Source organism: Tachypleus tridentatus, chromosome 13 (assembly GCF_004210375.1).
Source record: "Tachypleus tridentatus isolate NWPU-2018 chromosome 13, ASM421037v1, whole genome shotgun sequence".
Lineage (NCBI taxonomy): Eukaryota > Metazoa > Arthropoda > Merostomata > Xiphosura > Limulidae > Tachypleus > Tachypleus tridentatus.
Window position 1 is genome coordinate 237,437,218 of NC_134837.1, and position 144,179 is coordinate 237,581,396.

At 33.5% G+C, this 144,179-nt stretch overlaps 4 protein-coding genes across 8 annotated transcripts; 2 read left to right on the forward strand and 2 right to left on the reverse strand.

Annotated features, from left to right (window-relative positions):
* Positions 1-6,906: 6,906 nt before the first annotated feature.
* On the reverse strand, positions 6,907-66,637 carry IFT54 (intraflagellar transport 54). Its single transcript, XM_076481600.1, has 16 exons — positions 66,130-66,637; positions 62,181-62,249; positions 50,752-50,800; positions 47,397-47,509; positions 42,306-42,455; positions 37,164-37,643; positions 33,661-33,747; positions 30,815-30,929; positions 28,840-28,861; positions 28,768-28,809; positions 27,248-27,352; positions 22,715-22,832; positions 21,599-21,641; positions 18,752-18,834; positions 11,450-11,676; positions 6,907-9,417 (listed from the first exon to the last, which is right to left on the reverse strand). Exons 1-16 carry the CDS (start codon positions 66,262-66,264, stop codon positions 9,252-9,254), a joined length of 2,004 nt encoding a protein of 667 aa, XP_076337715.1. The 5' UTR covers positions 66,265-66,637; the 3' UTR covers positions 6,907-9,251.
* Positions 66,638-71,897: 5,260 nt separating this feature from the next.
* Positions 71,898-83,784, reverse strand: LOC143240488 (astacin-like metalloprotease toxin 1). 2 transcript variants are annotated; one of them, XM_076482983.1, is made up of 10 exons: positions 83,652-83,784; positions 81,931-81,972; positions 81,243-81,283; positions 80,332-80,407; positions 80,004-80,121; positions 77,600-77,775; positions 77,145-77,372; positions 74,691-74,825; positions 74,245-74,498; positions 71,898-72,038 (listed from the first exon to the last, which is right to left on the reverse strand). In XM_076482983.1, the coding sequence occupies exons 1-10, from the start codon at positions 83,716-83,718 to the stop codon at positions 71,943-71,945; spliced, it is 1,233 nt and encodes a 410-aa protein (XP_076339098.1). In that variant the 5' UTR covers positions 83,719-83,784; the 3' UTR covers positions 71,898-71,942. The 2 variants fall into 2 exon arrangements, with proteins under 2 accessions (XP_076339098.1, XP_076339099.1); XM_076482984.1 differs by lacking the exon at positions 83,652-83,784 and adding an exon at positions 82,391-82,466.
* A 204-nt stretch (positions 83,785-83,988) lies between these two features.
* Positions 83,989-119,671, forward strand: LOC143240490 (uncharacterized). Of its 3 annotated transcripts, XM_076482987.1 has the most exons (6): positions 83,989-84,128; positions 94,012-94,430; positions 94,830-95,051; positions 115,371-115,512; positions 117,223-117,361; positions 119,489-119,671. In XM_076482987.1, exons 4-6 carry the CDS (start codon positions 115,387-115,389, stop codon positions 119,614-119,616), a joined length of 393 nt encoding a protein of 130 aa, XP_076339102.1. In that variant the 5' UTR covers positions 83,989-84,128; positions 94,012-94,430; positions 94,830-95,051; positions 115,371-115,386; the 3' UTR covers positions 119,617-119,671. The 3 variants fall into 3 exon arrangements, with proteins under 3 accessions (XP_076339102.1, XP_076339104.1, XP_076339103.1); XM_076482989.1 differs by lacking the exons at positions 83,989-84,128; positions 94,012-94,430; positions 94,830-95,051 and adding an exon at positions 114,259-114,571 and having other exon boundaries at positions 119,489-119,667; XM_076482988.1 differs by lacking the exons at positions 83,989-84,128; positions 94,012-94,430; positions 94,830-95,051 and adding an exon at positions 114,268-114,560 and having other exon boundaries at positions 119,489-119,631.
* LOC143240489 (methyltransferase-like protein 27) lies at positions 96,876-103,776 on the forward strand. 2 transcript variants are annotated; one of them, XM_076482985.1, is made up of 6 exons: positions 96,876-97,029; positions 97,836-97,977; positions 99,362-99,484; positions 100,713-100,851; positions 102,656-102,748; positions 103,435-103,776. In XM_076482985.1, exons 2-6 carry the CDS (start codon positions 97,852-97,854, stop codon positions 103,611-103,613), a joined length of 660 nt encoding a protein of 219 aa, XP_076339100.1. In that variant the 5' UTR covers positions 96,876-97,029; positions 97,836-97,851; the 3' UTR covers positions 103,614-103,776. The 2 variants fall into 2 exon arrangements, with proteins under 2 accessions (XP_076339100.1, XP_076339101.1); XM_076482986.1 differs by having other exon boundaries at positions 96,902-97,040.
* Positions 119,672-144,179: the final 24,508 nt, after the last annotated feature.

A 144,179-nucleotide genomic window follows, 5' to 3' on the forward strand; every position in this document is an offset into this window, starting at 1 on the left:
AAACAGTAACCACTTTACAAAAACCTAACAAAATTACAGATAGAACAAGCAACCAAGGAAACAACAATCTTACAGTAAAAGAAAACACAAACGAAGAAACAAACATAATATAGTAAACTTAATTAAAAACATTCTCACAGAGTTTATTACAGAATTTACTAAACCGAACCAATCGAATAATAGCATCGACCTTTTTATAAACATAGCTAAAAAACACATAACACCATACATACCACAACTAATAACAACAATTACAAGATACATACTAAAATCATAAAATTCACAGTTCTAAGTATCAACATCCAAGGTGCACTTGCTTCCAAGAAACACGAGCTCGAAGACATAATAACAGATATTAACCCTGATATTTTTATCATAAGTGAAACATTAATTTATCCTAAGAATAGATTTAAAATATGTAATTATACATCAATTAGAAAAGATAGAAGAAACAAGAGATCAACAGAGAAATTATGCTACTATATAAAAACCATCTTTCCGTTACTGAAATCCCAATGAACAGCAACAATGAAAATATAGTGGTTGATATTTTCTTAGAAAACCACTCGAAAATAACAATAGCAGGATTATACTGTTATCCAACTAAGTGTGTAGACATAAATTTAATATACAACATCTTTTCCCACAACCAAAATACAATAGTAATAGGTGATCTGAATTCCAAACATAAGAACTTTGGATGTAATTCTACAAACTCCAATGGCAGACACCTATTACAATTCAAAGATAATAATAGTATATCTCTAATTAATGATAATACACCTACCCATACTACCTATGCAACAAATTCTAATGATATCCTAGACATCTGTCTCACCTCTTACAATATGAGGCAAAAATTAATAAATTTTAATGTGGGAAAAGATGTTGACAGCGACCATCTCCCAATATGGTGTGTCTTCGATCTCACCCTTCCCTCATAAAGATAAAATCAGTAGGCAGGACAAATTTGATTACAAAAAAGCAAATTAGCAAGAATTTCATGAAGTGTTAGACAACATACTACCAGATAAAGTTAAACATACAGCATACAACGAATCAGAAATTGATTCTTACAGTCAAATAATCAAGGAGTGCCTTCTAAAAGCAGCTACGGACACGATACCTAAACAAAAATATATAACCTCAAACAATGCATGGAAACCAACCAAACAACTGCTAACAATGATTAAACAACGAAGACAATTAAGAAGACTATTCATGACAACAAGATAACAAGAATTAAAAACACAAATTAACAACATTAGAAATAAAATTAGAGCAGAAATTAAACAACTAAAAGAAGAAAAATGGGACAACTTCTGCTCCCAACAAACCGACCCTAGTAAGTTCTGGCTACACTTGAAAAGTAGCCACAAATGAACCCACCACAAGAAAATACCCAACACTGGAATATAACACCACCTTAGCACAAACCAACAAAGAAAAAGCAGAAGCCTTCAAACATCAATTACAAAGCACATTTAAAACACACAATGACACGGACATGAACAACCATTACTACAATAAAATTAACAGCCACGTAACAAATAACATAGAATTACATAAACCACAGTTTCCAGTCAACATTAAAAACAGCAATACTAACGATACATATGACTACAATACCCTACGACTCACCAAAAAAATCAAACTAAATGAACTTGAACAAGCAATCAAAAATACAAAAAAAAACAAAAACAAAGCGCCGGGAAATGATGGAATACAAACAATACTTCTCAAAAAAGGCACTCCAAGATTATTTGACCACCTATTAACAATATTTAATTTATCTCTATACTCTAGATACATCCCAGTTTCTTGGAAGCAAGCTAATATTTTAATGTTCCACAAAGAATGAAAACCAGCCAATAAACCAAACAGTTATCGACCGATCAGCCTGACCAGCTGTGTAGGTAAAATACTCCACATTTTTGGAGATTAATTTAAAATTACTAGAAGAACAAAACGGATTTAGAAAATATAGACAAACAACAGATCGCTTAATTGGGTTAACTGAAACAATAATAAACAGCTTTAATAAAAAAGAATGCACTGTCGCCTTCTTCCTCGATATCGAGAAAGCATTCGACACTGTATGGCGCAATGGTCTTCAGTTCCGTATGTATGAAATGGGACAACGCGTGGAATTATTCGCTGGTTATCAAACTTTTTGGAAAATAGAAAATGTAGAGTAAACGTAGAGGGAACTTTCTCGGAGTTCTTCACTCCAGAAGCTGGAGTCCCTCAGGGAGGTGTGATTAGCCCTATTCTCTTCATTATTTATGTAAATAATATGCCACTTAAAGACCCAAACCATGGATACGCGTCTTAGTTTGCTGATGATGTAGCAAACTTTTTGGAAAAGTGCCACTACACCAGAAATAGCAGCTACTAACTTACAATCACAACTAAATAGATTATGTGAATATTGCGAAAAATATCGAATTAAAATAAATACAGCGAAGACACAACTAGTAATATTTTCAAAATCTACGAAATATCAAAAAGTTCAACCACAAATCTATAGGAATGGAGATCTCCTCCAGGCTGCTACATCTACAAAATTTTTAGGATTAACATATGATTCGAAACCTACATGGATAAAACATGTAAATAACATAAAAACTAAAATTTGGCGAAGAATAAACTATGCTAGGAGTCTAACTGGTAAAACCTACAGAACAACACCAAAAAACATCATTAAAATATACAAGTCATACATTAGACCTGTAATAGACTATGCAGCTCCTGCATGGATCAATGTAAGTGTAAATCAAATTCAAACCAAACTTCAAACATCACAGAATACACTAATTACATCAGCATACAGAGTACCTAAAACCACTTCATCAAAGTTCATACATAAATACTCAAAGACACAAACAATACCAGATAAACTTCTACATAATACAATAAAATATTTTAATAAAAATTGGCGAAAAATGAGTTGTTATGCGAACTAGACAGATATTGCATATATGATGAAGATAGACCTAAACACCCCCCCGTTAAATTTATACATTAGATCATTAAGATAAAATAATTTAAAATAATAATAATAGTAATAATAGAATAGAGCTAAAATAAAACAGGCTACCTACGTTCTAGACCTATTAAAAAATAATAATAATAAAATCAAAGAACAATATAAATGTACATTGCCCTGAAAAGGACCAGACTAAATTTATAATATCACTCCAGCCATTTAGTATTTAATCGAAATACATTAATCTGGCCACTTCAACAAAGTCATGGAAGGAGGAAAAGGTCTAGTGTACCTGACACTCCTGGGTATACAAATAAATGTACCCAAATACCAGAAAGAGCTGTCTACACTAATCGTTCCTAGTTTAGCAGTGTAGGACTAGATCACCACCCACCGCTAACTCTTGTGCTACTCTTTTACCAGTGAATAGTGGGATTGACTTAACTATATAACGCCCCCAAGGCTGAAAGGGCGAGCATGTTTAGTGTGGCGGGGATTCGAATCCGCGCCCCTCGGATTACGAGTCGAAGGCCTTAACCATCTGGCTATAAGAGGTGCATTCAATAGTACAAGTTAACGTTAACACGCTTGGTTCAGTTTTAAACTCGTTTAATTGAAAAGAGCATCGGTAATATACATATGTGAAAGATACGTTACTTTTAGTGTTGCATTTACTTCAGGTAAGTAATTTTAATTTTTTATTTTTGTTAATATAGGTTATTGTTGTCGTTTTAACGCTAAAATATAATACAATGGTCTGTCTAAGCTCTGTCCATTATGAAGGATCGAACGCCGGATTTTAACATTATAAATCCGTAAAAATGCACTGAACCACATCATAGCTCTTTTCTTTTTCTTTTTTAAGGTTGTTATTCCTCGCGGGAAATGAAATTCGAGATTTATATTTGTAAGTCCGAAACCAGGGGGACATTATTATAGAAGAGTGTACAAAGACATCTAAGAGATATCTTATTTCCAATCAGTAACACATCACGGATATGTTCGGAAGCTTCGTTTCTATCATAAATATATATAATAGGGGTTACATTCTTTCGCCATTTACGTAGAAATAGTCGCAGTTTTTATATATACATATATATATACAAATGTGTGAACAACAACACAGTTTATTAATTTAACACATTTTAATTACTTATGTTCCTTGTATTTAGCAATCTGTACAAAATTTACCGACAGATATGACGATTTCATTTGCCGATCGGTTTTTCTTGTTCTTTCATATTTTTAAAAACAAAAAACAACGTAAGGATAAAAATCTTAAATTATTGATTTTAAAATATGCAGTGACAAATTCGAAATAAAGAAGTTTCGTGCTTAAAACCTGTCCACATTTTGTTGAATAACATGATACGTAGTTCATAAAACACGAGTATATAATTTCCTTTAGAAAGTTAGGCACAACTAAAGAATCAATACGGTACTAACTTCTGACTAGAACTAACCAGTTCTAATCTGTTTCAGGAAGCTGCATCAAATACGGTCATTCATGTCTCGGAGGTAAGTGAAGAATGTTAAGTAACTTGTCATTAGATTTAACGAAAAATTAAATTTAATCCAAACTTTATCAAAAATCAAGCTTATAATTAGAGAAAGAAAAAAAACACACCTTAATATTCATGAATTTCCCAAACGTGATGTTGATCGCGGTTTCCAGTTGATAATTATTCGACCAACCAAAATATTTCTGTCATAGTCATAATATATATTATCCAAAATATAATATTGTAAGAAATTTTAAGTATTGTATACAATAGAAGCAGTAAGTCCTAGTCTGATGAAACTTTGTAGAATGGATGGCAATTGCCTGTTGTGGAGACATAAGTGTAGAGGACGACGTTTCAAAAGTCTTTCACCTTTCTCGTCTTCATGTCCTCTACACTTGTGTCGCCAAAATAGGCAGTTGCCGTCCGTTCTACAAAAATTCATCGTGAATACTCTGCCTAAACAATCTATCAAAGAAGTCCTAGCTTTTTGATCAATAATAATTTAGAGACGACGAAACTTTTTCAAATCTGTATATTCTATTATTTCTTTAAAATGTCTAGTATTAGAATAATTTTCAAAGGTTTTAGAACGCGTATTGTATGATTATAAACCCTACGTTTAATTTTAAATGTATGGATGGCCTTTTAAGGTCACGGAAAAAGGGGAAGCAACGGCATATATCACGAGATAGGTGGCTTGAAGAAGATAATTTCACACCCGCGAAACGATCGAACCAGTTTCAAGTATCCCGGATTCAATTCGATTAGCCGTGCAGAGAGTCAACCATTACTGGATGATCCCTTTTCAAGTGGTATAAATAAACACGACAGTCCGTCAGAATACAATTTTGCCTCTTCATCTTCTGAATATCACGTCTATCCCAAAGATCATCTGTTAAATCTCAGATACACAGAAGATAGTGGACCCGACGACCGTTTTGAAGCTGCAGCTAGTCGTCTTCATGACTTAATTAGTGCTGCAAGATATAACAACTAGCTTTCATACTAAGCAGCTTTACTTGTTCACCACTATATGTTATCCTGGATCTTGAATTAACCGTAAAAAGTAAACCTGAATAATACAGTTAAATTATCTATGTATGTTTGTTGTTTAAGCACAAGACTACAGAACGGGCTATCCATGCTGTGCCCACCACCAGTGTTTAGTGTTATAAGTCTATAGTTTTCCATCTCTTATTGTCATATTTTAATACCAAGTTTCACAATAATACAACCTAGGGAAGCTATGTTTAGTTTTTTGTTGTATATTTTCCACTATTTTATCAACAATTACTGTCGCATTATAAAGCCCCCACAATTGAAAAGACGAAAATGTTTGGTGGGAGAGAAAGTTGAATTAAATACATTTACCTAGAAACTAAGTGATAAATCTAAAATCATTTAGTTCGTATTCTCCAACAATTAATCAAAAGGTTGACCTGAACGTGACCTAGTCTATAGACTAAGGACCTTAGGTTTGAGGTTTTTGTATAGTCAGCTGTGTGATACTGGATCACTTTATCAACAGTAGCAGCATTTCGCGACTGCTGCCACCTAATTGTCTTACTTCTGACCAGTAGTTTTAAACCCAGGAAATAACTATCCTTGAATCGTTAAGAGATTCTCATTTAACCGCTAACCAAGTATGTGACTAAGGAGCTACTCAGGTAAAAAGAAACATTTTCTGGAAGCTCTAAGTCAGATGAAAGAAAATGAGCATATTGTATTTATCATAATTATCAGCTTCCTAATAACGATTTCCATTTCAAAGAGGAGCAAATTCAACTAAAAATATGAAGGTATAAAATACCCAAAGCCTTGAAAAATATTGTTAAAGGATTGCATATCATGTAATTCCAAGTAGAGGATACTGGGTGAGCAAATAATGCACAGATCCATAAATAGTTACCCTTTCATGCCACATGTTAAGTTTGACCCATAAACAATTTTCACTGCCAGGTTTCTGAAAGAACAATGTCTGAAAAGTTGTTATTGAGTATACATTTAAGTTGATAAATGCCAACAATTAAATCATGAGGAATGTAGTTATCAGAAAGTATGTGAAAGTCAGAAAATGCAGTTGGGCAGCAAAAGTTTGGACTTAAATGCTACTTGAAACAGCACTAATGTCGGTCATTAACACTACTAAGTTCATAAAGGGTGAAGTAAAGCACTACCCCTATTAGGAATGCTAATATTTGCAGAAAAGCATTAAAACATGGCTTCCCTTAAAATTAAAATAAAGAACCTACCATATTTACTTTTACGGTTTCCTTTGCACTTGTGTTAGAATTATTTAAAAAAACAACTGTGACTACTGAAAGTAACAACTTTATGAGAAATGCTGCAGGAATATCATTTTCACTTTTACAACATAAACATCAAGACACAAAGTCATGACCACAAGATCACTTTCAGTTTCAGATAAGTGATTTTTATTGTGCAAAATAATTAAATTGTTTATCTGGACGGAACAGCGAAATAATATATAATCAAAGAAAATACATCTGTTAGCTGTCTAGCAAGTGCTCGAAGATGCCAGTAATGAATAATAAATACTATTTACAGAGTTTACAGATATAATTTGCAGATACTCATTAACTACACTTTCAGTATCTGGCAAAATAAGTAACTCAAAATTATTACAGCAAGATGGTTTTAGGAATATTCCACTTCTACACATTCCAAGACAATTTAAAATTCAATTTTACAGTATAAGAAAGTATGAATGATGCACTCTATGAGGCATGTATCAGCTGTACTTTTATCTCATTTTACTTAAATGCAAAATTTTTTCATTAAGTTTATCAATCAAAAAGCAGCAGCAAATTTCAGGTAGAAACAAAAAGTAATGAGTTAAACTGTCACACAGAGAAAAGTTTAACAAACTATTCAAGATACTTATAATGTAATTTGAGACATTTAATACAATTAGATATAGTCCATAATGGAAATTTTAGGTGCTTTACAATACAGTGGTTCCACTACACGTTTTTTTCCTTTTTTCTTGTATGTTTTTTTTTCAATCTTATTCAAATAAATCTTCAAGAAAGCGAGAAACAATTTTAAGGGAAAAGTATCTAAATCATTACCAAAAGACAGCATTAGAGCTAAAACTGTAGCATTTAAGGAACAACTGGAGTATTAAACATTCATGGAGATAACATGTTTTGGTGTTATATGTTCAAGTCCAACATTGCAACATTTTCTTAGAAGCTTGTACCATGTTTAAGCTGTTAGTACACCAAGTAATTCAAGTCATTGTAATGCATAGCTTACACTCTTAACGTACAAAAATATAACATTTCATAACAATAAGATTTCACAATTACATGTTCAATCAACAACAATAAAAATAAAATAGTCATTAATTTAATTTTCATTAAAGTATTCCAGATAAGTGCAAACTGTTGTTTATGTTTTATTTGTGTACATTATTAGGGGAAACAATTTTTATAGATCTAGAATGTTTTAAGCAGTACAGTCGATTGCTAATGTAAAAAAAAAAAAAAAAAAATATATATATGTATTGCCATTAAAATCTAACTTAAAAATAAGTTAAGGCAACTCTAGTTCAAGTTAGAATGAAAAGTCAATGAAAATAATTGAAATATTAGAAGCCTAAATAAACACATTCAAGCTGTTAAATAAGGTGCTTTGTGATTTCTCTTTCTTCAAGCTTACAACACAAAATGTTTAGACAATATCAGCCTATTATCAACATGTAAATTCTGTGACTAGATATGTAGTTAATTACATCATCATCACTTATAAAAATATATATATACATAAAAACTTCCAGAACGTATTACAAACTGAAATGGATTCTACATGCCACATTATTAATTAAAATTTTTTTTTCACTTGAACTACAAAGTAAAAACAAACTGGATACTGTAGGGGAGGAAGAGAAAACCAGTATAATAAATACAAAACTATTTGAGGAAAACATAGGAAACATTTCCAACCTAAAAAATAAAACAATAAATTTATTATGATTAAAAAAAACAAAATTACAAAAATTGATTCAGAATGAATAAAATCATCAGATATTTAACACTAAATATTACCATCCTTATTCTCCCATGCAGAAAGCAAACAATAACTCCAATGTAACTTGATCAGTGATTTTTTCTACAACACTAATTTTTACGACCATGCTTGTTGTGACTGGACACACAACATAAAATCTTGATATTATAAAACCAAATGCATACAATTATTTCACCCAATTTTGGAATATGTTATGAGCTACAAACTTCAAATGAATATGGCAAAGGCTTAGAATTTCACTCTGTTAGCTTTAACTCTGTGGTGTTAGGAACAAAAATTATTACCACAAAATTGCTAATTTGACAAAAGAACTAAAAGTTCATTATTTATGTGATATAATTGCAGGTATTAAACTATTTGTAACAAAAGTGTTAAGGAGTGAGGACAAAAATATTTATTCACCTCAGTTAAATAAAAAATCTGAATTACTTGTATGTACTTCCACATACTTTTAGCTGTCATGTGACAAGAGTAGAACATATAAAACATGTCGGAAAGCAGTTGTGCATCTCACTACAGTAGATAAATATGCACACTAATCTGACTAGAAAGTGTTAATTTGTTGTGTGAATGAGCTGAAAAAGTATTCTGTCAGCTCAACCAAAGATCTTTTCACATAGTGTTGAAGGAATTAAACATAAGTAGGCCAATATATTAACATAAAACTCTTGAATGTTAAAAACAGTTTGTCAACTGTCCTCATGTTACACTTTTTGGGGTAAATTAACAGATGCCATCATACGACCAATGCGTTCATCATTTCTCAAGATTGTAGCTTTTAGAGTACTAATACTGGCTAGCTGATCTTGAAGACCTTGTTCTACTTCCTCCAGTTGTGCTTGCAGAGGTTCAAGAGCAGTTTCTGTGATACTATCAAGAGAAACAAAAATATGATATCTTGATTTTACCTATTGCACTATAACACAATAATGATTTTTCACAGTATATTTTGAAGTTATCTTACTCATAGAAAACATTACTGCATTTTTAAAGAGATGAACAATAATGTTTTCACAATGGAAAACTATACGAAAAAGTGATAAGTTTATATATCCTTAACAAAACAAACAAAAAAGGCCAAATTAATTCTATTATAATGGGGTTTTTTGGGTAATATAAAAAGTGAGTTTATGAGCCAAATATACATGATAGGTTGTGTAATGTTGAACACACACAATGTAGACTGTTAAGGACAATATTTGGCTGTATTTATGTATAAGTACACATTTTTGTTGTAAAGCAGGATAACCATTGAAAAAAGCTTTTGTTGCTATCAAGAATAAGAAAAATGAAAGAAAATTAAATATTTTTACACTGTAAATAGTAATCCAACTACAAGATATCATCGTGTTACAATGAACAACCATATATTTTTTTTTTTACAAATATGCCAAATTTTAATACATCTATATACATGTAGGGAATGAAAACAAAACTAATACCAAAAAACATCAAGGAACATTCACATACAGCAGATTAAACATTGTGTGAATAATAGTACATATAATATTCTGCATTACTTTTAATGTAATGTAACAAGATGTGATTCGGATTACATATTTGTTTGACACAAGAACATTACATTTGAATTTCATTCTCTTCTTTACTAACTCCATTTTCATCAAGTTAAGATTGTTTCAGCGTATCTTTTTGGATCTTTCAACCAGAGGTTCTGGTAAACAGTGACCGATTTCCACATCAATAGATATCTTCAGTCAGCTTGTTTTAGAGGGAATAGTTTTACAAACACATGAAGAAGGATTGGCACGATCAGTTACTAAATGTCCACATAAATAGGAAACTGGACCTTTTTTAAAAAATAGATTTCAGGCCACTATGATCAACAGAAACATAATGGCTAACATTTACATTTGCTCTGGGGAGGGTTCTGTGCAAGAAAAAAAACCAAAAAAACTTTTGCATACTCTTGTTTGTTTGTTTGAAGTTAAGCACTTCTGTGTTGTGTTCTGACCACAATGAGTTTCAAAAACAAGTTTTTAGCATTGTAACTGTGCAGAACTGCTGGTATCACTGAAAAATATTTGCACATGCAAACAAGATATTTAATCACTCAAAGAGAATCTCATGTAGTCTGTTTTGATTGTCTCAATACTATTTTTTTTTTTACAAAAAACAACAACAAAAGGAATTACTAGTAAAATAAGAAAAAAACTACAACTTCCTAACCATTTACCATAATGCAAAATCTACAGTTTTGAGATTTAAAATTAGTTTTTTAACAGAAATACTTGTACATATAGTTCTTCATGACATTAAAATATCTAAGCAGTACAAGTTGAGAAATTGAAATATGGTGAGGTCTGAGGGCAAAAAAAGGCAATGAAAGCATAATATAGCAAAATTACTTTTATAGTACTCTGAATATGGCCATGTTTTATTCTTATTATATGTGCTGTAATACATGAAATTAATTTCATTTAATTTGGAGGAATAGTAGTTAGGTCATGAAGGTCACATATTAAAATTTCTTTTTTAATCATCTGATTAGATATAAATTTTTTTTTGTTATTGTACATGGCAGCACACTGTTCAGAGACACAAAAAAGTAAATATTCATCATTTTATTTTTGATGGTTTGAAACCATGTCAAATATTTCATGTTTAATTCCATGTATTTCCTCAATAAGTTAGTACTCGAATATGATGTATTATATTGAATTTGGGTCACTAATTTTGACAGTGATCCTTTCACTCAGCAGAGAATTGTGCACCATACAGTTTTGTAATCAAATCAATTATTTCTTACCTTTAAATTAGAAACTATAAGAACAAATACTGATCATTGTGACTTCTATAAATATTTAGTAGTACAAGTATTTTTGAAGTCTCTTTATAATCTATATTGCTATAATAATACAACTATACTGTAAACATTTCAAACCTTTGTTCTCTTCGAAGAGCCACAAGGTTTTTTTGATTTTCATCTTGCCACATTTTTAGTTCCTGCTGCATGGCATCCACGTCTTCCTGAAGGTAGTCTAACATCTTCCCAAGAGGGTTGGCACTCCGGCTTACAGTTTGTATGAACTCGCGTAATTTTTCTACTTCTCTGGCCATCACTTCTTTTTCCTTCTTGCCATGTGCTGTGTCAATCATCTGGGATTTATCCTTTAAATTGAATAAACACAAAGGCATATAATAAGAATATATTTATATTGTTTGATAGTGTAACAAAAGATAAGGGTGGAAAAAGGTCTATAATATAGAAATTTGGCTTATTATTAAAAATTATTTTACTTATTTACATAACATGTACATTGTTTACCAAATATATTAAAAACCAGAAATACACTTTTAATACTCCCCATAACTCATTCATTAAAATTTCCCATACTATATAAATTTTTGCATTTCATCTTTCATGACGGTCTCATTCAATAGAAGGGCCATGCTTATTATTAAAGCATTCTAAATATGTTTAGAAGTGGAAGGCAGTCTTTTGTACCTGTGTTCTTTTTTTATCATTCAATTACCAGGAACCACATTACAAATGCTATATATGCACAACAATGCATTTCTCATGTGTATGTGACACAGGATATATCAGGTTAGTAAAGATGGGTTATTTGTCTTTCATTATTAATCCAAAGAAAGTAAACCTTATTTCAAACATGTGATAGTTATCTTCTGGTAGATGATGTTTTGTATTTAATGCTACATGCTACAGATGGTAAGTTCAAATAATGGTAAAAAATCCAAAGTCACATCACCTGCTTCAAACCTTTTCCACATTGACCATTTTTTGCAATAACTTGTCAGATTCTAACTGTCAAATAATCCACTGTAAAATAACGTGCTGTTTTGGTAAATATTTTGTTCCATAGCTTCCACTGTTTTATGTACCTACTTATAACTTCTACCACCCAATGCAATTTCATTATACAACATGAACAATCAGATTATTTTCCAGGCTGTCAGTTAAATTAATCGGCAAAATGAACTGTACTTAAGCTTCAACACAAAATTTCTCATGACTCTATGCCTCAGATCCTCTATCCTGACAGTCATACCATGTGGTGGCATCAAGGTATGAATGTTTTCAATATCATTTAAGAGAATATTAATAATAAAAAATCTCAAACTTCATTTTGCTATGTCATGTGGTGTATCTCAGCTATGAATATTCCATTTGAAATGCTTTTAACTTCTACAATATTGTTGCAGTTTCTAACCAATCAGAAACTCAAAGTAAATATAATTAAAAGCAAACATCAAAAATTTGAATTTTCTCTCTTTCCTGAAATATCATTAAAAGTCAAAATCAAGATATAACCTCCTCCCCTTGTGACTTTTAAGACCGTTTGCTGATAAATTTTAATGACTGATGAAAATGTTTAAAAATAGTAGAACACGTACATTATTCTCTCTATCATGATAACATTTGATCTTTTAAATTTTGCAGGAAAAGTATTCACTTAAGAGAAATATCCTGTCATATTATTGTGGTTTTGCTGCTCTCAATAGTTAACAGAATGTTTTCAACCTATTCATGTTCAGAAAGCCAGATGAGTTAGCTCAAATGCCTATGTGTGTCAGCTCTACAAAAAATAGCTAATGGATTCCTGTTTGATTTATTACTTTTTCAATAAAGATTCCTCTTCCAGTGGTACAAGAAATGGCAACAAAACCATAAAATAAATGAGAAACTGTAAAACAGGTTAAGAGTTTAAAACATAAAGAATAGAGTTACAATTAGTGAAATGAAAAAAATTGTATTATTCATTTTAAAATTCCTTTTACTGTACTTTGAGTTTTCTAAAGTTAATATATATCATGATTAAGAAAAAAGATATTTTCACATAAAAATATTTTGATAATCCTTTAAGAGGTTCTATAGGTTAAACAAAATACAAAAACTAAGATATAAAAAGATATACCTTTACTTTTAGCATGATAATCAGCTTTCATTTAGACTTAACCTGTAAAGATTTTAGAAATTTAAAGATATATCTTTAGTAGATATTTTATTGAAAAAACTTTTCTGTACACGACACATGTAACATTTACTACAACTTGCTGAATTCTGTGAACACACGTAGTAAATTAAAACTGTGGTATGTACAGTTTCACAATTCAAAGATTAGTTAACTCGACCAACTCTTTTTATAGGATTAATGGAAAATTAAATATGTATTACCTGCTACTCTAAACAACAAGAAGAGTATGAATAAACAAACATATCTATACGTCTATAACCACCAGAATCACAATGGGGTTGGTTCGTTTGGTGTTTTAAGGAACAAAGCAGCTAGGCTCTCTGCATCAAACATCCAGTAATAAGTTAAAATTTAAAAAATTTAGTAAAATTCATAATAGGAAATTAAGGTAAAACATAACAAAGTTTTAAAAAAAACAAATAGCATTAAAACCAATGTTTACATCTAGTCTACAGCAGTAAGAAAAACTACAGTAATACAAGTTGTAAAGGACTTTCTGTAGCATAATTGTAATTATCATAATTCACCAGGAAGACTAACAGGTAAGTACAAAAACCACCATCAGTCACCTGAAGTTGGCCTTTGCAGTCCAGGTTTCGAGTTATTCAATATTATGGGGATTTTCAAAAAGCAAAGTAATAACAGTTTTACAAGACTTGTAGCAAAATTTTAATAATAACTTGCCAGGATGACTAATGGGTAGTTCAAACAGCAGCATTAGTCACCTGAAGTTGGCCTTTCCAGTCCTGGTTTCAAGTTATTTGATGTTATGGCCATTTTCTAGTTTCAAATCAAACTACATGGACTTTGATTCTTAAAACAGAATCACATTAAAAAAGTCTACTGTATAAATTAAAAAAATTAAATAACATTAAAAAGATTAATAGCCTTTAAAAAACTAAAAACATTTCCGAGGTGGACAGTGTCACCATCACCAATAACACTGTCTAATGTTACAGATAAACCTTGAAACTAAACATGTTTAAAATGGTGCCGTCGTTGAGTCATAACAGCAGTAAGACAGTAAAATGTGGTTTATTGACTTGAGTGTTACACAGATAACGCATTGATGCATCAATCCCAGATGAAAAAAAATGATGAGTTATAAAACTGTGAGCAATGCATAGTCTAGTCAGAACAACTTCCTCTTTCTGATCCTTATGGAAGCAAGATGGCCAAAGTCCAATAGAGGGTTTTATTTGGAAAAGCTTGTTTTCACATTGCTCACTTCAAGTTGACTGCCATCTGGCATGGAGCTGAGCCTTGAATACAGGACCATAATAGTCCATGTATGCAGAAGGCACAGTGGTGATAGTGCCAGAGCAGATAGATTTAGCTGAGGTGTCAGCAAACTTGTTTCTGTGAATACCAACGTGGCCCAGTATCCAGAAAAACTGGATAGAAGTAGATGTTAAAGAGAAATGGGCCAGTCAATTTTGAATATCATTGAGAACAGGGTGTGAACTAGTGTGAAGCAATTCCAGGGCCAGTAGAGAACTAAATGAGTCAGTATAAATAGTGCAGTTTGAGTACTGCTTAGCTTCTATGTGATACAGGGCAAGAGAAATGGTTTACAGTCAGCAGTGAACACAGAAGCTGTACACAACCCCTGAACAACAACAAACTATGGCAGAGCCCATACAGTTATCTAATTTTGAACCATCTTTATAAATAGGAATGGGAGGATGGTTTGAAAGATGTTCAGCAAATAACAGACAGTATTTCCAATCGGAAGTATCTGCTTTTCTCAGATGACTTAAAGATAGCTCATATTTGGGGACTGTAAAAAGCCATGGTGGAATGGGCTGACCAGTGGATACAGCAATGTTATCCAAGAACAGACCCAATTCATCCAACTGCATCTGGATCGAAGGCCAAAAGGAGCAATGGCAGATCGTCTGTTCTGAAAAAGAATGGCCCACCGAGGAACAAAAATACAACCCCCAGGTGTGATGCTTTAGTAAGGAACAAAGTTTTGAAGCATACTGTAAAGAGAATTTGCAAACAGCGGAGGTGCAAAGAAGGTTCATGAGCCAATGTATAAGTTCTAAATTGGGGAAGTGCTGAAAGCCCCATAGACCAGTGATCCATAGTTGAGTTTCAATCAAATAAGAGCATGATATATCTTTAGCATAAAACATCAATCCACTCCCCAAGCAATGGAAGAGAGAACAAGGAGAATGGTTCAGTGTTCTTGTACATTTGACCTGTAATTGCCATTAATCTTTATACTGAAAAGTGTAATACTCAAAACACAGACTTGAGGGACTCCAAGTTCCTGCAGAAAAGAGTGGGAAAGTGTTGAAACCACACAAACTTGGAATCACTCATACATTACAAAATTTGTATTAAAAAATGGGCAAATGGCCACGTAACCCATATATAAATGTCTTGCAACATGCCATACCTCCATGTTGTATCATAAGCCTTCTCAATGTCAAGGAATATTGATACAAAAATGTTTGTATTTGACAAAGGCTTCTCTGATCAACATTTCAAGTCAAATCAGGTGGTCCATGGTGGAGTGCTGTTGTTGGAACCCACACTGAGTGGGCAAGAGGAGGTTGTTTGATTTGAAGAACCAAACAAGACAAGCACTAACCATCCTCTCTAACGTCTTACAGAGACAGCTCATCAAAGCAACTGAATGGTAGTTTGAAGGAATCTTGGGATCCTTCCCAGGCTTAGAGAAAGGTAGGACAATATAGCCTGGTTTCAGTCATCAGGAAAAACATTCTCCTGCCAGATCCAGTTAAAAACAATCAAAAGAACAGCAAGAGAAGCAGGAGATAGATGGTGCAGCATTTCAGTTTGTTTGATCCAGCTTCCATCAGGGTACATGGTTCAGGAGAGAGCAACTGTTCAATGAGAGCACCAAGGTCTGATTGATCATAGGTCTCTCCAGGTGACAGGTAGAGAGAACAAACAGTGATTGTACATTCCAAGAAAACACAGATGGCTACAGCCTCCAAGGGTGTGTTGAGTGGCAAAGACAGGGTGGGCACATGCTGCTCAACCAACAGTGCCACCCCTCCATGCACTCGTCCATCACACAGTCTGTCATTTTTATACAAAGAAAACTGTCGAAAGGTGACTGTATCAGCAGGTTTCAGAAGTGTTTCCTGTAAGGAAAGGCATACAGGATGGTAGGAAGCAATTAGTGTTTTGATGTCATCTAGATTAGAACATAAACCTCGACAGTTTCATTATATCAATGTGGCCATTTTTATTTATGTTTAAGCGAATTGGGTGGAGAACCCTTCTCTTTATGAACACCTCTTTTTTCTTTACTGTCTTTATTCGAGGGAGGTTTATCGACCTCCACAGATCCTTCTCTGGGTCAATTGGGCAGGTCTTTGCTGTTGGAAGAGGATTTCAAAGACTAAGGACGTGAACAAATGATTGCTTTGCATCTTGGGATGGGAGAAGAAGATGTATCCGAGGTATTGCCTGTGCCCAGAACCAAAGGAAGTGGATCTTGGGATTTGCTGGAATGTATGTTAGGGACAGAGATGTGTGTTGAAGTTGATTCATTAACTTTATATATGGAGGTCAGAAGACTTTTCATTTAGTTTGAGAATGATTCTTCTGGAGTCACAGAGATCTGTCTGCACTCTCACTGTAGTAGTGAAACAAGGTGCAGCAGCATACGTCTGAGATGAAGTGGTGGACAGCAACTTTCGAGCCTTAGGATAAGTAATGCTATGAATCATTTTAAAACATTGCACCTCTTTTTCCTCCAACCATTTAGGGCATGAACAAAAGTAGGATGGGTGAGAGCCATAGTAATTGTTGCAATAAGGGTCCGTTTCACACTCATAGGCATCGTGGTCCTTGTCAGAGCAATGAGCACACGTCAAGGAACCACGACATGACGTCTTTGAGTGACCGAACTCCTGATACTGGAAACATCCAAGAGGGTTTGGAATGTGTGGCTGTACCCTGAAATTATGATAACTTGCCTTGATGGTAGCAGGTGGACATGGTGATGTAAATGTCAGAATGAGGACACTGGTTGACATTGTAATTCCATCTTTGCGAGTGGAGATATGCCTTACTGCAGAAATTCCTTGGGTGGAGAAACCAGCAAGAACCTCTGACTTAGGGATGTTCTTCAATGTCCACAACACCTGTTGAGAACATCCAACACTGGTATTTGGTTGATACTAGCCTAGATGACCAGCAGATTGACCCAAGGGGGGCATCCCATGACTGACCGTCTACAGGAATTCAAGGCCAAAGTGGTGTGTTAGGGTCAGACCCCTCAACCACCAGGATTCTCTCCTCCCCTTCATGGGTCACCATGCATGGCAAACAAATGGGTGGATGTTTAGATCCCAGAGGAGGTAAACTGAAAGAACAGAACCTTCCCTGGGAGGTCCCCTCACCACATATAGGAATTCACACCAAGGGGCACAAAGTAGGATTCTGTAAAAATAAGGTAAGGAACCCTGAAAAGGTAAAGATACAAGTATAGGAATAAAAATACTCATCCCCTCTGTGTAATTTAGTAGAAGTGGGTAAAATGGTTACAGAACATAATTGAACACAATCTAATGAAGATACAGACAAATCATGCAAAATAAAAGTATTGGGGAGGTCCAGGTACCAACCTGCACAATGTTCTCCAGCAGAAAATTCAACCAGGCTGCTAAGGACATTTAAAAGTGGCGAATCTGACTCCCAGTATTTTCATTGCTCCATAGAGAGCTCAAAATAAGCAATATGGAACAATTTCATACCAACCTTGTCAATGAAAATGGGGATGAATTCTAGGAAAGTGAATGATCCCAATGAATGAAAAATTGTTGTCTGACATCTGTAAAGGCATTAGTGCATTGGAACAACATTTCTTCAGGTAATTTGTTGTGTTAGAACAAAAAAAATGAGGAGCCACCTACTATGTTAGCTGTAAAGAATCAAACCTTGGACTTCAGCATAGTAAGTCCATAAACTCACCACAATCCCGTAAATGGACTGCAAAGTCAACAGAATAAAAGAGGGCATGGGAAAGAGAGAATTAAAATTATCTTTACAATGTTCAGAACCACTCTCAATTGCAGCTTTAGAGCCTGGTAGAGGAAAACTATCAAACTAAATATGTCTTTATTGTGAATAAGATCACTGACACTCTTAACTGAAAGAAATATTTTTAAAAACATGTCTTATGATTGAAGATCCACAATTAAAACCAAAATAGCAATAACTTTACAGGTTTTTATGTACAACTAATGTCTCTGACTTACTATTTCTACTCTGCGTGTTGTGAGTTGTTGACTACCCCCTTCAAGATCTTTCTTAGTTTCGAGAAGTTGCTTCACCAAGCTACCTACAAAAATAAACATAAAAATGACAATAAAATTTATAAATATGTAAATAGAATTGGTCTCAGGAAAAATCAAGCAAAACAGTTTTCTTGGACTCCACACTTGAAATATGAATAATAATAAAACACTCTGAGATAAAGGCCATTATCAATTTAAGAAATATAATTTGACTGCACATGCTCAAGTGGATAAGAAAGATGCAAGTTGGTTGGTGTATTTTTGTTTGTTGCTAAGTGCAAAACTACACAATCATCTATCTGTGTTCTGCCCACTTGTCTTCCTCCTTTTAAGTCACCTCAATCATCTCTTGTTTCTACTCCCAATAGTTCTTCTATCCTTTCCTTCTCAGAAGCTACCAACATCTCACACAATCCACCCAACTAAAAACACATTCAATCTCTTACTGTAATTCTCCAAGTTCTTATTTAAATTCTGCTAGGGTTACAAACACAAATTACATTTCCCATAAAACCTCACATTCCACATATAGCAACATTTGTTTTTCTTATGCTTCTGCCGTCATTATTGCTTACTCACACACCCTTCCACTCCTTTATTGTTAAAAATTTATTCAGTATTAAACACTGCATATGCCACATTACAATCAATCTTCACCAATCAATCTCTTGTAGAATTAATTACCTTTATTAGGACACACTAGCCTAGTCTGTCATCTGTTATCATCAACTCTTACAATGACGAGGAATGCACTGTTTATATTTCATCAATTTGCAATATACACTCTGAAGAAGAAGCTACTCCCTCTTTTTTCCCTTACCCTTTTCCACTCCACGTGACCCAAGCAGTAAGTCACTCCACCACAGCAGAAAACAACTATTTCAAAAACTCAGAACACTTACTGAGAAACGAACAAGACATTATCAATGTGCCAAGATGTTAATGCACAACATAAATCGTAATATATCTCAATCTCTCGCATTAACAGCACCAATAACAATAGGAGCATGTTATCAATTTCTGCAATAAGTGGCAAAATGATTCTTGAAAACACCCCTTTACAACTCATGGATATCACTAAAACATTCTGTCAATATTCTAGATAAGAAATTTCACACTACAGTCACAAGGTCAATACTTCACTGGAAGAAACAACCAACAACAAAAATTTGCAAAGAGAACTGATACATTCCTTCTTAAAAAGAATAACAAAATTAATCTTCCTACCAATAACACCAATTCCAAAAGTGCTTCTAATAGCATTCTTTCAAATCCTTTATCATAAAGAAACTACCAGAGCATCAAGCACTCTACCAGATATTATCAAAATCACTTTATCTCACAATGAACAGCTTAAAAAATGTGTAAAAACACTTCATACTCTAATACGAATAAACTTTCCCAAACTAATAAATCTGTTGAAAATAACAGTGATGTGACCAAAATCATACAGGTAATGATACACACTCCTCATATATGTCTAACAATGGTAAACTTTCAAATATAACCTTTCTAGCTCATCAAAATTTCAAATAGTAATTGATCTTGCCAGGATAGTTTTAACTCTCTCAACATGGGCTTGGTCTATATTTGACCAATCACATCACCTATTTGTACTTATTTAGTCTTTTTAGATGTAATACTTCTAACTTTCAATAGTGGATATGTTCACAAAATTTGTCAGTCTTTCAGTTAATATTATAAGTCTTCAACATATAAAAAATTCATATTTAGTGAAGTATTTTTAACAAAACAAAATAAAGATTTGTTCATGAATATACTGCATATTTGTTTTGAACAGTCTTTGTGAAAAGTAATTTTCATGTTAAAAGTAAAAATAATATTTCTTATCTCAGACCTCTTTTGTGTAATCCTAATACTTCCTAAACACACGTCAAACTTTTTTTTTTATCAGTAAAACTTGATATTTTATCTGTTATTTTCTCTACCTTAAGTCAAAATTGGATCAGTCAACTTAACCGACCTTGCAACAACCAAAAATAATTTTAAAAAATTAAATCTAAATTGCCCCTTTTTTTCCTTGTATAATGACTTCATAATATAATATGGTACCACATTCATTTATCCTAATTAGCTTTAAGTTTGTAACAGTATACATCTATTTAATAAATTAAATTTTCTTATATTGCCCTTTGTACCTTGACTAACCACTGTCCATGCAATTATAAGTTACAAATAACTTAGGACATGTAGATCATGTTAGGCCCTCAAATTACATTACCCATGAGCTACCAGTACAAGTAGTTGGCATGTGCCTTGTGTAACAATATTAAGAATAGTTTTATATAAAAGAATAAAATTCATCTTAATACCAATAACACCCATTCAAAAAGTGATAAATGAATAACAAAATTAATCTCTTCCTACCAGTTAATAAACATATATTTAGCCAATCCCAAAGAAATAGGTTTTACAAAAATTATAAGCCTATCAGACTTACTGCTCTGACAGTATGATCTCATGACAACCAGTAAACACATGCTGACATTGTAATGAAACATGTTTTCAAAGAATTATTATTTTACTCATAAAGATGTCCCAATGAGTTAAACTAAGAGGTCAGCTCTATGTGTAAATAAAAGTTACAAATAATTTCTATGTCTCTACTTAAGCCTACAGTAGAATGAAATGGCTTGTAACAAAAGTGTTCAACAGTTAAGCCACACAAAACACAAAAAAAAGGAATAAAATAAAACAAAAGATCTTTCTTAAGATTATGTGTGTGTTTATAAACACTCTTTAAAGTTTTGTATCAGCTACATAGTGTTAGTATGGTTATAGACATACCTTGTTGTTCATCTTCTATTGGGTCTTTTGGTGCTAGAAGTTCCTATAAATAAGGAACAAAATATATTCAAGTTTAGAAAAATATCTAATTTTTAACATTTAGAAAAGTAACAATGAAATCAAACTTTAAGAACTTGAGACTGGGTACTTGAGCAAATATTTTCTCACATGCAGTAATCCTCTGTTAAAAGAAGAGTTTTAATGGATATTTGGTTAGCATTTAGTCACTTTGCTTGATAACAGGAATAGTGCTAATCAGTAGCTACATGTATTTACTGAAAATCTCACACAATTTACTAAGAACAAGATAAGTTAAGACCTTCCTCAGGCACTAGGAAGTTAAAAATAACAAATAAAAAAACTCAAAACTGGTAGATTAATTTTTTTTGTAACGGCTACAATAATTATGAAACTCAGTTTTTGGTAACATCTTATGAGCATTATTAATTCAACAAAAAACTGAACAAGATGCATTCTATATAAAAATACATGAAAGTTAATTAATATATTTAGAAGAACTTTGTAAATAGAACAAATATATTCAAAATGATTATAGGCTTACACATTCAAACAGCTGTTCAGAAAAATGTTTAGAAAACAAACTCTTACTCAACTCTTACATTCAAATAAAATAAATGCAAGCAAAAACTGAGTCCTGAATAAATAAACACAAGAAGTGAAATAAGACAACAAATCATAAAAGCAATATAGCTTACAGCACACTAGTTTCATAAATAGCCAATAGTAATTTAATGATTGTTCACATTAATTCCAAAATTAAACAGCTGGCAGCAAATCAAAAACAAAAAGTGCATATTGTAGGTCTTTTGATAGCACATACACATTGGTTCTATGAATCAGACGAGTTATACATAATACAACAATTCAGGTATTTTTCATAACTACTAAAACTTTTGCTGAGTAAACAGTTTGCATGAACCAGAATATCTGAGGAAATCTAATCAAATGAAAGATATTTTGACAGAAGAATTTTTGGGGAAGAAAAAGGTTTCACAGTATGTTCTCAGTTATCTTCACCTCATTAAAATGTTTGAGAGAGCTTATTTAATGTGGTATTGAACTGCACTACGAAACTAATAAAATTAATCAACTTACAGGTTTTAGTTCAGGCTCAAGGGGCCCTGATTCTTCAATCACAAATGCTTCATCTTCATCATCAGACTTGGATTCTGAGTCAACTATCACATTAGTAACAGGTTTTGCACTAGCCAACCTTTAACAAAAAATTGTTGCTCATTTTTAACATTATATAATAACCACAAACAAATTCCTGCAAACAGAGTACTATTAACCATTTTGATCTTTTTTTTTAAATTAGAGTAATGGTTTGGCTTCAAAACATTTACAAAAAAAAAAGATTCATACATCATTGCAAACACCATAAAAAACAACAAATGTAAACCATACTTGCACCTATTACTTTGAAAATACAAGTCACTGGCACCAAAATTACTTAAAATATACACAAATCACAGCTCATCTAGTAAGCTTGCTTGTTTGTCTGAATAGCTACTCTAATGGTTGGATAGTTATGTCAAAGTTTGCAATTCGTAATTGAATAGAGGTATTCTTCACCTGAAATGAATCCTTATACATGAAGCAACTAGTCAAGAGTACCTACTGCTTAAAGTGACTAGTTTTAACTAAATATTTTAGTTATCTGCCATTCATATGACATATACATAGCTAAAGGTGTAACATGTGTCTGCCAAAGACTTGTCTCAAACCTGATACCCATGAACTGCTGTTCATTACATTAACCATCAAGGATATACCCAAGCCATATGAAACTGCAAATTGACTTTTTTTTTCACCAAGCATTTTTGTATGAAAAAGTTTAAAAATGGCAACAAATAATAGACTAAACATAAATGTTTATGTTCATAAATCTCTATCATGGAAAACATCTTAAAACTTAGCTGCATTTAGACTTATACATCTAGATATTTTTATCATCAAAAGGACACTGTGGTAGTGTTGTCTATTTCTCTTGATCTTTATTATTAAATATTTTAAATGATTGATAAAAAAAGAAAGATATACTATTATTACACTTCACCCAAATAATGGTGTTAGTTACTGAAAAATAAAATATGGGAAAATCTGCATTTATCTCAGTTTAATTTATCTGATAATCAAAATTCATTGCTCTACTCTGTAATATCAAATATATAATAAATTCTCTATTTAATAATCGAAAGTGTATTTGATTTGTTGAACCTTGCATAAAAGTACTTGAAACCTATCTGTAATAGTCAAGAGCAATAAAGATGGCACTGACTCCTAGTGACCAAATGAGCTAACTCTTTCCAAGATGACATATCAATAATTGCATCCTGAAGCCACTTGAGACATTTTGTTTATTTACTGAGAATTAAGTACAAAGCTACACAACGAGCTATCTGTGTTCTGCTCACTACAGATACTAAAACCCAGTTTCTTGTGGTGCAAGTCCACAAATATACTGCTGTGCCACTGAAGGGGGAGGGGAGGAAAGGTGCTACTAGAGACACACACCATTTATTCACCTTTTGTAAGCTATTACTCTATTTTTGCTTCCTTTGACTTTACCACATCACTGTATTTTCATTTTTGTTTGCTAACAGCTCATGTCCAATATATATCAGTTTCTTCTTGAAAAGCAGCAGCTTCAAAAGACCCAGTATCTCTTACTTGGTCCAGGACACATTAACTATTCCTTCTTGCTGTTTATTGGATCATGAGCAATCTTCTCTTGCACCACACTTCAATAAGGTGATCTTCTTTCTCCTGATTTTTTTGTAAGGTGTATCACTACTGAGAAAAAACAATTTATCTTAAAGTTTCTCAGAAACGCCTTGTACTATGTTAGTCAAAACAGACCTTGCTGTTCTTATCACTTCATCACAACTTCCACTTCTGTATTCTAGACTATTGAAAAATTAAGCTTTCCACTACCTCCACTTGGTTATTGCTTACACAGTATTGTCTCTTACCTCTTTTCAGACTGCATCTAGTAGTTCACAATCTGTTCCACACTCATAGCCTGGTAATGTCTTTGCCAATTGAAGTATGCTTTCCCACCTTCTACTGTGAATAATATAGTCCATTCGGTCTCAATACTGTCTATTAAGCATGTAGTCTATGCTTAGGTTAACTGAAGTTGGTGTTTGCTGCTTACGGTGTTTTTGTCACAAAATTCCAATAACCTTTCTCCTGCTCCATTTCATACCTATAATCCATATTTTCCTGCTATGTCTGGTTCATTCATCTTTCCAATTTTTGCACTATAGTCACCAATAATTAACAAAGTATCCTTTTTCATGTGCCATCCATCAACTATTTTAGTTTTCAACAGAATTCGTTAATACTCATCTCTTAAATGCCTGTGGTATTTGCATGATATCCTTTAGTTCTTAGGGATATAATTCTATTGTTCACCAGGTTGCAACCTTTATAAATATTGTTTTACTTATATTTTAATTTTGGATGTTTTTCTTTTAACATATACTTAATTTTTAATGTGTTTTTTTTTCTGTTCTTGTCCTTTACACACTGACAGTGCCCTAGAGGCTTATTAGCATCTCTGGCAGCACGCACAACCCTCTGGCACAATATTAATGCACCATGTAATATCCTAAAGTCATGAGTACAGATGCAAAATATGATGTATATTTAAAAATGTTTAATCCCTCCAATTATCCCTTTTAAAAGAAGTTTAATGAATAATTAACTAAAACATAAAAACCTACATAAAATTTAACTATAACATATTCAGGTAAGAAATAGCTGTAAGTGCAATAGTTGATCAAGCAGCCAAAAATATTAGTCAGTTGCATATACTCCATGAGATAACTTTGAGCCCATTTCAAAATAACCATTGCAAGATTATATTGTGTGTTATGTAGCATCTGCTGAAGATGGATATGGCACCTGTAAGGGAGGTTGAAAAATATATTGCTTGTTTCAACTATATTTATTCACAAAATTCAGAAATGTGCAATCAAAGTTTATGTAAGTACCATATTGTCTAAATGTACCTCTACTCAACTTTCATTGTATTACTGAATGTATAGAGAGCCAAGAGTAGAGAATGTTAATAGCTTGTTGGCCACATGATGATACATCTAAAGTTAAAGTAATTTTTTTAAAGGTTTCTTTTAAAATAAAATATATAAAACTTCAGCTCATAACATACATTGTAATGTTTATTTTATTTGTATGCATTGATATTAAATATTCACAATTAAATTTTAAATGTAACGCAATGACTTGTACAGAAAAAAAGGTTTTAAAGGGGGTATACCTGGTGCATAAGGGTTAAACCACCTTACTACTAATGTATTTTCATGAAGTTAGTATTATCAATTTTGTATTTTTAATTTCATGCAAAGTTACTCAACGGCTTTCTGAGCTAGCTGTCCCTAATTCAGCAGTGTAAGACTGGAGGGAAGGTAGCTAGTTAACACCACCCACCATCAAATTTTGGGCTACTCTTTTACCAACGAATAGTTGGTATTGACTGTAACATTATAATGCCCCCTTGGCTGAAAGGGCGAGCATATTTGGTGAAATGGGGATTTGAACATGCAACCCTCGGGTTACAAGTCAAATGCCTTAACCACCTGACCATGCCAGGGTTATTATCAAGTACATTGTAACTTCAAGTTTCATATAATCTAAGTTTTTATTCCTTTATTTCAAAAGAAACATCTAAAACAATAAGTAAAACTCCAATTTTGTTGTCACATGATGTGCATGCAGTTACAAATATCTCAGTTTGGGTATTTTTCTATTTCTATTTAGTTTTTCTCTGAAGTACCACAATGATGTATAGACAAGCTTCTAAGCATACAATCTCACATTCCAAACATGTTTTACCATAACACTTGAGACTTTGAAAGAAAAAGTTGAAAATTTCCTCCCTCTAATAGTAGCCACACAGACTTTTGAAAGTAGAAAGGTTGTTGCAAAGCAAATGAGTTCATTTGAATTATACATTTATAACCAATAGAAAAAGCATTTATTTAAAACAATAATTTCTAAAGGTTATCTTTTAACTAGTGTGGAGTACACACTTACAAGTCTGACCACTGCTTTATACTGTTGGACCATTCACTCCTGGCACTTAAAATTTTTTCTTGCCTTATATAAATTAGTTTGACAAACAGTTGAATTGCATTTAAATCTTATATTTTACTTAATTATGTACTATTTGTATTTTAAAATTCATATTTGAAGGGTTTAAGAAATCTTTAATTTAAGGATAAAATAAAAATTTTACTTGGAAATATTAATAATACAAGAACTTATTGCTGTGAAGTTGAAAGTACATTAATAAAAGATGAGCATATATTTCCCACGAAAATAATATAAAGTTATATCTCTGGTACAATGTTTAATTAATGCAGTACACCCTTGAAATCATGCAAATTAAAATCTTTACTTTATTAATTTAAAATCCTTACACACAGAGGCTTAACTGATTATGTACATTTGCCAAAATCAACAACAATTCTCAATGCATTCTTCAACAAACAATGTACAATATCCCTTATTACCATTAATTCTACCTTTAATATAACTAATATTTTTTTAAAAACAATTTAGTAGCTCTCTGTAATAATTGTATCTTAGTCAAGTAGCTACCTCATTTGTTCTTCTGCCTGTATAATGTCACGATTTCGAACCTTTGGTGGTGCTGGCCTGGCACTAGGTGGGCGAGCTGATTTAAGAGCAGACCTCAATGAAGACCTGAGAGAAATGACATTACTACAGTTATGAAGACAAAAGTAATACTTTATTCATACAGTAACTACTAGAAACCACAAATAAATTGCTAGAAATAACTATTTTAATGTCTATATAAAAAGTAAAATAAACTTTAGAGCATCTCATAGAGAAATAAATTACATTTTACAAGCCAGCTATTAAATTCTAAGTAAAGAAATATGCAAATATGGGACATTTTCTTTGCTTTATTTTAGATTTTACTTACAAAACCATCAATATGTGCTTTACGATAAACATGTATACAATTACCAGACCAGAGTAATTAGATCAGGGAAACAAATGTGATGATTCTTCACAACTATTAACTTACAATTGCCCACTTTTTAAGTTTTATAATTGGACAACAAAGATCATCATTTATATGTATGTAAAACACATGTTCATGAAAACAAAATACTAAACTGATATGAAATTAAAGATACTAAATGTTTCACATTCAAGTCTGAACCATTATAATATATACAGTACAAGTATTACAATGACTGAATTATAGAATTACTAATGCTTTATATTTTCTCTTAAATTATTCATTAACTCACAAAATTAAAAATCAACATGATTTTAATTTAAGCTCAATTCTTGGAAACTAAAGTACACTTAAATTGAATCTGGTAAAAATAAATAAAAAAATAAAAAATCCACAACTGAAATGAAAAATGTCCTAGACACACATGTAAAGTAACCTTTACAGATGGTTTTATAAAATTTGGTTCAGCATTTAAACAGTATATATAATAATAATGTACACACTAAGTAATTTTGGAAATTACCTTTAAAAGGTGGAAATGGAAGGATTAAAACTAATTACAGTACAAGATTACTGACAAGTAAAAACAATAGCATAGCAAAATTGTCTAATACATGCATTATAAAACAGCTGGCAATTAGAAAGTAAATTTAATAAAATACAACACAAATTTGGATATTTAGAACCATAAAAACTAATCAAACTTTGATATGAATAAAAAAAAATATTTTTGTTGACAAAATTCAACTTATTGATGGTAAAATGTATGTTACAACAAGTACAATAAGTTTTAGGTTACCTGTATGCATGGTGAAAATGCATGTTGTAAAATATTATTGCATGATAGAAGAACTAAAACATTTAAATATAACACTACACTTATGTTACAATTTTACTAGAAAATTCAAGAATGTAAATAATAAATAATAAAATACTGTTGGAATTGTTTGCATTATCACAGTAGATACAACTTTTATTACAAGTTATAATTTTAATGCCTATAAAATTTAGCATTTTCAGGATCATGGTATTTGTTGTAATTCCTGGCACTAAAGATATACATATGAAATTTTACAAAAACTGGTATATGAATTAATGATTGAAATATGTTCAAATATTGATAATCAACCTTGCTGATGGTGGAGGACCATCAGTTGCATCAGAAGATGAACTAAATGATGAGGGAGGTCTCAGATTTTACCGAACTTCTTCCATGCTTGTTCCTGCAAGAACAAAACATATTGTACAAAATATTAACCTTTATTACAATTATAATATAAGGCTAATAGAAATAAAAAAAACAACTATCTAAGAGGATAAACTACATGATAAATTTAAAAGAAGCCTTATTTATAGACTGTAATCATCTGACTGATTTTATTAGAGTTTAATGTTCTCAATCTATTCACCTACTTTTTGTATATTTAATTTCAATTACTTCCATGTGTGATGATAGTAATCAAGACTTTAAGTGCAACATTTCTGTTGATTGCTTTTCAACTTTACTTTGTCCTCAAGTTAGTGGAATTTGTTTTTGGCTGGTATGTTTTGATAAAAACTTTGTTTTTATTTATTCTTCTTTTTGAATGAGGTACTACATTCAGTGAATGAAAGATTATTTCAAAGAGCAATAAATTCTTTTCGTTTATATATTATAATAATTTATTTTGGGTTAAAAGCCAGAGGTTTCATTATAGTTACAAAAAATGTCAGGAAGGAACAGGCAGCAAGATTATGTGCCAAATGTTCGTGGATACAAAGTGGTTAAACATTTGCAAAGAAAACAGTGTTATATACATTATTTATTTACAATATATTCAGTGTGGCACTTGGAAGCTTAATAAAAGTTCAGGCAGTCCTTCTTAATAGCACAGATTTAGAAGACCCACCCATACTTAAAATCTAGTTGAGTAAGCTCTTCTAAGAAGATTGTCAATCAGGTTTTCCTTTCTATTCTTGTACGAGATAAGAATAAGACTGCTTTACAGTTACGAAGAAATTTCTTTCATAATAAACTACATTTACAAGGAGCACTTGTGATTGGCATAAATGCAGCAAGCATTAAAAATTGAGTAAACATCAGCACAGTAGTTATAAATTCCTCAAAATTTGATTAGTCTGAAGCATGACCATTATACGTTTTTTCTACATACTTGGTTAGCATTGTTGTAGACTCATTGTCTACATTTAAAGCTTCCGTTCTGTATTTGTTGAAAGATTTTAGCTCCAGAAATTTGCTAGCACTCAAACTTGTCAAAAAGTGATAAAATGAGACAAAGAAAATGTACATGGTATGCATAGTGTTAATTTTTGCACAATACATACACAATCTTGTATTAAGATGACACCTGAATGACTGATCCAACGCTCTGTATGTATTTGTTACAAGATCACTGGACATAATTACTCTACTTCAGTAGTTTGTTTATGTTGGTGAGAGTTTGGTTGTAGAACATATGCTGTTGCTGAAGTGATACTTTGTTTTTCAAATTTCTTTCTAAATTAATGTTTAAGATTAGGATGAACAGAAGATAGTAATGGTACTAAGAATTCTGAATGTAAAAATATGCTATTAACTCTGAAGCATGGCTGAGTATATGAAAAATATCTTAAATTTGGTGAAAACTAGGAATTTTGGAAAAGTTTCCTTCTGTGTATTACTCTTATTAAGTGAGCCTTTTTCAAAACAATAATTTTTGCTCCAAGTTGTAGATAAGATCTTTTATTATTGCTAATTGTGTATAAGAACAATAAAGAACTTGATTCTTGATGTAAAAATGTCCAGCACTGGTTTATTTGTTGATCAAAAGGAAACAAAAAGAAACATATTAATAATTTACACATGGTGAGCCAAGTTGTTCGTAATCAATAATCATGTACAGATACGATCATTATTTAAGGTTTAAATCATTCATATATTTTACGTGTAGTTTGAATGTGAGAGATAAAAAAAAAAAAAAATTCAACAAACCTAGCTCCTTTGTAAATAAAATATTTTCCAACAGTGCTAGTTATTAGACTTTTTTAACTATGAATTATCTACTATTGTCATTTCACATATTTTCTTTTTGTGGTGCTTTTATTTGAACTTAACTACCATATTCTACAAGTTTTAAATGTTCATGCATTAACTGAATGAACCTAATACTTAAATTATTATGTAACATAACATTTACCAGATTCACTGGGTGGAACATTCATTTTTGGTTTAGCTGAGCCAGTGTGAGACCTTGATCTACCTGTTGTTGGTCTTGTTGATGGAGGTCGAGAAATGATGGCACTTGAAACAGCCTTGGGGGAATAATTTAAACAGTGTGACCTGTTGATGTTTAAGTAATTCCTTAACTATTCTACAATTAAAGTTATAGCCGTATGTGATAATTTTTATCTAGAATTTCACAGCTAAGACATTTATCATTAAACTGGTTCAGATAATTATCTTCTGATAGTAAAATTCATGTATATACTTTAAAAAAAAAGTAATGGACTCACTGAAAGCACCATACTGTAAAAAATATTTGTTCACTTATAATGAGTGAAATCTCAAATGATTTCAGCAAAACTGCTTAGCTTCAACAAACAGAAGTTTCATTACATAATGTATTTATGTCTCATAAGGAATGTCGTACATAGTTTATTACATACAAAAATTGTTTTAGGCAATGTTGACATTGTAGAAGAGTTTCTATACAATACGTCTTACTGAACAAGCTATTATTATATATAAGAACTACTAATTGTAAATCATTTAATTCAGCAAGCTACTACACAACTCTGCTTAAAGTAAATGAATACAAAATACTTACATTATAAAATATATTTACTTTTATATAATGGTGACCTTGCAGATAATTATGTATACTTTAAAGGCTATGATAAAATTCTGTGAAACAGTTTACATATATTTCTGGTCATTAAGCAATGGTCAAGAATTCAGGCTATGTTTTATCGGCTAGGAAAAGACAATGGAAAATAATCCTAATCAGAATATTTATAACCTCACGCAGATTACATATCTATACATAATCAAAGTTAAAGATTGAAATTAATCAAAAAATATGGTAAAGTGTATTAGATTTCAAAATGATTATATCTGCAAAGAAACTGCTATAATTTTAAGAAAAAATACTTACTATAAACAATTTAAAAACCATCTTTGTAGAAAAAAATAAATCACGATAACAAGAATAATGATAATGGATTAAGTTTCAATAATGTTGCACTTAACAGCAAAGTGAATACGTAACATTTTTATAGCAATGTTGTATTATGGTAGTAATGATAGTCAATAATTGTGTCAATTCTCCTATAATGTGATTAATTTTTGTCACGATGACGTAACGTTTTATCTTCCAAGAATACTTTTTGCTATGATTTACAATGATATTTTATGTACTTAGTGTTATAGTAAACACACATCAATTGTTGTAAAAATTAAAAGCCTAAACAAATCACCTAAATCTTATCTTATGTTTAAGCTGCTACTTATCCGTAGTTTTCAGAAACCTCTTGAAAATGACTTTCTACACTGGCAATAGCCAGGATTCAATCATTGGTCTTTTTTTTTTATAATATGGTGTTACCTACTTGAATAATACCCTCTATTAGAAACTGAATTGTCGAACAATCTGAATGCCTTCAAGGGGGCTACCAAGTTTTTTTTACTTCTGTGCTAGATTAACTAAGCATGTTATCAGCTAGGTGGATGCAAAAGGCTTTTTCTTGTCCTTTTTCACCTGGTTCATATTCTGTTATTTTAGTATTATTTCAGTTTATCCTAAAATCTTATTTGGCTTGAAAAGCTATTGCAGATATATATGTATATGCATTACTGGATTTTGTTTATCTGTTATACTCATGAATTGTAACTTTTACTGCTCTTTGTTTTGTTTCTCCAGCGTTTTGGAATATACATTTGGATGTAATATGTAATAATAAATGCAATTTTCCTTGGAAATTCCCTCCAAAAAAGCTAGTTTATACTCATAAGTTGGCTGACATATGTATTTATTATATGGCCACACATTACACACAAGATTCAAGAATTCATGAATCACCTAAACAGACATCCTGCCATGACACTAACTCCATTCACTACTAAAAAAACTTGAAGACAGAAGATTGTCTGCTAAAATGTAAGATAATAAATGTTCAGTAATTTGCATATAGTTACAAAAAATACATTCAATAATAATAAATGTTTCAACACTTGGATGATTGTTAAAGTTATTGTTCATGACAACAATGAATTCTTTATCAAATTGATGTATGAAATGACAAATGAAGCTTGCTGAAGAACATAATGTAGTCACACAGTGTAATCTATGCATATGTTACTTTAATCACAGTACATGTAAATTACTATTATGAGGTTTGCTATGATAATTTTTAACTGTACATTGTAACTAACATGTATAATAACAGAACGTTTCTACAACAAAAAATGCATCTCCACTAAATTAGTTTTATTATTATTATTATTGTAAGTCATATTTTTAATGGATACTTCAATAACAATTAACTCATGTTGCTTCAGTTCATTTAGCTGCTCAAAAAACAATGGAAAAAAACAAAAATAATATTTTGAATGGAGATATGCAAGGCTTCACCAGACAAAAAAACTGGTAATAAAGATGTCAACAAAACATTTGTTTAACATTTTCTCTTTCATAAGAAGATCCCTTGTTCTAACCTTTCTTCAACCAACCAACTCCAAATTGTGTATTTTAAGGTGGAAAAGCTTTTTTTGAAGATCATTTCCCTAAAAAATATTTTATAATAAAATTAACAAGACAATTAAAAAAAAAAGACTGAAGATAACCAGGAAATTATTCTAAAAGAGGAATAAAGCCTGTTCAATAATTTCTGAATATACTTTCACTGCTGCATATATTTCACTTACATGTCTCTATTAGTTCATAACGATGCAGACCTTAAAATATGTATGGTTTAGTAGTTATTACATATAGTATTTACACCCTAAAAGTACATTTTTCAGTAATTATTAAACTAAAAATCCTACTTCCACAGCTCCAGTATCAAGCTGATTTAGTTCTTCAAAACCTTGTCCTGTAAGGTGATCATCTAACAACCGATCTTGATCTTCAAACTACAAAATCATGAAATTATCCACTTATAACAACAATTAGTAAATGTATAAAAGTTTTATAACAACAGTTCATGTTAAATTGCATTTAAATAGGTATATAGAAGATCACTTTACCTCAAATTCCTGCAAAGATGTAATCATTTAGAAGAATATTCAGAAGTGAAAGTCATGCTTGAAAAGTTTTACAAGTAATGTTAAAAAATAATTTTTTTCTTCTTCCTTTTCTACATACACTGTTCAGTTAAACTTTAAACTCAAAATTCATTTTATTTCCAAAGATTCCTCCCTATTGTCTTATATACTGACCTGGATAAAACATCCATGATTGAGCTTTATAATTCAATATAAAAATATCTTTATAAATCAAGTAATACATTTATACAATGTCTGTTTTCAAGAAATTAGAAAAAAATATGGTTATACAATATGTTTGTAAAAATTCAATGAAAATGTAAAACTGGATTTTTTTAAAAATAAGTTCCAAGTGTAAACACACAGTAATAAGTATAAACACGCACATCTCCAATCTCTTAAACAACATTCTTGAAGGAACATTGCTGAGAATATAATTTTTTATGAACAGTAGCAAAGTTTTATTATTACTTTTTTTTTTAATCACAGGATAAATTATATTATGGATATCACACTTGAAAATCACCCTCATAATTATTTGATATATTATCTTAATTGGTACTTTTAGAGATAAAAAGGAATTTAAGTTAATTCTCATCTCCAGCTAAAATATAACACTTTTCAGTAGTTACTGAAAACATTTTTTGTGTTTCATAACCTATTTCAGTATTATCTCCATTTCCAAAAGTTATCTCTCACTGATCATCAGCACTTAAATAACAAGTATAATATACAACACTGACTGACATGTAACATCTACTGGTATACTACTGTTCTAGATTACACAAGTAATCTTAAACTCCACAACCAAGTATGCTTATTAAGATGTAGCTCTTGAATATATAAATAAATTATAACATTACTAACATCTGGAATACAACAATACAACTTCAAATTAGGAAATAGGAAGGGATAAGACAAATAAAAATATGGTAATTTATTTTATGCAACAAGCACGCTTAACGAAGTTGGAAAACCTTATTCGTACGAGGAGAAAATTATAATCAAGTAACCAAAACATTCACGCAAGGAGAACTGCATATATAGAGATTTATCAGAAGGTATAACTTCCTCATTTGTGCAACATCTAATTATTTTGATACTACAGGTTTTTCCATTTTCTCTCAAAGCATATTGATTAATATAACAACCCACTGCCTACATTCATACTAAGTGAGGGAAAAATCCAATTTAGACTGTATAGTAAAAGGGCCCAATCAGATAACAACATTAAGCTGCCAAAATCTAAACATGCAAAAAAATGAAAAATACAAAATAAGGATAAGCATCACAGAGTTTTAATTAGCCAATGAAACTTTTAAATTAAAGTTTATTTTAGAGCAGAAAATAGACAAAAACCAAAATAAATATGTATGATTATCTGTGTAAATGATGTAAATCATTCATTACCACTGATAGTAATGTGTGTGTGTGTGTGTACACACACACATTTATGTAGGTTCCATATCTAGGTCAATTTTTGCTTAACCAATAAGTAGTTTCCTCATATTCCTGCAGAGAAACGTAAAGTTTGTTTATCCCATTGGACATTTTATTATAATTAAATAAATCAGTACTGTTCCTTGTCTTATACTGCTTATTACACAATATTTATATTCATTATATACCTGATTTTACTTCTACATCACAATTGTAAGCACTATCTATTATTTGATTGATTAAAATACCCTTGAAATCTTATGTAATAAGCAGTATAAGACACTAAAGGAACAGTACTGATTTATTTAATTATAATAAAATGTTAGTTCTTCATTCTCAAATAGTTAAACTTCATATTTGTTTCGCATAACACAAAAATGCTAAAAAGGTTTCATTTTTCACAGCATTCTGTAGTAATATAATTCAGTACATATGAAAGCAATATTTAATATCTAATACAATTACAATTTACATTTCTTGTGGTCTTAGTACATATAAGAATTTTGTTTCAAATAGACAACCCTAATACAGCACTGTGTCAAAACAAGATAGAGTGAGAACATTTAGGCACATATCAAATGCCATACACGAAGTGTAATTTTAAAGAAAAAATATAACGTGTTAAAGATGAAATTTCTTGAGTATGTTTGAGAGTAATCATTAATTTTTGTACTTTGATAATTTTAATAATCATTAAGTATTAACATTATATATTTTCAGTTGTTTTATTTCTGTCATTCCTATTCAAGTTACCTTCATTTGATATGCCTGGCAATAGCTACACAGATTTGGGAAAGGGAAAAATAATAAAAATCACATTGTGTAATCTCCATAAATTAAAGAAGTCTACATTTCTGAGTGAATGTGATGTGTAACTAACACAATCCCAACAGAGCTAATTTTGACACTGGAGCAAATGTGAAAAACTTGAAAAAATAAAAAACTATTTCATTGTCAGGAACTTACAAGAAGGTATCTTTGTACCAAATCCCATGCAAGTTGGTTGACACACACATAATAGTTTACAAAAACCAAGTTGTGCTTTCCTTGCTGAAACACTGAGTAAAAGACAAAAAATCTAGAAATGTTTACATCTCTCATTAGAACCTGCAAATATCTTTATACTACATTCAATTTAAACTGGTTGAAATATGTCCAAGAAATGGACCAAAATCTCTAAAATTATGCTTTGTGACATTTTGACTTCTATTAGATAATCAAAAATGAACACATCCCATATTTTTTTGTAAGTATATGCATAGTACCCATAGAAAAGTATTCTGTATCAAAATCCCCTGTAAACTGTTCAAATATGGTCAAGTAACTGACCAAAATCTCCAAAATTATGCTTTCTTGTGAGTTCTGATGTCCTAAAAAGACTCAATATGAATAAATCCAACTTTAAGTCAATGTGATTAGTGCATGAACATTTATACAAATATTCCTTTAATTGCTTTAAATATGACCAAAAAGGAACCAAAAATATATATTTTTAGTTTGTGTCACCTTTCATTCCACAAATTCCTTTAAAAGGCTTAAATCCCAAATAAACACTAGTGTCTGGGCACATTTGACCAAAGTATAACCCAATCAATTTTCAAGTCAATCTGCAGAGAAACGAAGAGATGCTGGTTGAATGAAAAGTGTTTGGAAGAAGAAAAGAAAAAACAGTACATTTTTCTACAGGGACATTAATAAAAAATATACAAGCCTGACAAAAAATAATGATGCATTCGGTCAAAGGTAAATAATTTTAAGATTTATGATTCTTATCCACCATGTGTTTGAAAATGTAATATTTTACATTTAATACTTTTTTTAAACTCACTGATCAATTCACTTACTACAGCTGGTGTAGCATCAGCAAGCGGGCCTGATTCTTTATCTATGTCAGGAATATTAGATTCCATATTTAAGTCCATTATTTCTGCAGCTTCTTCTTCCACTTCATGCTCTAAGCTAGGTCCATTTTCTTTGTCTTCCTCCTCTGTTATAGAAAGTGTTTTACCACGAGAACGACCCGATACAGCTGCACTTCTACGATCATGGCTACCTCTAGAGCTTTCCCTTCCGCTTCGTGCACTAGCTCTTGAATTACTTTTATGATCTTCAGATTTGGAGCTTTTAACTCTTTCTTTTGATTTTTCCTTATCTCTGACTCTGTCCTTGTGTTTATCTGTATCTTTATTTCTTGAAGAATCTTTACCAGACTCCCGCACGTGAGATTCTCTCCTGGTCGAATCCAAGCTTTTCTTAGGTGATGACTTTGATATTCTTTCTGAAGATTTAGTTGCTTTAGTTTCTTTTTCTCGTTTCCCTGATGACTGGAAATTAAAACCAAAAATTTCAAAATTAAATTACTACATCCAGATTAAAAAACTTTTCCTTTTCATAAATATATTATCTGAAAAGTTAAAACAGTATTAGATATATCTTCACTTATCATTAGATCTTTACATGCAAGTCATGAATCATTAGAATTTCAAGCAGTTTCATGAAGAAACTTCACGTTTTATACTGTTAGCAGTTATATACAAACTCAACTTCCATAAAACAGTACAATTCAAACATACTTGCAGCAATATACTACTTCACCTTTATTTGTCGATTTATTTGAAAATATTGAATTTTGTAGATTCTGAAAGTGAATGACTTCAATTAGAATTGCAGTTTATCACTATTGTGTACCAACTCTAGATTTTCAAGTGCTACTAAATTACAAATTCTAACCAAAGTATGTTATGTAATAAAAACTATTCCAGAACTTAAAAAAATGTATCAATACTTTAAAAAGTAATCAGCATTGCTAACCCATATAAACTACCTACATAAATTAAAACTAAAATATGCATTTGAAATTATCTATACTGATGTGTATTAGGTTTAAGTTTAAAATAGCTATTAAATTATAAATTATTCAGAAATTCTAACCAAAATATGTAATAAAAAGAATTTCACAAGAAACTGTATCTCTAGTCTAATAAGCAATCAACACTGCAAATTCAAACTACACACACACACACATCAATTGCTGAACAGTATCAATGAAAGTGAAGTTGTGATGCATTTTTAAATGACACACTGTATTTAAAATTGCAAACCTTGTTCAGAACTTATTTAAACAAACAATTGTGAACACTTGTGTGATAAAATATTTACAACTGTTAGTAAAACATTTGGTACTGAAATCTTAGCATTAGGGGAAGAAAAAAATATCCAGTTGTTGTGTCCACTACACCATATACAGTGATTAGAAAAAATTAGTTCCACAAGCAATTGATATACAAAACCAACTCTTCAAAGCAACCTGAGTTGAATACAACCAGCAAGAAAGAGCAGTATAGTTTTTTTTCTGTGAACAATGAAGTCTTGCAATCCTAGAAAAAGTTAAAGTACAGTTTATGCACTGCACTACTCTTAGAATTATGTTTTTCCTAAGAACTATTTTATCCACAATTTCAGAAAGGCATCCTGTTTAATTTTCAATGTTGATACCCATCTAATAAGATATTATAATGAAAAAAAGACACATGAGCCCTACAGCTATGAATGTATCATTTGAAACTGGCAAGTTTCTCAATAAACACAAAGCAAGACAGGCTGTTATTCCACTGCTAATGTATATATCAGAGTGGTCCTACTAATCACTTACTCATGACTGGAAAATTTATAAAACGTGCTTGAAAATACATCTTAAATGAAAAATCCCATTCTAGTAAGTTATTAGTAAGAGGTTATGCTCCCTTCCAATTTTCCATTCTCCATACACCTTATACATAAAAGGTAGATCAGTCTTGCTGTATAATGTATTTCTACATTCTACAATTGCATAGAGAGTTACAAAAGACTTTCAGAATTGAGGGTATTGGCCTCAAGGCAAAACTTGATAACTCCTTAAGAAATTTTTCAGCATATAAATTTAAAGTTATATAAAAATAATAAGATCAAAAGATTTCAATTCCACTATAGCTCATCCCAAGTCCAACTGAGAAAGGAGGAAGGATGCCATAAGGGCTTGCAACCTGGGCATAAAAACCTTGCAGAACAAATATGACAAAAAATAACAAGATAGTCACAGAGCTAAAGCACTCCACAGGTGATGTGCACTGCTATCCTCCAGGCAGTATGAAGAGTAGGAAAGAGGTACTGCTATGTAAGGTACCTAAATAAGAAGATTAAGAATCTAAGGATAGTAACAAGAAATATTGGCACAATATCTGGGATAGGCAGAGAACTAGCAGATGCACTAGAAATAAGAAGAGTAAAGACTTCATGTGGTCAAGACACCAAATAAAAAGGACAGTTTGAAAGAGCAGGTGTGGGTTACAAGCTGTTTTAATGTGTGTGGATCAAAAAAAGGAATAGAGTTGGAACTGTTTCAGATACAAAATTCAAAATGAGATTGATTGAAGTTGAGAGAACATTGGACCATTAAGGTGATAAATGAGAAAGGGCTTCTGAGCCTAGTGTCAGATTATTGTTCACTGCAGAGAGGATGTCCTAATGAGGAGAAAGAGGGCTTTGAAGAGCCACTACAAGGTTTGGCTACAAGAAAACCAGATAGCAAGAATTTGATTTTGGGATCAAAAATGAATGCACTATTAGAAGAAAAAAAAGTGGATGAGTTTGAAGAGAGAAATATCATGGAATAAAAATCAAGGAGTGAGATCACTGGAAAAATATTAGGTTCCAAAAGAGAGAGGAGTACCTCATGACATACAAGAGTAGCAAGAATAAGATGCAGATTGACTCCAAGGGAGAGGCAGAAAAAAGGTATTGAATGTGAAAATTATAATACTAAGAGAAGCAGTGGCACAAAACATGGATGTTGATAATGGAGAATAAGAGGACCAAGGAGGAGGAAAAGAGAAAAGGAACTGAGAGGATTAAGATGTGAAAAAGAAGAAGAAAACCAAGAGAAATACAGAAAGGCAGTGAAAAGAAAGATGCAAGAGGTCTAAAAAACGTGTTGCAAATGTAAATAGTTACTGGAAAGAACTGATGTGCCTGATTCAAGAGGCTGAAAACATTTCTAGCAAGACAAAAGGATGAGCTAACAGAAGGAAGCATGGTGTCAGAGTAAAAAGTACAGCAAACCATCAAGGAAAAGAAAGAATAGTAGATAAAAGGAGTTGAAGAAAGCCATGACAGTGGGGAAGAATGAGGCAAGTAAAAACTGATATGACCATATGGAATATGAAGAAGCTAAAAGGTCTACCAAATAGCCATGCAAAGGGAAAGAAGAGCAAAAGAGATATCATAGCGATCAAAGTAATTAAGGACAGAGAAACGAAGCTTCTGATGAAAAAGGCAGTAAAACAGAGATGGAAATAGTAATACAATGAACTACTTAACAACCAAAAATGAGGCACAAGAATTGAAAGAGACACCACCAATAGCAGAACCAGTAGTGGATGTCAGTAGAGCAAAGGTAAGACAAGCAAACAGAAAAATAAAGCTAGAAAAGATAATTGGACAGTGAAAGATTGTCACCAAGATGGTTAAGGCATTAAAAGATAATGGAGTTGAGTATGTATGGACCCTTTTGAAGAACATCTAGAGGGAATAGCAGATACATGTAGAATGAAAAAAGAATTTGTTGATATTGAACTACAAATAGAAAGATGCTCTTATGTGTGAAATATAAATGCAAGTCAAAGTGTGGAAGAAGAGGCTTAAAACTCAATTCAAGAAAAACAGAAGTAATGATGAGCAGAAGGGGTAGAGAGAAGGTCAGAAATCATGGATATAGAGAGGAAGCTTGAGGAACAAGTAGAAGACTTCAGGTACTTAGGAGGTACAATCCAAAGTGAAGGAGGAAGTGAAAAAGCTTTGACAGATAGAATTCAGACAAGTTGGAAGAAATGGAAGGAAGTGATCACAGTTGTTTGTGACAAAAGGTTATCAGGGGCACTGAAAGTCAGCATATAAGACCATGATTGGATTAGTGCTCCCCTATGGAGCCAAGACCTGGACTCTGAAGAAGAAAGCAAAAGGATTGTTGATAAGAACAGAAATGAGAATACTGATATAGCTGTTGAGAGCATTACTAAAAGAGAAAAAATAAGAAAATGGCATGAGTTTGTGGAATTGAGGGAAAGAACAAGCAATAAGAAAAGCATTAAAGCTGCCAGTAGCAAGGAAGAGAAAAACAGGAAAGGCCAGTAAAGCATTTGAAAGATGGAATTAAAGAAGACATGAATAACAAAGAAATTGCAGAAGAAATGGCAATGAAAAAAGGATGGTTTAAGGAGGGCTAAATATATGAAGAACAGTGATCTTACTAAAGGGAAAAGTCAAATAAGAAAAAGTTCAACAGATTTAAATTAAAATATAACATTTGCTGTAATGTGCGGAGAACATTTAAAAGAGCAAGGGTTTATTGACAAAAATGGTAACTCTTCAAGCATTATAAAGCAAGCCTATTTTTGTAGAAAGAATATTAAGAGAACTTTGGGTTACCTGTCATACACATAGGATAAAAAGCCAAAAAAAATGAACTTTTTTTTTAATTCCTTTTCAACTGCTCTTAAGAATGCTTTCAAAACTAGGCAGTAAATTCTCATGTATTAACAAATAGTAGCATATCACAATTATTTTTTTTACTGTAGGAGGCCTATAGATCCTGTGATATATATATATATATATTGAGAGAGAACTTTTAATATTATTACTTTCCTAATAACTTGCAGCAAACAAAGTGTGAAATCAGGCACATCTTTTATTGGTTCATTAGTTTCTTTATGACTAAGAAAACAGATGTTTTGGGAGCATTAGGATAGGAAGACAAGGGTTCATCTAATATTTAAGATAAAAAACATTGCACATACAGATCATCTTAAAAATTTTAAAAAACAGCAACTGCAATGATGATTTATAAAATGAATAAGTTGCACACATATGGGCTCTAATCTGAAAAATATTTAGTGTCATATTGTTATCAAGTGATAAAGAGCAAATCATAAAAAATAATGTGCCTTACAAACCACATAACCATTCCTATAAACTGGGCTGTGAACTACCTCTTTTTCTTTCCTTTTTTCTGATGAAGACTCAGCAGATTTCTTTTTTGAGCTTGAAGACTTTGCTGGCTTCTCTCCTTTAAGTACTCTATCAACAGCTTCTGAACTATCCATCTACAGATAAGTCACAATTTGTTTATGTATACTTGTATATACATAGAATCCATGTAATAAGATGCAATTATAAAGTAGCTTGAGGTGTGAATAGCACTAAGATATCAAAGGTTTTCCTAAATGGATAAAATGAAGCACACAGAATATAGGTGAAATTTCCAGATTTCACTGAAATCTTCTTTCATAATGGTTACTACCATCACCTGATTTGTTCATAATTTTCAATATAAAACTTACCACAGAACCTAACACTTCAGTTATTTAGTAAAAAAACAACATAATACAACATGGCAAAGAATAAAACTTGAGCTTATTACACTGGGATGAAACACTGCAGTCATTATAAGAATAGCCAGATGTAGGAGTTACAAGAACTTTTTACAAGTTCTGCCTAAACCAGCTGCAATCACTATTACTGAACAGTACTAAAAACAGAATCTTATCAACAACTGAAATGACCAACAGATTTTTAACAGCTCATTGTCATACTAATTTGAAATTTCACATTTTCACTCACCAAGGTACGGAATTCATCACAGACATATGATATCAATTATATTTATGTTATAACCAAATTAAAGCCATAATTACTAGCTCTGACCTTATATCAATTTTTACCAGAGTTTCCAACAAGGAAATGTGCAAAATTGCACATGACCCCATAATGATTCTAATCCCATAATTAACATCCTCAGTATACTTTATTTGTTTGTTGGCATTCATAACAACAAAAACCAATTTTATTTTCAACAACAAAAACTTTCTTCAAGTAAATGGTTTAAGCAAGGGCAGTCCTGTTCTCACCATCATACTTATGACTCAGGTCAAAACATAAGCCACAGGATCTTCCCCTACACTGATATAGCTATGTTGATGATACTTAGCCAGATTTACTTCGACTTAACACACACACTTTTTTTTTAACACAAGCTTCACTGACCCAAACAATAAGTTCACAAAAGAATAATAAAATAACAGTTATCTTTTCGTAACCTCAACAATATTAGAACTTATACACTGTTCAAAACCCAAATTCACTAAAAAAAAAATCACTAACATAGGCTGCTACATTTTCTAGAATACTGCTCAAGGATTCTAACAAAAATCAATATACTAAAAAATCTTATAAACACAACTCCAAGACCTTGTTCAACTGACAACATAGATAAAGAAATTAGTTTTATAAATCAATTCTTCCTTCACACCAACTACTGTTGAAAAATTTTCATACAAATACCAGAACAAACCTCAAAACAAAATTTACACTATTACACCAAACAATAACACAACATTACTCTGCAGTTACCATCTGTCCCTGAAATCAATTAAAAAATAATTCACACTTTGATGAAAATGTAAATTTCCTGTCCACTCAAAAACTAAGCCCAAACTATAGTAATTACTAACTACAAATTATATGTAGAATTATGCAATACTAACAATTTATAAAATAACGTGCAATAACTGTCGAGAATTTTACACTGGAGAAACCAGAAGAAAACTGAAAACCAGATTTATCAAACATAATAAACAAAATCCTCCTATGTTTACCATCATTGCAACTCAAAAAAAACAGTATATTTATACAAAACACTGTAATTTTACACAAAGAACCAAACATAATAAACAAAATCCTCCTATGTTTACCATCATTGCAACTCAAAAAAACAGTACATTTATACAAAACACTGTAATTTTACACAAAGAACCAAACATCAATAAACACAGAATAAAGAAAAACAGTCCTGCTATAACCAACACATCATGGTAGTAAGATACATTTATTAATCTATTAAGCAATCTTTGGTCACGTGACCTCATTCCATCTTGTGTACACATTTTTGTATCTGTGTAAACTGCTTATACTTGTCAAGAATGCTTTCACCTCCATTTTCGATAATGCTCAACAATAAGTCATTCCTTAGCAATAAAATCATCACCAAATTGTTCTTAGGACAATTAGGATGTTTATGTTGAATATTCAATATTCATGTTGATTTGTAAGGAAGGTTTGTCCTTTTAATTCTTTATTTCTTAATAACTTCAGCAATATAACAGTAAAACAGTTCAATTCAGAAGTTTCACAACACTAAGCTGTAGACAAAAAATAAAATAAAATTTACCAAGTAGTGTTTATGTTAAGTCATTTGTTACATTTATTTATTAGGCCTAATGGTTAAAGTAGAGTACAAGTAGACCCACTATTACTAAAGTTATACAGTAAATGTTGAAAAGGTTTTGGGGGGGAATAAAAATTAAAAAATATTATTTTAGTATTTTAACACATTTATTATTTACTTGGCCTTAAAATATAAAGAAAACCATTTTTATAACTACCAAGTATCTTTTTTCCTTTGTACAGTCAAGAGTTAAGAATTTGTGTGGGAATACCAGCAATGTTTTATACTTCTTGACCTAGAACACAGTGAAGACTCAAGAGCACTATTTAAGTCTCTTTCAGAGTGCTCACAAACTTCTGTTCATAATATTTAATTTTTTCTGCATAGGTTTTACTAAAAATGTAGTGATTCAAGAATTATTTCAAGACTGATGAAATAAATGAAGAGTAGGTGCATTTTGAAGGTCCAGACAAATTTGTTTCAGTTTAATCCATAATTTTTGTTAATCATTCAAAAATATTTTCTGTCATTTTGAAGAGGTTTTATACCAGTTTTATATATTAATTTTCATTATACTATAAGCCATTATGAATAATTGGAGAGTGCAACTTTTAATAAGCATGAACTGACTAACATGATTTTCAGTCTCCATTTGCTGCTCAGAAAAACTAGCACTTTTAATTTAAATTGTGTTATAGTCAAATATTTTTTTGAAACCTTAGTCTCTTGTTTCATGTCTGTCTTTAATTTTGTGCAAAGCAACGTGATGACTATCTGCACCAGCCATCCCTGATTTAGCAGTGTAAGACTAGCTCTTGGGCTACTCTTTCACCAACAAATAGTGGGATTGATTATTTTATTATTTTAACATTTATTATTTACTTGGCCTTAAAACATAAAGAAAATAATTTTTATAACTACCAAGTATATTTTTTCCTTTTTGCCTTCCATCTAGTCTTACACTGTTAAATTAGGGATAGCTAGTGTTGATAGCCCTCGTGTAGCTTTGCACAAAATTCAAAAAACAAACAATTTAGATTAAAAGTACTTTCCTTTACATGAAAATTATCTAATTTTATTTGCTTAATTATAAAACCTTGCAAATATTTACAAGTATCAAATGTTTTTCTCACTAAAACTTGATATTGTATATGTTAATTTTTCTACCCTAACTCTATACAGATTCAGTCAGTTTGACCACACTTGTAACTACTATAATAAAAAATAAAAAAGGAAGGAAATGAGTGGTACTATTATATCCTCATTAGCATTTATACAAAGTTTTAAAAACTTCTCTTAAAAGTTTCTGCTAACTTTACCATTTATTTCACTATTTATATCTAAGTAGAAACCTGTCAAACATAAATCAATGGATTCCCACTCCTACCATTATGATTTTTACATGACACATTAATACACAATTGACAGCAAACAAGCATATTTCATGAAATAAACTGAGATTCCCACAGAGTTTCTTGTAATCCTGATTCTGAGAAAACAGTAGGAGAGGATTTATCAGTTTTCTTTCACAGTACAGTTGTTGTCAGGAGGATTGTTTAAGTAATAAAAATGTAAGAAAATGTTAATTATTTAGCTCTGTACAAAGTCCAGGTTGATCCAGTAAACTTGGTAGGTGTTTGGATGTTTGTCACCCTCCTGGAGTGGTCATTTACAGTGGTAGTATAAGTGTAGAAAGTGTATAAATGCTTATGAACATGAAATCACATTATTTTCTCATCAAGACTTAAGTTTTAGTCATATTCCTTAAAATATATAAAACATGGTCTTCAGTACTTTCAATGTTGCAAAATTGATTTCACACTTTTGAATTATACTTGCTATTCCTTGTTTATTCTCTCAAGTATAGAGGATAAATTAATTTTTGTAATTTCATAGATGCATTTTAAAAGACCAAAATATTATCAAATTACTATGTTGGTACACATAAACCAAAGTAAGTTATATGGCTTTTTAATTAAGCTATATGTTGCTTTAAAAAAAAAATCTGAATTCTGTTTACAGCAATGACCGAGTCAACAGACTTCAACATTTCCAGCAAACTCCAATTTCCTCTTCAAGCCAATTGCCTGTCAAATTTATGTAGCTTAGAATGTGTCTTTTCTATTGGCTATAAACATTTAAGTAGAAGTATGCAAAAGTAGATAAGAAGTGACAAAAGAACAGAGCTGTGGAAAAAGTTACTTTGGTAGATTAACTAAATATATTGATATCTCTGTAAACCAAAACGTGGAATGTTCTTATTTTATATTCTATGTTGTCAATATCTGAAATCTGAGTTTCAAACTTGTAAGATACTATAGATGTTATATGGTAGGTGTAATTGAATACAAATGAATAAGAAAAGACAGCATGCAATGACATAAAAAAACTATATTTAACATTTTGTTTTGAATATTTTCCTTTGAATTAAGAAATACATATTAAAACTTGAATAATTTACTATGTTTTATGCCAATTTTATTGGCATAAATTGACAGTAAAGTTGTTTAATTAAATTTTAAAAATAATTAATACATCATGAAATAAGCTCTTTGAGCTGTTAAGTGTGATAAGTATAAGACCTTTATATTACGAAAAATGTGACAAAAACAAATATAAAAAACAAAAAGCATAAGCTTGTTGGGAGATAAGTATTTATTTACAATAAATGTGACAAAAATTATATGGTCAAAATAATGTTTCATTTAGTGTTCAAGTCATAAAATTTCAAAATGTATATATTTACTGCTTTTAATGAAAATATGTACACTATCAACTACATATACAATGAAAAGTTAAGTATGTTTGTTAATATACCCACCTTATCAATTACTGCTTTGCCTAGTGCTTGCAGAAGCTCATTCGTTTTGTCTGCTTCATGACCTGCAACAATTTTAGATGGACGGACAGACAACGGTTCTCCAGTTACCATTACTATGAAAGAAAAGCATATATCAAGTACTAAACTTTAAAATAATTAAGATTTAGCTTTTACAGACATATATCAAGCATATACAAATGTAATCATTACAAATCTTGAGGTTATATGCTTCCTCAGTATTTAAATTACAAGATGTTTTAAAGGTTACTTTTGAATTGAACAACATGTCTGGTGAACTGGTGTTTATATGTTGTATTGATTGCATTCTATGTATTTCCACTGACATGTATGGGAGATTATGTCAAGCTAGGAATCATGCCTTCAATCCAATTTTATCCGGACTCACCACAGACCTGAGTAAAATATATGAAAATGAATCTAAATGTCTTGTAATTACCAGTTCTCTCAGCACATTGTCCATTTCAACAACTTTCACATACTGTCTTTTAAACAATGTGTCATTTCTTTTAGTTATAACAATAATGCACAATAATTGTTGACTGTTATAGTTTTAATAAAGAGTAAAGTTTTAGCTTCCTCTTTCTCAGGATTTAATCTCACATAAGCCATTTATAAACAAAAATAAGCATAAAGTTAGACTACTACTCAGAATTTGCTTCCAAAATTAAAAAACGTGAAACTAGTAAAAAAGAAACATCTGATTTTATGCCCACTAATACATATATATAACAAAAATATATACAAGTCATTTAACAGACACATTATTCACATACTTTCAAGAGTAATAACTGTTTTTCTTTCCTGTGGATAAACTCAAAGTTGAGCTTTTATTTCGCTCGTAACTATTCAGCCTCAAACCTATTCTGATCTCCCAACATAGTTCAATGTACACATTGTACATTGATTCTGACACTATTCTCCTAGTTGTCATCCAACATCATTGATTGTTACAGAAAATACTGAACTCAAATTTGATTATAATAGCATACGTATCACCAGCTTTGGTAATTCCACTGTTCAATGCTCATTTCAACCTTTTGATTTGGATGCTTCTTCTCAGTAACAGTTTTCAAGGAGTTGCATGTCCATTGAAACTACTTTACTCTATTGTGTATATCACTGTTCTTGAGGCAACATCACATCTTTATTTACAAGTGGATGTGGAAAATCTCTATATAAATGCCACCTGTTCTATAAAAAGTAAACCCTAAGATACTTAATATCATTCCTTAACAGTTTTAGTTTTTCCACCTCAATTGCTTCTATCAACAATGCCAGTTTAAAGTACTTTCTTGCATACAGCACCTAATGAAACATGGAGTCTTGTTACTATTTTCTGAATGAAGTAACCTTAAACAGCCAAAACTCTGAGTGTCTGCAAAGCTCTGTAATTAACTGACTACTCATTAACTATATCAGTTAGTGTCAGGTAAAAACAACTAATTAATCAAAATTGCTTCCAGTTGTTATTGTTGACTATTCAAACAACACAAGTAATTTAAATATTGTCATTATAATTTTTTCTTCATTATTTGTAATGAATTCAAGATTGTTCAAATTAACTGATTAATGTAATGACTCATAAAAATAACTGAAATTAATATTTCTAATCATTACAGTATGAACTATCAACACAGCTGTACTCTGTAGAAGATGATTTTCCCATGATTAATGGGTAGTATTCTAGTAGTGTTTGCCTTTTATACTATTTTCATAACCATTTCTTGGTAACCACTTTCATTATTTTAAGGTATATACAAGTGATGTATGAAAAACATTTAAGTGTTAGCTTAATTAAAATGTGATTTCTTTAAAAACTATAATTACATAATTAACTCATTTTGACAACAAAAGGATTATTTTATATGACTTGTGTGTACAAATATTTGTTGTTTTTTTTGGGAGGGGGCAGACTGCTGAATTTAAACTATTACAAACTCATCTAAGCATACTTCTGAAATTTCCCTAATAAAAAAAAAAAGATCAATAAGGAAAGAGCTCACCATCAGTCTATCACTTACCAAGACACTATAGAAAGAAAAATATGTGGAACTTGACCACTCGCCACTTAAACTATGTATAGTTAAACAAATGCACACTGTCAATGTTTTCCTTACAAAATCAAGAATTAATGGATCAGAACCAAAATTATTTGCAAGATTGTAACACTTAGTTCCAACATATTCAGGTGCATGTCCTACTTGTATTAATATAAATTACATGAAAAAAAACAGAAATTTTAACTTCCTGTAAATACATAAAAAAATTTAACAAAGAGGTTCACAATATCCTTCTTCCAGGGAAACTAAGAAAACTGGTAAATTCAGTTTCATTTAATTAACAGTTGTTCTCTAACAACTTCTAAACTAAAATTTAACAGCAGAGCAGGTAATTGGTTTCACTAACTACAGAAGAAACTAGATAGGCTAAAATGCCAAAAATCAATGTCTGACATTTGAATCACCAATTACTGGAGGCCTTACACTTAACATCACCTTCTAATTTGTCAACTAACTGAGAAAGAATGTGTTAAAAAAGACTAGGTAGATAAAGAAAATTATTATATTGGTACAAGTATACAAAAATATTAGCAAAAGTTTAATAAATATGGTCATTTATTTTTGGTGGCATTATTTTGTTTGTTCCAGATTATATCTCATAGATCCACAACTGAATTTTATAATTTACTTTTTATGTTTAAATTCATATCTTTTTCTTCTGTTAACATACCTAGGTCAACAAACATCACATGTCCATGTATTTATTTCAATATGGTAAAATGTAATTTTTTTAAACCAATTACTAACAACTGTTATACAGAATTTTTAATTCATTAAAATACATGAAAAGATGAACTTTGACCCAAATGAATAAAAATCCGATAAAAAGTGAACCTTTCTTCTTCAGTGTGTTCCTGCAGAAGAGATGTCCACTTTTGTAAGCACTCAGGTTATAGGGTTTTTATTTATTTATTTCTATCAAGAATTCTCGAGATTACATGTTTTTCTAACACTATGAATTTAAAACAAAATTTATTTCAAAAAATGCAGTGTCTTACTCAGTTTCAAACCAGATGGTAAAAAATAACAACAAAATATTAATCACATTTCATAAACATAACACTTTAATCACACTTAGCACACAAAAAGAATTTCATAATATCATAGCTACCTTCTTTTGAATTTACAGCAATCCCCTATAAATTTAGTGTTAGAATTACAGTCTACCTACAAAATAACAGTCCATACACATCTAGTTTAAAATTGTTTAAAAACATCAGAATATGCAATACTTGTTATTCGCAATTATATTCAATATTAAAATATAAACTTACCAACTACATCAATTGTTTTCTGCAGAAAATTAATTTTGCTCTCCTTGTCCTATAAATAATTAAATTTCAATATCATTATGATTCAAACAGATATTATGTACAAAGTCTAAACTTCTCATACTTCTACATAATCCATATTGTTTTTTATTGCACCAAATATTCACATTTTATATGAAGAATTACAGTAAATCAATAAAATTGTATGCTTAATATTTACACAGCTCACAGAATTTGAGCACATAAAGAAATTAAGTTTAATTAACCCTGTTATCCTGAAAATATACTTTTGTTATTAATACTATTTTTTTAAGTTAGTTAATCTTTACTTTCTAGATTTCAAAGTATTTCAAACTTTTGGCTTTTTAGTGCATGAACAAAAGGATTATGGAGATTTCCTACCCAGAACTAAATATCATTTCTATTTACACATTTTATCAGTACAAATTACTTCCAGAAAACCTATATTTAATCATCATTTTACACTTAGGCCTTTTCCTGAATAAAGCATTTTACAGCAATTAGCACACTAAAGCTATTTATTTATTTTTTTCAATCACACAACAAACTGTATCCAATTTATCTATTCAGAACTTTCATATAATGAATTATGTTGCACCACATTACATGAATACACATTTCTTTGTCACACACGTGGAGTCAAGATCACATGTTAGCAGCAGAAAATGTTTATTCTTAGAACTAATCATTCAAAGGTCATGATAAAGAGGGGCAATTAGTGGAACTTTAATAGTACGACTCATTGTTCAATTACATTCAACTAAATGAGTGTTCTTACAAATTGACTACTAAACAAAATTTTTAAAATATTATTATTCTCACATGATAAGGTAGCAAAAACAGTTGCTAAAATGTTTGGTAAAATCATTTTTAAGCATTTTCAACATTTACTAGTTGGTAATTTTCTAATGCAACCACACAATTATCACTGTGCTTTTCAACTGTGAAGGATTCATCCAACAACCTGTGTAAATCAAATAAACTGAAGATCATAAAGAAAACATTTTTACTTTCACAAGTAAAAATGTCAGTTAATAATTTATCTATGTATGTTGTTTCACTACCACAAATGTAAAAATAGTATTCAGTAATTAATAAATTTGAGTCATTAAAATATTTTGCCACAGCCTACCATATTCACTAAACCTAATGAAATCTTACTTTATCTCTTCTGGGATACAAACATTTCTTTAGGTTTCAAACAACTATAATTTGACACACTAAAACTTTCACTCAGAATAGAAATATTCCAATGAAACCACAAGCTACTGCTCAAACCACTACATTTACTGTATTACAACATGGAAAGTCTAATTCTTGCTCTATTTTCAAATATGGGTTAACTTTCTAGTTGTTTTTAAAGCTGTTTCATTAGTTAATGATTAAACCACTTTGTATGATATCATAAAAAGATGGTATTTAGAGTCTATATAAACACTAGGCATAAAAAGACAAGGAAAGGACTTGACAACAAGAAATAGATAATGTATTCTTATGAAATAACAGGTTTTTAAAAAACATTTCTATGAGACAGGTAGGCCAATTCTAGAAAAAAACTACAAATACATTGTAGTTCAGGCAAAACTCATTGGAGCTGTGTAAAAATGTAAATTTGAACATTTATTTTCACTTTCTTCAAGAATAAACTAAATTGTTAGAATAATGAAAATGTTTATGAGTGCAAACAAAGAAATAATTAAAATTAACATACAAAAAATAATTTTAAAATGTGTGGAAAAACAAAATGTAAAACCAAGGAAAACCATATTTTCAGATACGATTTAAAATTAAGTTATTGTGTTAATCTTATACTGATGTGCATGAAAATGTATTGCACTTGCAAAGTTGTAAACTCTATAACAAGAAGAAAGCACAATTGATATTCCTTGGGTTTGTCACAACAAATTTCTACAAGACTACCTTATTAAAACTACTGCATTTTTATGGATGAAAATAAATGTAATATTTTGTGAAAATATCAAAGAACATATTTTTTTATAAAATGTTAAACTTAATTACCTTAAACAAATTAAAAAATAAAAAAACTTATATTTTCACCATAAGCCTACATCAAGGGTCAATTAGTTAAACATTGTTGGAAATTAAATTAATATTTCAGAACATGCATAAGAACACACAAGATATAAACAAGAAAACTTATGTTTATAAAAAAAAATATCAGAGCTGGCTGCATGAAGCACTTATTTTAAACATTTGTGAAGCATATAAAACAAAGTATGAAATGTAAAACATTTCTCGTGATTAACTTTATATTGGTGTTTTCTAATGTTTTGTGTGCCCCTTATGAAGTGCTTATTGATAACCTAAATACACAAAGTTCACCTCTTTTCCTTGTAACAATTAACATTCTTGATAATAAATAAATTAAGAACAATGGTTTCCTTTAGTTGATACATGTTTCACCATTTATGACACAACATCTAACTAAATCATTGTATGCTTTATCATTCTCTAAAATTTTAAAACTACAGGAATAAAACTAATTAGATCATAAAATGTACAAGACAAATCATCAGATTGTGATATGCATCATATAACAAAATATCAATAAACTCTATTTGAGATTAGTTTACATACGTTATAAATAAAACATGAGTTCCTTAGAATAATTTCCAAAGCTCTTTAAAGACCCCCAACAAAAACTAATTAACTTGTTATACATTTGTGCCATACAACCAGTTACAGTAAAGAAACTATAGACCACAGGCTAGAACCAGCCACCAAAATCTAAGCAGAATAACAAGGAACTGCAGAGTATCCCACTAATTATTTTTAAGAAAATGAAAAGAATTTGCATGTGTATGTATACACACATGTAACAGATAAATAAGTAGAAAAATATAAAGGTAATAAAATAAAGAAATAAGACTTTTAAAGAAAAATCACCCTTAGAAAGTAAGTTCAAGGGCTGAAGAAAATGAAATGTGCAAAACAGGTGATAAACTTCACATAATAAAATGTGAAAAAGCCTGAAAGCATTAATATCCAGGGAAGAACAAACAACTAAAAGAAGTTCATGGACCCATCCAGTAAAGGTAGAATGTGAGAAGTACAGGGTAAAAGAGGAATCCCAAGACAGAAACAAAAAATGAAATGAACAACAGAAAGAAGACAACACCAAACAGTCTATGTTAGATACAGTAAGAGAAACTGGGTAAGGAAGAGTATAGGCATGAGAAATAGAAAGGAGGAAGACAGGAGAGAAAGAACAGGCACCTCCCTGAGAAGTTGAAGTCTTAAGCTCCATTATAGTAAAGAAGAAAATAATTATGGTGAGAGTACATGGGAGGCACTGACAGTATAAACATCCAAATCACAGTGACCACAGGTAAGAGGTAAAAGGAAGTGTATCTTCAGGGGAAGATCATACAAAGAAGAAAAAGCCAACAACTCATTGTAGCATGAAAACCACATTAAGGTTCCAATCAGGTATGAAGGTAGAACATGAGAATTGATGAAGAAAAAAATGGTTGGAACAAAGTGGAGATTACAGAAGAAGATAAACAGTGAGCAATGAGAAGGCACAATGCAAATGATAAAGCTACCCCACAACCAGCACTAGTGAAACCAACAACCCATGGTTGAACAAACATGTGAACTAAAAAAAAATCACTTCTATTGATAAACAGGCAGAGTTGAAGAATGACAGTAATGGGATAAGAAAAAGGTTAGATAAACAGAGAATTTAGCCCCACAGATAATAAACTGTACAAATCCCACATGTGAAAATGAAGAAACAATACTTTTAGGAGAAATGACACACCTGGAAACCAAGAAGGAATGAGAAAGAAAAAGAGGGAACCTGAATGCCAATGGATTAAGCAGAGGAAATCAGGATTGTGCCACCAAAGAGGTTCCATCAAGCAGCAACACACATATAAAAATTAGAACCCAATGGAGAAAACAGAGGAGGATAAGAATACTGAAAAAAGTGAAACCAGTCCTGGCTTAGAGCATCAATTGCATGGGCCATAGGATAAGGCACTTGAGACAAAGTTGAAAAGTTTGGTGTTTAGAGCAGTGAAGGCATAGATAAGAAAGGTGCCCAACTGAGAGCAAATTTAATAAAAGAACAAAATCAAGAAATCACTGAAGTATTAGAACATTGTCTGACTGGCAGACAATTTGCCACCAAGTACAGAGCCCCAGGCATATTACAAACAGTGAGACAAACATAATGAGAATAAGCCCAAAACAGCAGATCGAATATATAAATTAAAAAGCCTCTGAACAAGTACCCATTGAAGATATGACATAAGAAAGACTATGGATCACATCCAATCAGCCTAAAAAAAAAAATGGCATTCAGACTCCTCCACAATCGGATGAAGAAACTTTTTTTTGGAGAGAGAAAGATCCAATTAAGGGAAAACAAAAATATGCCTACCATGGTGTTGGAACAATCATGTTGCCAAGACAAATCTTCATGAAAAGAAGCACACAGCTGAGAACAACTGACCATAAATGTTTTACTGGTTCTGAAAATTCCACAAGAAGAGGCACATGTATGTACGACTCAAATGAACAGGTAATACAAATGAAGTCAGAATTTTTACAAGTATGCAAGGAGTAAAAGAGAAGACAAAACTTTGATTAAAAGACATTCTATTCCTCAGGTGAAAGCTCAACCCAAATGAGAAGGGAATTGATACAATATCTGATTTTTTGGGTAGATGTAAGAAAAGACCTAGAAGGTTTAAAAACTCAGCTTAAAGGATCAGTTACCTTAAGGCCAGCCATTTTCATTCACATACTTACCAAGCTTTTTCTTAAACTCACTGAAAGTTATTGCCTCTACAACATCTGAAGGCAACTTATTCCAAAAGCCATTCACTCTGTTACAAAAATGAAACTGTCTTAGCTGAAGAGGACTCCTACCCTGCCATAATTTATATCAGCCCCCCTAGTCTTACTATTCTCCCTTTTAAATAAAAAAAAAGATGCATCAACACTATCAATTCCTTTTATAAATCTTAAAAATTTCTATCATATTCTCCCCAACTCTTCTCTTTTCAAGAGAAAATTTGATAATTTCAGCCTCTCTTCACATGATAACCCCCTCTGTCCCAAGCACAATTTTAGTAACCTCCTGAACTTTTTTCAAAAACTTGATGTCTTTCTAAATGTAAAGAACCCAAGACAAAACACAACATTTGAAAAGTGGCCTAACCAGTTGGTTGGTTGATTTAGTGTTTTATGCCACAAAGCAGCTAGGCTATCTGTGCCAAAAGTCCAGTAAAAAGGTAGAAATAAAGTAAATGTAGTAAAATTCATAAAAGAAGATGAAGGTAAAACAAAACAGCATTTAAAAAGATAAATAGCATAAAACCAATGTTGGCATCTAGTCTACAATGTTAAGAGAGAAACCACAACAAGAGAAGTTGTAAAGGACTTTCTGTAGCATAATGGTAATTATCATAACCCACCAGGAAGACTAACAGGTAAGTACAAGAACCACTGTCAGTCACCTGAAGTTGGCCTTTCCAGTCCTGGTTCTGGGTTATGTATCATTACGGGCATTATCAAAAAGTAAAGTAATAAAAGTTTTAAAAGACATGCAGTAAAATTATAATAGTAACTCACCAGGATGACTAACAGGTAATTCAAACGAATAGTTCACACAGCAGCATTAGTCACCTGAAGTTGGCCTTTCCAGTCCTGGTGTCGAGTTATTTAATGTTATGGCAATTTTCTAATAGTGTGGTTGGAGTACTGCTAGGCTTCAATATGATCCAGGGCAAGAAAAATGGTGTACAGTTCAGCAGTGAACAAAGAAGCTGTAGAGAGGATTCTGCACTCAACCACCGAACTCCCACAAACCATGGCAGAGCCCACAAAGTCACCTGATTTGGAACCATCCGTATAAATTGGAATGGAAAGATTGTTCAAAAGATGTTCAGTAAATAAAAGACGGTACTTCCAATTGGGAGAGTCTGCTCTTCTCAGATGACTTAAAGAAAGGTCACATTTGGGGACTGTAATAAGCCATGGTGGGATGGGCTGACCAGTGGATACTGCAATGTTATCCAAGGACAAACCCAATTCATCCAACTGTGTCTGGATACAAAAACCAAAAGGAGCAATGGCAGATCGTCTGTTCTGAAAAAGTATGGCCCACCAAAGAAGGACAACACATCCCCAGGGGGGATGCTTTGGTAAGGTACAAAGTTTCGAAGAATAGAGTAAAGATAGTTGCAAACGGCAAAGGTTAGCGAGACTCTACGTAAAAGTTCTGAACTGGGGAGGTGCAGAAAGCCCAAGTGCAGAGCCAAAGTGCTTGATGATGAATGAGGTCCAGCATCTTTAAGACCAAGGTCCTGGCAGAGCCACAAACCAGTCACCCATAGTCGAATTTCGATTGATTAAGAGCACGATATATCTTTAACATAGAACATCGATCCGCTCCCCAACTGGTGGTAGAAAGGACACGGAGGATGTTCAGTGCTCTTGTGCATTTGGCCCGTAGCTGCTTTAAGTGTGGTATAAAGGTCAGCTTACGGTCAAAGATAATCCCCAAGAACTTGGTCTCAGGGACCACAGGCAGCAAAACTTCACCAATATGGAGTTCAGGATCAGGGTGAATACCCCGTTGGCAACAAAAGTGCATGCAAACAGTTTTAGAGAGAGAGAAATTAAAGCCATTTGTGGTGGTCCACTTTAGTACACGATCGAGGGCATTCTGTAGCTGCCTCTCAATATATCTCATGTTCGACGACTGACATGAGATGTTAAAGTCGTCAACATAGAGCCCATTTGCAACAGTGAGAGAGAGTTGTTCAGTGATGGCATTTATGAACAGTGATGACACTCAAAACACAGCCCTGAGGGACTCCAAGTTCCTGAAGAAAAGAACGGAAAGTGGCAAACCCACACAAACTTGGAATCTCCTGTCCATTAAAATATTTTTAATAAAAATGGGTAAATGGCCACATAACCCATATATATGGAGGTCTTGCAAAATGCCATACCTTCATGTTGTCGTTTGAAAAAAGGCTTCTCTGATTGAGGTTTCAAGTCGAATCAAGTTGTCCGTGGTGGAGTACTGCCTTTGCGAGAGGAGGATGTATGATTCGAGGAACCAAACAAGATGAGCATTAACCACCCTCTCTAAGGTCTTACAGAGACAGATTGTCAAAGCAATTGGACAGTAGTTTGAAGGTAGTTTGGGATTTTTCCCAGTCTTAGAGAAAGATAAGATATTAGCCTGGCACCAGGCATAAGGAAAAACATTCTCCTGCCAGATCCAGTTAAAAACAATTAGAAGAATATCAAGAGAAGTAGGAGATAGATGGTGCAGCATGTCAGTGTACATCATCTGGTCCAACAGATGTACTGCCAGACCGATGAAGGGCCAGTTTCAGTTCCACCAGTGTAAAGGGACAAATACAGTCATAGAGAAAATCAGTTCGAAAGGAAAGAGGTGATCGCTCTGTCCGAGTCTTGATGGCCAAGAAGGTGGAGGAACAAGTCAAAGTGGTAGATACCTAGCAAAAGCTTTCACCTAGAGTATCAGCAATGCTCCAGATATCAGCTACTTCTTGGCCATGATGTCCATTAAAGTCCCCCAGGATTAGAAAGGGAGACAGCAACTATTCAATGAGAGCATCAAGGTCTGATCGATCAAATGTCTCTCCAGGTGACAGGTAGAGAGAACAAACAGTGATGGTATGACCCAAGGAAACACGGATGGCTACGGCCTCCAAGAGTGTGTTGAGTGACAAAGACAGGGTGGGCACATGCTGATCGACCAATAGTGCCACCCTTCCATGTACTCGTCCATCACACAGCCTGTCATTTCTGTACAGAGAAAAGTGCCAAAAGGTGACTGTATCGGCAGGTTTCAGAAATGTTTCCTGTAAGGAAAGACATATAGGATAGTACGAAGCAATCACTGTTTTGATGTCATCCAGATTAGATCGTAAACCTTGACAGTTCCATTGTATGAAGGTGGCTGTTTTTAATGATGTGTTGGCGAATTGGCTGGAGAACCCTTCTGTTTACAACCATGCCATTTTTCCTTACTGTCCTTATGCAAGGGAGGTCTATCAACCTCCATGGATCCTGCCCTGGGTCGATTGGGCAGGATTTGTCGATGCGTACAAATGACTGTGTTGCATCTTGGGGTGAGAGAAAAAGATGTATCCAAAGAAAGGCCTGTACCTGGAACCAAAGGATGTGGACCTTGGGGTTTGTTGGAATGTATGGGAGGAACAGAGATGGGTGTAGAAGTTGATTCATCAACTCTTTTAACCATGGAGGTCAAAAGGATTTTTATTTGTTTTCAAAACACTTCTCTTGGAGGCACAGAGAGATCTGTCTGCACTCCCACTGTAGTTGTGGAATGAAGAGTAGCAGCATATGTCCAAGACAGCAATTTTCGAGCCTCAGGATAAGTAATGTTATGAGTTATTTTAAAACGCTGCACCTCTTTTGCCTCCAATCATTCTGGGCAAGAACGAAAGTAGGAAGGGTGAAAACCATTGCAACTGACACAATGTGGGTCCATTTGACACTCATAAGCATCGTGGTCCTTGCCACCACAATGAGCACATGTCAGGGAACCACAACATGACGCCTTTGAGTGACCAAACCTCTGACACTGGAAACATTTGAGTAAGTTTGGAATCTACAGCTGTACTCTGCAATTAAGATAACCTGCCTTGATGGTGGCAAGTGCATGTGATGATGTAAATGTCAAAACAAGGATCTTTGTCAGCAGTGTAATTCCATCTTTGTAAGTGGAGATGCTCCTCGCTGCAGAAACTCCTTGAGTGGAGAAACCAGCGAGAATCTCTGAATCGGGGAAGTTCTTCAAATCCCTCTCAACAATAACTCCTTGTGATGAATTCTAAGTAGCATGAGGTGTAACCTCAATAGGTATATCCCTAATTGCCTTTGAATTCAAGTGGAATTCACTATGTTGAGATGTGGATTTTTCAACCAATATTTCTCCAGATTGAAGCTTCTTTACTGACTTTGGAAAGCCAGCAAGTCCCTCCAGTCCCTTCTGAATAAAAAAGGGGGAGATTTGTCCTAAAGGTTTTTCTGAAAGAGAATGTAATATAAGAAAATGAGGTACGTGTGTTACAGATGTTGAAGATTGCTGCTCAGAGTCTTCAAAACATGATCATTTACCTATTGACTGTTTTTCACTATTTTATTTAAACTTTTTGAAGGAGGACCCATAGGAAAAAAGGAAAATTTCGGTACCCACTAACCCCCACCCACCATGGAGCCCTACCAGGGAACACACTACCATGTCAAGCAAGGAAACTGCAGCAAACTCCAGGGTTTTGTGAGCATTATACCCAAACACCAGCATCAGATACAATATCCAAAACACCTGTTGAGAACTTCCAACATTGGTACTTGGTTGACTCTAGCCCAAGTGGACCAGCCGACTGACCCAAGGGGGGGCCATCCAAAGGCAGCCCGTCTACAGGAATTCAAGGTCAAAGTGGTGTGTTAGGGTTGGACCCCTTAACCACCAGGATCCTCTCCTCCCCTTCATGGGTCACCACTCATAGCAAACACATCAGTGGATGATTAGATCCCAGAAGAGGTAACCTGAAAGAACAAAACCTTCCCTGGGAGGTCCCCTCACCACATAGAGGAATCCACACCGAGGGAAAACTAACCAGCGATCTGTGCAATGAAATTATAACCTCTTTAGACTTCTATTCAATACTTTTGTAGATACAACCTAAAATCATATTTGCCTTACCACTAGCAACAGCACACTGCTTAGATGGCTTAAGAATCTGATCAACCATTGCACCAAGATCCATTTCCTTCATGACACTGTCAAGTTTATTCCAACTGACACTATACTTATTATTCAAATTATGATAATCCATATGCATTATTTTGCATTTATTATAATTAAAACCCAACTGCCATTTATTTCTCCAATTCACTAAATGATCTAATTCCTTTTGTAAATCAGCATCATCATCTTCACAACTAGCAACACTAGAGACCTTAATATCATATTGAAATTTTAACAATGTTTTGGGATATTATGGGATTTATTGGTCCATCTCAGCTGTTCCACACACTTAGCTAAATTAACTTAAAAGTAACCTTTAATAGTCATATACGTAAAGCTTTTTGTTAAATTCAATTAAATTTACTGCCTCTACAACATCTAAAGGCAACCCATTCCTTTTCACAGGTAGCAACACCCAAGACCTTAATATCAGCAAATTTTAGTTATTTTTTTCATTTATATAAGTGACAGAAATCAAAAAGAGCAAAGGTACTAAGATAAAGCTCTGAGGTACCCCACCTGTGACATTATTCCAGTTTGACTGAGCTTTATTTGTTACAACCCTCCATTTTCTTCCATCCAGCCACTCTTCTATCCAATTTGGTAACTTATCTCCCACACATTTTTTTTATTTTTACAAACCTTTTATATGGCACCTTATCAAATACTGAATCTTCACCACTACCCTTACCTACATAAGCAGTAAGCTTTAAAAATGTCAAACATTTATAAGGCAAGATCTTCCTTTAGTGAAACCACATTGACTATCTGATAAAATTCTAAAATTTGTCAACTAACTTTACAACGCATCTTTTAACAGACTTACCAAAACTTTTCCCACCAGTAACATAAGATTAATGGGTCTATAATCAATGGGACAATTCTTATCATCTCCCTTAAAAAAACAGACATTATATTAGCTCACTTCCAAACCTCTAGTACCTGTCCACTATTTGAGAACTGACAAAAAAAAACATTAGTAAGTGGCTCACATATCTGATCTTTAACCTCCTTCACTACCCAAGGTCCCCTGCTAGTACAGCGGTAAGTCTACGGATTTACAACACTAAAATCAGGGGGTTCGATTTGGTGGGCTCAGCAGATGGCCCAATGTGGCTTTGCTATAAAAAAAACCAAAACAAAACCCAAGTAAGCAAAGAAAAAATATTCAATTATATCTCTGTTCCCACAGTAATAAATGAAACCATTTAAATCTGAATGAAATTTATGTTTTATAAACTATTACAAATCTCAGGTAATTTACCAATAACTTTAAAAACATACCTATTCTAGACAATGCAGCAAATAGAATAAATAGGGAGTCACTGTACAAGGAGGTTATTGTCAACCCTCTAATGGTGGAGGGCTACTATTATATCATGTCATTATGCAATTATGTAGATTACATTATTACAGATGATACTTTAGGTGGGAGTTAACTCAAGGCTACTGGGATGCAAATTTCCTGGTCAGATCAGGGAGAGATCAAGTTATTGTGTGTGAAAAGGCAAGGTGTTACCTCAAAACTGTCCTTTACTTCCCATGTATAAATTTCTTGTACTTCAATGTCTAAGTAGCCTCTCTGCCATTAGAATTAATTCTAAAATCAATAGCATAGTACCTTGACATTATCTGATACCATTTCTTCATCCGTGTACAGACCTTTCAGAAACCCAGAAGTCTTAATCACCTGCAATATAATTAGATAATAATTATCATATTAAGAACCATAAACATTTTCTTTTTCAAGTTCAGTTAAAACCAGTTTTAAATATCACACTGGAATTGAATGATCTCAAAATGATAATTACAAAGGAAATGAAACTAGTCAGAATGAAAAGACAAGCAAAATTCATTGACCTAATAGAACCTAACTTTGAAACAAGGTGATTCAATAATGAAAAACAGAACATGAGTACATATAAATTGAGAAGGATTGTAAAGACACTACATAATGAAAATCTTTAAGTATACTTGTAATCACAGAATAACTAAATTAATAGAAATGAAGAAACACTACAGAATATGGAGAAAATCAGATTCTTGTTAAACTGCTTATTTAGTTTATAAACATAAAACAGACAACTATAAAATTGTTGACCATGTAATATCAAAAAACCCAAGTCAAAAAATTAAAGAGGAAAATGTAATCTAATCTGCACACATGCATATTTATAAGCAGTTGATGTCTTTTCACAAAGGTTTTGTTCCTGCTTTGTGCACACATAAATTTTAATTTCAGCTCCTAGGAAAAAGGAATCCTCTGGGTAATTTATAGATTTATACACACACACACACAGGCCTGAAAAAATCATGGTAAACCAGCAAACTGCAACTTGGTATAACAGTTTTCCTAGTAAAACTTAGAAAGCATTGGAATAAAAAATGCTAGTATACCTTTCAGAAGAAAGTTCTGAATTCTTATTGACAGGTATAGTATAAATACACCCTTGATACATGTATACGAGTCTTTACATTGTAACATTCTGAACACAGATGGTTACCACAACTCTGATTAAGAAGACTGTTTCATAAGAAAGTTTTGCAAAACCCAGTTCAGCCACACTGTGCACTAAGGTTATTACTTGGAAATGGGAACAAAAAGATCACTGTTTTCACTTGCTGATTGGTTCCCAAGGCAATTAGCATGTGGGTCAGCCAGTTACAATCCACTATCTTGCACCTCAGTACAGTTTTGTCAACAGTTTGGAAAGAAATAAAATAGATATCAGATAAACTGCAGATGTTTGTTTTCCATATTCTTATTTTTCATGATTAACTCAAATGTTAGGCCTACTGGCTCCTAATGTGTCATCAGCTTTCAACAATTAACCCTTAATGTTTCATGAAGAAGTAAATTTTCTGATGTACAGTAACTGTCAACAGTAGTTTGCTGTATAATTTACCAATCCAGGAGCTCATGGTCTATACAGAACAAAATACAGACAACGCATCACCAGGTTTAAGATGAAAAGGACAATTTCTCACTCAAATGTTTTTTTATATAGTCTACCTTTTTAGTTATTTTTTATTACTTTTTTAAGACAACATGAAAGTTTGTTTGTTTGCAATCATAGATTTCTCTGAGAACTTGATTACACCAGGAAAATTATTTCAAAATAATGTTTCCAAGTGAGAATATAATTAGGTAGATAATTTGGTAATTATAGCCTGTATTTTTCAAGATGAGAAATTCCACACTGTTGCAAAGAACTTGGCACTTTCTTGTATAATATTGATGTCTCATTAAAAAGAAATGGTTATATTTCAATAACATCTATCAAACACATTTTTCAGTTGAATACAAGACTGAACATTTTCAAAACAATGAATGGAAAATACAAAAAAACAAATAATAACATTTTTTATGAACACAAGACACAAAATATGACAATTCATGTAAAGAAAACCTTAGAGCAATTTCCCACAACTGAAACATCATTCAAAAACAGTTTTTGAATACTTATAAAAATTATAGAAATTTTGGTGGTTGACTTTGTTTGAATACCAAATTCAAGTCTTATAATTTTTCACAAAGTATGCATCTCATGCTTTATCAAATTAATGCCAATTTTTTGTAAAACTCTGTATATATGAATAGGAATGCAACATCAAAAGTTTGTTTGTTTTAAAGCAAATGTCAGTGATCATAGAGTTAAAACATTATCCTGGATCCATACAGAGCAGTTACCATTTAATGATATTTTTATTAAATAGTTAGTAGTTCAAATATTTATATAGCATTTTAAAGAGAAAACTTACACAGACACAAAATGAATATTCTTTGATAGATTGTTTAGGCAGAGTATTCATGATGAAACTTTGTAAAATGGACGGCAACTGTCTGTTGTGGAGACATAAGTATAGAGGAAGACTTTCAAAACATCATCCTCTACACTTGTCTCCACAACAGACAGTTGTCACCCATTCTAGAGTTTCAAAATGAATGTTATTTTTAACACACAAAATAATTAGTTGAAACACAGTTAAAAGTTAATTTTAGATAAAAACATTTTTGTAGCAGTAGTCCAAAATCTGCTATTGGAAAAAAAAATCAATTAGCAATTATTTGATAGTGTCTTCCAAATTAATGTTCCTTGCCTGATATACACAGTATACTCGGATAGTTTCTTAATATACAGCATAACTGTAAATATAATAGGTTACACACAAGAATGAGAAAGTGATCCAAAAAGAGCAAGACAAATTATATTTCATTTTGTTGAAACATGCCAAATGTGTATGCCTATGTTATAAATAATCAAAATAATGCACATTCTCAGCATACACAGCACACAAAACCTAAAAATGTGTAATTCTACATAACAACAAGTCTAGGTACAAGTTTTTAAGATTATGCCAATTAATATACCTGAAAACAGTTAACTATAATTTTGTTTTTATTTAATAAAATGCATTGAGCTTTCCAGAAAAAAAATTAAAAAATTGTTAGTGGATTTGATATAAGTGACCTAAAGATAAAAAAAAGATTCACAGTAGTAGAAGAAAAATGGAAATTACTAACAAAAAATATGTATATAAGCAGCAAGAAAAAAGTGTTTTGAAATATCTAGGCTATAACAAAGTATCAATGTAGTCATATTTTAATCAGTTGGTTAATGGTCAAGCAATGAAGATGTGTTTCCTTTCATTTGTAAAACTATTGTTCCCTGAGAAAAATCCTTTTTATATTTATTATTGCAGTTAAAGAGTTAATATGTAAAACATAAATATGTGTTTGCAATATCTAAAATCTTGTTTTGAAGGGGTGTATTAAGTAGCCAGTAGAAACCAGGTGCAATAAAAAAAAAGCTCACAAGAAAATTAAAAAGAAAAACAGCACCACTGAACTTTAACTTAGTAATAAAAATCCTTGAAATTATTTTCAGATATAATTTAAATTTTTATTTTAAAAGTATATAATGTAACACTGTAAGTGATAGAAAGCTAATGAGTATACAGCTCGAAATCACCCTTCACTAGTCAAAATGAAAACAAAACTAACAAGTTAAATATGGCCATTCATATTTACAAGTTATATACCTATCCAACAGAAATTTAAAATAGGGTAACAGTATCAACCACATTCTCAAGCAACTCTCTCTACAAGTTTAAGACTGTAACCAAAATACAATTTCTTTTAACAAGAATATAGGCAATTTGTATGAGAGAATGAATTGTTGAAAATACAAGCTTCAGTAATCAATAAGAAATTAATATTTGTTTCTGAAACATGTTATTTCATACTTATATTTGTATGTATAAACTTAGATATGTCATTTCCAAATAACATACTGTTGTATGTGTCTATATATATAGTATTAACTTTGCTTAGTTGTTTTGGCTAGATGGATGGCTGATGTGATGGTCTTTCTTTGTTTCGATATTGTATTCTTCTATTAATCTTAAGTTATTATGCAGCAATAAACAAACATGATCTTAAGTTTGACTGAAATTTAAAAACTCATTGTATGGTGCAGAAACAATTATTACTGGATAGACTAGTAAAGTTGTACTATTATTAAGTTAAATAAGTAAAAATTTCAATAACTCTTAAAGCATATACTTACATTTGTAATAATATCATGAAGAAATCTAAATGGAGGCTTCTTTAGTAGTTTGTCATGCAAAGGAGGTTTTTTAATAACTTTTCCAAGAGTATCTTGAGTTTTTTTTATAACTACTGGGGTAACTTCTTCAGTCATTTTACAACACTTGTTTCTCACTGCAATGAACGTTATACATATATGCCTATCCAACAGCAATGAAGTTCAGGTAAGTTAATTTAGCAGATTCGTTTCGCTTTTATGGAATAACTTAGTTATTTTATATTTACTTTATTTGGGCTACCAGGCTTAATTAAGTTAATTAAATCTGTAATTATTCTTTAAAAATTTAAATTCCTCTACATCCCTACGTAACTAATATCAAATATACTAGTATTCAACGAACTGTTGTGAAACAATAACAACACATCAGTTTAAATCTTAATTTACTATTAGAATATTTATTACAAATTTCAATTTCACAAGCCTACACGTACAGCGACACAAAACCCTATTCGGGAATGTGATAAAATATATACATCAGGCAACTAGGCGGCGATGTGAAATATGTTTAGTTTTCTTGGAAACAAAATATATATTAAGATATATTTGAGTATTAATTACATAACAATAATTTAGGTATTTGTGTCACAGTCCAGACGTTTAAAATCCCTTCCGTTTTCACTTCGCCTAAACTTATAAAAATATATAAAAAATAAGTATATAGATCTCCAATATGGTACCTAAATTTTCTCTTAGCGCTCTATCACGTATTTTTTGTATTTGTTTGTTTTGTTTTGTTTTTGAACTTCGCACAGAGCTACTCGAGGGCTATCTGTGCTAGCCGTCCCTAATTTAGCAGTGTAACTCTAGAGGGAAGGCAGCTAGTCATCACCACCCACCGCCAACTCTTGGGCTACTCTTTTACAAACGAATAGTGGGATTGACCGTCACATTATAACGCCCCCACGGCTGGGAGGGCGAGCATGTTTGGCGCGACGGGGATGCAAACCCGTGACCCTCAGATTACGAGTCGCACGCCTTAACACGCTTGTCCATGCCGGGCCTTTTGTATTTGAAGATTGTCCAACAATTTGCCACATATCCAGTGTAAGTGATTTAAATCAACTCCGAAAGACTCTGGAGTTTTAATACTACATCTATATTTACTTTAGCACATCACAATTTTTATAACCGTGTGAACATATTCAATTTAATTGTGACATTATTTTAAGTTTCAATGTTTCAAATACTTTATTTTAGAGCAAAGCCAAATTGAGCTTAAACCCTGGATTTTAGCATTTTAAGACCGCACATTTACTGTTGCCCAATTGGGGACATTTCAAATAGAAATGTAAAAAATAAAACAACCATTAAATGTGATTTGTAAACTCATTTGTCAGAACAATCTTTTACACTTTCGAAAAAGATCCTCTTTATCTTTTAAGTTCATAATATATACATCTAATAAGCGAATCATTCCATTGTAAATTTCAAACGAGAAAGTTTCGCGTGTGATATCTTAATAAAGTAATTTCACAACGAGAAGGATATATCTGCATGGAGTTCATATTTATAGGTGTGTACTGATCGTATGAATAGCTTTGATCAAATAATAAGCATAACTTCCTCACAAGATAAATACATTGTTGTAAGCTATATTTCAATAATTTAATTCAAATGTTAACGTGCGCATGGCATTAAGATAAAGTAAGCTCATAACAGCAGTCATAGATTACCTATTCTCTGTAACTTTAAGAATTTAGTAACTTTGACTAATATCTAGACAAGAGTACATTTTTTTAAGTACGAGTAATCAGTGAATGACAATTTAGTGACGTATTTATTGTTAAGTTATTGAGTAGTGTTTAAGAATTCAATGCATGAAGGTCGAGCAGTCGTTGACGAAGTAAAATTAATCAATAAACCAGTCAGGTTTGTTTTCAATTGAGTAAATTTCTGTTAAACGTAATTAGTGTATAAGGCCTACAGTAGTTTCAGTGTGAAGTGTTGAAAGTTTGTTTGTGAAAATAGGCCAACAACTTGTGTCAAGGTGAGCGTAGTCTGAAGCAAACGTTATTGATAAATCAAGTTAATTCGGTATACTTACTCCGACTGAACATGGATTCTTATAGTTAGTTCTAACGTATTCCATCGTTTAGTAACTTCTATCGGAATATCTGGTAAAAATAATTCCAATCACCAGTACTTTTACAAGGAATATTCTGTGAGCTCCAGAATGCCACGAAAATCGTAAATATTTGAAAAATATCTAAAGGTGAGAATTAGATACAAATACTTATGAGCTTATCAATTTGTAAGCTAGTAGTTCAAAATCAAGAAGTTTGTTTCCAGCGTTAAGTACCACTAGTACTGTACCAGTGAAGTATTTGAACAAATGTTTATTAATTACCATGTGTATTCAGCTACTCGATGAATAAGTTTATTTTATGTTAGTCAAGCACAATTAGAGAGATACTTTCATTTGAACGTCATTTTCAAACTTAGACCTAAAAGCTACAACAATTTAGAAACAAAGGCAGCTTGTAGAAACATTAAGGAAGAAATAAACTCATTTACTTTGCGTTAACTGAACCTCGAATTATTTTCGCATGTAATTTTAAAAAACTCGTCCAACGAGAGAATAAATTTCAATGTAAATATGAATGTGTAATGCAGCATTACAGTAGTTATGGTGGCTGTAGACTCTTTGCACTTACGAAGAGAAAAAAACAACCTAAAAGCAAGAAAAAATTACGGGTATAATGGATGTATCGTTATTCGTTTATTATAACACCTACGCTTGTTGCTGTTTAATTTTCGGCCCGGCATGGCCAAGTGCGTTAAGGCGTGTGACTCCTAATCTGAGGGTCGCGGGTTCGTATCCCCGTCGCGCCAAACATGCTTCCCCTTACAGCCGTGGGGGCGTTATAATGTGACGGTCAGTCCCACTATTTGTTGATAAAAGAGTAGCTCAAGAGTTGGCGGTGGGTGGTGATGAGTAGCTGCCTTTCCTGTAATCTTACACTGCAAAATTAAGGACGGCTAGCACAGATAGTCCTCGAGTAGCTTTGTGCGAAATTAAAAAAACAAACAAACTGTGTAATTTTCTTTTTTGCATGTGACGTTTATTCTTGATTTATATTGTGCAAGTCCCGCCTCTTCTCGAATTTTGTAGTGAACTCTTGAAAGTGAGAAATAACAATTTCGTTTACAAAAACGCAATAGATCATTTTTACAAAGTGAAAAATTTAAAAAAAATCGCGTAATTTGTATAAAAAGAAGACAGTCTGATGCTGCTGAACAGCTACAGTCAGTGTACCATAGGCTTAGGAAGCTATAATTATGATAAGCATTTATTCATCAGAAAACTATAGAATTTGACCAGGAACGTCATAGATTTCGAATATTACAAACCGTTCAAATTCAATTGAACGTCAGCCGCTCGTTATTTCTACGAGGACATTAAATATATTTGCTGGAAGGCGTTAAGTTCTAACCGGTGTGAGCTAGTCAAGAAAGATGTTGTTAGCCCAAGCGAGGTGCAACATGATCAACTCTGAATTAACTTTTTCGGCGTGGGCTTGGATAGTTAATAAAATATATACATCTAAACCGGATGAAATACCGTATTGTCTGTAAGTTTGTAAAACTGTTGTATATAAACTATCAATTGTAGTAACTAGTGTTTAACTAGTTAGGATTATACTATGTATTGGGGCCGGATTAAGGGCAACTAATGCCCTAAGCACAGCCCAACAATGGTGGCCCCTTCGGCCCCTCCATTGTTTAACTGACAAGACATTAAGACTCAATAAATGCTGAAAGTGAAATAAAAGTTTGAAAATTTATAACCCTTCAGTTTTGTTCCAAGTCAGACCCCACAACTATATTAAATAAAAAATATTTTATTTTATTTATTTATCAGATTGGGCATGGATTAAAATCAAGCAATGACTGAAGCCTTTTATTTAGAATTGATGAGGGAAATCACTTCTTTGATTAATGATAATTAAAAAGAATTATTTTTATTGTATATTTGTTTTCACTCTGAGTTAAAAATTCTCACTTTGATTTTCACAAAAATGAAAAATTTTCTCAAAACCCTTTCATTCAAAAAATTCTCATTCTGATGTTAACAATTTCACACTTTGAACTTAAAACCCTGGAAGCAAATTATTTACTTATACCTTAAGCTCAGAAAAGCTTCAGTTAAAAACACTCATATTACAAAACACACATGAATAATGCAATGCTAACATAAATAAAACTAAAACAAACGTGGCAATAACTCAAATATAACGTACGAAAACAGAAGCCGAAGAAAACAAAAATTAGCCTCGTCTCTGTACACATCTGTCACCACTTCGTATGACTTATGTTTATGTAGTATTATACTCTTATTTTTCTGTAGATGTGACTGAATAAATCAGTAAAAGTTAAATAAAACAGTTCCACTGCTTATAATTTATAAATAACCACAACAGACGGAATGATTGAGAAAAATATTTCATCTTCTTGTTCAGATATCATAACATATGATGATCTTTAACCTGAAGTTTTGTCAACATTTTATTCTGCTCTTTACAGTAATCTTTTGCAAATCCATGACTTCTTACTTCAGATACATAGTTTAGTAGTTTCTAGGAATTTTAGTCACTCACCGAGCAAAAGAAAACGTTTTTTAACAATGCAGAGTAAAGTTGTACACGGTAGTTAAGGACAATTACAAAAAAGTTGAATGTGGCAGTGAAAGAGTTAAGCGCATGACAGCTATGGGGAAAAACTCTGTGGTGTCCCCCTTCCCCTGGTGCCCTAAGCACATGCTTATTTTGCTTAATGACTAATCCAGAGCTGCTATGTATTATTAGTGATATCTGTTCCATTCTTGGAGTCATTATAAGCGTATTCAATGTATTTAATTTAGAATAACCCTCTGTCTGTTCTGTTAGATATTTAATGCAATGAACATTTGCTCAGACTTTCAAAACTATATTAGTGTTATTGACTCCGTTTTTGTGTTTTTTATATCTTGTAAAAATGACTTCAATCTATTGACAGAAATCATTACCACACTGTATATAACCACTAGGGATCTTACCGTTGTCTTTAACACATACTGCAAAGTGTAAGGTTCATCATTTGTTGGCGATTTCTTTAGAGTAAGATGCCATTTTGTGCTACAAGACGTACTAATTTCAGTGTGTTTTAATTGTAAATGATATATGATCAGAATAAGTATGGTCAACTTTACAAAGCGTTCTTTTTTTAAAATCTTTTTCCTATGCTTGTTAATAAATATGTCGTCAAACATTTCATCTGTTTTGTTGCCAACTTCTCTAAATAGTTATCTGTAAGATTGTAGAATAGAATTCAAAATTAATTCCATATAGTTGCTGCATTTTACTAGTTTCTTCGGAAATGAGACTGTGGCTTTTAATTATACTTCCTCTGTATCTTGTCTGTAAATATGTCGTCAAACATTTCATCTGTTTTGTTGCCAACTTCTCTAAATAGTTATCTGTAAGATTGTAGAATAGAATTCAAAATTAATTCCATATAGTTGCTGCATTTTACTAGTTTCTTCGGAAATGAGACTGTGGCTTTTAATTATACTTCCTCTGTATCTTGTATTAAGCTAATTAACTAAATAAATATTTTATCGGTTTCAGTTGATGAAATTTTATTAATCCCGTTTCTCAGAAACACAAACAAACAAACTGTCATGTTTTTGTTTCTTATTTGTCTGAAGATGACAGACATATTTTTTTAAAGTTGTTGTTTAACTACAATTATTTTAAAATATTTACAGTATTTATTGTTCATTTGCTCATTTATTACAGAGAAAAACAGGGTTTGAGACTAAATCCAATGTTGTCAACAGCGATGTCTCCTTCTCCGTAGTATGAGTCCAAGCTTCCGGTGAAAAAAAACTGAAAGGAAAGAAAACGAACAAACGTCTTAATGATTTTGTTTAATCTCATTTAGTCACAAATAACACCATAACAATTAAATGTTTATTTCATTTCGCCCTGAATATTGCGGTTCCGTATGATAAGCAAAATGTTCGATGTTCTCTGTGCTGTTTTATATATTGTGGAAAAAATAATTAGAGTTCTAACGCTGTTATTTAGCTTACGTTTTTTATTAAAAGAAAGGATGTACGAGGGCTGTTCAAAAAATACGCGGACTGACATCATAAAACAAAATGTACTTTATTTAGAAGTTACAGGTCTGGGACCCCTTCAAAGTACTCTCCTCCCCAACGGTGTTTCCACTTGTTGAAACAGTCCTGGTACGCTTCTTTTGTAATGTCCTCCAGCTCCTTCGTCGCATTTGCCTTAATCTCGGGAATCGTCTCAAATCTTCTTCCTTTCAAGGGTCTTTTGAGTTTGGGGAACAAGAAAAAATCGCAAGGAGCAAGGTCAGGTCAGTAGGAGGGGTGGGGAAGAACAGTGATCGAGTGTTTGGCCAAAAACTCACGAGTTCTGAGGCACAAATTTCGCAGCAACGCGGTGCATCTTCAATTTTTCGGTCAAAATCTCGTAACAAGATCCAACTGATATCCCACACTCTTCAGCAAGTTCCCTTACAGTCAGACGTCGATTTGCCCGCACCAGGGTGTTGATTTTGTCGACGTGTGGGTCGTCAGTTGACGTGGAAGGACGTCCAGGACGCTCATCATCTTCAATGGACTGTCGACCATCCTTAAAACGTTTATGCCACTTGAAACATACCATACGCTTCATAGCAACATCACCGTAAGCCGTGTTAAGCATAGCAAAAGTTTCAGTCGCAGATTTTCCAAGTTTAACACAAAATTTTACAGCCAGTCGTTGCTCCTTCAGGTCATTCATTCTGAAATCCGCCAAACGAAAAAATCGCATTTCACTTAAGACCGCGTAGCTAATACACAAATGAAGATATCTGCAATCGGGAAATGGCGTCGTAATCAGCTGATCTGTGCGAACCTAGCGACACCAAGCGGATTCCCTTGGAACCAACTGGAGCCGCGCAATTCAAACAGTCCGCGTATTTTTTTAACAGACCTCGTATACAGAATGTTAGCTTATTTTCAAACAGAGAAACTATTAAATCAAGTATGACGAAACTTGTTTTTCGTCGACTGGAAGGGAAAGTTGAATAATATACACCTCAGACAGTGTTTCCCAACCCAAAACTAATGCGCTTTGATGGACATTTTGAATATTCCATTATGTCCTGGTGACAATTGTTGTATGTATTTTAATTATTCTCTTCAACAAATTACGGCTACAGAATAACAACATAAACATTAAAAACTGCAAATATACTTACCTTCATGTTTGTTTGTTTTGAATTTCGCGCAAAGCTACTCGAGGGCTATCTGCGCTAGCCGTCCCTAATTTAGCAAAGACTAGAGGGAAGGCTGCTAGTCATCACCACCCATCGCCAACTCTTGGGCTACTCTTTTATCAACGAATAGCAGGATTGACTGCACATTATAACGCCTCCATGGCTGAAAGGGCATTTTTGGTGTGACTGGGATTCGAACCCGCGACCCTCGGGCTACTCTTTTATCAACGAATAGCAGGATTGACTGCACATTATAACGCCTCCATGGCTGAAAGGGCATTTTTGGTGTGACTGGGATTCGAACCCGCGACCCTCAGATTACGAGTCAACCGCCTTAACTACCTGGCAGTACCGGACCTACCTTAATGTAGTAATAAATATTATTTTCCGTTTTTCATTAGAGTGACTACTGTTGCTCGTTTTTACTAATTAATTTTTCTATCAGTGGACAAAGAGAATCTATTGCTAAACTCAGCGCACTGCTAATAATTAGCCTGGCAGGTGGTTAAGGTACTCGAATCGTAATCCGAGGGTCGGGGTTCGAATCCTCGTCACACCAAACATGTTCGCCCTTTCAGCAGTGGGGCGTTATAATGTGCGGTCGATCCCACTATTCGTTGGTAAAATAGTAGCCCAAGAGTTGGCGGTGGTTGGTGATGACTAGCTGCTTTCCCTCTAGCCTCACATTGTAAAATTAGGGACGGCTAACGCAGATAGCCCTCGTGTAGCTTTGCGCTAAATTCAAAACAAACCAACCCAATCATTTAGACATGTGATATAGCTTTCTACATTTAAGTAACTTACCCTAATTTTCTTATAAGATGTGACCAGATCAAAATGAAGTGTTTGCCATTTGTTTGTAACGTTTGTTGTTTCAAAGAGCTTCTTAGTTTCTTGATCTTGACGGTAAATATTAAAGTTTCTTGCTCCATCTCCACCCATATACACGTCTACAGTAATGCACATTTTCCTTCGTCCGTACATTTCAAACATCGGAGTAATCAATCGACCGGCATAAGAATCTTTGTTATTATTTTTTCGTACTCGCATGAAATAACCTGGAATATCGAAATATATTTTTCTTTAAAAATGAAATTATATTTTCGACTATGACAAACATTTAGCTTATTGTTTTCACATTTAAAATCCTACTTCGTTTCAAAATTATTTTTACGTGATACAGAAATATGTTTCATATTAACTACATTCCGTGCGATATGATGCCATGTAACATAGCATTAGGATTTCACCTGTTCTTCCTCCAAGCGTTCCGTAAGATCTAACAAATTCGCTACCCATGTTTTCTTGGTTTGTCATACCGCAATCATTTTGTTCAAAGTTACAGAGAAAGTCTGGAACTTCTGGCGGTGGTGGTCGAACTTCGCCTGTAATTTAAATACGTTGTTAGAAAAGCATATTACTAATTCATTTAAGAAGTATACATATAACAACGTCTGATGCAATTGTATATGTAATGTTATAACTGGCATTATTATTACAAAATGAAAACAGCACCAAAATATCTATATAGACTTTGAGTTAGTTTTTCAAGCAAAAATAGATTGCAATGCTGGTTAATAACAGAAAAAAAAATCTTAGTACGTCTCAAGATTGGTGTAAAAACATTTTAAAAATCCCAAGTCTTATGTGTTGTTTTTACGGTCAACTGAATCCCAATATCACACTTCAGTTATGGAATTGTTGTGCAGTAAACACATATAAATATATTTGAATTTGTATAACAGTAATAAATTCGCGTTTTGACAAGACATACTCATCCGAATTATACCTATTTATCAAAATAAAAGGTGTAATTTCTTGTTCCAAATAACTGCATGATAACACCCAAACAGCATCGAGGATATCCTTTCATTTCAGTTATTCAACAAGATTGTATGTGCAAAACCATGATACTTACAACTGATAACCAATTAAAAGGGAGGATCCATGTATTTAATCCACGACATATATATTCAACTATATATATGCATTCAAATTTATATACAGAAAATTCTAATTTTACGAAACTCATTTTATTTCAAAAAGTGCCAAACACGCTCGCCCTCCCAGCCGTGGGGGAGTTATAATGTGACGGTGAATCCCACTATTCGTTGGTAAAAGAGTAGCCCAAGAGTTGGCGGAGGGTGGTGATGACTAGCTGCCTTCCCTCTTACACTGCTAAATTAGGGACAGCTAGCGCAGATAGCCCTCGAGTAGCTTTGCGCGAAATTCAAAAACCAAAAACAAAAAATTTCAAAAAGTAAAATGTAAATAACATTTGAATTCACTTACGAGTAATAAATGTATGTGAACAAAAAATTCTTAGTTACTACGGATGAGAGTCAAGTAAGAGTTAATTTCAGGCTATTGTTTCAGTTGGAAGTTTGTGAAAGTACTTATAAATAACAAATATTTTATTAAACACAAAGCTACAAAATGGACTATCTGTGTTCTACCCACCACTAGTATCGAAATTCGGTTTCTAGCAGTGTGAGTCCGCAGACATGGTGCTGTGCCAGTGGGGGACCATTTCACTAAAATGTTAACCAGAAGCATACTGGTCTTTAAACAGCTCGGTAAACATAAAATATTTCATATAATAATACTGACTTTGTGGCAGAAAACCAATGTTGAATCAGTAGCTATCAAGACTTGCATCGTTTTTGTCCACGAAATACTGAACTTGTTAGTACCAAAAATCTTGGCTCGATCTCTGCAGTGAGAGCAGCGCAGGAAATTCATTGTGCTTAAAGAAACAACACAGACATCTTGGGTATTTCTGTGAAAACAGTTTCAGGAAGTGTAACGTTTACAGTTGGAAAGTTACATTTTAATCTGGAGGTTATAGATGTTGACTACCCTCTTCAAATTTTCTTCAACATAAAATCAGTTAATAACTTTAAAATGATGTAGCAGTTTATATTTAACCTAGTGGAGCAATGGAAATGTGTCTTAAATCTTTATTTTAAAATCGCACAAATGGTTAGTTTGTTACTTTTCACAAACTACCCGATGGTCTGTGTGTACTCTGCCCTCTACGGGTATCGAAAACTGATGTATAGTGTTAAATAACCTTTTCCAAAGCGAACTTTTTTTTTTTGTAGAGTTACACTACTTATGCGTCAAAGTGATACGTGTCACACCACCGCAATATTATTTTGACTGTTTTTGTCACGTGACTTGCTGATTTGCATATTCAAAATATTTTTAGTATAACATGCTCGACCCTTAATTGTTTTAACGTAAGATAAAACAGCAACTTTATGATAGGTGAGCAACAATCGTGCTCTATAGTAAATTATATAGAAATTTTATCAAAGTGAAGTTCTCTATTATAAATGATCTCTACATTATAGAGTAAAATAGTTAGATTCATCAAACTCAATCTGCCACTTGATTCACTTTGTGACTCACCAATAATTGTAATATTTTACGAGAATTTATAAACGATTTTTAACCAAATTTGTAATGACTGTTTTTTATTCTAACACTCAATTCCTTTGACAACACGAAAGATCGATAAAAGTTGTGCCCAAACGCATCAGATTCTTTTTATAAAATAGTTCATCAGTATTCTCAAATTTAAAAAAATGTTTTTTCAATATTATTTTACAAATTAAGAAGATATTTTCTTAAAATTACACATTTTTAGCATTTAGTTAATTAAACATCTTGATCTAAAGAGTTAATTTTTCTTAACTTACCAAAACATTCATATAACCTTGTGACTCTATAAATATCATTCCTACTCAAGCCAGGCTTCTTCCAAACAGGTCCGATGATAACTCCAGGCTGTTTGGCTCTAATAGTAGGAGATTTTCCATCTTTTGAGAAAGCCGTTTCTCCATACAACATAACAGATTTGTAGTCAAACTTGTCACTAAGATAATTGTTTTCCCATGGTTTTAATTTATCAAAGTTGTATTCTAAACCTAGAAAAACAAGAGTCGTTAATGTTACTTCTTTTCACTTTATAGTTAACATTGTACCCTGTATTAATTAATTAATTTACTATGTATAGAAGAAGTAGCATTTTTTTTAAAAAATCGGACTTCTCAATTAAGCGTCAAGTTAACAAAGAAGTTTTATTTGATTATATTTTTAACCTTAACGTTATCAAAGTAAGTTATACTATTTTATGAAATAACGTTTTTCTTGCCTGGCAAAATATTGTCCCAGAGAATTTCAACGTAGTCGTCTCTATCTGCTCTGCTTTGCTCGTGCCAAAAACCTATAGCGTGTCCCAACTCATGAACCACTAGAGCCTTCCAATGACAGCCACTTCCTAGCGATAGGTTTTGCATCCCGCCTTGTCGACCGACCATAGACCAACATCTGTGTTTGAATAAAAATTTCTATTTTGTCTGTCCAGAATATAATCTACTGATTTAATAAACTACAGAGGTATGAGAATGGTGACGTAACGCTATATCAAATGTTTCTGATACACGACTCAGCAAGTCAGGTGACAACCACAACTGTCATGAAGTTGCAGTAAAATGGTATGTATCAGAATTACATTTCGACCTCGTTTGGTGTTACATTTTTAGTGTGATACCGCCGAAAATTGATCGGTTTTGGGAAGTATCTGGACAGCCCTTTCCAACGCAAGATATCCATACACTCAGATTACAAAGATATGTCTAGATCGAGTATTTATAATTTTTAAGACAAGGATATTCCTTATACTCAATAGCACTAAAAAGTAAAGGAATATGGATCAGATGACTCACCAGGATTATCAAGAAATAACTTGCAACAAGTTTTATCCCAGCAGTTCTAAGTAAAGTGTAGTGTCTTTTAAAAGGTAAGAATACACTAACAGAAGGGACATTGGCAGAAGTCACTCACTGCCCCAAGCAAAGGTTCATTACGTTAAAAAGAAAAACCTCCGTCTTGAAAAGCTACATAAGTCACGTGCACATAAGTAGTTTCCACTACACATCCGTTCAACTGTACCATACATCAAGTAATTGGAGTATAAAACGTATTAGTGGTATTCCATTGGAATACTGGTCGAATTGCTGGTTTCAGCTACACTTGTCGCCAAGGGACTTGTAAGCGATAAACTTGTTTAAAAAGCCTGTGACTACTTCAATTTTGTACACTATAATGATTCTGGAAAGCAGTATGGAATAAGGGTATGTCCCAGATCTGGAAACCTTACGACGGATCACTTCGCATATCTTTTTTTAAGAATATGAACAGTCATCAGATAGAACATAAACTGTAAGGACATAGAGAGGATCCAAAAATCGTTAGAATATAACGTGCTCGACCTCCGTAAAAATTAATGAATTGGATCAAACAATTCATATTGTATAAAATAAGTCTTAAATTTATTGTAGGATTAAGACAGATATAATAATTATACAATTCCCAAAAACATAAATAAGTGTATTTTAAAACTAAACTATTTCACTAACTTTCATCTGATAGACTAAAGAGATCATATAATCAACAGAAGCCATCGCCAATCCTTGGGGCTATCTTTGTCTCACTAAATAATAGGATTGTGCGTCACATTTATAGCGAACTCATGACCAAAACTGTGGAATGAGCTTTTGTGGTATGAGAGCTCACAATTTGAGAACATTGACCATTAAGCCACTACTGCCTTCAATTGTTTGTTTGCTTTTTTACAGGAGCGGTATCAATGCTACATGTTCCTAACTTATAGTCTGTAAGACTAGAGGGAGGGCAGCTAGTCATCACCACCACTCTTGGACAACTCTTCTACCAACGAATAGTGGGATTAATCATAACTTTATAACGTCCTCACGGCCGAAAGACTGTGACGGGGATTCGAACCCGCGACCCTGAGATTATGAGCCCAATGCTCTAACCATTTGGCCATGCTTGGCCTCGAAACAGCTTAAAAAGCTCATTAATTCACACAACCTATTACCTCTCTGCTTAGATTTTTCTGCACACAATCGTAGTAGATATTAATTAGCTTTTAAGAATATTCCAAACAAGCAAAAGTATCCGTCCCCAGTGAAAAGAAGGATTTAAGTTAATCTATAAATTGAAATTATTCATGTATTTTAAAAACAGGGAAATTGTATTCCACTTTTCGTTTCACTCAAAGCCAAAGCTCTGAGTTGCTTATACCGCCCCTTGCGAAAAATAATTGTTGAACATTAAGTCATGCTAAGAGTCGCTGAACAACAACATACCATAAATCTACATTTTCATTTTTAAATTATGTCACATTTTGAAATATAAATGATAATGTGATTCATTCTTAATTTATTATTGTAGAATATCATGCTTTCGAAACAAAGTTTGACATAAACGTTAATCATGCCTTTTTTTCAAAAGTGACTTTTGAACTTTGCTTGCGTGCGCAACGTTTCAAACGATTCGCAGTACGTATAAGATTAGAACATTACAGCAATTTGGAGAAGTTTGCAACAAAATATTTCCGAAAACAATAAATGAACTTGCAAACAATGTATAAAGGCAGAACGCTATAATTAATACATTAGGGGTAAATATTTACCAAGAAATAAAATAAAGTAATAAATCATTAAAAGGATAAGAAGAAGAAAGCAACCTACCCGTCGTACCACTCGATACTTAAGTAATCACGTGTTAGTGGAGTTTTCTCTTTGAAGCGAATACAGGTTTTTTCATGGTATTCATTCATTCCATCAAGAATATACTGCTGGATACTTTCTGCCAAAGTTGATGAAAATTCATTCCGAATTATCTTATGGAAGGTACTGTTGAAACTTAGAATTATATTGGTTAAATTAAATTGTATGCGTCTATGAATACACGTAATTTAGTTACATTTTTATATATAGATATACACACGAAAGAATGTTTTACACTAACTAACTGATAATCTAAGACACGAAATAACTGTAGATCCCAGTCACTTACCAACCGAAGATCCTAGCTCATAATACACAATTCCTTCAGGCCACAATAAAGTATAGTCTACAATGGCATTTTTATCCTGCAAAAGTTTTATAATTGTATTTAAAAGCTGGAGTTACATATTCACATTGGCTGGATTACAGTAATTAGAATTACAAAATATCCCACTATACGGATGATGTAACATTCTGAACAGACAATCAAGCCTTTAAAAGCTTGTGGGAATTTTTTCCCTTGCGACGTTAGTTTAGTATGAAATTGTGATCATATTATAAAATATAAATATAAATGATGACTCTATTTTATTATCATTTATTTTTACAAAAAACGTTTTGATATTTTATATTATATACACATTCATACTATTATACAGTATTAATATAAATAATTGTACTTCCGCAAGGTCAACGAAAGTGTTCTGTTTCAAGAGTAAATAATATGAAAATTTTATTTTTTTATTTTTAAGGTCATATGTCATGCTGTGTTTTAGCCTACAGAATATCTAATTCTTCTCGTGATACATAACACGTGCAAGTTTCATACAGTACGAAATGAGCATCTCTTGTGTGACGTCATTTTAATTTTTTTCTAACTGACTAACAGACAGCACACTACTGCATTGTGGCGCGAGGAGTTAAAACAAGTGACCCCTCTAAGCGGCTTTAGGCATCCCTTTCGGAAAAAAATAATACATAATCAGACCTAGCTCCCAATAAAATGAAAATCCTGCTGATCAGATATTTTTTCAGTACTTTGTATTTTGATTGGCGATATAATGGAAATATTTATTCCACAAAACAGCTAGCTAACTGCCATGTTGAGGTTTAGGGTTAAAACACCTTTCTTCTATTTTTAATATTTTATATGGCTTCTAAGTAAAAAAGAAAAGAAAAAACGTGTTAAGTTTTACGTACGCTGAAAGGATCCACTCCTGCTATGTCACCTTCGAAAAGGTCTAAACATAAATAAATACAAAATATTTCTATGAGAAATATATAAATGTGATATATTAGTAAAGTCTTGAAAATTTTCACACTTTATATTTAGTAAAATATCATAATGTTCTTATGCTTTTTTGTTAAAGTTGCTAAAAATAGTTAAATTATTTAATATTTTTAGTGCACGTATATATAAATTTACGAACATTGTAGAGATTATCTTCAGAAATACATGTCTCTTTTGCTGTTCGGTATTTTTTAAAATATAAAATATATGTAGACATTGATAATGGAACCGTTTTTGTCTTTATTTTTACACTTGTGTATTTCATACGATCATAATCAATTTTAGAAAAACAACAGTAAACACAGCACGCGAGTTGCAATATACAGTCACGTGTGACACACACACATACAAAGTTTTAAATGAATTGCTGAAAATTGATTTTTAGCATCATATCATAGAAGATTCATTATAAAGCGACATAAAAACATCTCTCTTAGGGATGAAACATGCGCGATGTGATGCTAAAAAGTAATTGTCAGTTACCCATTTGAAATGTTATGCGTACGTGTGTTACTATGCAAAGTTTGAGGCTTCCATATATTATCTAAGTTAATGTCTTGATAAAACTGTTTTCCTGGTAAAACTTTTGCAACTCACCTTTGTGATACAGAGGAAGATCTCCAAGGTGCTCCAGTGACCCTAACATGAAATAAATATACATTAAATAAAATTATATACGTTTCTTCAATTTTTAATTAAATTCTTCAAAGTTGGTAGTAAAACACAAGACTAGAGTAGATTCATGTATTTATGAATGTAATATAGATTTGCGAGTTCAGTTTATGTAGTCTTTGATATTTATCGTGTTCGTATCTAATAAGGCTACGAAAATATTTTGTTTAAAATCATTCTAGATTTTGACGTCTCTAGCACTAAAACTCAAAGAAAATAGTCACAGAGAGAAAGTAAAACTAAACATGGATGAATGACACGTTATAGATTTTCTTAAAATGTAATGCTTAATTTGTTTGTTTAATTAAGAATATTTTCATCCGTATTGCCTTTAAATGTTTTATAAAAATACTATAGTTAACCAGAAATCCAAAACAAATTATACCGAATTGAATACTTTGGAGTTTTGCCAAGTCGCTGCCGTCCATGTGGCCACGTTCAATCATGTTCTGGTCTATCTCACAACCGAGTATTTTAACAGTAGCCTCGCAGCGAAGTTCTGTTGCAAAAGGTTATGGCGGTAGGCTCTTATGTCTGATGCATACTTCCCTCTGATTCTTTTCCATAAACTATCTAGTATATGGACAAGATGGGTTACAAGCGGCTTTAACAGTATGTTTTCGTATGGAATAGCAAGAATATTCATTTCATTCTCCACCTTTTGGTGTATACAACACGTTGTGGAAGTGACTTGTGTTGCTTTTCTAATCCTTCTTTATTATGTTACGTATTGTTGACTCCAACATGTGGACGGCTTTTTTTGAACTGACCTTTGTGTTCGTGGATTCTCAACTGTTATACGACACCATTATTTGTTTGTTACAGATGGTGTACGATTTGTTACAGGTCTCTTTCTGGAGGAGTCTCCTGATGGGACAGTGGTAAGTCTTTGGATTTCCAACGTTAAAAGTAGGGGTTCGATTTCCCTAGGTGGTCATAGCAGATAGCCCTATGTGGTTGTGCTATAAGCAAAAACATACGTTTTAGATAGTATTTGTGTTCCAATTTCAACACGATTAGGTTTTTCCTGTATCGTTTAGCCACCGAGTACAAGGGATATCCCCGTCTTGGAAAGTCTAAATTCTGTGTCTGGACACATCTGAGTGAGTGAATATTTTGCATAGAAAAGGGCTGTTACAAACTCTTCCCGAAAAGTTCTGATATATATCTGTACTGTTGCACTATGAATTCAAATCTTCTGTGACTTGTCGAGTGATTTGTTGATTTGTATTTGGAAAATCGTTTGAATATAATCCACTCAGCTCTCAATGTAACTTTAACATATGCCTCACTCACAGATTAAATGCTTGTTGTGTTTATTGTCATATTTTGTGAAGGTGTTTAGTAAAATTAGTTTAGCAAAATAATTAATATTTTGTTAGAATTTCTACAACGTAACAACATATAAATCTGAACAACGTTAATATCAAACTAAATTTAATCATATATTAAGCTTAAGACGAAGAAACATATTAATAACCTATATTATACTGTTTCAATATTTTACTACAAATATGTGTGTCAAATCGATAAAGCTAGACCCTTATGAAGTTTAATCTAGATATTATTACCTCATGAAATTGTATAGTTATAACATTCTTTGAAAACGTACGTATTAATTGTGATCTATAATTATAATCACTCACTCTTCACAGGTGTTGCCGACACCGCCGCTTGGGCAAATACCATACACAGATAGATATTCCGCATCATGGTGAATCGAATGTATTGTTTAACTGCGTTGATTTTGTCCTTTATATTGTGATAGTTGACTAATGTGAAAAAGATCAGCTGTTCGAGATCCTGTTCGACATAGAACAAGTATTATCAAAACAAATGGTATTTTCTGTGAGGAAATCGTGAATTTTTTCCTCAGGCTCTGTCCAGTAAGTGGAAATTGAATACGACTTCTCAGTTTAATATTTAAGATGCAGGAGTTTATCAACGTTTTCACAGAAAAACAATGCAGGTGGCCAAAACACTGAAATCGATGTGACCTTATTTATGTTTCTCGCATTACGAAACAAAAACTCATATCAGGTGACAACCCAATAAACTGTTCTACAACACAGGCAAATGAGATGACAACCGGTCGTTGTTTTTAACATGTTCATGAAAAGAAGGTAGGTAATTTTGGGATAGAAAAACCTAAATGAAAACTAAGTAATATATGAACCGTATATATAATCAATTTAATCAGTTTTATTAATATTTATTTGTCTTTCAAGTTGTATTTGTGGTATGTTTGTATTTCGACTTGGACTTTATGTAATAACGCAGAACGAATAGTAAATAAAATTATTTCCTTGTCAGTGGTGAATTTAAGGTTATGTGGCCCAGGGGCTTCTAAATTTTGAGTGTCCTACATCCCATGTAATTTTACAGATAATAAAATTATCAATGGGTTCCCATTAAGACCATGGGTCCTGGGGCTGAGCCGTCTCTAGTTCTTACCTAAGTACGCCACTGATCCTTCTCGTTCATCTTTGGTCATTACCCATTTTAAATTTCGAGTCAGAGATAAGACAACTTATCCACAGCACAAACTATTTCAAGCGGCTGCTCTTAACCAAGTAACAAGATATAATAATTCTTATTACACACTTGCTGAAAGTTTTAACCGTGTTTGGTAACAGCTGGTTTCACAAGATTCATACTTTAAGCCTCGTTTTGCAAGTATTTGATAAATCAATTATTCTAGCTTATAAAAAACAGCCATTAATGCTACCTTGAACCAGCTGTGAGTTACTTCAAGATTAGAATTGATTAAAATTTTATTTCCTTCAAACTTTCGGTTTCTGACACAACAACAACATACGGTGCGGAGTTCGTACCACTAAACATGCTCACCATTTCAACCGTGGGACGTCATAGTGTGACGATCAAACCTACTGTTCGTTGGTAAGAGTGTAGCCCAAAAGTCTGCGGTGAGTGGGTATGACTACCTGCCTTCTTTCACTGTTAAATTAGGAACAGCTATTCCAGTTAGCCTTCGTGTAGCTTTCCGTGAAAATGAAAACAAACAAAACCTTAAGGCTTATCATATATCATTTACTGCTTTTAAAGATACTTCAAATATCTAAGAACTTTAGAGCATACTTTAGCCATGATGGCATTAACTTGGAACATACAACATTTCTTTTGACATGAACTATCAGAATGAAAATAAGTCTTCGCTACACACACGATAACTTTCACAATTTATCAAACAACAGACTTTTAAAATGAGTCATCTTCTGTCTAGCTAATGTTCCAGCAAGTGTTTGAGATAAAATATCAATCAGTACATGCACATTAATCCACTTATTGAAATAATATCTTGCAACTATCATATAATGATTAATTTATTCGGTTTTGGAGAGGAGTCTGCCAATATCCAGAGCTGTTCTTCCGAATGAAAATCTACAACTTACTGACAAAGTTATCTTCCTGTTATTGACAGTGCAGAGTTTATACCAACGTTTATGCACGAATGTGGTCAGAGAAAGTAGCTCTGCATTGTTGGCTGCTGTGTAAGGCATTCTTTCAATCCATGTATCATAATGTTGAAAAAACCTCGAGTCTCAGAAACTGTGGAATCATCAGCTGAATTGCAGGTTAAGTACCACAGTTATACTGATTTGTAACAAAGGTATGCAAATTATCTTCTATTTCTAATTGTTCAATTATTTCCAGAGGTTACACGCTTTTGTACTATATTCATCAACTTGTGTTGGTTATTTCACTTTGGTGCAAAGATTTCGGTCCTTTAACTTTTGTATTATATATTTTCTTTCATTGGAATTCATTCAACAACCTAAACCTCTTTATTAGCGTGGCTCATTTTTTAATTGCTATAACCGTGGGTTTCTCAAGAAACCTGTTGTATTCAGGAAGTAGATTCTCTATAGTTACAAGTTCTGTCTACTTCCATGCAGGCATATCAGTTAATTTTCTGAAATAAACTTGCATTCCTTAACTTATTGAATAAGTTATAATAGATTTCAGGTCTGCAAAGCTTATGACTCGTTTGAGCAATGCTTGGTTCTTTTTAGCAGTAAATTATCTTAAAAAAATAGTAAAATTGTTTGACAAATATAAATCCAAGTAGATTTTTTTTTGATGCACAGTAAATTAAGGTTATTGTGAATAAGCATTCAGTAAATTGAAGAAAGAATTAATGACGCTCCTGGATTAGCATTCCTTATTCTTGAATATTCACTCATTTTGAAGACCGATGCCAGGATTTTGTGGTAAGAGCACGGTTGTCATAAATATGAAGCAGAAACAAATTGTGAGTATTTACTATAACAAGGCAATGGATGATGCAAAAGGGAGTGTTGCATAACGTGAAAATAGCTATTGAGTTTTGTTTGAACCTTAAGTTATATCCACCATTTCATTTATGGGTAAAAGTTTGCTCTTCATACAGATCAAACAACATTGAGGTGGTTCGGGAATATCTGCTAGAAGGTCAGCCTTTTACAGTCTCTTCATCCAGGAGCTCTCCATCATTTCCAATGCATTTCAACAGATGGTTACTTAGGTGGTAAGAAGACATTAGATTGAGTAAGAGATCACTTGTTTTGGGTTGGGTGATAGAGATCTGTAGAGAATTGATAAAATATTGTGAACGATGCTGTAAGGAAAATAATCCATAAAAGAAACAGTACGGATATTTTGTCAATTTGCTTGGTCTTCTGTCATAGAGTAACACTTGGAATAAATAAATTATTGTTGTGATGTACTATTTCACCAAGTGGACATAAAAATATGCTAAGTCGCATGTCAATGTTGATAAGTATTTATTTCATCGAAATGATATGGTATGGCTGTGAAATATCAACAAACTCCAAAGTTAAGTCGGTGTTGAGAAGGACAATATTATGCAGTGAAAAATTCAGTAAGATGGTTTTGTAAAATTTAGGTGTACAGGCAGTCTCAGCAGTTCAAAGTTATTGTCTTTTTAAATGTGTTGTTGAGAGAATGGCTTTTTGGTTAACTTCAGAGTAATTCGGTAATCCAATAAAGTGGTAATTCAATGATAAATACTCTAGATTTTTGTGCAAGTACTTCAACAAAGTATTTTCCAGTGTAAAGCCAACTTATTAAAGAGTTAAGACCACTTCCAGGTGATCACCAGTGGATGTACTTGATTTACATAAAACCACTCTGTTGACAAGAGAACAGGTGACTTCATACCATAAGGCTCAGAAAAGAAACCCACTAACAATTCTTTGCGAATAGACAATCTAGACACAATAAGATATCAGAAATTTCGTTTTGTTCATTGAATTTTTATTATGCTTTATTTAAAATCTTTAATTAAATATAGAGCTCGTAATGTCGATTTATGAATGTTAATTTTTAGTAGATGTAAATCACAACCTTGTTACTAAACTTAAAACTCAATAATTAGAAATAAGGTTGTGATTACAATCAAGGGACTTTATAATAAAAGAAAGAGACAGTGTTGTATTTTTATTTTTTTATATTTTATTCACTGAAACCACTATTTTACGTGGTGTAAAATAAAAGTTTCGATCTCTTTAAAATCTAAGACATATCGTATAAAAATACCAGTGAGCTGGAAGTAGGTCATCCGTTAGGTGTCAGCATGGCAGGTGGATTGGGATTTTGACGTGCAAACTGAGGATCGCAGTTTGGAATCCCCGTCTCACCAAATATCCTCGTCCTTTGAGAAGTGAGAGCGTTATAACTTGATAGTCAATTCCATTATTTGTTGGCAAAACAGGAGCCTAAAAGCTGGCAGTGGGTTGTGACAACCAGCTGTTTTACGCTACTAAATTAAGAACAGCTAATGCAGATAGCCCTCGTAACTTTGCGCGAAATTAAAACTTAAACAACTTTAAGAGTTGATAAGTTAAACACCGATAATTAGTGAGTTCTTTTGTAAACAGTCAAATTAATAAGTTTTTCGAATACCATGTTTGTTACTGTTCGATTATCGAGAAAAATTTTTAAAGAAGTGATTGACTAAGTTTCATTTGTGTGTTTACATTTCTATATATGTAAAAACAGCTCGTTTAGATCGAGAAATTTTTTTATGTAGAGGAGCGAACAACGGTTCGACCTTCTTTGGTCATCGTCAGGCTCACAAAGAAAGAAAGAGGTAACTGACCGGAAGCTGGCCACATGTTTGAAAGGATTTGTGTAACTGAGTGTCGGAATGTAGAGGGCGTGTTTAGATGTTTGAATATATAATTTTATATTATTTATTTTATTATTATTCTTTATTATATTATTTTTAATATAGGTATAAAGGTGTTCCTTTGTATTGGTTTATTTTGGGCTTGAGTTGTTGTATAAGTAAGGCTTCTTTAATTTTGCGTTTTTTATGTTTGTTTTTTTATTTAGTATTTGAGTGTTTTCTATGGTTATGCTGCATTTATTTGACTTGCAGTGTTCGAAAACGAATTTTTATGCTCTTTGAATCTGGTTTCCATTTTTCTACTTGTTTCTTCAATATAGAAGTCGTGGCAATTATCACATTGTATTTTATAAATAATGTTGGTGTGGTGTTTGTCAGCGTAACTTTTTACATAGTATAGACCTCAGTTTTGAGCCTGGTTTTTGAATAAATTTGGTATTAACTGGAATGTCGTATTTTGTTACTAGTTCTTGCCAAATGTTGGTTATTTTTCTGCTGATGTCGGAAATATATGGTTGGAGCAGTATATGGTTTCGTGATTTTTTGATTCGTGAGATATATTTACTTTAGTTGGTTGATTTTGCTTTCTGTCTAGGTGTGTGCGTATAATGTTTTCTATGGTTTGTGGAGGAAACTTATTGATGTTGGTGAAGTATTGTTTTATTTTGTCTAATTCGTCGTTAATTTTATCTGATGAGCATAGTTTTATTGCTGTGTTTATTTGGTTTCTTAGTATACTCTTCAAAAAAAAGAAACGCAAAAGGCAAAATATGAGACAAATTGTTAACAAGTTTATTCCGGGTAGTTCTTTATGACATGTGTGAAACTTTGCACATTCACTGCTGAACATCCAAAGTCTGCAAAGGCGAAGTCCACGCTCACTAGGTGAAGTGTAACGTCCCTCAACGTCAATAACAAATGTGGCCCCCGTGAGCATCAATAACTGCTTGGCATCTCCTGCCCATGGAAGCGATGAGACGACGAATCACATCTTATGGAATGGCTGTCCACTCAGCCTGCAAAGCTGCTGCAAGCTGAGGTAGAGTCTGCGGTTGAGGTTGTCGCCGTTGCAGACGTCGGTCCAACTCGTCTCAAATGTGTTCGATGGAGTTTACATCTGGTGATCTGGAGGGCCAGGGAAGAACGTTGATGTTGTGGTGTCTCAAGAAGACAGTGGTGATTCGGGCTGTGTGAGGACGGGCGTTGTCATGTTGAAAAACGTCGTTGACGTTCACCATGATGGGTTGCACATGGGGCCTAAGAATCTCGTCGACGTATCGTTGAGCCGTAAGATTCCCTTGAATGTGCAAAAGGTGTGGGCTGCCATCGCCTACGATGCCAGAACAGACCTTTTGTCACCACCAAATCTGTCAACATCCTGCACACAGTTTGCTGCAAAACGTTCACCTCGACGACGGTAAACACTGGTCCTTCCATCCTGCCTACGAAGCATAAAACGTGATTCATCGCTGAACCAAACATGCCTCCATCGTCGATGAGGCTATACCCGATGTGCCCGAGTCCACTGCAGCCGCGCTTGACGATGTTGCTAGGTGAGGATGGCTCCTCTGACTAGACGTCGAGGTCGGATTTCTGCATCTCGTAGACGGTTGCGTACGGTCTGATCGGAAATCCTACGCAGCCCTGGTATGGTTGAGGCAGTAGACGTCGCAGTGGTGGTCCTATCCCGAAGGTGACGTAACCGGATGTTGCGATCTTGTGCAGGCGTGGTCACACGAGGTCTGCCAGATCGTGGACGGTCATGAGTTGATCCAAGTTGTTGGTGACGATTCAATAGCCTTGTGATGGTGCTTGGGTGGACATTCACAGCACTGGCAAAATCTGATCGAGATTCGCCTGCTTTCAAGCGACCATTGGCGTTATTGCGTTGCGCTTCAGTCAGTCTTGGCGTAACTGTATTGCGTGCCGGTGGCTTAACGCTGAGCTATGGAAACCGAGAACCCGTCACTTTTATATGGAATTTACACATGTTGCACTTGCAGAACATGCAGATCTCTCAAACAAATTTATTGGACACGCATGAGTTTTGGCGAAAAATCCGATGTTTTCCTCCGTTTTCAAAGTGCACAACTTTTATTGTCATTTTGGTCTGACAATCAGTGCCTTAACACGTGTAACATCACATACTCTGAGCTTGTAACGTTATTACACATATTTCTCTTTAAAATAACAAAAATATCATCTTTTTGCGTTTCTTGTTTTGAAGAGTATATGTTGAGTTTTTGTTTATCTTCTTTGTAGGTGTATGCGAACATTCCGAACAAACAGACATTATTTCTGAGAGGATGAATGAGGAAGGCCGTTCATTATCAACGTTTTCTGTTTACCTTCTTATGGTTAAAGTGCCCTTATTGTACGAGTGATAGAAAGTCACGTGCTGTGGCAACTTTTTGTAAGATGGAAGGCGTTGAGAAGAGGAAGCTGACACGTTAGAGTTGGATAAACATGTTTGTTTAGATAATCTTGATTGAATATTGGTCTCATTTTACTTATGATTTTCGACACTCAATTACCATCTCTTTTAATTCATCCTTGCTAGTATCACACTTACTTGTTCAATCATTAACTTTCACCAGGAACGTAACTAGCACTACACAGTGGGATGAGGTAGGGATTGTGGTCCATTTCTTCTATATGAATAAAAAAAGTTAAGTAAGTTACATGAAAGTAAAATGTTTATTTTTTTAATCAGAAGATGATGCATCTTTCAGAATTTTTAAAATATGTGGGTTATTTGACCTATCATTTACTCTGGCTACACCCCTGACCCACATGGCTGGTTACTTGAAGAAAAAAAATCCTTTCATAATTAACATCTGAGAAAAGCTGACAAATAAAGTGAAGGTCACTTAAATGTTTCGTCCTTCGTAATTCTTTCAACAAGTCCTGGCTTAGCGAGGATAAATAAATACTGGAGTGCCTAGAAGTGATAAACTTTCGGTAGACGTAAATGAAATGTTTAAAGCTCAATCACAGTGATTATTTTACTTTTTAAAACAATAAATAGCTAAGTGATATTTTCATGAATAGAATCTTGACTACGTATTCAAAACGAAGATCTCAACAAAAGCATTTAAAGACAAAATGCATTGAAAAAGATCGAATATTTTCAGTAGTACATGGTTTACAAGTGGCACAAGTTTTGTAGACATGTGATCTTAAGAGATCGACCAATTTTAGCAGTACATGGTTTACTTGTTTTGTTTGTTTATTTTTTTAGTTTCGCGCAAAGCTACACGAAGGCTATCTGTGCCACCCGTCCCTAATTTAGCAGTGTAAGACCAGAGGGAAGGCCGCTAGTCATCACCACCCACCGCCAACTCTTAGTCTACTCTTTTACTAATGAATAGTTGGATTGACCATCACATTATAACGCTCCCATGGCTGAAAGGGCGAACATGTTTGGTGCAACGAGGATTCGAACCCGCGATCCTTATATTACAAGTCGAATGCCTTAACCCACCTGGCCATGCCGGGCCAACGTGGGTTAAAAATGACAAGTTTTGTAGGCATGTGATCTTAAACGATCGACCAATTTTAGAAGCATATAGTTTATAAGTGACAGTCATATGTTTTGTCAGTTTTGCAGTCATATGCTATTTATTACTGGGGGAAAAGTGAAGGCCACGCCAAAGGCAGTTATCATGTGGAGTTGGTAAATTTGAATTTGTTGCTTTTATTACTCTTGCCATTGGCAGTAGTAAAAAATAAGGATCTGTTAATCTGGGATTTAACTCAAATACAGTAGTCAAAAGCAATATTCAGTATTAGATTTTTAACTCGAAGTTGTAAGAAACAGATATAAGTCACCATCACTTCAAAATTATGGACAGTTAGCGCAGACAACTCTCGTGTAACTTTATACAAACTTAAAAAAGCAAAGCTAAACGAGGACTCTTTGCGCTAACTGTCCCTAATTTTGATGTGATAGACTAGAGGAAGAGCAGTTGGTCAGTATCAACCAACACAAATTCCTGAAGTACTCTTTTTGTAAGGAAATGTCACGTTGGTTTTCACATTATGATCCCCACGACTGAAAGAGCGAGTATATTCGATAACTGGAATCGAACCGACATGCATATTGCGTTGTAAATAATAGTAATTGTTTCAAGTACGGTTTTTTAAATCAGATATCGTGCAATTTAAAACGCGGAAGTTCAGTTTGCTGCCTGTAGTTGCAAGTTTTTGCTCAGATCACACATTTCATTGTTTAGTTTGCTGCGTGAATGTTTACGTGATATGTGAGTATTTGAAGGGTTGCAAGGTACATTTCTTGGCTAATTCCTGTATTAATCAGTGTTAAGTTGCTTTTAACAAGCAAATTATAATTTTATTGTAAAGTTATATCTTAATCAACCGCATGGAGGCGTTATAGGAATGGTCAATCCCACTATTCAATCAGAGTTACCCAAGAGTTAACGATAAGTTGTGTTTACTAGTTGTCATTCCCATAGTCTGTAACTTCTAACACAGATAACCCGAGAATGGCCTTGCTCAAAATTTAACAAAAAATAAACAAAAAACATTATTATGTTGCTCATACTTATCTATGTGAGTGGAGCATTTGCGGATACACCTGAAATGGCACATTTAGTTTCAGTTTTTATGTATGCTCTGTTATTTCTTATGTATTAGGTCGTGCGTGGTTGAAAACTTAGTATACAAGACTATGGAGCTGCGGTTCCAACGTCTTGTTATTTCAAAAATAAATAAATATGTAAAGTGCTGTGGATGTTGTATAAGGATGATATCAAATCCCATCGAATACCACTCGCACCACAATTCAGTATTATGTTGTCTGTCAGTCAGTCGATGAGTAAAGACTAAAATGACGTCATATGAGGGATCATTAAGGTTGCAATTTGTAAAGCCGTGACGTCTGTAAAATATGTGCGTGAAATTATTCGCAAGAAGAAACATGCACTGTGTAGGTTACGACACAGCTTGATATATGAGCAGAAGAAACAGGAAATAAGATACATGTCACTCTTGATTTTGATTTTATTCGTTCTTGAAACACTTTCGGGAAGGTTGCAGAAGTACATCTACCATCACTACTAGTATGCTAATTATATTTTGTCACTGATGAGGATACTTTATTTCCTTTAATGAGCTATTCATTGATTATTATACTTAAACATATATAAGTTAGTTTTTGTTGTTTTTTTCAATTTCGCGCAAAGCTGCACGTGGGTCATCTACCCTAGCCGTCCCGAATTTAGCAGTGTAAGATTAGAGGGAAGGCCGCTGGTCATCACTACCCACCGTCAACTTTTGGGCTACTCTTTTACCAACGAATAGTGTGATTGACCGTAACATTATAACGCCCCCACGGCTGAAAGGGCGAGCATGTTTGGTGCGACGAGGATTTAAACCCGCGACTCTCGAATTACGAGTCGAACGTCTTAACCCACTTGGCCATGCCGGGCCGTAAAGTTAGTATATATACTCGTGAAAGAGAACAATTATATCAATTTGTTTGTATTTTATCACTTATGTCTTTGTGGCCTCGAAGACCAGGCCTCAGTAACATGTGATTAGCCATGTCCTTCAGCGATAACGAAAGCAAACGAGTCGTCTTGAATAAAAAAAAAAGATGTACTAAATAATGTGAACTGTTTATATTTCCAAGGCCATAGCGGAGTAAGTAATTTTTTTTTGCCATTTCGACTGGCAAAGATATATCTGATATATTACACTATGTAACAAAATTTTTACCAATTGTTATTTCCCAATTGCTTATCCCAAAAGTAAATGGAAAATACCTGTTTTTCTCTTCAAACTTTGTTTTTGTGACTTGGGTAATGACATTTTCAAATTTACCCATTTTCCAGAGCATTCCAGGTAGATTCAGTGCTGAGTAGCTGATAGAGAATTTTCAAGAACTTTCCAGAATGTTGTAGAACTTACGAGAATTTCCAAGAACCTTTTAGAATTCCCTACAACTTTCCATAATAATATATATACAGGAGCTCACCACTCACAAGTTCAGTTTCGTTCCAGCTGCCTTAAGTGAACACATAGACCTATTTGATTTTATCAGAGATGGCATCAAGAAGCTGCAAGCATTCTCCAGACTCATTCTGCTATGTATGTGGCCAATTTATCAAGACAAGAGCGAAAAAATACTCTGTGACAACATCTGCAAAAATGAATGAAGCCAACAAGACATATTTCAGCATGCCTATCGGGGATCAAGACAAACCCTGAGCTCCTTATTTTACCTGTGAGCATTGAAAACAAACTCTAGAAGGTAAGACATACAACTTTCTCTTGCTTGAATAGCAAGATTTTATATTATACACATCTTAGACCTTTTAAAATTTAAATATCTTTTTTTTTTAATTTCCAATAGTATAGAAGAAATATCACATATAAAATATTCTTTGATAGATTGTTTAAGCTGAGTATTTATGATGAAACTTCGTAGAATGGACAGCAACAGCCTGTTAAGTGTAGAGGACGACGTTTCGAAAGTCTTCCACCTTTCAACTTCAAACCCTCAACGTTTGTATCTCCACAACAGGCAGTGGCTGTCCATTCTACAAAGTTTCATCACATATAAAATATTTTACATGAACCTCTTACACATTACTTCTAAGTAAAATAAATTTATTTTTCATAATAACATTTTTATTTTGCTCTTTTGCAGGATGGTACAGAGAGGAAAAGAGAGCCCTAAAGTTCGCTATTCCAAGAATTTGGCATGAATCCACTGACCACTCACGCAATTGCTACTTCTGCATGGTGGACCCTTCCAAACGTCGAGCTGGCAAGAATGCAACTGATATCATATATCAGGACCTTCCATCATAAGAGGTCTGCAGCCTTCAAATGCCTTCGAGACTTCTTCCCTACGCTGTCTGAGGCGAAGGTAAAGTTGGTGTCTTCATTGGACAGCAAATAAAAAAGATTCTGGAGTGCACAGAATTTCACCAAAAAGGTCAGGATAAAAGAAAACAAAGCTTGGAGCAGCTTTGTTACAGTGGTTCTGGGCTTCTTCGGCAATCACAAGGCCGAAAATTATGTGGAACTGGTTGGGACTCTGGTGAAGAACTACGACAAAATGACTCAAATGTTAACATTTTAAGTTTATGCATCCCTCAGGTTTATTTATATTATATGTAGATGCTCTTTTTGTGTATTTTGGTTGGTTTTGAATTTGGCACAAAGCTACACGAGAGCTATCTGCATCAGTCGTCCTTAATTTAGCCGTGTAAGACTAGGGGGAAGGCAGCCAGTCATCACCCCCCGTCAAATCTTGGGTTATTCAACGAAAAGTGTGCCTGACCGTCACATTTTGATGCCCCCATGGCTAAAAGGGCGAGCAAGTTTGGTGTGAGGGGAATTTAAACCTGCGCCTCTCAGATGACTAGTGGAGTGCCTTAACCACCTGGCCGGGCCGTCTATTTATTATGATAGTTTTAGTTGCGGACTTTTTTGTTAGTCTCTCAGGAAACACATGAATAAGTCATTTTGTTTATCTCTACAATAAACGTAAAAGGTAATAAATATTACACAGGTAACTCCCGAAATAAAAGGATAAACTTATTGGCATGAGCGAGGTTTAAATATACAACAAAAAACTTTCACAAGAAATGACAATGCTAATTTTTTAATAAACTACTTATCTTTGTAAAGTTAATGCTTCGTTCTTACAGTATGTTTATATGTCACATTTTGTGCAAGTATGTCATAACTGTTTAGAGATGGGCGAAAGCTAGTGGTTAATACCTACAAGGCCCGGTATGGCCAAGTGATTAAGGCACTCGACTCGTTATCCAAGGGTCGCTGGTTCGAAACCCCGTCACACTAAACACCCATGGGGGCGTTATAATGTAACGGTCAATCCCCCTATTCGTTGGTAAAAGAGAAGCCCAAGAGTTGGCGGTAAATGGTGATGACTAGCTGCCCTCTCTCTAGTCTTATAGTACTAAATCAGCGACGGATAGCGCAGATAGCCCTCGAGTAGCTTTGCGCGAAATTCAAAACAAACAAACCAAATAAGCATCTACAAAGATTCTGAATTTATGGTTTGCTGCACTTTGGAGCGTAGGTGTGTTGTAAGAATAATAATTAAATACCATTATTCGATCAGACATGAGAAAGTGCCTTTCTTTAGTCTATCATTTTTTTAAATGTATTTTTACATCATCTCCTTTCTAGGGTATTTTGTACAATAGGTTATTGTTTTTTATGAATTTCGCGCAAAGCTACATGAGGACTATTTGTGCTAGCTGTCTCTAATTTGGCACTGTAGGACTAGAGGGAAAACAGCTTGTCATCATCACACACCGCCAACTATTGGGCTACTGTTTTACCAACGAATAAGGGTATTGCCCATCGCATTATAACATCCCCACGGCTGAAAGGACGAGCATGTTTAGTGGGACAGCGATTCGAACCCGCGACCTTCGGATTACGAGTCGAGTGCCTAAACCACCTGGCCATGCTTGCATAATAGGTTTATCTTATTAATGTATCACGAGAATAGTATCTCGTATCTCTAGGAGAACGTATATCGGGAGCAAACTGCGAAATTATGATAACTAACAGAAAAAAAAAAAACACCACCTAATCTAGAAGTACTTTTGAAACGCGATACTCGTCCTACAATCGTACTTGGATAAACATTTGTCAGGAATGTAAAATATCTTTAATTCATCACTTGCCGTATCTCTCTGTGTTTGTACCACTCGCGTCAAGCTCAATGATTGGACGATTGTAACGAAGGTCACTACTTAAATTTCGCTCGTAAAACATCACAATACTGCATAAGTTACTGCCCCCTCTATCTTGTTGTGTTCACTTGCTCAAGACACTTCTTACCATTCAGAACAAGAAAGGATTAAGTTTGTATTAAGTACATTATATTTCTTACATCAGTAACACTGAAAGTCATACTTATATCAACGTTCTGAAGTACTCAACAGTGTGGGCGTAGTTAAAGAATACTTAGTTGTAACAAACGTATTGCAACCAAAAACATTCTACTGAGAATAATTGACTGAAACAATGTTAAACTACGAGCAGTGTTTTGCGCACTCCATGTCCACGATTAATGCTATATACACCGTCCCTATTATGGACCGGCATGGCCAGGTTGGTTAAGGCGTTCGACTCGTAATCTGAGGGCCGCGGATTCGAATCCCCGTCGCACCAAACATGCTCGCCCTTTCAGCCAAGGGGGCGTAATAATGTAACGGTCAATCCTACTATTCGTTGGTAAAAGTTGGCGGTTGGTGGTGGTGACTCGCTGCCTTCCCTCTAGTCCTGCACTGCTAAATTAGGGACGGCTAGCACAGATAGCCCTCGTGTAGCTTTGCGCGAAATTCACAAAACAAAACAAATCGTCCGTATTAAGCGTGCACTATAATAATTGACACTAACCGTTTACATTCGCTAATTACGTAAATATTTTAACAACAAAACACTATAAAAAGGATAGGTTATTAATATTGGACTTGAATCAGAAGAACAAACTAAAAATGACACTAGCGTTAACAGGACTTACGTTACACATACTGCTAGTTTAAAAGTGCTAAAAATCGCTTTGAGAAAATCCTATATAGTCTATTTTTTCGAACTTACATTACTTGACGATTCTTTTTCTCCAGTCTGTTGATACTAACGTTTCTATTTAATATTCTTGTAATAGGAACTAAGTGAAACCAATGTCCGATACAACCAAAAGTACACGAATTGGAGACTTGGATTCTTTTTTGGAAGAGTGCTTCCGGGAGAAACCAAATGAAGAGATTGAAAATTTTTACGGATCGTGGGCAGAGAACTATGATGAGGTATAAGTTTATATCCCGTTACCACAATCTATCCTATTTACTTACCCTTCATTCAACCTTTGAGATCCTTGCATATTTTAACTGTGAATTTAGTATATTTGCATAATGAATCTGTTAGAGTGTAGACCATGAAATTACCGTGGGATAGTTTAGGATTTTGTTATCTTATCTGAAAAAATAACCCAGTACTAATTAGTCCCATCTTCTCTTTTAACCACACCCAGACTACACATGTAATATGTCTCAGTTCATTATCTACTTTATGTTTTATTGAGACAATAATTTCTGGGAATCAATAAAATATCTGTATTCAGACTTTTTCAACGTTACGTTTTTCATGTTACAGTTGTGTTTATTAACTGGATACACATGTTATCATTTATTTGTTGGCATTATCTACCGAATTTTGAACTGAAGAAATAAAATAATATCCTTCACTAAGGGTGAACAATGCCCTCTATACGATGCAAATTTCTAACAAATCGTATCTCTTAATTTATCATGTATTATACCGCATACAGTAAATTCATGCTAATTTGCCTTCGTTTTTCCAAAATACCGAATTCAATACTTGTTAGTGTAGGTACTATAGCGGCCATACGTGGCCAGTAGGTTAGGGCGCTCGACTCGTAATGCGAGGGTAGCGCGTTCGAATCCCGGTCACACCAACCATGATCGTACTTTCAGTCGTGGGAGCGTTATTATGTGACGGTCAATCCCACTATTTTTGGTAAAAGAGTAGTCCAAGAGCTGGAGGTGGGTTGTGATGACTAGCTGCCTTCCCTCTACTCTTACACTGCTAATTTGTGGATGGCTAGCGCAGATAGCCCAAGTATGGCTTTGCGTCAAAATTTAAAAGAAACAAACTGTACTGTATCAGTTTCTCACCTTTCTCTTTGTTTGTTTGTGTTGAGTTCAAAGCTATTTGTACTCTGTCAACCACAGTTATTTAATACAGATTTTTAGTGTTATAAGCCTTTAGATTTACCGCTCAACCACCGCCAGGGATGTGTGTGACCTTTATATACTTTATGTTGTGGCTTGTTCTCAAAAATAATATTTTAATTTATTCTTGTAGTTTATGTATTATGCTTAATGGAAAGAATTTGACTTTTTTTTTCTATCATTGGTTTTATTTTCTTAAAGTTACAACATTTTGATAAATTATACAGTTCTTAAAATAAGTAGGCATATGAATAATTATTAAACTTTCACAATTCGATCATTTTGAATAATTTTTAACTTGTAGTAAAATCTTTCAAAATATTACATAGATTTTAAAATTCAGATACATGCTTTTGAATTGTTTGTTAGCAGTTATATATATGCATATCAAACAAATTGAAAGTGTGTGATGTCTTTATATTTTTATGTGAATTTTTAGGAAGTTTTTCTCTTCAATTACAATGGACCTAAACAGATAACCGAAGCTTTTGCAAAGTTAAACGTGCCAAAAGATGTCGAACTTATAGATATAGCTGCGGGAACTGGCACTGTTGGAATGAAAGTAGGTACTGTATATGTGTGTGTGCGTGTAACATTATTTACAGAGTTGTCATCATTTACACATTTTTAAAACTTTGTTGAAGTTAAATTTCCTCATATCGTTTCCCTTTGAGGGTTGCATAGACCTTTGAGGATTAACTAAACATTTTACTATATATACACAATATCTTGTAGATAACCATGTAAGCTTTCTTCCCCCAAAACAATCGTTAATTTTCAAAATTATAATGTAACGGTCAATTCCACTATTCTTTGGTAAAAGAGTAGCCCAAGAGTTGGCAATAGGTGGTGATGACTAGCTGCCTTCCCTCTACACTGCTAAATTAGGGACGGCTAGCACAGATAGCCCTCGAGTATAGCTTTGTGCGAAATTCAAAAACAAACAAACAATTATTGTTCCTCAAAATGCTAGAGGCCCGAGAGTGGCCTAGCGGTTGTGTACCGGACTGAGAATTCCAAAATCAATGATAGAGTCACGTTACTACGTAATCGTTCTCCACCTTTTTATATCATAGATGCGTTATTAAACTGAAGGTCAAATCCACACTTCGATTGAAATATTTCAAGAGTTAGTGATGGGTGTTGCCGTCTATTTGTTTGCCCTCTAGTGACTTGCTGATCAGTTCGAATATAGGAGCGACAAGCTCTATTTTGTTTGGGACGATTAACCAAAACAAACGTTTCTTACATTTATTTACTCATTTCAATGAAACGGTGATTAAGACAGAGCTTAACATTACTAATCCTTTAAACAACATGAAAAACACATCCGGTGGCCTTATTATATTGTTTCTGAGAAGAATTAATCAAATATAATGCAACTAAAATATCTTACTTTTTTCCGATCAGTTATATAAGACTTTTGCAACATCTGAATCTTTAATAATTCTTTATAGCATACTTATCTGACATATATTTTTATCAAAGTTCATAAAATTTCAGTCCTTCGCTGGATCAGCGATAGCTCTACGGATTTACACCGCTAAATGAGCGGTTCGATTTCCGGCGGTGGAAATAGCAGATAGCCCGATATGGCTTAACTACAAGAAAAACACACACATACAAAAAATTCCTAATTTAGATGAACTTCTCTGTGAGCATTGGCTTTTGGTAGCGAATTGTTTTTAGAATAGCTTAGAATGATATTGGTAATACTCATGTGAATTCATTTTGCTATATAAAAGATTAAAGAGTTTCCGAATTTTGTGAATTTAATTACTATATTCCAGTTGAATGAGATGGGTTACAAAAACATCGATGCTTTGGATGCGTCAAAAAAAATGTTAGAAGTTGCAAGAAAGAAGAATGTCTACAGGAATTTGTATCACTTCTATCTTGGTTGTGGTGGTGAGTCACCGATCAAAGACGGTAAGTTTTAGTTAAGTTTAATTGGAAGGAAAACATGAAAGTTTTCGGCTGGTTTGATTGGGTTGAAGCAGAGACAATAAAAATTTCACAACAGCTTCACTAGTACAAATATAATACAATTTAAAACAGGAAAATCAAAGTGGTTAAGGAGAACCCTATTTTATATAGTAAGCGAACTTAACTAAGTAATATTCCACAGGATAATTATACAGAGATGGAACATGTCAAATGAAAGTCTTAAAACAGAATACTTAAGACAGTAAAATGGCTAAAACAAGGAAATGAAGAATTATAAAATAAAAGTGCGTTTTGATAAGTAATTACCCACACGAATCAGACCGATAAAATCTAAAATCTCAACACGAGAAAAAATGATCAATCAATCTTAAAAACAGGACGTTTTGTTTAAGTTTTCGTGCTCTAGGAGGCTAAGGATAAAGAAGCTCCACAAGAGCCCCCACCGCTAACTCTTACGCTTCCTCGGCTGATCAAAAACTGAAGTTTGACTGGGACTGTTATAGTGCACTTAAGGCCTCAACGTGCGGTTCGCAGTTTGAGGACGAATAAAATAAAATAAAACTAAGATTACACCTTAATGAACATAGTCAGTGCTCTTCAATGTCTTTAGCATTTTAATGAACATAGTTATTGTCCTTCAATGTTTTTAGCATTTTAATGAACATAGACAATGTCCTTCAATGTCTTTAGCATTTTAATGAAAACTAACCCAATTTTGAAAGAAAATCTTAACCAAAGTGGAAAGCTAATTCAAACGTAAATGAAAAAGTTATGTTAATTACTGAAGAAAACTTAAACAAAAACAAAACAAAAACATAGGGACTTTTAATTGCACTTCCTTGGTTATGAATAGCATTTTATTAATGTTTTAGTTATAATTAATTAAAATTTTTAACTCCGTCTCTTGAGTCTTTAAATGGTCCTACTTACGTTTATAGAGCATATGTATAAAGGAAAGGTAAACGTGGATCTTCATTGTTTAATAATAATTTCCCAGATGTTAATCGTTCTACAACTGAAATACTATACATTCAACATTAGTAAATCTTTAGAGTAAAAATAGATAGAAATCGAAGTTAAAAAAAGCAAAAAAAAAAACTCGCAGTATGTTACTTTACTTTTATTATATTTTATAATATAATAAGTGATAAAGTTAAACATGTTATCCAAACACACACAAGCAGTAGAAATCCTTCATTGATTTCCTTTGATTTTAATATACGTGATGAAAGTCAACTTAATGTTACCAGAAAAGTACAAACTTTTCAAATCTGACAAAAGTTGTTCGTTTTTAAAATAGACCAATAGAAATATTTTATCTTTACAAGATTACAAGTATTATCGACACTAATTATGAAAAATTACTGATGTGAATTTCTTCTCTTAACACGTACTTAATATTTTTCGTTCCATAACTAGCGCAAGTGGGAACAGCATTCCCAAACCTGTGCGTATTCAGTTATTACTTTTAAATCACATAAAAGTAAAAACAAAAACGTCTTATTAGAATTCTTAGAGAACTTAGTCAGCCGATTGTGAAATGATAAGTGTGATCTTTGATTAAGGAAGAATCTTAAAAATAACAATTTCTCCCATCGTATCGTATTATCATTATAATAACGTATCTACAAGTGGAAGGAAATTCTTATGTACGAAACTCTCTCGTGTAAATTCAAAGCTACGTTTCTGATTGTGATCTTTGGTGTTTAGATTTGTTTTGATATAGTTATTGCAACGAATATCTTACTTATTCAATCAACACTGCATATATTAATACAACTTTCAGGTACTTACGACGTCGCAATTTCATGTGGAGGAATTGGTCCAGGACATATTCCATATTGTGCTTTCCATGAGATTTTAGCAATGGTGAAGCAAGGTACGTTACATTTGTACGTTTGGGGCCATTGCTAATAATGTGTATATGATAGGGAAAACTTACGAAACATATTTTTGGTAACATTGAAGTAGTTTTAAATCATCAAATAATATTAAGATTCATATTTTTAGAACATATTTAATATTCAGTTGTTTGAAATGGATTACAGGTAATTAAATTATATCTTAATTCTTTTAAAAATGATTTAATTTCTTGTTAATCAAGTTATACAATGGGATATTTGTGCCATGACCACCATGATTATCGAAACTCTGTATTTTACTGTATGAGTCTATAAACTTACAGCTGAGCTACTGGGAAGAAGGGAGTGCTGGAAAGGTTTTTTTACATGCCGATATATATATGTACAGTTATACAAGCATTTATTTACGATGAAGGTATTAACTCTATGTGCATTTGATTATAAATATTTCCATCTGAATTGGCTACAGTTACATTGCTATATTTTAAGTTAAAAATATCCATGGATATTGAGACACAATTTATTTCAAAGTTGTGGAAAACCTCAGTTACTGTGTTTTTCATTCACTTTATATTCCTTCAATATTATTTTCGTATTTACTTATTCGCAAATTTCAATGTATCATATGAAATTGTTTTTAATTTATTTAATAAAATGTTCAGAAGTTTTCGTCATATTCATTAGTTAAATATTTTCTTCATAGGGGGCTTAATCTGTTGGCTGACTGTGAATCCCAAAGAAGGGAAAGAAGAAGAAAGTTTCACAAATGTGATGGCTGAGTTAACAGACAACGGAAAATGGAAACCCCTTCAAGACCCTATTCGTACCGAAGAATTTTTCAATAAAGAATTTGCACTGTTTTACATAATGAAAAAACTGTAACTCCTGTAACTGTCTGACTTAAAATACGTTAGATATTTTTTAAAAGTCTTAAATATTTCAGCTCTAAAACTTGCTGTGTTATTTTCCGACGCAGACTTTTATTTTTATCTTCTTTTTCTTTAAAGATAACATCAGAGAATAAAAAATTAATAACTGTTATAAATTACAGAAAAATTGTCCGTTATTTTGTTCATGCTATAAATATTTTTGAGAATCAGTTCTAGCTAAATATTAGTGATGAATAAAGTTACAATAGCAACAAACACTTGTCACACATGAAATGGAAACGAACACTATATATATTAACAATTCGGAATTTAGGTCCAACTCTCTGAAATATATTTCTCTCTCATTATGAGAGTTCAATGCTATACACCAGTCCCACTGAATACAAGTTAGCTTTATACAGAAGCTGTGTTGATGACATTTGTTTTTCACTTTTTCGAAACTCTGATCCTTCGATTATTGAAATTATAAGTATCCTAATGCGAGATAACGTCCTCACTTTGACAGTTTTATTGCAAACACATTTAAACGTAACCATATATTTGGTCTTTCTTTAGATCGTGTAACATTTGATCTCTCGCTTCATAGCGCAGTATCCAACATACAGATTATTAAAAACCATGTTAAACTACAAAGGAAATGCAAATCATTCTTCGGGATTTAACATCTATTCAGATACAAAAACATCTGCTACCTACTCCTTCACATGCGTGGCTGTAATGATTCTTACACTGGCAAGACAATAAGCCAATTACACCAACGAACACATAAGAGTATGAAATAAAACCGGAAAACAGTTCTAAGATATCCCAGTCTCCACAAAGCCTCAACCGGGGTGATCTTTATGAAATAATTCCAAAGAACCTCATATGGACTCTAAGAAATTTTTAATTAAAAAGACTCTACCATTTCTATAATCCTAATGTATTTTTAGTCATTACTAAACTGTTTTTTTCCATCTAACTAATCCGTTGCTAAACTTTTATGATTTGGTTTGGTTGTTTTGTTTTCGCATTTCGCGCAAAGCTCCACGAGAGCTATTTGCGCTAGCCGTCCCTACTTTAGTAGTGTAAAACTACAAGGAAGGCAACTAGTCATTACATGTTTGGTGCGACGGCGATTCGAGCCCGTGATCCTCGGATTACGAGTCGAGTGCTTTATCTACCTGGCCGTGCCAGACCCAAACCCACTTGAAATAAAAATGTATCTAAAGTATATTTGGTCCGACATGGCCAGGTGGGTTAAGGCATTTGAATTCCCGTCGCACCAAACATGCTCGCCCTTTCAGCCGTGTGGGTGTTATAATGTTACGGTCAATTGCACTATTCTTTGGTAAAAGAGTAGCTCAAGAGTTGGCGATGGGTGGTGGTGACTAGCTACCTTCCCTCTAGTCATACACTGCAAAATTAGGGACGGCTACCGCAGATAGCCCTCGAGTAGCTTTGCGCAAAATTCAAAACAAACAAACATATAACATAAGCCTGTTAACTATTGACAAACATTTTATATCACAAATGGGAAAACAATAAGTTCTGTTCACGAAATATATGTATATCCAACCTCAGGAAAACAATAGATTAAATAAAAACTTGATCATAAAACTCTCCTTTGCTTGACAACTAGTGCTAACCTGAACTGAAAAAAGACATAAAATTATATATAAAAAAATATATATAATATGTGAGTCCAGAATATTTTCTTTCTCTCAGATGTTTCGTAATTCCGTAAAGCTTAAACAAAAAGGCAAAAATAAAAGTATATTTAACGAAACATCTGAAATATTTGAAAAAATAAGAAGCAGACATTGGGTAAGTGGTTAATACAACTTTCTTAACTGTAACGTGATTACTTTTTAATGCAAATTTAATGATTTTTTGTAATACGATCGAACGCGTCTTGGTAGTGGGGGTGCTCAGATGGGAAACCCAAAGAGACGTCGAGCTATCTGCTCTGTCCACCGAGGGGTATCGATCCGCTGATTTTAGCATTGTAAATTCGAAGACCTACCACTGTCCTAGCGAGGGATTTAACATCAATGCTAAAGTGTCAATAACTGTCTTTTGTCAGAATCCGCAAGACATGGATCGTTTAGTGATAAAAATTGCACAAGACACAAAAGATAATTAGTAAACAAAGTAACACTACCCTGTTTTTTGTTTGTTTTCAATTTCACACAAAGTTAGCTCCAGGGCTATCTGCAACAGCTGTACTTAATTTAGCAGTTCTAACGTTCGGGCTATTTTTTACCAATGAATAGTGGGATTAACCGTTACATTATAACGTTCCCAAGGCTTAAAGGGCGAAAATGTTTGGTGTGACTGGGATTCGAATGCGCATCATTTTACAATTAATTACGAAACAATCGTAAAATGATAACATCCCTAATGGCTGAAAGGACGAACATTGTTAGTGACAAGAATTTGAACCCGCAAATTGTGAATCGAGGGTCCTAACCACGAAGTCTAGCCAGGTCCTACACTACATTTATGTACACCTTAAACTTCTGCAAAAGAAACTCAATTTAGACAGTAGAGAAAACATAACCGTAAAAACCAGGAAAAAAGTAATATTGTAATTACTTATATTGAATATTTCACGTGAAAATTTGATACATAATGAGTAGCACTACTTTTAGCTGTATATAATAATATTCCATCGTTATTTGCCATAGTTTAGATACTCTAGACACAATGATAGACGATACTTTTAATAGTAACAGGTAGAGATTTATAAAACTGTTTTAAAAGTAATATATTCACTTTTCATACAACAGAGTAGTAAATCTTCTTAGAATATGTCATTCCCTAGTTTCTAGTCATTTAACAATATAACTGTTTTGATTAATTCAGTTTGAATTGATATAATTTGCTCTTTCATTTCATTTTACTATATTACATTTGAATGCAATGGGCTACAAGTATATCAACGCTTTAGATGGAACACCATAGATGTTAGAAGTCGCACGAAGAAAAAATATGTACAGAAATTTCTATAAGTTTTTTTTGGGGTGTGGAAATAGGTCACTAGTTAACAATGGTATGTTTTGGTAAGTGATAACTAGTTAGAACAAAATGCATGTGGGTTATCTCAAATATTTGATTTTAAGAGGAGGCTTGTGAGCTTAATTATGATTTATTATGTTAACATAGTGTAAATCAGTAAGAAACAAGAATGTCCCAAAGTAAAAGGCCAAGTGAATCCGGAGAATGTTAACTTTACAAATCATGATTTAAGGATGATAATAATATATTGGCAAAACTACAAAGTCAATAATAATAGTGAATATTGTAAGAATTATGATAAAAGGAAAAACCTAGACATCCTTGGAAGATAAACCAAAGTCAAACTTGTCGATTCATATAACTTCACAATATATGAACAAGTAACGAAGATGGTATTGATTTTCTTATGTTTGAAAGTGGTGATTTCATTTCATTTTTATAATTTAAACATTTAAGTGTCATCAAAGTGTTCATCCACTCAAGTCAAAGTTAATATCCAACAGCATATTAATCCAGCATGCAAGTACTAGAAACAGCAGAAAATCAAATATTTGTAAAAAATAAGAAGTATCATTAAAATCCAAAACATAATGATACTAAAGTGACATTGTTTATGATCATTTCGACTTTTTAGACCAAATCTTTAATTGTAGATTTCAATTCATCCGAGCGTATGGTAAAGCTTTATGTCTTTATATGCTTACTATGGTCGATAGCTTTAATTATTAATTTACATTTATCTCAGATTCTAGCTCGAAAGAAGAGGTGAGGTTATATAAGTTACAAAGAACTTACGAAAATAGAATCTGGTTTCTGAGAATTATAAAAGTAAGGACAATTTAAGAAATTTTAACATTACTAAGTAATGAAAGTGAACCTGAAAGTGACTATGAAAAACAATAATAGTACAGAAATATGGCATATATGTTTATAAATACCTACAAACGTATTGTGGTTACCAAGATTATAACACATATCACAGACCCTTTTGTGTGTGTGTGGAAAACAGTGTATTAACACACCAATCACAATTAATGTGCTAGTATTATATAATAATAGATCACAATAAATGTAAACAAATTTATATAAAAGCGCGTCAGGCTAACAGAAAATAAGAACATTCTGTGAGGTTCCAAGAGAAGTTAATTTACCGGAGTTTATTAAACAAAAATAAGAAAGGTTTAAACATAAAAACTTAAAACTACAAGTAATTCACCAGTTTCTTAAATGAAAGAAGATTTATTTATTATTTTGTTGAATACTTTAGATGTGACGACGATTCTTTAAGAATATTTAATAAATAGATGATGGATAATTTTGCACATTGGATTGTTTAGACAAGTTTAATAAAAGAACACTTACAACTGTTACAGGTACTTATGGCGTAGCAATGTGGAGTGGAGCACTTGGAAAAGGACAATATTCCATACACCGGTTTCTACAAAATTATTCCAATGGTAAAACAAGGTACATGCTAATATAATTTTGTACGTAGCTAACGTTATGCATGTGATATACCATTTTATCCTTTATAACATTTATCAACTTTCACCTGTGTATATCTGTAATACTCGATAGACTCTTATGTAATTACAGACCCGGCATTACCATTGACTCAAAACCTGACAGTTATGGATTCGTATCCCCGTTCTACCAAACATGTTCCCCCTTTCAGTCATATGTGCATTATCATTAAAACCAAATACAATTACAAAATCAACATCAATAACACACAGATGAAAAGGTTTGAGATTCGAATATTACACAAAGCTACACGAGGGCAATCTGCACTAGCCGTCCGTAATTTAGTAGCGCAAGACTATAGGGAAGGCAACTAGTCATCACCACCCACCGCCAACATTTATGCTACTCTTTTACCAATGAACAGTGGTATGTGACCGTTACCTATAACGCCCCCACCACCGAAAGGGCGACAATAATCAGTGATGTCGAGAAACCCACTTGTTGAGAAATTTATATGCAAAAACGGCTCGTTTTGGTTGAGAAAATATTTTACATAGAAGAGCGAACAACGTTTCGACCTTCTTCGATCATCGTCAGGTTCACAAAGAAAGAGGTAACTGACCGGAAGCTGGCCACATGTTTGAAAGGGGTTGTGTAACTGTGTGTCGAAATGTAGAGGGCGGTATTAGATGTTTGAATATATAATTTTATTTATTTTATTATATTAATATAGGTATAAAGGCGTTCCTTTATATTGGTTTATTTTGGGTTTAAGTTGTTGTATAAGTAAGGCTTCTTTAATTTTGCGTTTGTTTATGTTTGTTTCTTTATTTAGTGTTTTCTATGGTTATGTTGTGTTCATTTGACTTGCAGTGTTCGAAAACGTGTGAAGGTGACTTTTTATGTTCTTTGAATCTGGTTTCCATTTTTCTACTTGTTTCTCCAATATAGAAGTCGTGGCAGTTATCACATTGTATTTTATAAATAATGTTGGTGTGGTGTTTGTCAGTGTAGTTTTTACATAGTATAGACCTCAGTTTTGTGTCGGGTTTTTGAATAAATTTGGTATTAACTGGAATGTCATATTTTGTTACTAATTTTTGCCAAATGTTGGTTATTTGTTTGCTGATGTCAGGAATATATGGTATACAGCAGTATATGGTTTCGTGGTTTTTTGATTCGTGAGCTGTATTTACTTTAGTTGGTTGATTTTGCTTTCTGTGTAGGTGTGTGCTTATAATGTTTTCTACGGTTTGTGGAGGAAACTTATTGATGTTGATGAAGTATTGTTTTATTTTGTCTAATTCATCGTTAATTTTATCTGGTGAGCATAGTTTTATGGCTGTGTTTATTTGGTTTAAGAACATAAAAAGTCACCTTCACACGTTTTCGAACACTGCAAGTCAAATGAACACAACATAACCATAGAAAACACTCAAATACTAAATAAAGAAACAAACATAAACAAACGCAAAATTAAAGAAGCCTTACGTATACAACAACTATAACCCAAAATAAACCAATATAAAGGAACACCTTTATACCTATATTAATATAATAAAATAAATAAAATTATATATTCAAACATCTAATACCGCCCTCTACATTTCGACACACAGTTACACAACCCCTTTCAAACATGTGGCCAGCTTCCGGTCAGTTACCTCTTTCTTTGTGAACCTGACGATGACCGAAGAAGGTCGAAACGTTGTTCGCTCTTCTATGTAAAATATCTTCTCAACCCAAACGAGCCGTTTTTGCATATAAAAAAGGGCGACAATGTTTACTGGGACGGCGATTGGAACTCGCGTCCCTCAGATTGCGAGAAAGGGCTCTAATCACCTGGTGATGCCGGGACTACGCAAATGGAAAGTATGAACACAAAATTTGAATACTTATACGATACAAGAAAAATATTCTATGATATGAGAAACATGCCAAGTAAATAAATATCGTTTAGTATGCCTCATAATCCCGTTACTTTTCTTATATATGTGAGTGCATATATAAAAAGGGAGAAAAGTGTCACGCCTATTTTTTCATTGTTGATGGGGATTGCTGCTGCCATTATTTCATGTACCGTCCGAAACAAGATGGAATATTAAATAGCCTCGGTACTTAAAATTCTTTTTTGGAATGGATCACAGTAAATTTATCAGTGAGGCCTTTGGTTCCATTTTTATTACCTATACTTTTGTGCACCAGCTAAACCAAGCGTGAGGTGCGCGCGCATGCCCGATTCAATTTTATTACTCATCAGGATCTCTACACGCCTACCCTCAAATTGAAATTCGTGTAGGCAAGATTAGAATAAACTTATTGGACGTGGTCAAATACATCAACCGAGAAGATTTGACCTCCCGAGTCCAAACTTGGAATTATGTCTTAAATCAATCAAGAGATAACGGAGCTAAAAGATGATTTGTTTCAAATTTTGCGCAAAGTTACTCGAGGGCTATTTGCGCTAGTCGTCCCTGAGTCAACAGTGTAAGACTAGAGGGAAGGCAGCTAGTCATCACCACCCACCGCCAACTCTTGGGCTACTCTTTTACCAACGAATAGTGGGATTGACCGTCACATTATAACGCCCCCACGGCTGAAAGGGCTAGCATGTTTGGTGTGACGGGGATTCGAATCCGCGACCCTCGGATTACGAGTCGAGCGCCGTAACCACCTGGCCATGCTGGGCTGAAGCTAAAAGAAATTTGTACATGAAAAACAAAAACTCTGAGCCATCTATAAGCTACTTAGCCACGCCTAAAAAGACATTACATTTATGATGTATCGGAGTCTTGTCGAAACAAAAATAAATTAAATAAAAAAAACCTGCTCTAATTGTGGCACAAACTTATAGAAATTAACAAGGATATCAATGCAAATATTTTTGATTTATGCAATTTATGGTTTACCCTATTTTAATAGTAATGTACCATACCATTCTGTTATAAGCATTATAACTTCGAAGTTATTCAGATATTGTAAAATTTGTAACAAATTATAATATTTTATTAGTAATGTTGAAATACTGATAACGAAAATTAATAATTAATGGATTTAATAAAGAAACTTTAAATAAAATTAGTAAGCTATTCTGTAACAAATATAAGAATCTTTAAATAAATATAAAGAAATAAAAATTACAGATATTTTACTAAAAATTTTTAATAACTATTTTCAGTTATAAGTAACGTAATTTAACAGTTTTGTATTACTTTATGTGAATGTACACCCTGCCGCATATAAAGGTTTTTTTAGAGCATGATAGTCACAGAAGACTTAATAAACGGGTGGTAGTTGGGAGCTATACTAGTTTGTTTAGATAACTTCACACCAGTATAATTCGTCTACTGTGCTATCCATCATTTAGTGCCATTCAACTTGTTTACCCTCCAAATGGTAGTACTTTATTTTTTTATTCATTTTCATTTCAATTAATCATTTACTTTCGAGAGCAGTCACCTTCCAACAACTATTTGCAGGCAGTGAAGGGTGATATATATGTGGGACGTTGCGGGTCCGCTTGAGCACCCACATCTCGCTCCCCTAATTTCGTTTTCTATATCTATCAATACTTTTTTATTTCTTGAGAGGCTGAAAAATGAAGATTAAGACTGATAGACGGTGTATCCCAACTGCAATGTGGGTCCTACTTCCTCGGTCACCTCGAAACCCTAGGGTCATTTTAAAATCCCACATTACAGTTTGTACCCTGGGATGTTTTCAACTTGTGCCTCGTTTTTTGTTTAATTTATTTTAGTTTCGGCTTGTTCTTTAAATTATAACAAATTAGTATATATACACATAAACAAAGTCTATTGAAAAGGGAAAAACTGTTACACTTACTTCTTTCTCAGAACGGCTAGTATGGGTACTAACACTTTTAATGATAAAGAGAGAACAACGTTTCGGTTTTCCTAGGTCATCTTAGGTTCTTAACCTGAAAGTGTTAATATCCATACAAGCCGTTCTGAGATACATTTTTATTTCAAATGGGTTTCTCATCATCTAGTGTTTCACCTACTTGTGTACTATTTGTACTTTCGTGCAGGTACAACTGTATTTCATCTTTAGGAAGACGTTTCACTAGTTTCGAATATTCTTGTAAAGATACCTAAGGATTATCTACATTAACCATCCCTTAATTTTAACTCATAGGCTAAAGGAAAGGCAGCTAGTTAACACTGTGATGTGCATACGGTCTAATGTTTCAACATGCAATGTTTCATCACAGAAACGTTAACTAATAGGTCAAGCCACTCTGTCGGCTGAGGAAGAGACAACACTTTTAATATTTTTATTTGAAAACTTGACCATAAAACATGAGTATAGCAAGGACCAGTTGCTTCGATCGTTGGGCTTGTAAGCTAATTGTGAATATTAGCTTAGCTTTGTTCGTGTTGTCGTGTCTTTGGGTATACTTCATTATTCCAGTCTACTCAGTCGCCTGATTGGTACGAAATGTTAGCTGGGTATTAAACTGCGACATAATTTCATTTGTTATGAATATCTTGCAAAGCTACAAAGAACTATCTGAGCTAGCCGTCTCTAATTCAGCAGTGAGAGAATAGTCATCTCCACCAACCGCCAAATTTTGGGCTCTTCTTTTACCATCATATAATAGTACTGAAAGAACCGAACATGTTTGGAGGGCCGAGAATTCGAATCCGTGACCTTGTGAGTCAAGCGCACTAACTACCTGGCTATAATGGGCCTCAAAGAAAAGTTTCTTGATCTTGAAATGTGTTTGTGATTTCTTTATAGCAAAGCCACATCGGGCTATCTGTTCTGTTCACGGAAGGAAATGAAACCCCCGGTTTTAACGTTGTTAATCCGTAGACGTACCGTTGTTCCGGCAAGGGACTTACAATAGAAAGTGTCACCATTCTTATAAACTTGTGTCAGCCGATTTAACATTAGTTCAGCACTGGATACCATGTTCCATTTATCAAGAAAACTGGAAATTATCAAACAAAAGATACTTTTAATAATTCGTAAAGTTTCATCAGTTATATCTAATAAAAGCGTAGGTTTTTGTTATGTTTGAACGTGTGAAGTGTAGAAAATGGTTTATTATTTCTAAGCGAAAATAAAAATGAAATTATAAAATCAGCCGTACATAAAGTTATTAATAAACGTTATGTAGCATTTTGATGTTTATTCAAATCTGATCTCTTCATGTATGTAAGACGTGTAATTACACTGTCTTTATAACGATGTCATAAACAAACTAATTAAGTGTCTGTAAAGTCTAGTATATGTTGCTTTACGATTTCCTTCAACGTCAAACGTTTTAAGCTTGTCGTTCCAAACGGAATTCATAAATGATCAAATGGACTTTTGATGACATTTGCAGGTAAAGCTGATTTTATCATGTTGAAACAAACTTCATTAGCTTTTCTCAATTTTCAAACATTAAAAATACATCATGTACATAACGGTTATAAGCAAGTTGTACTAAGACGAATAATCCGTCGGACACTTGTTCGTATAACGCAACAAAACTCAAATTTCGTCTATACCGTGCTTACATTAATAATAACACTTTGTAAAACATGTAAAAAATAAAATGAACGCCATTAAAAACATTGTTTCGTTATATCTAGTGGAAGTAAGTCTAAAGATATCTGAATAAAATATGTGGGCTGGAAACCTGAGTGTTGAAGGTTTATGTCCCGTTGCTCCAAACTAAACTAACGTAGCAGGGGTTCAGTTCAGATAGAGAGAAATCAGAAGAGTTCTCTCCCCAACCGGGGTGTTCAGAAACGTTGTGGTTCCTCTTCGTCCCCTTTCGTGGATTGGTATTAAGATTGAGTGGTAGTTTTTTGTTTGTTTTTTTAATTTAATAAATTAATTATTGTTATTATTCTTGACTTTTTGGGTGGAGGATGTCTCTCTAAATGTAACACACCGCTAACTATTGGGCTACTGTTTTACCAACGAATAAGGGGATTGACCATCGCATTATAACATCCCCATGGCTGAAAGGACGAGCATGTTTGGTGGGACAGCGATTCGAACCCGCGACCCTCGGATTACGAGTCGAGTGCCTAAACCACTTGGCCATGCTTGCATAATAGGTTTATCTTATTAATGTATCACGAGAATAGTATCTCGTATCTCTAGGAGAACGTATATCTAAAGGGAGCAAACTGCGAAATTATGATAACTAAACAGAAAAAAAAAACAAAAAACACCACCTAATCTAGAAGTACTTTTGAAACGCGATACTCGTCCTACAATCGTACTTGGATAAACATTTGTCAGGAATATAAAATATCTTTAATTCATCACTTGCCGTATCTCTGTGTGTTTGTACCACTCACGTCAAGCTCAATGATTGGACGATTGTAACGAAGGTCACTACTTAAATTTCGCTCGTAAAACATCACAATACTGCATAAGTTACTGCCCCCTCTATCTTGTTGTGTTCACTTGCTCAGGACATTTCTTACCATTCAGAACAAGAAAGGATTAAGTTTGTATTAAGTACATTATATTTCTTACATTAGTAACACTGAAAGTCATACTTATATCAACGTTCTGAAGTACTCAACAGTGTGGGCGTAGTTAAAGAATACTTAGTTGTAACAAACGTATTGCAACCAAAAACATTCTACTGAGAATAATTGACTGAAACAATGTTAAACTACGAGCAGCATTTTGCGCACTCCATGTCCACGATTAATATATACACCGTCCCTATTATGGACCGGCATGGCCAGGTTGGTTAAGGCGTTCGACTCGTAATCTGAGGGCCGCGGATTCGAATCCCCGTCGCACCAAACATGCTCGCCCTTTCAGCCAAGGGGGCGTAATAATGTAACGGTCAATCCTACTATTCGTCGGTAAAAGTTGGCGGTTGGTGGTGGTGACTCGCTGCCTTCCCTCTAGTCCTGCACTGCTAAATTAGGGACGGCTAGCACAGATAGCCCTCGTGTAGCTTTGCGCGAAATTCACAAAACAAAACAAATCGTCCGTATTAAGCGTGCACTATAATAATTGAAACTAACCGTTTACATTCGCTAATTACGTAAAAGGTAAATATTTTAACAACAAAACACTATAAAAAGGATAGGTTATTAATATTGGACTTGAATCAGAAGAACAAACTAAAAATGACACTAGCGTTAACAGGTCTTACGTTACACATACTGTTAGTTTGAAAGTGCTAAAAATCGCTCTGAGAAAATCCGATATAGTCTATTTTTTCGAACTTACGTTACTTGACAATTCTTTTTCTCCAGTCTGTTGATACTAACGTTTCTATTTAATTTTCTTGTAATAGGAACTAAGAGAAACCAATGTCCGATACAACCAAAAGTACACGAATTGGAGACTTGGATTCTTTTTTGGAAGAGTGCTTCCGGGAGAAACCAAATGAAGAGATTGAAAATTTTTACGGATCGTGGGCAGAGAACTATGATGAGGTATAAGTTTATATCCCGTTACCACAATCTATCTTATTTACTTACCCTTCATTCAACCTTTGAGATTATTGCATATTTTAACTGTGAATTTGATATATTTGCATAATGAATCTGTTAGAGTGTAGACCATGAAATTACCGTGGGATAGTTTAGGATTTTGTCATCTTATCTGAAAAAATAACCCAGTACTAATTAGTCCCATCTTCTCTTTTAACCACACCCAGACTACACATATAATATGTCTCAGTTCATTATCTACTTTATGTTTTATTGGGACAATAATTTCTGGGAATCAATAAAATCTCTGTATTCAGACTTCTTCAACGTTACGTTTTTCATGCTACAGTTGTGTTTATTAACTGGATACACATGTTATCATTTATTTGTTGGCATTATCTACCGAATTTTGAACTGAAGAAATAAAATAATATCCTTCACTAAGGGTGAACAATGCCCTCTATACGATGCAAATTTCTAACAAATCGCATCTCTTAATTTATCATGTATTATACCGCATACAGTAAATTCATGCTAATTTGCCTTCGTTTTTCCAAAATACCGAATTCAATACTTGTTAGTGTAGGTACAAAAGCGGCCATACGTGGCCAGTAGGTCAGGGCGCTCGACTCGTAATATGAGGGTAGCGCGTTCGAATCCCGGTCACACCAACCATGATCGTACTTTCAGTCGTGGGGGCGTTATTATGTGACGGCCAATCCCACTATTTTTGGTAAAAGAGTAGTCCAAGAGCTGGAGGTGGGTTGTGATGACTAGCTGCCTTCCCTCTACTCTTACACTGCTAATTTGTGGATGGCTAGCGCAGATAGCCCTCGTGTATAGCTTTGTGCGAAATTCAACAACAAACAAACAATTATTGTTCCTCAAAATGCTAGAGGCCCGAGAGTGGCCTAGCGGTTGTGTACCGGACTGAGAATTCCAAAATCAATGTTAGAGTCACGTTACTACGTAATCGTTCTCCACCTTTTTATATCATAGATGCGTTATTAAACTGAAGGTCAAATCCACACTTCGATTGAAATATTTCAAGAGTTAGTGATGGGTGCTGCCGTCTATTTGTTTGCCCTTTAGTGACTCGCTTATCAGTTCGAATATAGGAGCGACGAGCTCTATTTTGTTTTGGACGATTAACCAAAACAAACGTTTCTTACATTTATTTACTCATTTCAATGAAACGGTGATCAAGACAGAGCTTAACATTACTAATCCTTTAAACAACATGAAAAACACATCCGGTGGCCTTATTATATTGTTTCTGAGAAGAATTAATCAAATATAATGCAACTAAAATATCTTAATTTTTTCCGATCAGTTATATAAGACTTTTGCAACATCTGAATATTTAAGAATTCTTTATAGCATACTTATCTGACATATATTTTTATCAAAGGTCATAAAATTTCAGTCCTTTGCTGGAACAGCGATAGCTCTACGGATTTACACCGCTAAATGAGCGGTTCGATTTCCGGCGGTGGAAATAGCAGATAGCCCGATATGGCTTAACTACAAGAAAAACACACACATACAAAAAATTCCTAATTCAGATAAACTTCTCTGTGAGCATTGGCTTTTGGTAGCGAATTGTTTTTAGAATAGCTTAGAATGATATTGGTAATACTCATGTGAATTCATTTTGCTATATAAAAGATTAAAGAGTTTCCGAATTTTGTGAATTTAATTACTATATTCCAGTTGAATGAGATGGGTTACAAAAACATCGATGCTTTGGATGCGTCAAAAAAAATGTTAGAAGTTGCAAGAAAGAAGAATGTCTACAAGAATTTGTATCACTTCTATCTTGGTTGTGGTGGTGAGTCACCGATCAAAGACGGTAAGTTTTAGTTAAGTTTAATTGGAAGGAAAACATGAAAGTTTTCGGCTGGTTTGATTGGGTTGAAGCAGAGACAATAAAAATTTCACAACAGCTTCACTAGTACAAATATAATACAATTTAAAACAGGAAAATCAAAGTGGTTAAGGAGAACCCTATTTTATATAGTAAGCGAACTTAACTAAGTAATATTCCACAGGATAATTATACAGAGATGGAACATGTCAAATGAAAGTCTTAAAACAGAATACTTAAGACAGTAAAATGGCTAAAAATGGTTGTGGTGGTGAGTCACCGATCAAAGACGGTAAGTTTTAGTTAAGTTTAATTGGAAGGAAAACATGAAAGTTTTCGGCTGGTTTGATTGGGTTGAAGCAGAGACAATAAAAATTTCACAACAGCTTCACTAGTACAAATATAATACAATTTAAAACAGGAAAATCAAAGTGGTTAAGGAGAACCCTATTTTATATAGTAAGCGAACTTAACTAAGTAATATTCCACAGGATAATTATACAGAGATGGAACATGTCAAATGAAAGTCTTAAAACAGAATACTTAAGACAGTAAAATGGCTAAAACAAGGAAATGAAGAATTATAAAATAAAAGTGCATAAAATGTTGATAAGTAATTACCCACACGAATCAGACCGATAAAATCTAAAATCTCAACACGAGAAAAAATGATCAATCAATCTTAAAAACAGGACGTTTTGTTTAAGTTTTCGTGCTCTAGGAGGCTAAGGATAAAGAAGCTCCACAAGAGCCCCCACCGCTAACTCTTACGCTTCCTCGGCTGATCAAAAACTGAAGTTTGACTGGGACTGTTACAGTGCACTTAAGGCCTCAACGTGCGGTACGCAGTTTGAGGACTAATAAAATAAAATAAAACTAAGATTACACCTTAACGAACATAGTCAGTGCTCTTCAATGTCTTTAGCATTTTAATAAACATAGTTATTGTCCTTCAATGTTTTTAGCATTTTAATGAACATAGACAATGTCCTTCAATGTCTTTAGCATTTTAATGAAAACTAACCCAATTTTGGAAGAAAATCTTAACCAAAGTGGAAAGCTAATTCAAACGTAAATGAAAAAGTTATGTTAATTACTGAAGAAAACTTAAACAAAAACAAAACAAAAACATAGGGTCTTTTAATTGCACTTCCTTGGTTATGAATAGCATTTTATTAATGTTTTAGTTATAATTAATTAAAATTTTTAACTCCGTCTCTTGAGTCTTTAAATGGTCCTACTTACGTTTATAGAGCATATGTATAAAGGAAAGGTAAACGTGGATCTTCATTGTTTAATAATAATTTCCCAGATGTTAATCGTTCTACAACTGAAATACTGTACATTCAAGATTAGTAAATCTTTAGAGTAAAAATAGATAGAAATTGAAGTTAAAAAAAGCAAAAAAAAAAAACTCGCAGTATGTTACTTTACTTTTATTATATTTTATAACTACTTCTTTATTCAAAGTGATAAAGTTAAACATGTTATCCAAACACACACAAGTAGTAGAAATCCTTCATTGATTTCCTTTGATTTTAATATACGTGATGAAAGTCAACTTAATGTTACCAGAAAAGTACAAACTTTTCAAATCTGACAAAAGTTGTTCGTTTTTAAAATAGACCAATAGAAATATTTTATCTTTACAAGATTACAAGTATTATCGACACTAATTATGAAAAATTACTGATGTGAATTTCTTCTCTTAACACGTACACACATATTTTTCGTTCCATAACTAGCGCAAATGGGAACAGCATTCCCAAACCTGTGCGTATTCAGTTATTACTTTTAAATCACATAAAAGTAAAAACAAAAATGTCTTATTAGAATTCTTAGTGAACTTAGTCAGCCGATTGTGAAATGATAAGTGTGATCTTTGATTAAGAAAGAATCTTAAAAATAACAATTTCTCCCATCGTATCGTATTATCATTACAATAACGTATCTACAAGTGGAAGGAAATTCTTATGTACGAAACTCTCTCGTGTAAATTCAAAGCTACGTTTCTGATTGAGATCTTTGGTGTTTAGATTTGTTTTGATATAGTTATTGCAACGAATATCTTACTTATTCAATCAACACTGCATATATTAACACAACTTTCAGGTACTTACGACGTCGCAATTTCATGCGGAGGAATTGGTCCAGGACATATTCCATATTGTGCTTTCCATGAGATTTTAGCAATGGTGAAGCAAGGTACGTTACATTTGTACGTTTGGGACCATTGCTAATAATGTATATATGATAGGGAAAACTTACGAAACATATTTTTGGTAACATTGAAGTAGTTTTAAATCATCAAAAAACATTAAGATTCATATTTTTAGAACATATTTAATATTCAGTTGTTTGAAATGGATTACAGGTAATTAAATTATATCTTAATTCTTTTAAAAATGATTAAATTTCTTGTTAATCAAGTTATACAATGGGATATTTGTGCCATGACCACCATGATTATCGAAACTCTGTATTTTACTGTATGAGTCTATAAACTTACAGCTGAGCTACTGGGAAGAAGGGAGTGCTGGAAAGGTTTTTTTACATGCCGATATATATATGTACAGTTATACAAACATTTATTTACGATGAAGGTATTAACTCTATGTGCATTTGATTATAAATATTTCCTGTTGTTGTTGTTGTTGTTTGGAATTAAGCACAAAGCTACACAATGGGCTATCTGTGCTCTGCCCACCACGGGTATCGAAACCCGGATTTTAGCGTGCAAGTCCGCAGACATACCGCTGAGCCACTGGGGGGCTATAAATATTTCCATCTGAATTGGCAACAGTAACATTGCTATATTTTAAGTTAAAAATATCCATGGATATTGAGACACAATTTATTTCAAAGTTGTGGAAAACCTCAGTTACTGTGTTTTTCATTCACTTTATATTCCTTCAATATTATTTTTGTATTTACTTATTTGCAAATTTCAATGTATCATATGAAATTGTTTTTAATTTATTTAATAAAATGTTCAGAAGTTTTCGTCATATTCATTAGTTAAATATTTTCTTCATAGGGGGGCTTAATCTGTTGGCTGACTGTGAATCCCAAAGAAGGGTTTGTTTGTTTTTTTGGAATTTCGCACAAAGCTACTCTAGGGCTATCTGTGCTAGCCGTCCCTAATTTAGCAGTGTAAGACTAGAGGGAAGGCAGCTAGTCATCACCACCCACCGCCAACTCTTGGGCTACTCTTTTACCAACGAATAGTGGGATTGACCGTCACATTATCCCAAAGAAGGGAAAGAAGAAGAAAGTTTCACAAATGTGATGGCTGAGTTAACAGACAACGGAAAATGGAAACCCCTTCAAGACCCTATTCGTACCGAAGAATTTTTCAATAAAGAATTTGCGCTGTTTTACATAATGAAAAAACTGTAACTCCTGTAACTGTCTGACTTAAAATACGTTAGATATTTTTTAAAAAGTCTTAAATATTTCAGCTCTAGAACTTGCTGTGTTATTTTCCGACGCAGACTTTTATTTTTATCTTCTTTTTCTTTAATGTTAACATCAGAGAATAAAAAATTAATAACTGTTATAAATTACAGAAAAATTGTCCGTTATTTTGTTCATGCTATAAATATTTTTGAGAATCAGTTCTAGCTAAATATTAGTGATGAATAAAGTTACAATAGCAACAAACATTTGTCACACATGAAATGGAAACGAACGCTATATATATTAACAATTCGGAATTTAGGTCCAACTCTCTGAAATATATTTCTCTCTCATTATGAGAGTTCAATGCTATACACCAGTCCCACTGAATACAAGTTAGCTTTCTACAGAAGCTGTGTTGATGACATTTTTTTTTTTCACTTTTTCGAAACTCTGATCCCAGTAATGAAAGAAAAGTCCTTCGATTATTGAAATTATAAGTATCCTAATGCGAGATAACGTCCTCACTTTGACAGTTTTATTGCAAACACATTTAAACGTAACCATATATTTGGTCTTTCTTTAGATCGTGTAACATTTGATCTCTCGCTTCATAGCGCAGTATCCAACATACAGATTATTAAAAACCATGTTAAACTACAAAGGAAATGCAAATCATTCTTCGGGATTTAACATCTATTCAGATACAAGAACATCTGCTACCTACTCCTTCACATGCGTGGCTGTAATGATTCTTACACTGGCAAGACAATAAGCCAATTACACCAACGAACACATAAGAGTATGAAATAAAACTGGAAAACAGTTCTAAGATATCCCAGTCTCCACAAAGCCTCAACCGGGGTAATCTTTATGAAATAATTCCAAAGAACCTCATATGGACTCTAAGAAATTTTTAATTAAAAACACTCTACCATTTCTATAATTTTATTGCCGTATTTTTATTCATTACTAAACTGTTTTTTTCCATCTAACTAATCCGTTGCTGAACTTTTATGATTTGGTTTGGTTGTTTTGTTTTTGCATTTCGCGCAAAGCTCCACGAGAGCTATTTGCGCTAGCCGTCCCTACTTTAGTAGTGTAAAACTACAAGGAAGGCAACTAGTCATTACATGTTTGGTGCGACGGCGATTCGAGCCCGTGATCCTCGGATTACGAGTCGAGTGCTTTATCTACCTGGCCATGCCAGACCCAAACCCACTTGAAATAAAAATGTATCTAAAGTATATTTGGTCCGACATGGCCAGGTGGGTTAAGGCGTTTGAATTCCCGTCGCACAAAACATGCTCGCCCTTTCAGCCGTGTGGGCGTTATAATGTGACGGTCAATTGCACTATTCTTTGGTAAAAGAGTAGCTCAAGAGTTGGCGGGGGGTGGTGGTGACTAGCTACCTTCCCTCTAGTCATACACTGCAAAATTAGGGACGGCTACCGCAGATAGCCCTCGATTAGCTTTGCGCAAAATTCAAAACAAACAAACATATAACATAAGCCTGTTAACTATTGACAAACATTTTATATCACAAATGGGAAAACAATAAGTTCTGTTCACAAAATATATGTATATCCAACCTCAGGAAAACAATAGATTAAATAAAAACTTGATCATAAAACTCTCCTTTGCTTGACAACTAGTGCTAACCTGAACTGAAAAAGACATAAAATTATATATAAAAAAAATATATATAATATGTGAGTCCAGAATATTTTCTTTCTCTCAGATGATTCGTAATTCCGTAAAGCTTAAACAAAAAGGCAAAAATAAAAGTATATTTAACGAAACATCTGAAATATTTGAAAAATAAGAAGCAGACATTGGGTAAGTGGTCAGAAGCTTGCTAGATGAAAGTTGTAAGTAAATGTTTATTAGAAATAAAAGGATACTCTATATTGAAAAATGTGTGATAAAAGAACAGTAAAACTTTTGACAGGTACTTGTGATTATGAAATTGAAAAATAATTATAGCTGTGTATGTTTAAGTTTTGTTTTAGGTTAATAACATTTGTGACGAATTTACAATCTCTACAGATTGAGAACTGAAACCAGTTGTTGAAGCTGACGAGATAGTTCTAATGCAGACTTCAGTGCTTAAAACAAAATGCAAAACCCGATTGAAGAGAGTGGTAAAAAGTGTACGAAACATGGATTTTTTCCAGTTTATTACAGTCAGCATTTATCATTTAACTCCCAGTTTTCTCCGAAAAGCTTACTGCTAAAATAACACAAAACGGCTTTAATCTGAAGTACTGGAAGCAAAGTGATAACATTTAGTTTGTTTTACGAGCGTGACCTTCATACGTTAATATCTGGAAGAAATAAATGATAGCATGTTTAAGTATTTCTTCACCTACTCTACAAAGTGTAATTCTACTCGTAGTTTATTCTTCTATTATAGTAGTTTGTAGTTAAAAAGACAGTAGTTGGGTTGGTTAGGCCTTCATCTCGGTTTGTTTTGTTTTGATTTTTGCGCAAAACTATACGAAGGCTATCTGTAATAGCCCAGCAGTGATCGCCTAGAGCGAAGTTCATTAACATCACACACCGCCGACTCTGGGACTACTCTTTTTCCAACAAATAGTGGGATTGACCGTCACATTATTATAGATGAAACGACGAGTATGTTGTGTGTGACAGGGATTCGAATCCCTGACCCTCAGATTGCGAATCGAGCGCCCTACTAACCACCAATACATGCTAGTCCTCATTTCACTTCGTATATGGTAGGTACTGGATTTAAATCCGAGGAAAAGAATTATATTGTAAAAAAAATAAAAGAAAGTGCAATATAGTTATCAATTAATTTTTAAAATATCTTACTCACGCTTAATTGAATTTTTCAAACGTTAGTGGTTAATACAACTTTCTTAACTGTAACGTGATTACTTTTTAATGCAAATTTAATGATTTTTTGTAATACGATCGAACGTGTCTTGGTAGTGGGGGTGCTCAGATGGGAAACCCAAAGAGACGTCGAGCTATCTGCTCTGTCCACCGAGGGGTATCGATCCGCTGATTTTAGCATTGTAAATTCGAAGACCTACCGCTGTCCTAGCGATGGATTTAACATCAATGCTAAAGTGTCAATAACTGTCTTTTGTCAGAATCCGCAAGACGTGGATCGTTTAGTGATAAAAATTGCACGAGACACAAAAGATAACTAGTAAACAAAGTAACACTACCCTGTTTTTTGTTTGTTTTCAATTTCACACAAAGTTGCTCCAGGGCTATCTAGCAACAGCTGTACTTAATTTAGCAGTTCTAACGTTCGGGCTATTTTTTACCAATGAATAGTGGGATTAACCGTTACATTATAACGTTCCCAAGGCTGAAAGGGCGAAAATGTTTGGTATGACTGGGATTCGAATGCGCATCATTTTACAATTAATTACGAAACAATCGTAAAATGATAACATCCCTAATGGCTGAAAGGACGAACATTGTTAGTGACAAGAATTTGAGCCCGCAAATTGTGAATCGAGGGTCCTAACCACGAAGCCTAGCCAGGTCCTACACAACTTTTATGTACATCTTAAACTTTCTGCAAAAGAAACTCAATTTGGACAGTAGAGACACATAACCGTAAAAACCAGGAAAAAAGTAATATTGTAATTATTTATATTGAATATTTCACGTGAAAATTTGATACATAATGAGTAGCACTACTTTTAGCTGTATATAATAATATTCCATCGTTATTTGCCATAGTTTAGATAATCTAAACACAATGATAGACGACACTTTTAATAGTAACTGGAGATTCAAAGAACTTGTGGATAGAATATAAAGTGTATGATGTTGCGATTAGCGGAAAGAAAAATATAAGACAATTTATGAAGTTGTATTTGATACAGAATTTGTTATTACCAAAAGTAATATAATAAAGCACAGGCCAGCTCATCTCAAAGTTCACAGACTATATTTTAGTTACGGGGAAATGTGGGTCAGCTATAGGCTTCCTGGCTTAAGATAATAAAAACTAGGATTTGATTATCGGTGGTGAACAGAATGTAGGGAAATAACTGTGTGGCTTTAATGGCGCTAAAAACAACCAACAATAAAAAACCAACCTTCGATTTTATTTAGAAAATTTAAAGAAAAATCTCTCACCACTGCTTCAGGTTTGAACCCATGTTAATTTCTAATAATTCTAATGCATTTGACCCCAGTGGCTTATGAGAGATTATGCCGCTCAAATTCAGTTTTAAATGTTCGTGGTGGGCACGGCGCAGATAGCCCATTGAGCTTAACAATAAACAAACTTAATGCATTTTTAAATTTATCATCTGTCTGTCTATTAAAACCTTTATTACAAAGTTTGTTACTACATTAAAACTCGTCGAACAACATTTTCCTACCAACCCTAAAAAAAAAAAGTTAAATTATTTTATCCCAGCAATTTCCATAACATAAGCTTTTGATATTAAAAGCAGTTAATATGACATATGAAATTGTTTGAATATATTTGATTTCAGGAAAAAAGTAAACTGTTTTTTATAATTAAAATTGCAGGAACTTAAGTGGTGTGCATAGTTCAGTAGTTTTATAACGGGTAGAGATTTATGAAACTGTTTTAAAAGTAATATATTCACTTTTCATACAACAGTGTAGTAAATCTTCTTAAAATATGTCATTCCCTAGATTCTAGTAATTTAACAATATAACTGTTTCAATATAATTCAGTTTGAATTGATATAATTTGCTCTTTCATTTCATTTTACTATATTACATTTGAATGCAATGGGCTACAAGTATATCGACGCTTTAGATGGAACACCATAGATGTTAGAAGTCGCACGAAGAAAAAATATGTACAGAAATCTCAAATATTTGATTTTAAGAGGAGGCTTGTGAGCTTAATTATGATTTATTATGTTAACATAGTGTAAATCAGTAAGAAACAAGAATGTCCCAAAGTAAAAGGCTAAGTGGATCCGGAGAATGTTAACTTTACAAATCATGATTTAAAGATGATAATAATATATTGGCAAAACTACAAAGTCAATAATAATAGTGAGTATTGTAAGAATTATGATAAAAGGAAAAACCTAGACATCCTTGGAAGATAAACCAAAGTCAAACTTGTCGATTCATATAACTTCACAATATATGAACAAGTAACGAAGATGGTATTGATTTTCTTATGTTTGAAAGTGGTGATTTCATTTCATTTTTATAATTTAAACATTTAAGTATCATCAAAGTGTTCATCCACTCAAGTCAAAGTTAATATCCAACAGTATATTAATCCAGCATGCAAGTACTAGAAACAGCAGAAAATCAAATATTTGTAAAAAATAAGAAGTATCATTAAAATCCAAAACATAACGATACTAAAGTGACATTGTTTATGATCATTTCGACTTTTTAGACCAAATCTTTAATTGTTGATTTCAGTTCATCCGAGCGCATGGTAAAGTTTTATGTCTTTATATGCTTACTGTGGTCGATAGCTTTAATTATTAATTTACATTTATCTCAGATTCTAGCTCGAAGGAAGAGGTGAGGTTATATAAGTTACAAAGAACTTACGAAAATAGAATCTGGTTTCTGAGAATTATAAAAGTAAGGAAAATTTAAGAAATTTTAACATTACTAAGTAATGAAAGTGAACCTGAAAGTGACTATGAAAAACAATAATAATACAGAAATATGGCATATATGTTTATAAATACCTACAAACGTATTGTGGTTACCAAGATTATAACACATATCACAGACCCTTTTGTGTGTGTGTGTGTGTGTGGTAAACAGTGTATTAACACACCAATCACAATTAATGTGCTAGTATTATATAATAATAGATCACAATAAATGTAAACTAATTTATATAAAAGCGCGTCAGGCTAACAGAAAATAAGCACATTCTGTGAGGTTCAATAGAAGTTAATTTACCGGAGTTTATTAAACAAAAATAAGAAAGGTTTAAACATAAAAACTTAAAACTACAAGTAATTCACCAGTTTCTTAAATGAAAGAAGATTTCTTTATTATTTTGTTGAATACTTTAGATGTGACGACGATTCTTTAAGAATATTTAATAAATAGATGATGGATAATTTTGCACATTGGATTGTTTAGACAAGTTTAATTAAAGAACACTTACAACTGTTACAGGTACTTATGGCGTAGCAATGTGGAGTGGAGCACTTGGAAAAGGACAATATTCCATACACCGGTTTCTACAAAATTATTCCAATGGTAAAACAAGGTACATGCTAATATAATTTTGTACGTAGCTAACGTTATGCATGTGATATACCATTTTATCCTTTATAACATTTATCAACTTTCACCTGTGTATATCTGTAATACTCGATAGACTCTTATGTAATTACAGACCCGGCATTACCATTGACTCAAAACCTGACAGTAATGGATTCGTATCCCCGTTCCACCAAACATGTTCCCCCTTTCAGTCATACGTGCATTATCATTAAAACCAAATACAATTACAAAAGAAACATCAATAACACACAGATGAAAAGGTTTGAGATTAGAATATTACACAAAGCTACACGAGGGCAATCTGCACTAGCCGTCCGTAATTTAGTAGCGCAAGACTATAGGGAAGGCAGCTAGTCATCACCACCCACCGCCAACATTTATGCTACTCTTTTACCAATGAACAGTGATATGTGACCGTTACCTATAACGCCCCCACCACCGAAAGGGCGACAATGTTTACTGGGACGGCGATTGGAACTCGCGTCCCTCAGATTGCGAGAAAGAGCTCTAACCACCTGGTGATGCCGGCACTACGCAAATGGAAAGTATGAACACAAAATTTGAATACTTATACGATACAAGAAAGATATTCTATGGTATGAGAAACATGCCAAGTAAATAAATATCGTTTAGTTGCCTCGTAATCCCGTTACTTTTCTTATATATGTGAGTGCATATATAAAAAGGGGGAAAAGTGTCAGGCCTATTTTTTCATTGTTGATGGGGATTGCTGCTGCCATTATTTCATGTACCGTCCGAAACATGATGGAATGTTAAATAGCCTCGGTACTTAAAATTCTTTTTTGGAATGGATCACAGTAAATTTATCAGTGAGGCCTTTGGTTCCATTTTTATTACCTATACTTTTGTGCACCAGCTAAACCAAGCGTGAGGTGCGCGCGCATGCCCGATTCAATTTTATTACTCATCAGGATCTCTACACGCCTACCCTCAAATTGAAATTCGTGTAGGCAAGATTAGAATAAACTTATTGGACGTGGTCAAATACATCAACCGAGAAGAGTTGACCTCCCGAGTCCAAACTTGGAATTATGTCTTAAATCAATCAAGAGATAACGGAGCTAAAAGATGGTTTGTTTCAAATTTTGCGCAAAGTTACTCGAGGGCTATTTGCGCTAGTCGTCCCTGAGTCAACAGTGTAAGACTAGAGGGAAGGCAGCTAGTCATCACCACCCACCGCCAACTCTTGGGCTACTCTTTTTACCAACGAATAGTGGGATTGACCGTCACATTATAAGGCCCCCACGGCTGAAAGGGCTAGCATGTTTGGTGTGACGGGGATTCGAATCCGCGACCCTCGGATTACGAGTCGAGCGCCGTAACCACCTGGCCATGCTGGGCTGAAGCTAAAAGAAATTTGTACATGAAAAACAAAAACTCTGAGCCATCTATAAGCTACTTAGCCACGCCTAAAAAGACATTACATTTATGATGTATCGGAGTCTTGTCGAAACAAAAATAAATTAAATAAAAAAAACCTGCTCTAATTGTGGCACAAACTTATAGAAATTAACACGGATATCAATGCAAATATTTTTGATTTATGCAATTTATGGTTTACCCTATTTTAATAGTAATGTACCATACCATTCTGTTATAAGCATTATAACTTCGAAGTTATTCAGATATTGTAAAATTTGTAACAAATTATAATATTTTATTAGTAATGTTGAAATACTGATAACGAAAATTAATAATTAATGGATTTAATAAAGAAACTTTAAATAAAATTAGTAAGCTATTCTGTAACAAATATAAGAATGTATTAAATAAATATAAAGAAATAAAAATTACAGATATTTTACTAAAAATTTTTTAATAACTATTTACAGTTATAAGCAACGTAATTTAACAGTTTTGTATTACTTTATGTGAATGTACACCCTGCCGCATATAAAGGTTTTTTTAGAGCATGATAGTCACAGAAGACTTAATAAACGGGTGGTGGTTGGGAGCTATACTAGTTTGTTTAGATAACTTCATACTAGTATAATTCGTCTACTGTGCTATCCATCATTTAGTGCCATTCAACTTGCTTACCCTCCAAATGGTAGTACTTTATTTTTTTATTCATTTTCATTTCAATTAATCATTTACTTTCGAGAGCAGTCACCTTCCAACAACTATTTGCAGGCAGTGAAGGGTGATATATATGTGGGACGTTGCGGGTCCGCTTGAGCACCCACATCTCGCTCCCCTAATTTCGTTTTCTATATCTATCAATACTTTTTTATTTCTTGAGAGGCTGACAAATGAAGATTAAGACTGATAGACGGTGTATCCCAACTGTAATGTGGGTCCTACTTCCTCGGTCACCTCGAAAACCTAGGGTCATTTTAAAATCCCACATTACAGTTTGTACCCTGGGATGTTTTCAACTTGTGCATCGTTTTTTGTTTAATTTATTTTAGTTTCGGCTTGTTTTTTAAATTATAACAAATTAGTATATAGGCTAAAGGAAAGGCAGCTAGTCAACACTGTGATGTGCATACGGTCTAATGTTTCAACATGCAATGTTTCATCACAGAAACGTTAACTAATAGGTCAAGCCACTCTGTCGGCTGAGGAAGAGACAACACTTTTAATATTTTTATTTGAAAACTTGACAAGAAAACATGGGTATAGCAAGGACCAGTAGCTTCGATCGTTGGGCTTGTAAGCTAATTGTGAATATTAGCTTAGCTTTGTTCGTGCTGTCGTGTCTTTGGGTATACTCCTTTATTCCAGTTTACTCAGTCGCCTGATTGGTACGAAATGTTAGCTGGGTATTAAACTGCGACATAATTTCATTTGTTATGAATATCTTGCAAAGCTACAAAGAACTATCTGCGCTAGCCGTCTCTAATTCAGCAGTGAGAGAATAGGCATCTCCACCAACCGCCAAATTTTGGGCTCTTCTTTACCATCAGTACTAAAAGAACCGAACATGTTTGGAGGGCCGAGAATTCGAATCCGTGACCTGGTGAGTCAAGTGCACTAACTACCTGGCTATAATGGGCCTCAAAGAAAAGTTTCGTGATCTTGCAATGTGTTTGTGATTTCTTTATAGCAAAGCCACATCGGGCTATCTGTTCTGTTCACGGAGGGAAATGAAACCCCCGGTTTTAACGTTGTTAATCCGTAGACGTACCGTTGTTCCGGCAAGGGACTTGCAATAGAAAGTGTCACCATTCTTATAAAATTGTGTCAGCCGATTTAACATTAGTTCAGCACTGGATACCATGTTCCATTTATCAAAGAAACTGGAAATTATCAAACAAAAGATACTTTTAATAATTCGTAAAGTTTCATCAGTTATATCTAATAAAAGCGTAGGTTTTTGTTATGTTTGAACGTGTAAAGTGTAAAAAATGGTTTATTATTTCTAAGCGAAAATAAAAATGAAATTATAAAATCAGCCGTACATAAAGTTATTAATAAACGTTATGTAGCATTTTGATGTTTATTCAAATCTGATCTCTTCATGTATGTAAGACGTGTAATTACACTGTCTTCATAACGATGTCATAAACAAACTAATTAAGTGTCTGTAAAGTCTAGTATATGTTGCTTTATGATTTCCTTCAACGTCAAACGTTTTAAGCTTGTCGTTCCAAACGGAATTCATAAATGATCAAATGGACTTTTGATGACATTTACAGGTAAAGCTGATTTTATCATGTTGAAACAAACTTCATTAGCTTTTCTCAATTTTCAAACATTAAAAATACATTATGTACATAACGGTTATAAGCAAGTTGTACTAAGACGAATAATCCGTCGGACACTTGTTCGTATAACGCAACAAAACTCAAATTTCGTCTATACCGTGCTTACATTAATAATAACACTTTGTAAAACATGTAAAAAATAAAATGAACGCCATTAAAAACGTTGTTTCGTTATATCTAGTGGAAGTAAGTCTAAAGATATCTGAATAAAATATGTGGGCTGCAAACCTGAGTGTTGAAGGTTTATGTCCCGTTGCTCCAAACTAAACTAAACTAATCTAACGTGGCAGGGGTTCAGTTTAGATAGAGAGAAATCAGTAGAGTTCTCTCCCCAACCGGGATGTTCAGGAACGTTGTGGTTCCTCTTCGTCCCTTTCGTGGATTGTTATTAAGATTAAGTGGTAGTTTTTTGTTGTTTTTTTTTAATTTAATAAATTAATTATTCTTATTATTCTTGACTTTTTGGGTGGAGGATGTCTCTCTAAATGTTGTCTTGGGTGGAGGCAAAGGCAGCAGCGGAAAGAAAGGCCGGAACCTGTCTCGAAAGGAAGAAGTTGAGCAGATGTGAACATGAATATAATTCATTCAAATCCAGATCAAATCAAACGGCACGATTCAGGGTCTGGCAAAAGAGTTGCCTGTGCTGGGATCTAGAAATTTAATGCCTAAAGATTTTGATGTGGGAGGAAACGGGAGTACCCCGAGAAAACCTACTTTCACAGGACAGGCGCCGAAAGTTTTGCCTGTCGTGTGCCCTGTACCTGAAAAAAAGGAATTCATGTTAATAACATGGATTTTATTTATTTAGATTCTTTGTTGAGTGGATTGTGATTCTTGAAATATGTTGTAAGGTGATATGTATTTTGTTGGTGCACTTGATAATTTGTGTAGTGATGCCGTTAGTTTGTTTCTATTTTCTGCTTTAAGATAATATTTGAGAGAAAGTTCTGTTATTCTATCTCTTATAGTTGGTAAATTACTAATTTGGTGTAGATAATTTGTTGGCGTAAATGATGGTAGGCTGAATGCAGATTTTAATATTCTGTTTTGTTGCACTTGGATTTTCTGGAGTGTGTTGTTTGACATATTGTATGTTACTTGACATCCGTACTCTATTAGTGGACGGATGTAAGCCTTGTATATTTGTATAATGGTGTTCGGTGCGCATTTCGATTGTTTACCAGTTATAGTCTTTAGATATGAAATCCTTTTTCTGATTGATGAGTGTATATTGTTTATGTGTTTTTTCCATGTTAGTTTTGTGTCGAAAGTGACGCCAAGGAATTTGATGTTTTTGCTCATGTTAATGGTTGTGTTTCCAAGTGATAGTTTTATTTTTTCTAGATTTTTTCTTTGCTTCTTTAGTTTTCTATAGAAGGTGATTGCTTGTGTTTTTGTTGGATTTAACACGACTCTCCACTTGTTGCTCCATGTTGAGACGTTGTTTAATGATTCTTGTACGCGAGACATGGCCATTACTGGGTTTCTGGAGGTGCTCCAGATTGCGATGTCGTCTGCGTATTGTGAATTGTGTGTGTATGTTAGATTTGGAAATGGTATGTCACTGACGAAAATTATGTATAGAAGTGGAGAGAGGACTGATCCTTGGGGCACTCTGCCGTTATATTAAATAATTTGGATATAGTTTTATTGACTTTTACTTGTGCTGTTCTATTGGTTAAGAAATTTGAAATCCATTTGACTATCGTGGGATTTATTTGTAGGTGATTTAGTTTGTATATGATGGCGTTGTGCCAAACGCTGTCGAATGCATTTTTTGACATCTAGGAATACCCCGATGGTTACTTGATTGTTGTTGTAAGCTTTGTAGATTGATTCGGTGAGTCGTGTGAGGTGATCTGTTGTTTGTCTATTTTTTCTGGAGGCATTTTGAGATTCTGGAAGGATGTTGTTTGATTCGCAAAAATGGAGGAGACGGTTGGAGATAATTCTCTCCATCAGTTCGCCAAGCCGTTGCTCCTTACTTTTAAGTCATAGATGCGTTGCGAACATGATGGTGAAACTCCACAATTTGATTAGAGCAACCCCATATTTGATGGTGAGTGTTTTTTGATTAGCTGACTTTAAATTTGAAAAGTTTTTTTTCCAAAAAATTGTTACAAAGATAAATATTTGTGCCATTACTTCGAGTACAGGTACTTGTAATGTTAGATTAATATACTGTTACTTTGTGATTAAAGAAACCTGCTGAAAACCATGAATAAGTTGGTAGTGTACGAATTACTTGTTTCACACTTCTGTGCACAGGAGATCCTCAACGTAAGTGGTATATTTTTAAAAACATTTAACCACTAGCCCGGCATGGCCAGGTGGGTTAAGGCGCTCAACTTAACGTAATCTGAGGGTCGCAGGTTTGAATCCCCGTCGCACCAAACATGTTAGCCCCTTTTAGCTGTGGGGGCGTTATAAGGTGACGGTGAATCCCACTATTAGTTGGTAAAAGAGTAGCCCAAGAGTTGGCGGTGGGTGGTGATGACTAGTTGCCATCTAGTCTTGCACTGCTAAGTTAGGGACGGCTAGCGCAGAGAGCCCTCGTGTAGCTTTTCGCGAAATTCAAAAACAAAATTTAACTACTAAAAAGGCAACACTCCTAATTTACAATGGAATAAATCTTTGTTTAGGTAAAGCATTTTAATTATTCTACAACATTTTTATGTAAAGTTCTTCACCGATGTGTGGCAAACCTAATTAACTAGCTTAAGGGAGAAGTATGACAATATAAACTCAGAATTAATTTGTTCGTCGTGAACTTGGATCGTCGATTAAAATATTCAGTTCTAGAATGGACATAAAACTACTTATTGTTTGTAAGTTTATAAAACTGTTACATATATCATTATTTGTAATAACTATCAATAATAATCGGTATTATAAATTGTATTATTTTTTGCTTGTATTTTAAAATATGTTTGTGTTTAAAAATTGAGTATATCAATGTTGTTGATGAAGCAGCAGCATGCCAAGCAAATGCGCGTTGTGTGGGCTGTGGGAAGAATCGCCACATTACACAGTGTACTAAACAGAACCCCAAACCCAAATGCTGCAATTGTGGGGAAGAACACACGGCAAATTATAAAGGATGTCAGAAAGATAAATCCATTAAAACACACTTGTACGAAATTAAAAATCCCAACACGAACAAGCCGCCACCACTACGAACAATTAAGGAACCCACACCTACCACTCCAGCACCACAAAGCACAACTACACAAACAAACACTTACGCTGCAGTGGTTAAAACTTCATCATCCCGACAGGAAAAACCATCACCATGTGAAGAGGAAATACCCAAACCACCTCAAAACACACAACAAACAACGATTGAAACCACACTGACATCTGCCATAACTTCTACTTTCTCGGAAATAATGGCAGAATATACAAACCCTACAAACACCAACAGTCTCACAGACATAATAGTTAAAATCATATTGAAAAACATACACAAATTCTTGCCGCAACTTTTAACCTCCATCATAAACTCTACTAAACATGGATAACTTCACAGTCCTACACATCAATATCCAGGGTGCTCTTGCTTCCAAGAAACATGAGATTGAAGATACAACAAACTCCGTAAAACCTGATGTAATTATAATTAGTGAAACTCTCCTATATAACTACCATCGATTCAAATTAACCGCTACTCCATTATTAGACATGACAGGAAGGATAATAGAGATCCAAACAGAAGTATTTTATTATTGTATAAGACTGAACTTATAGTTCAGGAACTTAGTATCCCATCCAGTAATGATCAATAATTATTAATGTAAAAACGCAAAATCATACAGACGTTACTGTGGTGGGCATCTACTGCTCGCCTAGTGCAGTGTTAGATGTAAATCTATTGAATATATTGTATAATAGCAATTCTAATCTTATTATTATCGGCGACCTAAACAGTAAACATATAGCATTCAACTGTCGAAGTACAAACGCAAATGGCAATTTACTTTTTCAATTTTTGGATGAATCAAACATGACTTTATTAAACGATGCAACACCGACACATATCTCGTACGCCCACGGCACCAGTGAAATACTGGACCTATGCCTATGTTCGTCAAATATGAGTCGCAAATTCGTAAATTTTCATGTTGGTCACGATTTGGATAGTGACCACCTCCCAGTTTGGTGTATCTTCAATCTCATCCCCCACTTAAATAAAATCATAGTTAAAGACCAACTGAACTACAAAAAAGCTAATTGGCCAGTTTTTCAAACTATATTAAATGAAACCTTACCTCCCGAAGTGCTACATATTGCCGCGGACGCATCAGATATAGATGCATACTGTCATATCATCTCTGAGTGTCTAAAACAGGCAGCCAACAGTTCGATACCGAAACAAAAACACTTCACAACAACTCATTCATGGCAACCACATAAAGACATAATACACTTACTTAAATACAGACGTATACTCCGCAGACAGTACATTCAAAATCGCAACCCCACACTTAAAACACAGATAAACACAATAAGGAATAAGATTTACAAATACAGGAACAACAAACACAGTATATCCACCACTGGAACTGGATGGAGAAACAGCATACACTAACACAGAAAAAGCCGAGATATTTAAAAAACACCTAGAAAACACGTTCAATACACATGATGAACCAGACATGAACAGATACGTTTATAATACAGTTACCAACTTTATTGATCAAAACAGAAGCATTTTTACACCTAAATTTCCAGTCAACACTATTACACACCAAGAAAAAACAAAAGACTGGAGCATTCATCAACTGATAAAACATATCACTGTAACAGAAGTCGTAACTGCTATTAACAACACAAAAAACAAAGCCCCTGGAGAAGATGGTATTCAAGCTATTCTTCTAAAACAAGGCACTCAGAGATTATATGAACACCTAACAGCGTTATTTAATCTTTCACTATCAGCAGGATATATCCCCGTTTCTTGGAAAGAAGCAATAATATTAATGTTCCAGAAAGAAGGAAAATTACCAGAAATTCAAGACGGATTTCGAAAAAACCGCCAAACTACAGACCACCTGATTCGACTTACAGAATCAATTACCGACAACTTCAACAAAAACGAATGCACTGTAGCTTGCTTTCTCGACATTGAGAAAGCTTTTCACACAGTGTGGCATAACGGCTTACGTCATAGGTTACTTGAAATGGCATTACCCCAGGAAACTATTCGCTGGCTGTCCAACTTCCTGGATAACAGAATGTGTAAAGTAAATGTAAATGGGGCCCACTCAGGGTCCTTTTCACCCGAAGCAGGAGTCCCGCAGGGAGGGGTTGTTAGCCCTATATTATTTATCATGTACGTGAGTAATATGCCTCTGTCGGACCTAAATTTAGGTTATGCATCACAGTTCGCTGACGATGTAGCAGTCTGGAAAAGTGCCCCCACTCCGTCAATAGCAGCAACAAACCTACAACCAGTCCTAAATAACATCGAAGAATACTGCCAGAAATACAGAATCAAAATCAATATTCCAAAAACCCAAGTCATATTATTCAGCAGACTGAATAAGCTGAAAAATTATCCACCAAAACTCTATATGAATGGATCACTTTTACTGACTGCTACTTCTGCTAAATTTCTAGGTCTAACCTATGATTCAAAATTAACGTGGTTACCACATATTAAAAATATACTGATACGAATCTGGAAAAGAGCAAACTATGCAAGAAGTCTTTCAGGTAAAATCCAAGGAACATCACCAGACAACATACTTAAAACCTACAAAACGTACATTAGACCAACAATAGAATATGCATCACCTGCCTGGATTAACATAGCATCCATACATGTACAGAAACTTCAACGTACCGGTATACAAAATTCAGTACTAACTTCAGCATATAAAGTACCACGTAGCACCTCAACCACATTCATGCACAAGTATGCAAACATAGACACAATATCTGAAGACTCTTGCATAATTCTCTAAAATATTTCAATAAAAATTGGCATAAAAATGACTTAATGTGTGATCTCGACAGATATCACGTACATGATGTAAATGGTCCTAAATACCTCTCCCCCTTTAACATATATTTAAGAAATGTATCACAAGCTGGCCACTATGCACTAGACACTTAGTCCTTGTTTCTTTTTTATTATTATTATTTTTCTTCTTTTTTTAATCATTATTACTTTTTTTTCTCTTACTGAATTATTATTCAAGTATTGAAAAATAATAATTATTATTACTTTTGTGTGTGTGTGTGTGTGTTACTACAAGTAGAACTAGCATTCTCTCTATGAAAAAAAGGAGAAAAATAAAAAATATATATATATATATATGAAAATACAAAAAAAATAAAAAATGAAGAAAAAAAACACAAGAGAAATAATAAAAGGAAAAAACAAACAAAAACTTCTTGTTCGTCCATGCATGGACTGAGCCCTGAAATGGGCCTGAGTATGATGTTATACTTTTACTCTGGCCCAAAGCTATAAAAAAAAACAAAAAAACCCTAAAGACAGACGCTATAATCGTTCGGGAGGGAGGAAGAGATCAAATGTACCTGACCCTCCTGGGTATTTAACATCAATACCCAAATACCGACACAGCGAAACTGGAACTGGAACTGTTACGTCCAGCCACAGTTATATCCTAATCTTCGAAAATCATCTACTTTTTGTTGTTTAGGCCTACTTCTGATAGAGACTTTACTTTTTGTTTATCATTGAGTGATAAACATAATGTACAATTCTTAGCGGTTTACGTAACCAAACTTCTTGTAACATTTACTTTATAATAATATCTCCTGACCCTCTTCTAGTGAACGCAAATAAAAAGTATTAAAATACTCATTAATAAAATAAAGAAATTAATAATATCTGTGTGTGTTTTCTTATAGCAAAGCCACATTGGGCTATCTGCTGAGTCCACCAAGGGGAATCGAATCCTTGATTTTAGCGTTGTAAATCTAAAGACATACCGCTGTACCAGCAGGGGACTAATAATATCAACACTAAAGAGTCTTTTATATCTCTCTTATATCAAGACAAACTGTTTCTTATTTTATTTGTACTGTTTGGTTAGTCATTTTATATGTCAAACTGTTAATTAAGATTTCAACAGAAACATGGAAAGAACAACCTGTCTGCAGGATACACAGTCTGGTAGGTTAAGCCTAGATGCAACTTCATCCTACTGGATCACATGGCAGAAAGTACATCACATAAAGGTTTCACAAGTGTTCTGCAGGTTGTAAGAGCATCCTTGAGTAGAAATGAAGAGAGAGTGAGAGAGAGAGGCCTCCAAAAATGACATAGCAAATTCAGTAACAGTAGTGAACATGTCATCGAAGATCATTGAGATTTACCTAAATTAGAAAGATATACTTATATAAAGATATAAGTGGTATAAAGATACTGTCGTAAACTTCCTTAGTTGTAATAGATAAGAGTACGTTTAATGTTATCTGGAATGTATGACGCTCTAGATTCTGAAGTCTATGGAAAATAGGGGCAGACGCAGAGATTCAACTAGTGTTGCCATATGTTAGACAAAGTGAAATGAAGAGTGGATGAAGTTAGAAAGATAACTTTTGTTCAAGAGCAGTCAAGTGGGTCTTCTAGATTACGTATTTATTAAATATGACCCAAGATGTTTGATGGGGAAAATTTTCCATACAGATGCAAAAAACATTATGGATCTTGATATGATCAAAAGTTATAGCACATTGGATCAAAGAGAATGGATGTGTTTCATTAGAATTAACGCGAGCGATGGCTTCAAACCAATAAGAACTTGAATGAGGTTTATAGAGTCCTATTAAGAAAGATCTTTGTCTTGGAGGAAATCACAAGAGCGATGCCATCGTCATATTAATAAGGGTAGGTTGAAGAAATAAGGATGGACATATAGGAAAAATATAACAGGTAAAACAGGGATAACTGAACCTCGTGGATTTTTTTTTCTTAACGATAATAAATGGCATCAATAAAGATAGTGGTCCTTCGTTCAAGGAAAAGAAGTGTTTAAGCCATACAAGTGCGCAGATAGCCCTCGAGTAGCTTTGCTCGAAATTCAAACAAACCAAACCAAATCTAAGTAGAAGTGCCACGGATTCTGCGCTTGGACATGGTAAAGGAAGGACATGCCTCTGAAAGGCTCTTGATTTCTACGTGTTATATTTTGCTTCATATTTTGTTAGTGTTTTTACTTTTCACTTCGAGTTTTACGCCAGTAGACAGAAGACCTTATTACCATTTGAATTAGCCCAAGACAGGAAGTCAACTTCGCAAAACAACGAGGCGACATGCCGGCCGGGGAGTCGGAGACCAGGGAAAGCGATGTAGCGTCTGAGACTGAGGGAGCAAGCCCGTCTGTTTCAGGGACAAAAAGTAAGTCTAGTGACTGTGGCCAAACAGATAATGATAATTTAAAATTAAAATCTTTAATGTTCATAGCCGAAAAAGAACTAAAAGCAAAGTTAACGCCTGTTAAAGAATATACTGTAAGGACTAGAAAAAAAAGAAAACTAGTAAAAGATATTATGATTTCAGCATCTGAAGACAATGTACCTAAGACTACGGTTATAGACTATAATATGCCAAAAACTAGCAGTTCTAGCAACCCAAACCCCAACCTGGATATTCCACAACAAACAAGTTCAGACAAAGACGAAGTTCTTTCTGACGACGAAGGCTTCACGCTTGTGCAGACTCGAAGTCAGAAAAAACAAATTAAACAAAAAACAACCACCACAGACACACATACACAACTCGCACCAAAATCACCTAAGCACGCAGTTATAATCCAAGGAGTTCCTGGTAGTTACAACCAACCACAATTGGCCAAAGAAATATACAGGTGCAAACCTAACACAAAGATTACTAATATTAAGCGTCTGCCCAGAGGCGGTGTTCTGGATCAAGGACAGGAACCCGCTGACTTAAACAGTCTACTAAAAGCTTGGCCTGCAGACGCGTTCAAAACAGGAAACATTACAATACACCTACCAGGAACTAAACCAACACCGAAATCTTTTGTGATACGAGGTGTACATAATTCAATAGACATAGAAGACATTAAGGAAGAGTTAAGTACACAAAACATAAAACATATTTCAGTTGAGCGTATAATTTCAAATATTACTAAAAGACCCACAAACCTAATGAAAGTAATCACAGACAACAGCCAGGATATTACACAATTCATTAAAAATGGTATCACTATGTGGTATCAAAAGTACACAGTAGAACAAACAAAAACACCAGCAGTGGTTGTAACACAGTGCAACCAATGCCAAAGGTTTGGACATGTAGCAGCAGCATGCCAAGCAAATGCGCGTTGTGTGGACTGTGGGAAGAATCACCACATTACACAGTGTACAAAACAGAACCCCAAACCCAAATGCTGCAATTGTGGGGAAGAACACACGGCAAATTATAAAGGTTGTCAGAAATATAAATCCATTAAAACACACTTATACGAAATTAAAAATCCCAACATGAACAAGCCGCCACCACCACGAACAATTAAGGAACCCACACCTACCACTCCAGCACCACAAAGTACAACTACACAGACAAACACTTACGCTGCAGTGGTTAAAAATTCATCATCCCGACAGGAAAAACCATTACCAAGTGAAGAGAAAATACCAAAACCACCTCAAAATACACAACCAACAACAATTGAAACAACACTGACATCTGCCATAACTTCCACTTTCTCGGAAATAATGGCAGAATATACAAACCCTACAAACACAAACAGTCTCACAGACATAATAGGTAAAATCATATTGAAAAACATACACAAGTTCTTGCCGCAAATTTTAACCTCCATTATAAACTCTACTAAACATGGATAACTTCACAGTTCTACACATCAATATCCAGGGTGCTCTTGCTTCCAAGAAACATGAGATTGAAGATACAACAAACTCCATAAAACCTGATGTAATTATAATTAGTGAAACTCTTCTATATAACTACCAAAGATTTAAATTAAACGGCTACTCTACTATTAGACATGACAGGAAGGATAATAGAGATCCAAACAGAGGTCTTTTATTATTGTATAAGACTGAACTTATAGTTCAGGAACTTACTATCCCTTCCAGTAATGAACCTATAGTTATTAATGTAAAAACGCAAAATCAGACAGACGTTACTGTAGCGGGCATCTACCGCTCGCCTAGTACAGTGTTAGATGTAAATCTATTGAATATATTGTATAATAGCAACAGTAATCTTATTATTATCGGCGACCTAAACAGTAAACATATAGCATTCAACTGTCGTTGTTCAAACGCAAATGGCAATTTAATTTTTCAATTTTTTAGACGAATCAAACATGACTTTATTAAACGATGCAACACCGACACATATTTCGTACGCACACGGCACCAGTGAAATACTGGACCTATGCCTGTGTTCGTCAAATATGAGTCGCAAATTCGTAAATTTTCATGTTGGTCACGATATAGATAGTGACCACCTCCCAGTTTGGTGTATCTTCAATCTCACCCCCCACTTAAATAAAATCATAGTGAGAGACCAACTGAACTACAAAAAAGCTAATTGGCCAGTTTTCCAAACTATATTAAATGAAACCTTACCTCCAGAAGTACTACATATTGCCGCGGACGCATCAGATATAGATGCATACTGTCATATCATCTCTGAGTGTCTAAAACATGCAGCCAACAGATCTATACCGAAACAAAAACACTTCACAACAACTCATTCATGGCAACCACATAAAGATATAATACACTTAATTAAAAACAGACGTATACTCCGCAGACAGTACATTCAAAATCGCAACCCCACACTTAAAACTCAGATAAACACAATAAGGAATAAAATACGAAACTTAATCAAACAACAGAAACAAGAAAACTGGGACACCTTCTGTTCCGATCTAAATCACAAAACTGATCCTAAACAATTCTGGACACATTTGAAAAGATTTACAAACACAGGAACAACAAACACAGTATATCCACCACTGGAACTGGATGGAGAAACAGCATACACTAACACAGAAAAAGCCGAGATATTTAAAAAAACACCTAGAAAACACGTTCAAAACACATCATGAACCAGGCATGAACAGATACTTTTATAATACAGTCACAAACTATATTGATCAAAACAGAAGCATTTTACACCTAAATTTCCAGTCAACACTATTACACACCAAGAAAAAACAAAAGACTGGAGCACTCATGAACTGGTAAAACATATCACTGTAACAGAAGTCGTAACTGCTATTAACAACACAAAAAACAAAGCCCCTGGAAAAGATGGTATTCAAGCTATCCTCCTAAAACAAGGCACTCAGAGATTATATTAACACCTGACAGCGTTATTTAATCTCTCACTATCAGCTGGATATATCCCCGTTTCTTGGAAGGAAGCAATAATATTAATGTTCCAGAAAGAAGGAAAGCCAGCGAATAAACCAAACAACTACCGCCCGATTAGCTTAACCAGTTGTATTGGCAAAGTATTAGAGAGGATAATTAGTAATCGTCTGTCAGTTTACTTAGAATAAAATTCAAAATTACCAGAAATTCAAAACGGATTTCGAAAAAACCGCCAAACTACAGACCACCTGATTCGACTTACAGAATCAATTACCGACAGCTTCAACAAAAACGAATGCACTGTAGCTTGCTTTCTCGACATTGAGAAAGCATTTGACACAGTGTGGCATAACGGCTTACGACATAGATTGCTTGGAATGGCATTACCCCAGGAAACTATTCGCTGGCTGTCCAACTTCCTGGAAAACAGAATGTGTAAAGTAAATGTAAATGGGGCCCACTCAGGGTCCTTTTCACCCGAAGCAGGAGTCCCGCAGAGAGGGGTTGTTAGCCCTATATTATTTATCATGTACGTGAGTAATATGCCTCTGTCGGACCTAAATTTAGGTTATGCATCACAGTTCGCTGACGATGTAGCAGTCTGGAAAAGTGCCCCACTCCGTCAATAGCAGCAACGAACCTACAACCAGTCCTAAATAACATCGAAGAATACTGCCAGAAATACAGAATCAAAATTAATATTCCAAAACCCAAGTCATAGTATTCAGCAGACTGAATAAGCTGAAAAAGATCCACCAAAACTCTATATGAATGGATCACTTTACTGACTGCTACTTCTGCTAAATTTCTAGGTCTAACCTATGACTCAAAATTAACGTGGCTACCACATATTAAAAATATACTGATACGAATCTGGAAAAGAGCAAACTATGCAAGAAGTCTTTCAGGTAAAATCCAAGGAACATCACCAGACAACATACTTAAAATCTACAAAACGTACATTAGACCAACAATAGAATATGCATCACCTGCCTGGATTAACATAGCACCCACACATGTACAGAAACTTCAACGTATACAAAATTCTGTACTAACTTCAGCATATAAAGTACCACGTAGCACCTCAACCACATTCATGCACAAGTATGCAAACATAGATACAATAGCTGAAAGACTCTTGCATAATTCTCTAAAATATTTCAATAAGAATTGGCATAAAAATGACGTAATGTGTGATCTCGACAGATATCACGTACATGATGTAAATGGTCCTAAATACCTCTCCCCTTTAACATATATTTAAGAAATGTAACACAAGCTGGCCACTATGCACTAGACACTTAGTCCTTGTTTCTTTTTATTTTTATAATTATTATTTTATTTTTTAATCATTTTTTTATCTCTTTTTGAATTATTATTCAAGTATTGAATAAGAATAATTGTTATTACTTTGTGTGTGTGTGTGTGTGTGTTACTACAACTAGTAGTAGCATTCTCTCATTTGAGGAAAAGGAGAATAATACAAAAAAAATATATATATATATATGAAAATACAAAAAAATATATATATGGAAAAAAATTAAATGAAGAAAAAAAACAAAAAAACTTCTTGTTCGTCCATGCATGGACTGAGCCCTGAAATGGACCTGAGTATGATGTTATACTTTTACTCTGGCCCAAAGCTTTAAAAAAAAACCAAAAAAAAAACCCTAAAGACAGACGCTATAATCGTTCGGGAGGGAGGAAGAGATCAAATGTACCTGACCCTCCTGGGTATTTAACAACATCAATACCCAAATACCCACACAGTCAAACTGGAAGTGCCACCTGGAAAAGTTATAGATTAGGCAATAGTACCAAACAGAGTCAGACAAAATCAAACAGCTACACACACGAAAGTTTATATGAATTAACACAATTTGTAATTATGTTAGAAAGTGTTAGGAGCTGATCCAGATTTGAAAGGTGAGGCTAAAAACTAGCCTGAGTACAGAGGAGCAAGTTGTTATCCGTAATACGTGTACACAATGAGCAGATAATACACCAATTATTTCAAGGATTTTACTAAAATATTAGTTAAGCAAACAAACAGATATTATTAAACATATACTGGT

Coding starts and splice junctions, on each gene's coding strand:
- LOC143240488 (XM_076482983.1), bottom strand. CDS start 83,718: ATGATGCGGAATATCTATCTGTGTATGGTATTTGCCCAAGCGGCGGTG. Junction 81,284..81,930: donor TCTTCCTCTGTATCACAAAG/GTGAGTTGCAAA, acceptor ATTTATGTTTAG/ACCTTTTCGAAGGTGACATA. Junction 74,499..74,690: donor AACGCTTGGAGGAAGAACAG/GTGAAATCCTAA, acceptor TCGATATTCCAG/GTTATTTCATGCGAGTACGA.
- LOC143240490 (XM_076482987.1), top strand. CDS start 115,387: ATGTCCGATACAACCAAAAGTACACGAATTGGAGACTTGGATTCTTTT. Junction 115,513..117,222: donor GGGCAGAGAACTATGATGAG/GTATAAGTTTAT, acceptor ACTATATTCCAG/TTGAATGAGATGGGTTACAA. Junction 117,362..119,488: donor TGAGTCACCGATCAAAGACG/GTAAGTTTTAGT, acceptor CACAACTTTCAG/GTACTTACGACGTCGCAATT.
- IFT54 (XM_076481600.1), bottom strand. CDS start 66,264: ATGACTGAAGAAGTTACCCCAGTAGTTATAAAAAAAACTCAAGATACT. Junction 42,456..47,396: donor GCAAAGCAGTAATTGATAAG/GTGGGTATATTA, acceptor ACTTATCTGTAG/ATGGATAGTTCAGAAGCTGT. Junction 27,353..28,767: donor GGTCCTCCACCATCAGCAAG/GTTGATTATCAA, acceptor CATTTCTCTCAG/GTCTTCATTGAGGTCTGCTC.
- LOC143240489 (XM_076482985.1), top strand. CDS start 97,852: ATGTCCGATACAACCAAAAGTACACGAATTGGAGACTTGGATTCTTTT. Junction 99,485..100,712: donor CTGGCACTGTTGGAATGAAA/GTAGGTACTGTA, acceptor ACTATATTCCAG/TTGAATGAGATGGGTTACAA. Junction 102,749..103,434: donor TTTAGCAATGGTGAAGCAAG/GTACGTTACATT, acceptor TTTTCTTCATAG/GGGGCTTAATCTGTTGGCTG.